At 41.5% G+C, this 136,694-nt stretch overlaps 3 protein-coding genes across 3 annotated transcripts; 2 read left to right on the top strand and 1 right to left on the bottom strand.

The window, feature by feature from the left end:
- Positions 1 to 54,573: 54,573 nt before the first annotated feature.
- On the top strand, positions 54,574 to 61,189 carry SNRPF (small nuclear ribonucleoprotein polypeptide F). The gene is made up of 5 exons (XM_061639537.1): positions 54,574 to 54,658; positions 55,008 to 55,133; positions 57,496 to 57,560; positions 60,184 to 60,239; positions 60,951 to 61,189. The coding sequence occupies exons 1-4, from the start codon at positions 54,656 to 54,658 to the stop codon at positions 60,206 to 60,208; spliced, it is 219 nt and encodes a 72-aa protein (XP_061495521.1). The 5' UTR covers positions 54,574 to 54,655; the 3' UTR covers positions 60,209 to 60,239; positions 60,951 to 61,189.
- Positions 60,751 to 107,964, bottom strand: CCDC38 (coiled-coil domain containing 38). Its single transcript, XM_061582733.1, has 16 exons — positions 107,902 to 107,964; positions 105,465 to 105,636; positions 90,911 to 90,996; positions 88,948 to 89,116; positions 88,106 to 88,173; positions 85,776 to 85,939; positions 81,273 to 81,353; positions 78,402 to 78,616; positions 75,059 to 75,169; positions 73,701 to 73,788; positions 72,642 to 72,708; positions 71,637 to 71,788; positions 68,773 to 68,908; positions 67,351 to 67,565; positions 65,740 to 65,833; positions 60,751 to 61,459 (listed from the first exon to the last, which is right to left on the bottom strand). The coding sequence occupies exons 1-16, from the start codon at positions 107,962 to 107,964 to the stop codon at positions 61,352 to 61,354; spliced, it is 1,989 nt and encodes a 662-aa protein (XP_061438717.1). The 3' UTR covers positions 60,751 to 61,351.
- A 9,977-nt stretch (positions 107,965 to 117,941) lies between these two features.
- AMDHD1 (amidohydrolase domain containing 1) lies at positions 117,942 to 134,463 on the top strand. Its single transcript, XM_061639530.1, has 9 exons — positions 117,942 to 118,278; positions 118,793 to 118,899; positions 123,460 to 123,524; positions 124,823 to 125,100; positions 127,341 to 127,566; positions 130,471 to 130,595; positions 131,751 to 131,844; positions 132,674 to 132,834; positions 134,139 to 134,463. Exons 1-9 carry the CDS (start codon positions 118,139 to 118,141, stop codon positions 134,242 to 134,244), a joined length of 1,302 nt encoding a protein of 433 aa, XP_061495514.1. The 5' UTR covers positions 117,942 to 118,138; the 3' UTR covers positions 134,245 to 134,463.
- The last annotated feature ends 2,231 nt before the right edge of the window (positions 134,464 to 136,694 follow it).

Raw genomic sequence — 136,694 nt, 5'->3', positions numbered from 1 at the left:
ACTCCAATATGGGGTCCCACAGGGTTCAGTTCTGTCCCCCATGCTCTTTAATATCTATATGAAGCCGCTGGGCGAGGTCATTAGGAGATTTGGAGTGCGTTTCCAGCAATATGCTGATGATACGCAGCTCTACTTCTCCTTTTCATCTTCTTCAGGTGAGGCTGTTAATGTACTAAACCACTGCCTGGCCGCGATAATGGACTGGATGAGAGCTAATAAACTGAGACTCAATCCTGACAAGACTGAGATGCTGTTGGTGGGAGGGCTCTCTGCCCAGATGGTTGATGCCCGACCTGCCCTAGATGGGGTTACACTCCCCCTAAAGGAGCAGGTCCGTAGTTTGGGGGTCTTATTAGATCCGCTCCTGTCACTGGAGGCTCAAGTAGCCTCGGTGGCACGGAATGCGTTCTACCAGCTTCGGCTGGTAGCCCAACTACGACCCTATCTGGATAGGGAGAACCTTGCCACAGTTATCCATGCTCTGGTAACCTCTAGATTGGACTACTGTAATGCACTCTACGTAGGGTTACCTCTGAAGACGGTTCGGAAACTTCAGCTGGTGCAGAATGCTGCGGCCAGAGTTCTTACTGGGACAAAAAAATTTGATCATATAACACCTGTCCTGGCCCAGCTGCACTGGCTACCAATATGTTTCCGGGCCAGATTCAAAGTGTTGGTTCTTACTTATAAAGCCCTTAACGGCATCGGACCGCAATACCTGGCGGAACGCCTCTCCCGCTATGTACCTACCCGGTCGCTGCGCTCGACGTCGAAGGCCCTTCTCCGTGTCCCAACGCATAGGGAGGCACGGAGAACAATAACTAGAGCTAGGGCCTTCTCAGTGGTGGCCCCCGAACTATGGAACGCCCTCCCTGATGAGATACGCCTGGCGCCTTCTTTGCTATCTTTTCGGCGCCAGGTAAAGACCTATCTCTTCGCCCAGGCATTTTAAAAATTTTAAAATTTGAATTTAAAATTGAAAATTTTTAATTATGTTTTATTGTGTTTTTGTATTTTAACCTGTTTTATTATGCTGTGCACCGCCCTGGGAGCTTATTGCTATAGGGCGGTCTAAAAATGTAATAAAATAAATAAATAAATAAATAAATAAATACAGAGATGAAAGTTGGTGTACATATTTAGGTCACCATTCTCAAATTTGAGCTCCAGCTGAACTCTAGCACTTCATTCAATAGAGCCAAAAATGCAAAGGATTTAATGTAACATCCAAAACAACACCTCTCAAATGTTGTGCTTTATCGGTTAGTTTATAAAAAGTACTTTCATACCCTCCAGGAGGAACTGGATATTCCTGTTCATATTCCACTTTCCCACACACGTTTCCATGCTAATAACTAATAACATGCTCTGATTGTGCATTGCCTTTTCAGAAACATACTTCATTCCTCTGGCTGATTAACTCGGGAAAGAATGGGAAGCATTTTAAACTGACCTTGAATCAGTATATGTTGTTGTTATGTGCCTCCAAGTCGACTACGACTTATGGCGACCCTATGAATCAGTGACCTCCAAGAGCATCTGTCATGAACCACCCTGTTCAGATCTTGTAAGTTCAGGTCTGTGGCTTCCTTTATGGAATCAATCCATCTCTTTGAATCAGTATATAGTTTGACAGATTAGCTATAATCACTGGCCCATTGCCTAAATTTAGTAGATGTATTAGTTAAGCTTTCATTTAAAAGAATAAAAATAAGGTCAGAAAATGCATCCCCTTCTTAAATCGTACTATATTTTATCCACTGTTTATTTTAAATTTTATTTTATTTGACTGCTTATAGAGACTTACGCTCTAAGATTAAAGTTACTTGAAGTTTTTTTGTCTTCAGTAGGACAACTGAAGAAGTAAAGGAATAAACACTTAGATTTTATAAGTGAAAAAGATAATTCATGCAAACATATATGATAAGAAAACTTGGATGAACTTGGTATATTTCCAACATATATTAATAATAATGGGTCATTAGTTACCTTAATGAAAGAAGTTTATAATATTCAGAATAGCATAATTCAAAAACAAAATTACAGTGTGCACCATCATTAAAAAATTTTGCTGTATACCAGCATATGCTAAATAGGCTAGATTTTGCTGATCTTCTGGTTAGTTAAATATTTATTTTATAACATATGTTGCATGTGATATTAAAAACTCCAGAGCACGTAATCTGAAGCTTCTTGCATAACCATACAGTAAAAGTAATAATAAATATAAAGTAGTTTGAGGGCAAAAGAAAAAATACACTCTTACAATGGTATGGTTTGACTTTATTAGTTTTGTTAACATTGATGAGCATGAATGCATCCACTAGCAGCATTCGCCCAACTCTTGGCCTTGTAACTGAGGTGGAGCCTGTTCATAGCGGTCTTGCATATGGACTGTAGATACCTCATTTTCTTACCTAAAACAGAGCAATGGTAAATTATTTCTGGCTACAGCATTTCTGAAGAATTTCTGGCTACAGCATTATAAGCCTGATGCATTCTATTTTATTCTCATTCCATTTCTTTGTACTGACAAATTATTCTGCAGATAAATAAGGTTTTTATTTTGTTCCATGGGAGAGATGGGGGATTGTATCATTGTAATATACAGTAACTCATGTTTTGTAATAGTGCCTTAACTTGTTTTTCTTTCATGATATTGAAAATTTAATAAAAATAATATACATGAAAATCAGGGCCAGCTCCAAAGGGTGGCTATGTGGGCCCTGGCTGAGGGCTCCTGGGGCTACAAGGGCCCCTGAGGGGCCCCTCCACTCCCCTTCCGTGATCTGTGGAACTTCCGAGCGCCAGCCATTCCCTCGCTCCACCTACCTTTCTCTGCTGACTTCTTTTGTGGTTGTGTGCAGTGCGCACGCAGCGCTACCATTAACCAAGATGGCGGCTGAGGTTTCTCTAAGGTGCTGATGCCCCTGCCGCCATCTTGATTGACGGCAGAGATGCATGTGCATAGCACGCATGAATGCCATCAACCTTGTCCGCCATCTTGGTTAATGGTAGTGCTGCTCGAGCAGCCCACATAACCGCAAAAGACAGAAGACAGGTAGGTGGGGCACACAAGTGCACAGCTGCACATGCATGGGCCCCAGCATGTCTGGGGCCGGCCCTGATGAAAATACTAATAAATATATGGAGTATGTAACACTGACCTGGAGACTCTGCCCTTGACCATGTGGGCACATGGACCTGTTTTGAACTGAGTCAGGCCATTGGTTCATCTAGCTCAGTATTGTCAGGTCCAGTGCCAGTGGGTGGCCAGGTTGGGCCCTGGCATAGGGCCCCTGAAGCTGAGAGGGGTCCCTAGGGGGAGCCTCATTAGGGTGGAGGTCCCCTCTGTACCAGGGTTGGGTTGCGGGATCCAGCAACCAGAAGTTCCCATGGATTGCATAGCGGGAGCTCCCAGGCACCTTCCCAATATAGGTGGCATGGGCACCTGCTCCACCTACCTGTTGCATCAGTGTCACACGCCCCGCACTTCCTTCCATCACCCAAGATGGCAGTGGGGGTGTCCCTAATGGGTTGACATCCCCGCTGCCATCTTAGGTGATGGTAGGTCAGCACATAGGTGTGTACTGATGCGGAAGGTAGGCAGACAGGCCTATTCAGGAGATGGTGTTGGAGCGTACAGCGCTGTAAACCTAGGGCAGGCTAGTGCCCAAGGGCCCAGTCATGCCCAGTGCCAGCCCTGAGTATTTTCTACTCTGAATAGCAAAGGTACTTGGAGATGTTAGGGACTGAACCTTGAACTTTTTGCATTCAAAGTATGTGCTCTGCCACTGAGCTATTGCAGTTTCCCCAAATGTATGCCTCCTTCATGGAATATAACCAAGTGGACATATTTTTCAACACCATCCGCATGGAGGCTGCAACATTTCAATCAGCAATGCTGAAGTATTTTGCTTTCTACTGCTGTTCTTGGGAAATTATTGCTACGTATGCTGTGCAGTGAGAGATTTGAGGGATCCCAGTGAATACCTTGGGTTTGGTCACTTAGATATACAATTTGTTTGCACATATATAGGCTGAGCAAAAATGGAAGATTCACAGTGTTAACACTCCAACAAATCCTATTCCCCATTGTTTTGAGAGGGGACACCAATGCCATAGCTTGGATTCTGTACAAAGAGCTAATCAGGCCTCTGTCCATGTCTCTTTCCAGCTTCAGTCCAAAAACTGGTCTTTTCTTTTGTTCCCCTTCACACATACAGATACCACCTCCAACTAGGGGAGAGGGGGAGAGAATTGTATGCCCCTTTCTGCTTGCCTTCCAGATTCTCCAGCTATTTAGTTTCTATGGCAACGCTTTTGTCCAAGCATTACCAAAGCAATTGTTTAACAGACCTGGCTAGGACTATTACCTAAGAACAAAACTGATTTGATCATTTTAGTTACACTCTTTCCTGCAGAATCACATCTTACAGTTATAAAAAAAATAGGATTGGAGGGCCCGCTGAAAACCAATTTAGTTTAGCCCCAATCTCATTTTGTTATATTATAGACGTTTATCCCACCAATCAGAGCTGGCACCAGCTGGGCATTATTGTGGTACAATATAGTCCAAAGAAGGACCCAAATATTCTCACCCTTATACATATCTTCTATTGTGCCATTGATACTACCACCACATAATCAGTTTATTTAGCTAAAGACAGTGCAGCGGGCTAAGGAGAATCCAATTAGAGGAATTACTCTAATAGTGCCTGACAATTTGTTTCTGATTTCCATCCTAAATTTAGTAATGGTCATCTTAAATATATTTGTTCTTATCTTCAATATATTTGTTCTTATCCTTTAACCTCAGTAAAATTCCTTCCTTCTACTGTGATGGCCTCCCTCATATTTGTGTACAATGAAACTAAATATCTGCTCTCTTTCTCTCTTGCTAGGCTAAACAACTCTATCTTTATCAGTCTTCCCATGTAAGATATGTTCTCCATTTGAGTGATTGTTCCAACTTGCTTTGTACAGCTTGGAATTAGAAGCCATGGAGACTAGAACTCAGCATATTACAAAGAAAGGTCTGCAACTATTTAATTGTATCAATTAATTTTTATATAAATAACCATATTGTAATTTGCACAGTGACTTTCTGCAGTTACCTCATAGTGAAGATACAGTGGAGCTGGGCCTTCTGAATCCATTCTGCATACACTTGCCTGTTCTTTCCCATGATTGGAAAAAATAGACAGAGCTGGTGCCAGGCATGACTGGGCTCTTGGGCGCCAGCCTGCCTCGAGCCCACGTCACCTGCACACACGCCCCACCTACCTCTCCTGTTGCTGTGAATGTTGTGCATGCCTGCACCAGGGGCTTCCTTAAGAGGCTGATACCCCCGCCGCCATCTTGGTTGATGGCACGCATGTGCAGTATGCTACATGCGCACATGCCTACCATCAACCAAGATGGCAGGAGGGACATCAGCCCTTAGGGAAGCCTCCACTGCCACCTTGGTTGATGGCAGGCATACGTGTGAAGAGCACATAGCATTCACAGCAATGGGAGAGGTAGGTGGGGTGTGCGTGCAGGCTTATTGAAGCCCCTGCAGTCTATATAGGAGGGTGCCTGGGAGCTCCCTCTCTGCTATCTGTAGCAGGGTCGGGAATTGACACTGCTGTGGTTTGCAGAATGGGAGCACTAGCCTCCCATCATAAGGAGTGACTCTTCATGGGCCCTCTGGGCTGCAGGGGCACTTGGCTAGGGCCCAACATGGCCATTCTCTGGCACTGGCCCCAAAAATAGACTTCTGCAGACTTTTATTTATTTTGATAAAAATAATTACTTAAGAATGCCTGCTGTGATATATTTTGCTTCCTCAAGGTATATGAGTCTGCTTGCTTGCCTGAATCATTTGGAATTATTTTCTCAGCAGGCACCTTACTACAGTGCTGTGCACCTGTTCGCTAACTGTGCCACACTGTAATCAGGATTCTTTGGGTTAACAATTGTTAACCCAAACAATCTCGGATTGGGAATTGGTATGGATGGTCCCACATTACAGTAGAAAATTGGGCATGGTGGCCATTTGATGTTCTCTATATATGATTCTATTAGTTGTCATAGGAGTTTTAATCAGCTTCCACACGTGTCTCAAGGTGATGTACAAAATTATTTATTGCATGCCATGTCACAGTGTGCTTCCGAATGATTTTCCACATTACCCCATGGGCCAAGCTGAAGTAGGCCCTGAACCACACAGAACTCTGCTGAATGACTAACTAACAATGCATGGTGGAAGAGAAGTACTGCTTCTTTACCATGATTTAAGTAGGCATGATAACAAGCTCTTTCTTGTGCTCTTATGACAGTGCACTCTTACCCATGATTAGTGGGTTTTTATTTGTTGTCTGTGCCACAGTGGCTCCTGCTGAATGTGTTTGTAATGTAGTAGAATAGGATAGGATGACATCATGAGGACTTTTCCCTATCACTTTGTGTGTAGACTGGTTTCCTCTACGCTAGACTAATGTGCAGATGTCATCAGCCTGCCATTCTGTGATTGGTGAGAATTGGCGGTGATGTGGCTGGTGGGATTGCTTTATTCTATTTTTTTGTGTTTGCTTTTGTTTGCTCATCAATTTTTTGTATGGAGGAATATAGGATACTAATAAAAGCATGATCTTAACTGTGTCTACTCGGAAGTAAGTCCCGTTGAATTCAGTAAATGGAGCCTAAGTTGCAGCCTAACTTACCTATATCATGCTGATGCTGGAACCACAGGATTGCCTGACTCCTTTGCAATTTAAATTGATGGTGCTTAAAAGTGCATCTTGCCCTAATTTGAAACAACTATTTGCCTGTGATACCACATTTATGATTATTTGCATTGTAAGCATATTTTTTGTCATAAAAGTATTTGAAAAATGTGAACAATAAGGTTAATTTTTTAACTACAAGCCTGATCAAAGATCACTTTTTTATGTATTGGTATCTGTATAAGTGTTCACCATTCTTGTTATTGTTTAACAAGATGTCTTTGCATGGGGTTTAGTTATTCAGATTCTTTTGGTTACTTGAAGTAGTGTCATGTGCTCTTAGTTTCTGCCAATGTCTTAATTTTTTACTCTCTTGACTTGAAACTCAAACCTGCATTAGACTCATGGCTATCTAGTGCTAGAATACAGAAAATACCCTAATAGAAGTAATAATAGAAAAATACCCTCATCCCAAATGCCTTACTTGACATTTGATTGTAATGGGAAAGATTTTCAACTCCAAGAAAGATGACTAGGATCATAGTCAGATGATAGGTGATTAGTATCATATCAGTTTGACTTACAGTCAAAGTGGGAAGGTAATATCACACACCTTGAGACTTCTAGACTTGTATTGTTTTGGGACAGGAGTAAGAGACTGATTCTCCAACTACAAACTATCATTTTTGAGTACTGAAAAATACTAAGCCTTCTGGCAGAACAAAGTAACCAAGTCATCACATCATCCTTCCAAATTGTTACATACACATTCATTGTAGTAAAATGAGTGTCTGAATGGGCACCATGTTTGCCATATGTACTGATTTACCCCTCATTTGTCTGTGCATGTTGTTCTTTTCAGTGAATTTGCCAAGCCTTTTGTGTCAATGCTTTTGTTGTTGTTCCTGCTTTTATAGAGGACTGCAAAATGACCCAAGTACAGTAGAAAAAAATAACTGGGTGATAACCAACTTTCAGAGTAGGCCCATTCAGGATAAAAAGGCTAAGCTGTAGGTAATGTCTAAAGATTTCGTTCTTTAGATAATGAATGAACAAAATCAAAGTGTTTCAGCTTCCAAATGAATAACAACAAACTTTTCAAGCCAAGGACGTTTCAAACTGGTTATTCTCTTGGACTTAAAATAACTGGAAGTTAATTGACAGTAGTGTTTTAGCAATGCTGATCATGACCAAACAGTTTATGATGATGACACAAACTATATATTCTTGAGAAACTAACAAGATTTAGAGTTAGACAATAATGAAGACCTTTCTGGAACTTGAGATATTTAAGGTTCCTTTGCAGAGTTAACCACATATTGTATACGAACCATGTGCATTAGGGCCCCGCCTTTAAAAAAAAAAAAGCAACATAAAGTTTTAGGAGGTGGCTGTTGAGAGCAGAGCATCAGTAACTAGTGGGTGCTTTGTTTTCCCCATATCTGGCATTGTGCCCTACCCAGCTGTTTTTTTCCCCTTTGCAGTGTTCAAAAAAGGTGTTTACCCTCATGTAGTCCCAGCACTGGTATTTGTTTAGACAATTTAACACCTGATGTGAAAAGTTAAAATGATGCCAAGACTATTCAGAGCTTGAGCTTTTCTTTTTCAAATAACATATAGAGATGGAAACTGGAGGTAGAAAATGCCCCCTACTTTGGAATTTACACTCAGTGTATATTCGTGGAAAGGTCAGTCCTGTGCACCTCTACCACATAGAAGAAAAGCAAAGAAATCAACAGTCTTGTCTTTTTAAAGGTTCCTGCTAGGAAATATATGCACACCTTTCCCACTTTTCAGTGTGGAAAGGGAAAGCAGAGACATATGTGCCAGTACGGAATATCAAATATTGCACATCATAGTAATGGTTTCATAACAGAAGTGGATCATATGATTAAGTCCAATATATGTTTGGCTCAATAACTATTGTTCTTAAACCTACAAAAACCACATTTTTAGAATGTAGCTGTCATTTTTAGAACCATTCCTTCAAGATGATCAAATTTTTAAGAATTCCACCATACAGAGGAGGGAAAAAATCAATTAGAGCTGAGTCTGATTTATGAAATTTTATCTTTTTTTTTTTTTTTCAATAATTTTTATTCAGATTTTCATAAAACATACAAAACAAAATCATAAAACATTCAAAGACAAAAAACAAAATCAAAAATAGTTAAACAAAAAGAAAAAAAGAAAAAAAAAACAAAAATAAAAAATAAAGAGTAAAATATTGACTTCCCATTTGTCAAAGATCAAATCAGTTATAAGTCTATAATATATAACAATCCTGTCTCTTAAGTCATATTATAAAATCACTTTCCTCCAATAGTTATCTTACTTAATCATCAAATCTCATAAACATTACTTTATTCTTTCCACAAAAAGTCAAAGAGAGGTTTCAATTCTTTAAGAAATATATCTATCAATTTTTTTTCCAGATAAGCATATCGATTAATCCATCTCATTACTAATTATGATAATCTTATTGTCATAACCATAGTCAAAATAAACATTTCAATTAATCCAACACATCAGAATCTGTTAGGTTCAGTAATTTCAGTAGCCATTGTTCTATTATCTCTATTAGTTCCATTTTCCATCTTCCATCTTCAGTAGTCTTGTTAAGTCCAGTAATTTCAATATCCAATCTTCCATTATCAGTATTCCATAATAATCTTGCTGTCAAAGCCATAGTCATATAGTAAGAGTCTGATGGGAATTACCTCTATCCCAAATATTTTCTTGCCATCCATTCTGAATAGGTTGCTGAAATACTGCTGTAAAATCATATCTCTGTTCTTTTTTTCAAAATACACTGGGTCATCTCTTAAAAGTTTTTCCATTGTCACATGGCTGCAGTTAATTCCATAGATTTTCTCTATATTGGGCTCCATCACATCATTCCAGTCCAGAAGATAATCCATGCCATTGATAACTTTATCTCTAGAATCTTCATTAATTTCTTCAGAGATAACATTGAGTTCCAAACAATAGATTTTATTTCTAAAGTCCATAGACTCCAAATCTTGTTCCTGTTCCACGTTTGTTCCAATCTCCGGGATCTCCTCTCTCACAGGGACCCCTATTCCAGTCTCCAGGGTCTCCTCTCTCACAGGGACCCCTGTTCCAATCTCCGGGGTCTCCTCTCTCACAGGGACCCCTTCCAGGGTCACCTCTCTCACAGGGACCCTTATATCTTTAATCTCCTGCTTCATTTTACTCAATTCAATTTTCGTTATCTCAATCTCATCCATTATTTTCTGAAACATAGTTATTTCCAGATTCTCAGCCACTTTCTTAATTGCCATTTTAAAAGAAAAATATAGGAAAACCACTTCTTATTTCAGCAACAATTGGGTTAATACTCCAAACTTGGTGACATCACAGTATAAACAGAGCAGACAGCCTTATCTCTCCAATAGTTAAGTAAACAAAATGCAGTTCCCAGGATCGAAACAATTAATGGCAATCGTCAAGAAACAGATTCGTCAAAATAAAATAGACCAAAAAGAGAGTAGTCTCAAAACAGTATAATATTTTTCAAAATAAAAATCTGGAATAGAAATCCCTCTTCTGTGTATATCTTTAGAATGCAAATCCAGGACAGCTTTTTGCAACAAAAACAGAGATAAGCTATTAATTAGTGCGTAGCAGAGAGAAGTTACGGCTCCCCAGTGAGATGTCAAAAACCGATCAATCTGGCAAATCTCTTTTAAACAGCAACAATTTAAGTCAAGTAAAAGAAAAATATAGAAAGAAGGGTGCTTGCCTGTTAGTGCGTTCTCTCTTAGAAGATAAGATGAACGTTCGCTTTAACAGATAGAGCTTGCTGTTGAAAATCCGTCCCACCTTCGTCGGCTGGACCTCGTCCCATAAATTAATGAGATCTGGTCGTCCCAACAAAAATAGGCTTTGAGGTTAATCTCTTCGTTTCTCCCTACCCGGGAGAAGTTTAATCAGTCAAAAAAAAAAGAAAAAACTGACTGATATATCTGAATAAGCTTCTTTTGAGGCAGGAGCCCATCTCAAAAGCAGGCACAGGCTAAGTCACCCTTCCCGGAAGTCGATTTATGAAATTTTATCCAAAACAATGTTGTGCTGTTCCTGTCAAAACTAGATCATGGTGTTGACGTTTCCATGAAGCAAACTATCTGGCTTAAGTAACAAATGCAAATCATAGCATAAACTAAACTGAAAATGAAAATTTTTAGGAATCATGTGTCAGTGTCCATTAGCGAGAGAAGGTGACATCTAGTGTCAGTTTGGAGTGTGAACAAGTCAAAATTCAGATAATTAGAAATACTGTAAGATAAATTCTAGATCTAAATTCATTGTGCTACTGGTCCAACTTTGTAAATAATATTTCCCTGCTGATTTTGTCCCTTATAGTTCTTTAATATCTGTTGTAACTTACTAGTTCTGTATTGCAATACCATGATGTTTGTCTGTACAGAAGACTGTAAAATATATGAAATATCTCTCACTGACTTGTGAAACTTTACACTGAAGATCTATGCTAAATGAGGCAGGCAAATTTTAGAATAGCCTTAACTGGGAACAATAACAATATATTCCAAGGCTATGGGAAATTCTGATCATATTCTCAGTATGAGGTAGTGAAAGAAAATGAACAAAATCTATTTGAATTACTCTACATATCTCTTTTTTAAATATATCTATATAAACATAGAAAATCTAACAAACATAAGAAATAATTAAGGCTGCAATCCAATGCACGCTTACCTGGGATTAAATCTAATTGAACCCAATGGAATTTACTTGAGTAGACTTGTATTAGGTTTCACTGTAAATGTTACAAGTTTACTAGTCACAAAAAGCACATCTAAAGTACATTTAAAAGTACATCTAAAGAGACAGTCTGATCATATATTCTACTACAGTAATCAACACATTTCTCTAAAAAGATATATTTTGTCCCTCTACATTTAATATTTACTCCTTGTCTTTTTAGCTCCTTTTTAAAAAAAACTATAGGATAACACAGGGGCAGAATGGCTATAATATGTGATCAATGCAGTTTGTAGCAGTGTACTACACAAGAGAATGTTATTATAAACTACGAATCAAAGTCTATGCAGAACGTTGGTGTGATACTAGAATTACCTTAGATAAAAGGTTTTAAATCTTTTACAGAAATTGTGAAAGGATTTTAGACTTGATTTTGTAGACTAGACAAGAGATTAGCAGGACCTCCTCTATGACTAAAGTATGCTCTTACATTGATGCCTTTGGGATGAACATGTCAGCAACAAAGGGCAGAAGCAGAAACATTAACAGTTCTAACTTTATCCTGTGTGTTTTCTTCTTTTGGCAAAGCAGCAGTGTGAGCAGAGAGTTATGTCACCATTCTCCAAAGTATACATGTTTGGATGTGCTTTGTTTGAGATTCTAAACAGGTACTTGCCATAATCTATCATTCACCTCCCATCAGGCAGGCAAAAGTGATATCAGCTTGTGAGTTCCTAGGTACTTCAATTGCCCTGCATGACCAAGGATGTAATACTAAACATACATACTATGAAGTAAATCCTGCTGAATTCACTGACTCTTTCTTCCAATTGTAGATATGACAGGAAAGGGTAGTTTGGAATCATTCTGAAAGTGGAAAAGAGTAAGCGGAATTATCATTTTTTGATAAGGAAATCACATAAGAATAAAGCTGATATTTTACAAAATATGAATGCACATTTGTATGTAGAAACAGTTGTTTTATTTATTTAAAAATGAACATAATGAGAATAATGTTGTTATAGCTGATCCACTATGATTGTCTTTTATTTTTATAATATATTTTTATTGTTTTAAGAAGCAGCATAACATAAAGTATCAAAATTTATACCCCTCCCCAATAGGAGTTTGTCTTTTAGGGTAATATGCTAGAGAAGACTGGAGTGTCATGTTCAGAACCACCTTGGATGGGAAGAAAAGTCAAGGAACTATTTGAAAAGGTTGTCTGGAGTGGGACCATCCTTTCTCAGTACAGACTTTCTATACATATCTGCAAGCTTACATTTCCAGACAAAGACATTTGAGCCAAGATGACACTGGCCTGGTTTGCATGAAATGCTATGTTGTGTTTTGTTTAAGCCATGATTTAACAAAACAAGTTAATCATGAGTCTTCCCACAGACAAACAAACAAATAATAGTTTTTTTCTCCACAGCTTGGTTTGTTTTCCAGTAGCTCTCGCTTCTTGCCTTTGTAGCTTGGCAAGCATCTGGGGTGGGATGTCCATAGTTAAGGAAGGGTATCTATGCCAAGCCATAGTTAAAACAAACAAAGGTATATAAGCCAACATTAAACCATGGATTCATATTGTGGGTTTGTTGGTGGTAAATAAACCATAGTTAAGTCACTGGGCAGTTTTCAGACAATCAATTTTTGCAAAATGAACTAGCCACTTCAACAGATGCTGAGGGCTTGAAGCAGATCGAGTGTGTGTCACACAGCCTGCTGTACTGAGGTATGATGGAGGATTCTCCCCATTGCTTTTGTTGTTGATGTTGTTATTTATTACATTTATATCCCGCCCTTCCAATAGGAGCCCAGGGTGGCAAACAAAAGCACTAAAAACACTTTAAAACATCAAAAAACAGACTTTAAAATATATTAAATCAAAACATCTTTAAAAACATTTTTTTTAAAAAAGCTTTAAAAGTATCTCTTTTCAGAAAAGTTAAAAACACATTAAAAAGCAATTCCAACACAGACACAGACTGGGATAAGGTCTTTACTTAAAAGGCTTGTTGAAAGAGGAAGATCTTCAGTAGGAGCCGAAAAGATAGCCAGTGAGAAGATCCAAAATGTAGGTAAGCTGGTAATCTCTGGCAACAGGAAGGAGTGGACACTGTAAACACATATTTTTCAATGAGGGTACTAACCCACAGAGGCTTTAAGCAAATCATTTAAGTGCCAGCCCACTTACATCCAGACATGTTCAGATTTATATATTCTATTCAATGCAATTCATATGACTCTGCTCAAATGAAACATGTTGGGAAATTTGTCTGCATTTTTAAGTAGAGCAGAAGCAATTTCCTCTTGAATTTCCAATGGATCCATAACTGATTTTCTGACAAAGATTGCAAGCAGTGTCTTGAAAAATATGGAAGATGTAAAGAGCTATCAAGAGAAAAATAACTCTGCTTAAATTCAGTTGAAATCAATGGAAGTTAGCACAAAGGTAAGTGTTGTGTAGTCTGGTCTTATGCATGTTTACAGGAAAGAAGACCCCTGACTTCAATAGAAATTATTCCCATAGGATTAATCCTGTGTATATAAGTTTTCATAGGATAGTATATTTCTTTTAAAATTATAACGTGAAAGAAAGTGATATGTATTTTCTTATCTTCAGGGTTGTCTGAGTCATGAAACATTTAGGATTTCTGTTTGATCAGGTTGCACATATTGCTAAGTTATAACTTTTCAAATGTTTTAAATCATGCTTTTAAAATAATATAATATCATTAGAACATCATGTGAGGATTCAAGCAATAAAGCTTATCACAGTGGCTTATTCTGTACTTAAAGTTTATTGGACAATGGTTCAATTTGCTGATCTTTGTGATAGGTGGGATAGGTACATAAAATATTATATAGGTACTTGTGCTTGAAAAAGAGTAGCTTTTTGAAAAATAACATGTTGATACTGCCATTTTAGGTTAAAAATGCTCAAACAATAAATTACTACTGCTGCTTCTAGCAGACACCTTTTGTTATTCATTACCCGTTGCATATAGTTTGCTAACCAAAATAGTCATTCGGTAATTTTAAATAGTACCTCATAACAAAGAATTTCTATTGGCATGTACACTTTAAGTTAAGAATTCTAAGAATTCCTTTGCTGTTGCTTATGGCTGCAACTTTCTTGGTTTCTTGCCAATTTTGCTGGTGGGGTAAGGGTATGATATGACCTTGGGGGAAAACTGAAACAGTTACCTAGGGAGATTTGCTTTCGTTTCTTTAGAATTGGGTGTGTTGCAACTGTGATTTATGGAGCTTTCAGAAGCTATCTGGCAATTACTCTGTTTTCTGTGTTACTTCATTTGCACATTTCTTGAATGTTTAGTTGTCAGAAAAAGGTTGTCAAAAGTATAATCTCCTACTCAGCACATTTGTGCCCCCTATGCATTATTTACAGTGAAAGTAAAATACTCCATTTGGGGAGGTACGCCTCAGTAGTAGAGCCCCCTCAGTGAATACATTTGTGCAGTACATGCAGACACGGGGAAAGGGGCTAGTAAGTACATGGGACATCAGGGATGAGATGAGTTGATGTAGCCTCACTTATATGTTGTTTTACATGGGAGCTGTAATTTCTAAATAGGGTGTTAGTTTTACTTCTCAATGACACTCAAAATGCAAGCTTAGTAAAATCATGAAAAATGACAAAGTTTGATGAAGTAGTAAGATTTGGAAGGGTTCAAATTAGGGGTATTTTCATACATGGAGCACTATTCCATGGTTTTCCTAAACAAATATGTTGGGCTATGTTAGCACTAGTATAACTATCTATGGTATGAGAGCTAGCTTTACTACAAATGAAGATGGCTGAATTTTGCCATATTTTATAATTGGGGGGGCATGCAGTGTTATGAGCTCACAGAAAGAAGGGAAGGGAAGGTATTTGCAGGGCATTTTAAAGGGCCTGGTGTGTGTGGGACAAATTTATGATGCACCCTGTTGATATTGCAGGCATTAGTGCAATCAAGATTTTTCACAGCAAAGGATGTTCAACTGTCATGCTTATTGGTTGCAAAAATAGTGCTTAACCAACCTGGAGGAATGTTGCTGTTAAACAGTGGCTGGATAAGAGAGCCGTCACTTCCTATGGTGTACTTTTGTCCCACTGTTCCAATATTTGAATATTCAGTCAAACTAAATCTATACAAAATCCTGCAAACCCTGCAAAATCTGTTTACCAGAGGCAAAAGTGCACTGAATCTCCACATCATAAGCAAGAACTCTTTCTAACCACTTTAATCACTCTCAAAAAATGATAATCTATCTCCACCCTATGATCGTCTCATAATGGAAGCACATTTTGAGTCAATTTCATGTGATTCATTCAGTCACAGTTTCACTGTCTAGAAAAACCTTAGAGGAGAGGAAAGCCCTAGTAATTCAGGAAAGGCTGTATAAAATAATGAGCTTCAAGGATGGACTGGGGATGATTGCAAAGGTGGCATCCCTCTACTGAAAACTATAGTGTGCATGTGTGTGTTTTCTTTTTAATGTTCATGTTAATCCTAAGAGGAAGGAATCTCTTTTTGTATTTTTGTTTTCTTTAGTTCACATTACATTTTTTATTTAAATTTACTTTGTTTTCTCTGTTTCTAATTTATCAATTTCCTCATAATTGGCCCTGCCCTTTTTATATTTACCTCCTAAACTCTGTTTATTTTCAATGCATTCTTTGTTGCATCAGACCCATTTTGCACAGATCCCTGTTCCATTAGTCTGTTCCATTAGTCTGCACAGCATATGTTTTTTTCAGTCACCATCTCTGGCTCTTTACCCCCTTCCTGCCCTTTAAGTTTTTCCCTCTTTCATCAAACTGTTACAAGACTGTGCTGGAGAAATTATCTCAAATGAACACAAAACAATTAAATAAGAAGGCAGACACTAAAGCATGTCAAACTGTTCCTTTTAGAGCAATTATTACATGTTTTACTTTGTGCTTTAAGGCATGAATCCAAGAGTCAAATAAATTTAGCTGCTCAGGAATGTGTAACAATTATACTATATTTTAATGTATTCCAGAGCCTGCTCTTGTGAACAATGCCACAATAATAGCTAGAAGGTCAATCAGAGGGCAGTTGGGGAAGTGACTAGAGACATATGATTGTGTTGTATGCTGTCCTCACTCTCAGACCCAGTTCTGGAAAGTATTTCTAAGAAGAAAAGTTCTAACTGCCTTTTTAAAATCTAGGCTGACTCACTACCTAGATCTGTATTATGTGGAACTATATATGTTCTGGGGGTTTTCCTTTAAAAGCAAGCACGGGGGTCCTTTCAAAGCAAGCACAGTGTAGACTTCAGTTTTCCTAGACTACAAGGGTTAGGCAGTTTTCCTAGGTTAAAAAAAAGACTCAGCAGAAAGTTTAGCTTTCAGATCAGTTTAAAACCAGCCAGAAACAAATCCAGCTACCATTTAAAACTACAGGGCATCTTGCACTTTAAAAATGTGTTCTGCTCAGTAAAAAAAAAAAGAGGGGGGGGGAGATCAAGTAAAAGCAAATTAGGTTTGTGAATTAAAAGTTTTTTTTAATAGGAATCTTTTTCAGTGAATGAATAAAGGAAGGAAAACGTCCCCAGGGACTTAATTCTCAATCAGCTCACCACCCATTGCCCACTTAATCAACACTCATTATTTACTCCTTAATTTCCACCAGCCAAACTGCCCTGACTCCAACCCCTTTTCAAATTCTTCCACTCAGGAATTTGACTGGCTGTAGTAACAGCTGGGAGGAACCAGACAGACATATCAATTTATGACAACCCAGTGAGGGACCCCGGTCCATGACTGGAGGGAGTCTTAACCAATGAAGTCCTGCCTCAGTGACAGAGCAAGTTTAGCAGCTTTCCTACCTCAGCAACAAAGTGTCAAAGCAGGGGTTTTTTTTAACTGATTGGTGAAATGGAGAGAACCAATCTCTGAGTATATCTATATCTCCGAATATATCTATAGGAAGGACAGGAAAGGACATACTGGAGGTAGTGTTGCTCTATATGTGAAAGAGGGCATTGAATCAAGCAAGCTAGGAACCCTAAAAAGGCAGCCTCCTCCACAGAATCATGATACTGTGCTCCAAGAGTAATTTAGTAATTCTGTCGTCCCCCTGATCAAAATGCTCAGGGAGATCTTGAGATGAAAAATGAAATCGAGGAAGCACCCAAACTGAGAAATGTTGTAGTAATGGGTGACTTAAGCTACCCTGACAGAATGGCTACATGTGTTCCAGTCACAACAAATAGGTAAAATTTCTAGATATCCTAAATGTTTATGCTCTAGAAGAGTTGGTCATGGAAAGACCCAAGACCTGGTGTGAGTTGTTGGGACCATAGTGCTATTAAATTAAACACACATGTAAACCAACCAATTGCAATGAAAATCCAACACAGTCACATATGACCTCAAAGAAGAAACTTCCCCAAAATGAGGGGATTGGTAACAAAGAAGATAAAAGGCAAAGTCAAGAGGGTGACATCATTCCAAAATGCTTGGAAGTTGTTCAAAAACACAATATTAGAAGCTCAACTGGACTGCATATTGCCTGAACACTACCAGGGCTACGAGGATGCCAGTGTAGTTAAAAAGCAGAGTCAAAGCTGCTATTAGAGGCAAGAAGGCTTCCTTCAAAAAACAGGAAGCTTGTCTGAATTAGAGGAATAAAAAGGAACACATTTCTTTTGCCAAAATGCAAAAGAAAGACAATAAGGGATGCTAAAAAAAATTTTTTTTGAGGAGCACACTGCTAAAAACGTAAACATCAACAACAAAAATATTTAAATACATTCAAAGCAGGAGACTGTCTAGGAAAGTGGTTGGACCCTTGGATGACAAGGGAGTCAAAGGTGTGCTAAAACAAGATAAGGAGATTGTAGAGAAGCTAAAGAGTTAGGGGTGAGGAGTGAGGTGGCCAGGTTTGCTGATGATACTAAATTGTTCAGGGTTCTTAAAAAGGAATTGCGAAGAGCTCCAAACAGGGGTGTAGTTTTCCAGGGTCCCAGAGTGTCTTAGATCCCATACTTTTTTGGAAGCAGAATCCCTATGTCTCCAGCATCCTTTTCTGCTGATTGGAGTCAATTCAAGTGGAAGAGGCAATCAGCCACTGACAAGACTCTCCTCAGTAGCTAATACACTCCCCTTTCATTCTGATTGGCTCCTAGGGGCATCTGTTGTGGGAGAAAGCACACATGGGAAGGACTGAGGAGTGTGGAGAAGACGATGGAGAGCAAGCAAGCAAAGGAAAGTGGAAAAGGAGGTAGGGAAGGGGAGAACTTAGGCTGAAGATCTCTCTCCCCAGCATGGCCTCTAGTTTCTTTGTTTGTTAACAAGGATCTTATTCTCAACCCAGAAGCCAAGAAAAGGAGAGGAGCAGGAAGATGTGTAGTTTTGTTCCAGCCCAAAGCCAGGAGTAGTAGGGGAGTAGGGGGAGAAAGTGTGTGTGTGTGTGTGGTAGTGTTTCAACTTTTAATGGTGATCTGTATATATGTGTGTATGTTGTTATGGTAAGGAAAAATGTAAACCAACTTGAAGGCACATAACAACAACAACAAAAGAATGTGTGTCGGGGGGGGGTTCAGCCAAAACTAGAGGTTAGGATCAGGAATGTCTCTAGTTTCCTCCTAAAACTCACAAGCTCTGCCTAAATGTAGTTTCTTTGAGTCTTAGTAAGACAACTAAGAAGGGAAATTCAGCAAAGGAAGCTGCTTACCTTACAGCATGTTAATACATTTGCCCATGTATGTGCACAGAAAATAATAGATGTAGCTGAAAGGCAACACATGGAGAATTGATGATGATGAATTGATTGTTGCAGTTCATTGCTAAGGGAAAGTCAAAGTAAGAGACTGAAAGCTCATTTTATTGTATAGTCTTATAAAGTTGTATAATCTTAGAAGGGGCATGGCTGTGAGGGGGCATGGCATGGCTATAATGAAGGGACTCTGCACTTCTTTTTAAACATTTTTATTGTGTTTTCAACAAGGAAACACATCGCATAACCATAAACTATAGTGTATTACAGATTTGTATCTGAATGTACAGCAAGAAGACTACAGCTAGGGCTTATCCATAAAGGAGCATACCTTCGTACTAAAGATGCTGCTTTTACCATTGTGATAGATTTGCAAGGTCCGCACTTGGTAGCTTCAAATCGGCTGTTTTCCATTCACACTAGAAAGCATTCCTCTGTGAAGGATTAGTGCCACTCTTTCCTTGTGGCGCTGCCCTCTAATTTTACATGTTTACTCCCTCTAATTCAAGGCTGAAGCCAGGAGAGCTCCTGGGTGTGAAATTGACCAAAAAAATTGAAACTGACTAGACCCCTCCTCCCCTTCTCCATTGTCCCAGCCTAAGTGAAAGGCAGATGGGGGGGTGAGTGAAAAGGCAAAGTAGGCAGTGGCTGTGGCAGCTTTTGCGGGTGGCAGAGAGAGAGGGAGCGGGAGTGGGAGATGGGAAATTAAAAGAGAGCCCACCCACTAAAAAAAATCAAAGCAAAGCACCTACAAAGAGAAGCGCAGCATAGCTGACACGAATTTTCCTTTCCTTTTCACACTATAATTGGATTGGGTTAATACAGATTCAAAGGGGGAAACTGCATGATAGCTTCTGCTTGCCTGCAACGTCATGTGAACCATGCGAATTACAAGGGAATGCAAGTAGCGCCAGACACACCATGCAGATGAGCCCTGAGAATCACTCAGGAAGGTATTAATGTCTAAACCATTACAGCCATAAGCACTTTGGTAACGGGTCATACCAAAAGGACTTATGAGCCACAGCAGGCTTCACTAGTCCATGTTGTTCAGCTGCATAGTTCATTACTGGGTACCAAGTGTTAATAAAAAATATTTTTAGACTGTGGTCCCGGTCTCATTTTATTTGTCTCAGTCAGTTTTTCAGCCAATGCCAGTTCCCACACTTTCGACAACCAACCTTGCAGGGTAAATGGAAAGGTATACCGCCAGTGTTTGGCAACCTCCAGACATGCAGCTGCTAACAGAAAAGCAATCAAGTCTATACAGCGTACTTTGTTCATTGTTTCTGGATACAAGGAAAGAAGAGCCAGTCCTGGATCCTTTGAGATTAGTTTCTTTACTATTGTAGAAATTTCTTAGAATATTCTTTGCCAAAAGAGCAGAATTACAGGGCAGTCCCACCAAATATGGAAATAGCTGCCATGCAAATTACATTCCTTCCAACAGGTAACAGATGAATCAGGGTGTATTTGCTTTAATTTAACAGGAGTACAGTACCATCTGTATACGACTTTTAACATTATCTCACGCGAGCAGAGAAGCTATCTTTATACAGGATTTGGTCCACATTAACCACCACTGAACATCTTCAACCTGTGTATTTAAATCATCCTCCCACTTTGCCTTCAGCCCCATTAGGGTTGAGAAAGATTCTGAGAGCATAAGTTTATATAGAAAAGATATGCTACCTTTCAGACTCAAATCAGTTTTAACACAACAATGTTCAAAAAAGGTTAGACTTCTGAGTAAGGCAGATGAGCGAGATATGCAAGTGCTAAAGTAACAAACCTGAGTTAGTTGGAACCAAGTAGGAGACCCCTCCTCCAGAGGTGCCCTAATCTGCTGTCCATTTAGGGAATGCCCATCTTTATTCAGGTCCTTAAGTCTATAAAGACCTTTCTGTGCCAAACATTTGAACTGTCTGAACTTGTTATTCTCTCTGAAATGTGGATAATATAAAAAGGGAAGTAATGGAGAATCATGTGGAGCCAACTCATTTTTTCCAAACCATTAGTGCTGTTTTATAAAAAGGATTATCTATATCACACAACCGTTGTGGAGTGATCTTTAAAAAGGGAAGTGTCAAGTGCCCTAAGGTAAGGTGGGTCAGATTGTAACTCCAACGGTAGCCAGTCTGTATTAGGATCTCCTCTTATTATTGGAATCAACTGCTTTAGATGGCAAGCATCATAATAATGCTGAAAGGAAGATATGCCCAGACCGCCCATATCTTGCCTAGCATAAACTATAGTTTTGCTAATTCTAGTGTGCTTGCTGCCATGTATGAATTTATTCAGAAGCTTTTGCCATTTGTTCAACAATACTTTGTCAAGCATAATTGAGAGAACTTGAAAGAGAAAAAGGAGCTTAGACAGGAAAGTTGTTTTGACTGCTGATATTCTTCCAAGCCAAGGGAGGTTCAGTTTGCACCACCTGTGTAAATCCTGTCTAAGCTCCTTTACCAATGGGTTAAAATTGCGTTTTTTATGTTGTCGCACTTCTTTAGTTATTTGAACACCAAGATATCGAAAACTGTTTGGTCTGATGCAGAGATCAATCTGCTTTTGTAAGATGTTCCTAAATAGCTGCTGGCACTCCCAAGCACAACATGGATCATTTAGAATAGTTTACCTCGAGACCTGTAACTTCTTTAAATTCTGTAAGTATGTTTTGTAAGCTGAAAAGTGCAGTAAGAGGATTCCTCAGTACTAACAGCATGTCATTTGCAAACATATTAACAACTTGTCTTTTGTCACCTGTTTAGATACCCTGCATTGCTTTTTCATCCCTGATAACTTTCGCCAATGTTTCCATAACCAAGATAAAGAATACAAGAGACAAGGGGCAACCTTGTCAGGTGCCCCTACTTAATGGAAAGGCTGAAGAATCAAGCCCATTCACTCTCTCCCTTGCTGTAGAATTTGAATAGATTTGGCCCACCACAGTGAAGAATCTAGGCCCAAAATTCAAAGTCTTTAGCAATTAAAAGAAAAAAGCCATTCCACCCTGTCAAAGGCCTTGAATATATCCAGTGAGAGTAGATAAGAGGACTTCCATTCCTAGCACTTTTAAAGACCAAATTTAAAACTCTCTGGATAGTCTGCAATTTGACGTTTCGGTACGAACCCTTTTTGATCTGTATGGATATATTTCACTATAAAAATATTTAATCTTGCTGCTAGAACCGCTGATAAAATCTTAGCATCCTGATTGAATAGAGCAATCGGATGATAAGATCCCAGCAAGGTGGCATCTTTTCCAGGCTTCACTATCACAAGCCGTGCCTCAGGTCAGGATTTAGGCATTGCAGTTCCCTGCACAATGTCATTGAATAATGACACCAGTCGAGGCATCAGCACTTCCTGGAACTCTTTCTATCACAACCAAACCTATCCATTCCTGGGGCCTTTCCACATTTATGTTTTTAATTACTTTTGCACCTCAAGGGATGAAATCGGGGCTTTAAAATTTCCTTATGTTGTCTGTTTAAAGGCTTTAGGTGTGCTTGTAGAAGTCATCTTTGGATCCCCTCTAGTGATGGCTTGTCAGTCTTTCAGAATTCTTCATAGAAAGACGTGATGGATTCATTAATAGATTTCGTTGTGTGGAGGGAATGTCCTTTGGTATCTACAGTCCTATTCACTCTGTTTTGAAAATGCTTCTTTTTAAGCGCATAAGCTAACAGTGGAGAACATTTATTGCCAAACTTGTAATGTTTACTGTTCAGCTATGCTATTGTAGCATGAATATGATCAACATCTAATGCCTGAAGTTGAGCATGTTTACATAATAAATTTTATACACTCTCTGCGACAAATGTTTGTGCTCATTTTCGAATCTAGAAATGTCCTGCACTAAATTCTGTTTTGCCTGAGGGTTTTTTTTAAAGAGGCTGCATCTTTAATGCAAAGTCCTGTGAGGACAGCTTTCAGAGCATCCCATAATGTACCCCAGACAATCTCTTATAAACAGACCCTGCACTTCTGATTTGCCACTATACTACTGGCTCCAAAAGGGCCTCTCCAAACTGAGTGAATGGTGTTAAAATGGCAAATGCAATTCAGTATAAATGATTATAAATTCATGCATATTGGAGCATAAAATCTTAATTTCACGTGTACATTCATGGGGTCTGAACTGGTGATGACTGACCAGGAACGAGACCATGGGGTCATAGTGGATAGCTCGATTAAGATGTTGACCCAGTGTACAGAAACTGTGAAAAAGGTAAATTCTATGATAGGGATCATTGGGAAAGATATTGAATATAAAATTGCTGGTACCATAATGCCATTATTAAAATCTATGATGCAGCTGCATTTGGAATACTGTGTACAGTTCTGGTTGTCTCACATCAAAAAGTATATTGTAGAATTGAAAAAAGGTTTACAAAAGGGCAACCAGAATGATCAAGGGGATTGGGCAACTCCCCTATGAGGAAAAGGTACAGCATTTGGGGCTTTTTAGTTTAGAAAAAAGGAGAGGCAACATGACAGAAGTGTATAAAATTATGCATAGCACGGAAAAAGTGGACAGAAAACTTTTTATTTGTCTCCCTTAATATTAGAATTCATGGGCATCTAATTAAGCTGAACGTTGGAAGATTCAGGACAGACAAAAGAAAGCACGTCTTGACATAGCGCATAGTTAAACTATGGAATTCACTTCCCACAAGAGGCAGCGATGGCCACCAAGTTAGGTGGCTTTGAAAGTGGATTAAACCAAATCATGGAGGATAAGGCTACAGTGACTACTAGCCATGATGGCTATGCTCTGCCTCCATAGCTGGAGGCAGTATGCTTCCAAATACCAGTTTCTGGAAACTGCAAGAGGGGAGAGTGCTCAGGTCCTGTTTGCGGGCTTCCCTTGGGGATCTGGTTGGCTACTGTGGGAACAGGATGCTGGACTAGATGGGCCACAGGCCTGATCCAGCGAGCTTTTCTTATGTTATGTGATTTGGAATGGATATTTTTCAGTATTAAGGTTTCCAAATGACCTACAATAATGTTCAAACAAGAATAAATATATCATACCATAAAACAAAACCATAAAACAACAAGACCGTCATGCAGCCACAGGAAGCTTTGGCAGCATACTAATAACAGACAACACCATCTCAAGCTGTCAAATTCCTGGGGGGAAAAGTATGTCTTTACCTGGGGCCAAAAGGATGTCAATGAAGGCACCAGGTGGACATCACTGGGGAGCATATTCCACAGATGGAGAATCACATCTGAAAAGGCCCTCTCTCTTGGCACCACCTTCCAAGCCTCCCTCAGAGGGGGGACCTTCTGAAGGGCCTCAGAAGAAGATCTAAGAGCCCAGGTAGGGTCATATTGGGACAGGTGTTCCAGAAGATACTGGGGTCCTGAGCTGTAAACAGCTTTATAGGTCAAAACCAGCACTTTGAATTGGGCTCGCAAGTGTACTGGCAGCCACTGTAATTGGATTGGTCTTATGTGCTCTGTTCACCTTGAACCCATCACTAATCAGGCAGTCACATTCTGCACTAATTGAAGCTTCTAAACCATTTTCAAATACAGCCCCACGTAAAATGCATTGCAATAATCCAACCTTGAGGTATAGATCATAGATTACTGTAGCCAGTTTATCCTTGTCCAGATAGGGTCACAGTTGGGCCATCAGCCTAAGCTGATGAAAGGCACTCCACGTCACCTGTGCCTCAAGCAATGTAGTGGATCCAGGAGAACCTCCAAACTAGGAATCTGCTCCTTCAGAAGGAGTGTGATTCCATCTAGAGCAAGTTGCACATTCCTCAGCTGGTCTGATGAACCACCCACCAACAGCATCTCAGTCTTGTCTGGATTAAGCTTCAGTTTATCGGCCCTCATTCAGTCCATTATCATAACCAAGCACTGTTTCAGCACATCCACTGCCTCACCTATAGAAGATGAAAAGGAGAAATAGAGCTGCGTGTCATCAGCATACTGATGACAGTGCACTCCAAAACTCTGTATGACACAACTCAGTGGTTTCATGTAGATGTTAAACAACAGGGGGTCAGAACTGAACCTTGTGGGACCGCATATTGGAAATCCCACAGAGTTGAGCAATGCTCCCCAAGAACCACCTTCTGGAGCTGGCCATCCAAGTAAGTACAGAACCACCGCAAGCAGTGCCCCCAGCACCCAACTCAGACAGTCACCCCAGAAGGATACCATGGTCTATGGTGTTGAAAGCAGCTGAAATATCAAAGAGGATCAACAGAGTCACACTTCCCTGTCTCTCACCTGACATAGGTCATTGTACAGGGCAACCGAGGCAGTTTTTGTACCAAAACGAGCACTGAATCCCTATTGAAATGGATCTAGAAAATCTGTCACCTCCTACAGTATCTGGATCTGGTTGGCAACCACCCTTTCAAGGACTTGCTCACAAAAGGGACATTTGCTACTAGTCTAAAATTATTAGGATCTTTTGGGTCCAGGAAAGTATGTTTTTCCATTAGTTGTGGAAGTACCATGAAAGATGAAATAGACAGCTTTTAGATACTTCTACTGCAGTCTGTTCCACAGGTTCCTTCTGAACGCTTTTTTTTAAATGGCTCAGTTAACTGTTCATTACCCAACATTCCAGAAAAATTGCAATATAAGCCCTTAGCATCCTTAATCTCAGGTCAGCATGTACAGGACTGTATAGGACTGCAGCCCTAATGAGAACTGTGTTCTCTATTATAACAGCTCCCTTAGAAATACACGACCGTGGATTTAAAGAATGTTTGCATGGAACTGATAGAAATAATGGTTTAGCACAGAAAATGTTAGGTGGAATAGACCAAATCCAGAAAATACTACTTGCTTTGTCCTATGATTTGGCCATTCATGATTTTTAAAAAGCAAAATTAAACATTCTCACTTTGAAAAACATGCTTGCTCCACAAAATTCTCAGTGGAATATAGGCTTGAATAATAAAAGGAATTTCTCTAGATGTAAGAGTTAGATCTGAACTCAGAATTTCCTGTATAATTTTCCCGGTAAAATTTATACAAATACTTGAATTGCTATTTGATATATATCTACGAGCAGAAGAATGTAAAATTAGCCATGAACTCAATGCTAAGCACACTTATTAAGCAGTAAGACAAATAATTGGGTGTTAGAACAAATTAAACCAGAACTACCATTAGAAGCTAAAATGATGAAACTGAGGTTGTCATACTTTGGACATATAATGAGAAGACATGATTCATTAGAAAAGACAATAATGCTGGGAAAACAGAAGGGAGTAGAAAAAGAGGAAGACCAAACTAGAGATGGATTGATTCCATAAAAGAAGCCACAGACCTGAATTTACAAGATCTGAACAGGGTGGTTTATAACAGATGCTATTGGAAGCCGCTGATTCATATGGTTGCCATAAGTCGTAATTAACTTGAAGGCAGCAACAGCTAACAACAACAGCATTGAATATGATGGGATTCACCAGTAAACATATTGTTGCATGCACCCCCAATCTCTGAGCGGTATGAGACTTCCAGGGGTTCCAAGGAAGCCCAGGGTTGGTTTCCTTGGAATGAAGGTGACTGGAGACTGTGGTGTCTTTATGATAGATGGTTTATTTACACACTTATATAGAACTCTGAGCATAAGATGGAGGAGTTCTCAACATTAATACTCCAACAGATCTTGCTTTCCCATTAGGTTTCTAGGGAAATCTCTGAAGCCATAGCTTCATAAACCTCTCTGTGCCTTTCCAGCTCTCACAACAGATCCAAAATCTACCTCCTGCTCCGGGTTTGTGTGTGTGTGGAGAATCACTGTCCTCCCAGAGTACCTGTAGCAATAGGATTGCTCTGGACTTCATCCTTTGGCATGTAGATTGGCCACTCAGCAGGCCCATTAACTCAGACTGACTTGGCCAGAACTATTAACTTATGAAAGGAACTAGTCTAACCAGTTCAGCAGGTCTGTCCAATACAAATTGTATCTCCACAGGTAAGCACAGTTTCAATGGAACAGACTTTATCTTATAAAATTAGCTATTGCCTGAAATACAGCCCTGCTGAATATTACAATGTACACTGTCAAAAAGCCTGTATTCTCCAGTGAATCATTTATGTAAAATCTAATTTAGTTAATGGTCAGTTGCCTGCGTTGGATAGGGTTGTACTCCCTCTGAAAAAGCAGGTCCATAGTATGGAGGTGCTCCTGGATCCATCTTTGTTGCTAGAAGCCCAGGTGACCTCCGTGGCTAGGAGTGCCTTTTACCAGCTTCGGCTGATAAGACAGCTGCGGCAGTTTCTGGATCGGGATAGCCTGACTACTGTTGTCCACACACTGGTAACCTCCAGGCTGCATTACTGTAATGCGCTCTATGTGGGGCTGCCCTTGAGGTTGGTCCGGAAGCTGCAGCTGGTGCAAAATGCAGTGGCGAGACTGCTCACTGAGGCAGGGTACTGCCAACATGTCACCCCGCTGCTGAAAGAATTGCACTGGCTGCTCATTTGCTACCGGGCCAAGTTCAGGGTTCTAGTTTTGGTGTACAAAGCCCTATACAGCTTGGGACCAGGATACCTGAAAGACCGTTTTACCCCTTATGTACCCAGTCGATCACTGCGCTCTGCAGGTGAGGACCTCCTGCAAATACCATCGTATCAGGAGGTTCGTTCTGCACAATATAGGAAACAGACCTTTAGTGTGGCGGCACCTACCCTGTGGAATTGCCTCCCATTAAATATTAGGCAGGCACCGTCTCTGCTATCTTTTCGGTGCCCTTTGTAGACTTTCCTCTTTCAACGAGCCTTTTAAGTTGAAACCTATTCCAGTATGCGTCTGTGTTAGAATTGCTTTTAATATGTTTCCTTTAATAATATGTTTTTAACCCTTTTTTGTTTTTAAAGATGTTTTTAAAGCTTTTTTAAAATGTTTTTAACGTTGTTTTGTTTTAATGTATTTTAAGGTCTTTTTATGATGTTTTAAAGTGTTTTTAGCGTTTCTGTTTGCCGCCCTGGGCTCCTGTTGGGAGGAAGGGTGGGATACTAATACTAATACTAATACTAATACTAATACTAATAATAATAATAATAATAATAATGAAGAAGAAGATGATGATTTCCTTGTATTCCCTTATATATGTTTTTCAAGGCTTGGTCCCATGATCACTAATGCTGATGGAAGTTTTCTATTGATATTAGAGGGCATTTCTCATAAGCTATTTAGAGTCTAACTAAATTTAAATGCATGAGTCATTTACCTTCATTTCTCATTAATCTTGATATATAGTTTTTCTGTATTTATTTGCTTATTATCATACGCCACCTAACTTTGGTATAACTGTGGGTGGGATGGCTTCAGGCTGATTGTAGATGAGTTGCTGCAGGATCCATCTTGTGCATCCTTTCTTTACACTGGAGGCCCCTTTTGAAGAACATAGGAGGCTGCGTTATACTGAGTCAGACCATCTAGCTCAATATTGTTGACTGCAGTGACTCTTTAGGGTTTCAGGCAGGAAACTTTCTCAGCCCTACTTGGCGGCACCACAGATTGAACCTGGAATGTTTTGCATGCAGAGCATGTTCTTTATTACTGAGCTACTGCTCTTTTTCCCCACTCCGGATATTTTCACCAGTGCAGTGATTGAATTAAACTTGAATGTCATTGAGGTTACTTTGAGGAAGTGGGGACTGGATCCCACTGGGTGTAAACATGGCAAAACAAGGCACATGTGTTTGTCACACATTAGGATGTAATTTTTTTCCTACATGGGAGTGATATACAAATGGAAAACGAATCTACATGAAATAGGCCTAATGTCCTTTCAAAATGCCAAGCTCCATCACTTCACCCTATCTTCACCCTAAACATTCCACAAGTTTTCTCAGGCTAAATTTATCCCTTTTGAAATCCTGATGACAACTCTCTATTGAGTTCATACATCTCCAGATGTTTTGTGATCTCATCTCTTATGAATGTTTTTAAAGGATGTTGCCTACAATCAAGATTACAATCCTTTAAAAGTATAAGCCTATTCAATGTAGTGATTATTCCTATTTTTAAAAAATTAGCTTTCTTTCTAGGGCCTTACTTCTTCAAATCAAAGAATAATGTTTAAAAGACATATACAATTGTCTATTTAACTTAATATCCTATATCAGCATATAATGTGATATGGAATGGCTGAGAATAAAACTTTTGGAATAAACAGCCCAAAGAGTCATTCCTGCTAATCCCATAATTTAGAGACTGTTTTATGACTTAAAGAGATCCAGCATCCATTATTAAATTGGCATTTAACGGTGATGTTCTCAGTATTTCACTCAGTTGACAGTATTTCATCCTTTGCTTCTTCTGCTAGAAAACTCATTGTCATTGATCCAGCTAATCTTGAATGTAACAACTACAGATGGAAATAACACCTGTTGATCCTTCTATTCATGTGATGTTCTGAAATAAAGAATGAAGTTTATGAATTCACTTGGGCAGTTATGCCAGAATGTTCACAATTGGAAAGGGTACTTTCCCTTGTTAATTACACTGAATTTATTTTGCCCAACTGCACACACTTCTTCTATGCCTCCTTAAAAAAAGGCTCTTCCCCCTCACAGTCTATAGATAGACTCAAGTTGATAGATAGTATAAATATACACAACAGCCTTAAGTTAACCTAAATTCTGTTTTACAAAGGTCTTTTAATTCCTTATGCAGAAATGACTAATTTTTATTTTCATTTAGCATGTTATGGCAAATGCTGTAAAGAGAGAGATGGATTTTCAGTGACATGCTGACTCAGGAGCTGAGCTCATGATAGTTGTGTGAATGAGCCTTCAGTTAGGATTCACCCTTCACCCCCAGACTGCCATAGTACAAGGAAAACTTCAGAAGAGAGAGGAAGCAAGTTGTGGAGTCATTTTCTTACCAAAATTTTCTCTGTATCCCCCTGGGTGAGAAAGAAAAGTGGAAGTATTTTGGGATACTCTGGTTACACATACACCATATATTTAATGCACATTAAAATCACATGGCTTTTCCCAAAAGATTCCTGGGAACTGTAGATTGTTAAGGATGCTGGGAAATGTAGCTCTGTGAGGGGTAGTTCCCAGGATTCTTTGGGAAAAGCCATGTGTGTTAAATGTGCTTTAAATGTCTGGTGTGGATGCAGAGCTTGGAAAAGTTACTTTTTTGAACTACAACTCCCATCAGCCCCAGCCAGCATGGCCACTGGATTGGGCTGATGGGCATTGTAGTTCAAAAAAGTAACTTTTCCAAGCTCTGTGTGGATGTGAGCTAAAGTCACTGAACCCACATAGGAGAGAAATCATTTAAATATTCACAGTGTTGAAAGAGCTTCAGTTGTAGTCAAACCTTTGCTTTACAGCACATAATCCATATGGGGGAAGTGGGGGGATTTATCATCGCAGAATCCACAGAGAAGAGAAACCATACAAATCTGGAATGGGGAACCAAAAGCCTGTGGGCCAGATATTGTCCTCTCATCCAGTTTAGGGATGAACACACCCAGTTTCTTCTCCCTCTCCTTGTGCGCCAGGGATTACCTGGTGCCTTTCATTTTTGGATTTTTTCCAGTCCCTGCAACTGAGGAGGATGTAGCTGGCCTATCAAAACCAAAGTCTGGAGCTTGACATCACAATTGCCATCACATTCCCATACAGGAAGGTGGGCAAAGTAATGCCCTGGTGGCTCATGCAGTTGCACCAAGCAGGCAAGTACAAAAGAGCAAGCAAGAGGTGGGAACAACAGCAGTGGCAGAGAAAGTCTCCCTTAGGAAGCAATGTAGATAGAAGTGACTCATCAAAGCTGAGCCCCGGGATCTTTGAAGCCAGAGGGCTTGGCCCAGGCATTCCTGAGATCATAGTAAAAAAAGATGTAGTCTTTAGGCATGCGCAGAGTGCTTTTGTCCTTTGCCCTGTCACCATTAAGACCTCCCATACACGTTTGTGTGTTTGTCAAGCAGCATGCATGACAGAGCAGCACCGCAGAGACTCTGTGTTTGCCATCAGGGGATGACTGTTTTCACTTGCCTTGCCCCACCCTCCAGCCCTAGGAGCCTTCATAAGAGAGCTGCTTCCAGAAGACTTTCTGGCCTTTTGGGCTAAAGCAGAAGGCTAAGGTGCGGGGGGAATTAAGAGATTGTTATATCAGTTTGGGGGGGTTGCTTTTGGGTATTTTGGCTTGAGCTTTATTGTTGAGCCTTATGCTCATTTACATTTTATTGTATATTATATGAATTTTTTAAATGTTGTAGTGATTGTTCTTTTTATTATGTATTGTTATGCTACTATATTTGCACTGTTTGTTTATGTGAACCGCTTTGAGCACAGACTATTGGTGGAAAATACGGTGTGTAAATATATTGACTATTGTGTGCTGCTAGGTCACATAGCCCAAGAGAAGACTGCCACTCCTGTCCACCTCACTATCCAAAGCAGCATGTTCAGCCTGGCCAACACATCACCATCAAGATTCACAAATGACAACAGCGCCTGCTGAAATTGTGGGGGTTCTTTCTCAACAAACAAGTGTGCTGTGCTGGCAACCATGGTCCTACCACACAGCGAGAGAGATGGAATAGCACAGGGAGAATAAGAGAGATAGAAAAAGATGGGATAGTAGAGTGAGAAGGAGAGGGCAGGTAAGCACTAACTACCTGGCTGTGCTATGCTGCACAATGCTGCAAATTCCACCCATATTTTGATCTGGCTCCACACATTGTTGGCCCTGGCCTCCAACTTACTTTTCCCATGGGCCTTCATAGACAAAAGGTTCCCCACCCAATAGAAATCCTCAGAGTATGGAAAGAAGTCACAGGATAAATCTTACTTCCCATCAAACAGTACACACAGGGAAGAAACCATGACCATTACCTTAGAGGTTTGCCATTTATCAACTAGGACTGAGGATGCTGTACATGAGCCAACAGTGCGATGTGGCTGCAAAAAGGGCAAATGCTATTTTAGGCTGCATTAACAGAAGTATAGTTTCCAAATTATTGGTTCCTCTCTATTCAACACTGGTTAAGCCTCATCCTGAGTACTGCGTCCAGTTCTGGACACCACACTTTAAGAAGGATGCAGACAAACTAGAATGGGTTCAGAGGAGGGCAACAAGGATGATCAGGGGACTGGAAACAAAGCCCTATGAAGAGAGACTGAAGGAATTGGGCATGTTTAGCCTTGAGAAGAGAAGACTGAGGGGAGATATGATAGCATTCTTCAAGTACTTGAAAGGTTGCCACACAGAGGGGGCCAGGATCTCTTCTCAATTATCCCAGAGTACAGGACACGAAATAATGGGCTCTAGTTGTAGGAAGCCAGATTTCAACTGAACATCAGGAAAAACTTCCTAATTGTTAGAGCGGTATGACAATGGAACCAAAGCTCTCCAACACTGGAGGCATTCAAGAGGCAGCTCAACAGCCACCTGTCGGGTATGCTTTAATTTGGATTCCTGCATTGAGCAGGGGATTGGACTCGATGGCCTTATAGGCCCTTCCAACTCTATGATTCTATACCCGACCCTCTTCCTGCAAGGCCAGGAACTGGCTCAACCTCTCTTTGCAACCCTAAAAGGGCTCATTCTCCTGCTACTATTGCCAAGGTCAGAGGATGCCTTTGATCTCTTTCTGACAGTAAATAATTATATGTTTATTATATAGAGTTATTAGGTATTATGAAAATACTTTGAATTGCCCTTGATATGAAGGTTGTATGGACACGCAGTGTATTGTTCATGCATTTATTTTGTATATGAACAGCTTTGAGTGTAGCATATACCAGAAAAACAGTATACAAATAAAATGACAAGTTGCAATCCTAAACACACCAGGAAGTAAACCAATAAAAGCAATGGGACTTCTCCAAGTAAACACACATAGGACTTCACTGTGACTGACTGATTAGGATGTGAAATGTCAGCATATGTATTTATTCATCTGTTTATTACATTTATATCCCACCAAGGTGTTACGCCAAAAGGCCCTTTGCATCTGGAGGAAGCTCCAATAATCACCAGATGGGAAACCAGATATAAAACAACACCTTTATTAACTTCTTTTGCAAAAGAGAGATCAGGTATCCGACTCGTGTCTGAAAACCCATCTGAGGCATAGCTACACAGATACATTGATATATTGGCTCCCAAGTTCTCCTTACACACAGCCCCTCCCATCTTGTTAGCAACACTTGTCAAGAGAGCTCCATTGTCTTCTGCATTTACAGTGTTCTAATCTTGAGCGCTCCCTGTGCTGTTCCTACCTCCCCCAGGCACAGCATATTCTTCGCTCAGTCCCTATCTTCTTGGAAGGTGTCCCGTTACATTGGTAAGCTAGCATTTTGAGCATCAAACAGCAACTAAGCATTTTGGCCTTCTCAGGCACTTTTAGTATCCACAGAGGAATTTTGCTTTTCTGCTTCTAAGTTAATTCAGGTTAATCCATTTTCTGCTGTGTCATATTAACACTACATACTATAGTTCCCAAACTATATATCTCATTTATCACAAAGGAGCTCAAAGTGGCATACAAACATGGTTTTCCCCCTCCTGATTTTATCCTCACAAGGACCCTGGGCTCTTACTGGGGGGAAGGGCGGGATAGAAATCTAATAAATAAATAAACCCTGTGAGGAAGGTAAGGTTGAGAGACAGTGATTGGCCCAAGGGCACCCAGTGAGCTTCCTGGCTGAGCAGGGATTTGAGCCCTGGTCCCCCAGATCCCAGTGTGACATGCTTACCACTACACACACACTGGAGAATTGGAAATGTGTACCATACAGCTTGGGGGTGCTTTCTCCCCCCCCAACAAAGGTGATTAAAATGAGATGTAGTCACCATATAGTCACAATGGATCAGCTGGCGACTATGCATGTATTCTCAGCATCTTCTGGGTCCTTTTCCGGGCCACTGTGACCATATACTACACATGCAGGAGGGAGCTTCAAGCGCCGTGTGAGATCATCCTTGGATACTGCCATTGTTCTGCTGCTCCTAATGGACTCCTTGAAAATAACTATGCCAAGTGTCAGCCTTAAATGGCAATCAAAACAGCTGCATTTTGACAAGGACCATTGGAAGGACTAGTAAAATTCTTCACTGGAAACCCATTGAAATCAACAGGAGCCTTTATACTGATCTCAGTAGGACTTTGATGTGAATGTTTAGTCATGCGATATTGTTTATAAACACTGGGGTTTGGAACAATAAATCTCTGAGGCTGATGCCGGTTGTTTAGTGCCATTTTTTTAGCCCAATGGCTCCTCCGATGCTTTAGTGTAACAAGGAAATCACAATTCACAGCACTTTCTAAGAAAACCCGACAGAGTTTCATTCAAACTGCCTGCTGGCAACACTGTTGTTAGGATTCTTGACAGATCTTAAGCTTTGGGAGGAAAAGGAAAGCCCTTTTGATATAATAATATGAGGCCAGGCAGAGTGCCCTGCTTGTGTAACCCAGTTTGAGCACAAATAACACATTATGGCTTTAGCATTATTTCCATGTGAAAGTGTCTACATCTGGCTGAGCCAAGAAAGTTATCCTGATTGACATTTTGATAAATGGGTCACTTGGAATAGGCATTATAGATTCAAGAGCAAGGCAATCCACCTGGTGTTGAGGAAGGGAGGTCCTGGGAATCTGCCCACCGAAGGGGCCCTCTCCACCTCCATCAACCCTGCCTAGCATAAATAGCCATGCAATTGTTATCGGATGAACAAGTATGGGATTAACAGTATTTTTAATGCATGTTGTATTCTTATGTAAAATGCTTAGAGGTTTTGATGATTAAGCAGTATATAAATCCGTTTAAAAAAATAAATAATAAAAAGCTGACTTTTTAAAGATAATAGGCACTGTAGCACTTTAGAATGGAATTGGTTTTCTTGAGTTGCCATAGGCAATATTCAGGAGCCAGCAAACCAATTGGAGGGATAGAAAGAGATGTCAACAGATCAAAGCACAGTTGCTTTGGTGATTCTATAATAACTACATAAGGTAGTCTGGAAGCACAGATTCAGCCAAAGCAACTTCAGACGAATTAAAAGTCAAACGAGCCTTCCAGTGCACTTTGGGTGCTCTTCCAAACTTACATTAGTGTGGCATATTTTCTGCCAACTTGCTTGATCCTCATTTTTGCAAGATCTAAGCTGCTAGATCTCAGCAGTTTACTTCCTGCTGATTTTAATGTTATCCACTGATTTTAAGTTAATTGATAAGTTGGTTTCTAATAAATTAATCTTGTACTTTAAAAAAAGAAAAGCCTTGGCCTGATATGTCTTTCCACCAGTGAGGTCAAATTTGCATGAAGCAGAGCATTGACAATGAGGGCTCTGATTCTATGAAATGTTCTTAAAAGAGACTCACATCTGCCCAAGCCTCCAATCCTTTGGATATTCAAGATTCCTCCTCAGGAGGACTTTTGCAGGATATTTACAAACTACAGCCTTATCAAATTAATTAAATCTATCTTTAATCTTTTATTGATGTTTTATTGTCATTTACTCTTTTTATAAGCCACTTTTGACCTACCACTGGGAGATAAAATTAAATAAAGCAATGAATAATTTATTGTTATATGCTACAATTCTATCTAGTTTCATCAAATATTGTAGAAGCATCGTAATTCATGAACTGAACTTTGATAATTATATACTTTACTTACGAGAACAAAATGGCAAGCTTGAAATGTTCCCTATGCAAATAGCAATTTCTGTGCCTATCTATATCTGGAATTAGCTGTAAGGTGTATACTACTATTATTACTAGATGAGACACGCATTATGTAAACAGAATTAGACTCTGCTTGCAAAATCTTGAGTTTCACTTTATAGTCTTTAGCAAATAAATTTAATGGCTTTTCTAATTCACAGCTGGTACAAAGCCAAGCAGTTAGTACACTGGTAACCCATAAATGCTTTGAAAGTATTTATTTGCAAAAAACTTTTTAAAATGACACACTTGGAGCTGTGTTCATTCTGACATGTAATGGTTTGCATGAACATTTCCCTCCAGTTTTGATCTGCGAGTTTCACCCCCTGAAGCTGTGCCCTGTGTTGAAATGAGCATAGAATGAAACCAGGACAATACCCATCATTTGGCCCAGGCTTGTTTCAAGTTGGGTTCAGGTTTTCTGTGAAGGTTCATGAATCTCTATCTTTATATTCATACTGTCAGCAGAAAACAACCTATTTCATAGGTCCTGAGGTTTCATAACAGGTTATTTTCACTTTACGTTTCTGAGTTCAGCAGGACATACATCCAAAACATGTTCTCTACCAACCTAGTTCAAGGAATAATTAACTAATAGGCAAAAAAACCTTGCGGTTTAAGAATGTACCTATAGCCAAGATATTTCTATCAAACTTTAAAAAGCAGGGAAATTGGGCAGCTATAGTGAATGCACCAGGGGAGCAGGAGCCTTGACCTCCTCTCTGGTATTCTACTGCCCTAAAAATTTGTACAAATGCAAACACAATTTGGGTTGGTCTTTCACAGTCCAATCCACATCCTGTGTAGCTTGGAAGAATTTGGTAACTGTGCCTCTGAGCATATGGTGAATGGTGATAACACCTGCTATCTCCAAAGACGGAGAATTACATTTTTGTATGTTTGTTGGTGTTCTTCTTACTTTGCTTCTTTCCTGTGTAACTACTGTTTCTATAGAAAATCTGACCTAGAAAATTATATTTCTTTCATAATTCATCCTAGAAATCTGTGTAAAATTTATTTTTATTAATTTCAAAGCCTTTTTATTGGTCAATGTCATACAATGGTGAAGACAGCCTTTTGTGTTTCAAACTGGAGGTTATTTTCTATTTCTGTTTTGGGTGCATTAACAGTTGAATCTGAAAATGCAGTTTTATGTGAAATTTATACCATGTTGCTACTTAAGTAATGACTCTAGCTGTTGGAAAGAACAAACTTGGTCTGCCCATGATTATTATTATTATTTGATTTATATCCCACCCTTCCTCCCAGCAGGAGCCCAGGGCGGCAAGCAGGAGTGTTTAGCCTGCTATACCACTCCACTTAAAGAAAGGTAGGCATGGTCAATTAAAACCATAGATTACCCCTAGAATTTTACTAGAATATATTTCAACTCCGACAGTTTTATCTTGTGCAAATTGAGACACTCCTCATGTCCATTGGAATCTATTCTGCAGAACAGTCAGTGCCATTATTCCACAATTGTTCTTGGAGCTTTTTTTTTAGTGTCGCAAAGTGTTGCTGTACTTCACATATTCGAAGAAACAGAAGCAAAGGAAAATGATTGACTATAGGAAACTTCACTAAAATTGCAAAGTAAATCAAACATATTTAAAGTGACTATCCGAACTCTATCAACTGTCTCCCTGCTAAAACAAGATCAGCACACCGCATGTCTTGTTTATGTTATTTGGCCTGATTGCAGGTGTTGCCATAAGCAAACATGGCAAACATGGGCTCCTACTGGGAAGAAGGGCAGGATATAAATTGAATGAATGAATGAATGAATGAATGAATGATATCTCTATCTCACCTGCCTCACAGATTTGTTGTGAGGCTAAAATGTTGCACACATTTGTTGTGAGGCTAAAATGTTGCTCCTTGAAGGGAGCATGATCTCTAAATCAGACGAAACTCTCTGTGTTACGTTAAGTATAGATCTGCTATTTGGTGATCATTATGTTAAAGGATCCCGCAGAAATAAGCAGCAACTACTGTCAGCAGTTGGGAGGCGGTTGGTCTTGTTAGGTTTGGGACCAAAAAAGATCTTTACCTGTATCAGATAAAATACACAAAGAACAAGCAAAGACAGAGATAAACCAGTGTTAAGTACAAGAAACTGGGATTAATTATAGCTAGAGAAGAATCCAAATAATAACAGATTAAAATAATGAACAGTCTCACATAGGAGGAAGAGAAATAGGCAGGACAAGACAGCTAAACCCAGAGGATATAATTTGGGGGACAACAAGAAGACAGGAAATAATATGCCTTATATTGGCTGATAAGGAACATACTTCCTGCTGCTCAGCCACTCTGCAAGTAATGGGTTAGTATTTTATTTATACTTTATGAGTGCTATCTTTCCTTGATTGAATGTGGGAGAGCCAAGTTCAAATCCTTTTAAAGCTCAGTGCGTGGTCTTGTGCAAGTAATTGCAATGTAGCTTCAGGAATGTTGAGATTAAACCACACACACATTGCTTCTTGGAGATAGTGTAGGATACAGATGTAATAAAGGAGCAGAATAGATCTGTGTTCATATCTATGATTAGTTTTCTCCTGCCTTTTCTCTTCCTTGAATCATCAAGCCTTTCTTCAATATATGATTTCTATTTTATTTCAGGAGGACTTTATTACTTTGAAGGACTCTCACTAGGTTCACATTTTCTCTAACATTGGAGTTGCCTCTTAGTGGGCAGCAAATCTAAGGTGCCCAGTCTTAGGATCAAACAATACAACACCACCAGCAGCCCAAAGTGATCTGGACTGCAGCCAGTGCAATCATGCTGGGATAATTATTCAAATGTCCAACATGTGAACTTACTAACAGTGAGTCAGAGACAGACTGTAGATCAATGGCAGAGCATATGCTTTGCACGCAAAAGGTCTCAATGTCAATCACTGCCATCTCCAGCTAAAGGGAGCATGTAGCAGGTGATATGAAATAACTCTGCCTAAATCCGTGGAGAGCCACTGCCACTCAGAGTGGCCAGTACTGGAGTATGTGGATATATATAGTCTGGTGTATAGACTGTGGAGAAAGGCTCTGACATCCTCCTCCCCATGTTACCTGAGTGCCAAGTTCCTAAATACGTAAGCACACAACAAGTTCTGTTTGGCAGCAACATTAAGAAATCCCAGTGGTGCTTAACACTAGGATCGCCATTTTTCCAGCCCTCAAAAAATGTGAAAGGGCTATCTGAGGAACGTGAAGTGGGATATAATTGGCTGTCAAGTGATAGCTGCCAATCAAAGACAGGGTGTCAATCAAAGACAGTCTTCCTTAGGGTAGGAAGCCCTTAAAAAGAAGGGACTCTTTGACAGTCAGAGAACTGGCAACTGGAGAACTAGGTTGACAGAAAAAAGCAGGCTGCTCTGATCTCTGGGAGAGACAGAGAGCTGGGTGCAGCTCTGTGCCCCTTGAAAGCTTAGTGGGACCTTGGCAGATCAAAGCAAGTTTCTTCACCCTTGGGAGGGTCAGGAAACTGGATGTGATCTCAATGTCCCTGTTTAAGCACTTGCTTGAGAATCCCAGAATTCCATCCTGTCTGGAGACGGTGAGTTTTAAGAAGAAGAGGATAATGGCAGTGATTACCGAATAGTTAGGATTGAACAAGCCTACCCTGCAAGGCAGTTGTGCAAATGAAGGGTGTGAGCAGGTTCTCCTAGCCCCTCCCACTTCTGTTACATAAGCAACATCCTGTCTCTCTTGGTGTGGATTTATTTCAAGTTAGCCAGAAGACATTGTCTTGTCTCCACCCAGCACATATTGAAACAGACTGTGCTTCCACCAGTAACTTCACTCATGCTTGAAATTGACCTGACATGCAAGCCAAACTGCTTAACCCAAGAAGCAAAGGTAGGGCTGACAATATGAAGGGAAACAAGTCTTGACACTAAAGCCTCTGAAGGATGTGATACCCAGGCAAGTGCAAGCAGGACTCACTTGGACCAGGCTTCAGCACATAGCATGGCAGCAGCCCATCACTCTAAATGCCAGAGAGGAAGTCACACCCAATAAAGTTATGTTAATCTTCATAGCAATGTTTTTGTCATTTGGATCAGTACTGATCATGGCTTATGCCCACCCTTTCATGATGTACCTCTGTATCATCCTGATATGCCAGGATGATGCCAGGGCCAAACCTTCCATTAATTCTGGCATACAGATTGCCTCTCTGGAGTTCTGTTCACAATGGCAAGCTAGTAAGGTAATTAAAATGTCAATATCCTCTTTGGGCAGGGTGATCACAGATTTGAATAACCCTATAGAATTGAGTGGGCCATGCTATCCCATTGGAATAATTTAATTTAAATGAAACTGTGGAACAAACACAGAGGCAAACTTAATGCTGGAGAGATGCTGAACTGTTTTTCTAAAACAACCACCACCCAGCAACAACAAAAGTAACCTAACTTGTATACTACTTTGCACATTTCTTAAAAAGTGGAAAAGCAGCATCAAGTAAAGAAGGAACTGGAATTGTGTATGTGAACATGGAAGGATACATCCCATAGCTGGGATTCTGCTTTTTTATTTTTTTAAAAATCACATCAGGTACCTTAAGTGTGAAGGATGTCAATAATCAGGCCTATTTTCTTGAGAATCATTATCTGCTGACATGAAAAATGAGTCTAAGGCTGTGATCCAATACATGTCTACTCAAAAGTAAGCTCCATTGGGTTGACTTCCGGGAAGGGTGACTTAGCCTGTGCCTGCTTTTGAGACGGGCTCCTGCCTCAAAAGAAGCTTATTCAGATATATCAGTCAGTTTTTTCTTTTTTTTTTGACTGATTAAACTTCTCCCGGGTAGGGAGAAACGAAGAGATTAACCTCAAAGCCTATTTTTGTTGGGACGACCAGATCTCATTAATTTATGGGACGAGGTCCAGCCGACGAAGGTGGGACGGATTTTTAACAGCAAGCTCTATCTGATAAAGCGAACGTTCACCTTATCTTCTAAGAGAGAACGCACTAACAGGCAAGCACCCTTCTTTCTATATTTTTCTTTTACTTGACTTAAATTGTTGCTGTTTAAAAGAGATTTGCCAGATTGATCAGTTTTTGACATCTCACTGGGGAGCCATAACTTCTCTCTGCTACGCACTAATTAATAGCTTATCTCTGTTTTTGTTGCAAAAAGCTGTCCTGGATTTGCATTCTAAAGATATACACAGAAGAGGGATTTCTATTCCAGATTTTTATTTTGAAAAATATTATACTGTTTTGAGACTACTCTCTTTTTGGTCTATTTTATTTTGACGAATCTGTTTCTTGACGATTGCCATTAATTGTTTCGATCCTGGGAACTGCATTTTGTTTACTTAACTATTGGAGAGATAAGGCTGTCTGCTCTGTTTATACTGTGATGTCACCAAGTTTGGAGTATTAACCCAATTGTTGCTGAAATAAGAAGTGGTTTTCCTATATTTTTCTTTTAAAATGGCAATTAAGAAAGTGGCTGAAAATCTGGAAATAACTATGTTTCAGAAAATAATGGATGAGATTGAGATAATGAAAATTGAATTGAGTAAAATGAAGCAGGAGATTAAAGATATAAGGGTCCCTGTGAGAGAGGTGACCCTGGAAGGGGTCCCTGTGAGAGAGGAGACCCCGGAGATTGGAACAGGGGTCCCTGTGAGAGAGGCGACCCTGGAGACTGGAATAGGGGTCCCTGTGAGAGAGGAGATCCCGGAGATTGGAACCAACGTGGAACAGGAACAAGATTTGGAGTCTATGGACTTTAGAAATAAAATCTATTGTTTGGAACTCAATGTTATCTCTGAAGAAATGAATGAAGATTCTAGAGATAAAGTTATCAATGGCATGGATAATCTTCTGGACTGGAATGATGTGATGGAGCCCAATATAGAGAAAATCTATGGAATTATCTGCAGCCATGTGACAATGGAAAAACTTTTAAGAGATGACCCAGTGTATTTTGAAAAAAAGAACAGAGATATGATTTTACAGCAGTATTTCAGCAACCTATTCAGAATGGATGGCAAGAAAATATTTGGGATAGAGGTAATCCCCATCAGACTCTTACTATATGACTATGGCTTTGACAGCAAGATTATTATGGAATACTGATAATGGAAGATTGGATATTGAAATTACTGGACTTAACAAGACTACTGAAGATGGAAGATGGAAAATGGAACTAATAGAGATAATAGAACAATGGCTACTGAAATTATTGAACCTAACAGATTCTGATGTGATGGATTAATTGAAATGTTTATTTTGACTATGGTTATGACAATAAGATTATCATAATTAGTAATGAGATGGATTAATCGATATGCTTATCTGGAAAAAAAAATTGATAGATATATTTCTTAAAGAATTGAAACCTCTCTTTGACTTTTTGTGGAAAGAATAAAGTAATGTTTATGAGATTTGATGATTAAGTAAGATAACTACTGGAGGAAAGTGATTTTATAATATGACTTAAGAGACAGGATTGTTATATATTATAGACTTATAACTGATTTGATCTTTGACAAATGGGAAGTCAATATTTTACTCTTTATTTTTTATTTTTGTTTTTTTTTTCTTTTTTTCTTTTTGTTTAACTATTTTTGATTTTGTTTTTTGTCTTTGAATGTTTTATGATTTTGTCTTGTATGTTTTATGAAAATCTGAATAAAAATTATTGAAAAAAAAAAAAAAAAGTAAGCTCCATTGGGTTCAGTGGGACCTACTCCCAAGTAAGTGTGTATTGGATTGCAGCCTAAGGCTTCAATCCTAAACACACTAGGGAGTAAGCCCCATAAATGACAGTGGGACACTTCTAAGAAAGCATACATTGGTTTGCCCTGGCAACATTTAAATAACATATGTGGAAAGAAACCTCCCTGTGTTGTAGTGGCTGTCAGTCCTCAAAGCAGCTACAGGCAGTCAGTTTTACTAGCTCTCTTTCTTTGTTCTATGTTTCAAGAATAGCGCCATTGATCTCCTCCAAGTCTCATGACAGAGTGATACCTCTGCTTTGTTGTTTCTTTTGAGAGGTGGTTGGGTCTTTTCTTTCTTTCTTTTGCACAGACCAGTGGTTGTAGCTTGAAGAGGGAAATAAGGGCTAACTTCAGTCCTCCAGACACAGAGAGAGCCAGTGTAGTGTAGTGGTTAAGGTGTTGGACTATGCCCTGGGAGACCAGGGTTCGAATCCCCACACAGTCATGAAGCTTACTGGGTGACCTTGCGCCAATCACTGCATCTCAGCCTCAGAAGAAGGCAATGGTAAACCCCCTCTGAATACTGCTTACCATGGAAACCCTATTCATAGGGTTGCCATAAGTCGGAATCGACTTGAAGGCAGTCCATTTCCATTTTCAGTCCTCCAGAGCTGTCCGGAAACCTGTTCTGGGTGTATTTTAGACTAGACCAGATGTACTACTGTAACTGTGAGCTGTATGTACCATTCTCATCATAAAGTGCTGTGTGGGAAAAATAATGAAAAATAAACTTTATGACAGCACAATCTTTTTTGTGCCAACAATATTCTCTCTCTCTCTCTCTCTCTCTCTCTCTCTCTCTCTCTCTCTCACACACTCACACTCCACACACACACACACACAATCCTTAAAAAATAATTCCAGTTATTCCCCATGAAGATTGTGCATTGTAATCTTCACAGCCTTTGAGAGTTTAAAGTGGTCTAAAAAATGATATGGAGAGCCAGTGTGGTGTAGTGGTTAAGGTGTTGGACTACAACCTGGGAGACCAGGGTTCGAATCCCCACATAGCCATGAAGCTCACTGGGTGACCTTGGGCCAGTCACTGCCTCTCAGCCTCATGAAAACCCTGTTCATAGTGTCGCCATAAATCGGAATTGACTTGAAGGCAGTACATTTACATTTAAAAATGATATTGTTATGGGTTTGGGAGCTGATCTGAATAATCTAAACATTCTCACCCCTCACAGTGTGACCTTGGTTGTAAAAGAAAGACTGCTAGATCAAATCAATTGGATAAGTGTTGCCTGGCAGATTCCCTTTTGTTGGGAGGATCAGTACTAATGAGCCTGAATTGCTGGCCTTTGCATAACTTAAAGAAATGGCCAGATATTCCTTCTGGAAGGGGACATGTACATCTTCCCTCTCCCTGTGGGGTATGATGTCATCCAGCTGTATCTATGTGAACTGAGACTGCGGGGGCGGGGACTAGTAGGGAGGAACATACTGAGAGAGGTACAGACTGAAGGGGCTGAGTTGCTCTCTGTAATACATCTAGTAGTGGTTCCACTAGAAATCTGATGGGGAGCAGTGAATTTGTGACATCTGTTGGAGTTAACCTCTATGTTCTCCCATGCTCAGCATGTATATATATGTGTAAATCTCAGAAAAACACAAGCCTCCAGAGACATCTTTCCAAGGAAACAGAGTCTGGGTACACCCTACACCCCTAAAGTTCTCACCACTCTGAAACTGGGGGTGGGTGGGGAGGGGGATGTTGCAATAGTCTCAAATATTATCTCACCAATGGATTTAAGATTTGGGGCTGCCCTAAAAAGAATCTGCTTTTGCATCCATCCCTCTAATCTCCCTTGGCAGCAACTTGGAGACCTGGGTGGGTGAGCTGGAAGGAGTCGTCTGACCCATCTTTGCCCACCAGGATACTCAATACAACACCAGCATAGGCTGCAGGGGGGGGGAGGAGTTCCTGTGGTCTACAAAACTTCCATCTCAGTCACCAGGAAACCTCTCTGTCCTGGAGCTGGCTGTGAGGGCCTGCACCTAGTGTTGGGCCAAGGAGACAGGAAACTAGGGTTGCTGCTGGTGTACTGTCCACCCTGCTGCCTGGCAGCTTCTCTGACTGAGCTGACAGAGGCCATCTCAGTTGAGTTATTGGAGGAGCCCAGAACTATAGTCCTGGGTGATTTCAATGTCCATGCTAAGGCTGCTTCTAGTGTTCCAGCTCAGGACTTCATGGCTTCCATCACAACCATGGGGCTGTCTCAAGTTGTCACCAGCCTGACGCATAGGGTGCTGCACACCCTCGACTTGGTTTTTGCTCCAGATGGGAGGAAGGGGTGGTCTGGAGATAGAGGGGGGGATGACACCCCACTGTCATGGTCAGACCACTTTCTGGTCAAGTTTAGACTTATGGCTCTGACCCTTCCCTGCAGGGGTGGTGGACAGATTAAGATGATCCACCCCAGAAGACTAATAGAATCCACTGGATTCCTGAATGCCCTGGGGGAGTTCCCAGTAGATAGAGCAGGTGACCTTGTTGAAGCCATTGTCATGCTGTGGAACAGTGAGGGTTGTCAGACTCTTGACATGGTTGCCCCTGAGTGCCCTCTCCGGCATTGTGTTGCCCAGTTTGCATCTAGGTACACCAATGAACTAAGAGCAATGAAACAGGCTGAACGACGGCTAGAGCACAAATGGCGAAAGACGTGCTGTATGGCTGATTGGGCACAAGTAAAACATCTACCTGTGCCTGTGTGTCAGTGAGGGCATCAAAGGCGGCCCACTTCTGTGTCTCCATTGCATCCTCAAGTAGCCGTCCAGTGGAGCTTTTCCATATTGTCAGGGGGTCTGCTGACATCAACTCCAGGAAATGGAGTTTTAGACCTTTCGGAGGCCCACTGTAAATTGTTTGCAAGGCACTTTAAGGGTAAAGTTGCTCACCTCCGTAACAGTCTTGATGCCCCATCCACATCTACTGTAGTCCCAATGAGGTGTCCAGTGCAACATCTGCTTTAACTTCTTAGGAACTGTTTCAGTTGATGTGGCCTGGGGGTGCTCCTGGATGCGGCGGCAAGACTGCTCACTGGGGCAGGGTACTGCCAACATGTCACCCCGCTGCTGAAAGAACTGCACTGGCTGCCCATTTGCTACCAGGTCAAGTTCAAGGTTCTAGTTTTGGTGTACAAAGCCCTATACAGCTTGGGACCAGGATACCTGAAAGACCGTCTTATCCCTTATATATCCAGTCGATCACTGCGCTCTGCAGGTGAGGGCCTCCTGCAGATACCATCTTATGAGGAGGTCTGTTCTGCACAACATAGGAAACGGACCTTTAGTGGGGTGGCACCTACCCTGCGGAACTCCCTACCCTTAAATAGGTGCAATCTCTGCTATCTTTTTGGCGCCTATTGAAGATCTTCCTCTTTCAACAAGCCTTTTAAATTGAGACCTAATCCCAGTCTGTGTTGGAATTGCTTTTTAATATGTTTGTAAACTTTTGTTTTTAAAAAAAATGTTTTGAAGCTTTTTTTCTTTTTTAAGATTCTTCAAAGCTTTTAAAAAAATGTTTTTAAAGATGTTTTGTTTTAATGTATTTTAAAGTCTGTTTTTATGATGTTTTAAAGTGGTTTTAGTTCTTTTGTTTGCCACTCTGGGCTCCTTCTGGGAGGAAGGGCAGGATATAAATTAAATAATAAATAAACTTGATTTGAGCAATTTCTCTGGTTCAAAGCCAGCACTAAGTTTTGGTTGAGAAAACACTGACATGCAAATCTTCCAAATTCCTTTAGGACAGAGGTGATGTTCTTCCTCTTTTCTGATGGTGCAACAACACTTTATTCCTAATATAAATGGGTTTGTTTTCTCCAAGCACACACTTTCAATTCAATTTGATTGTCAAAAATATGAAAGAAACAATAATGCAAAATGCATTTTTTTGTCAGAACCAAAGAAAACAACAGAATGTTAAGAAAGTGAGCAGTTTCTTTTTTGGCATAGTCTACAGTGTTTTCAGAGTTGCATATTTTAAAGAGCCTCCCTTTAGGATGGCTGCCTAAATTTGTGTGTGTTATTACCACATGCAAATTATACTTTTCCATCCATAAAAAGAGCACAAAAACAGAGTAGGCCCTTGGGGTGCCTAGCTTTGCTGAAGAGCCATGATTAAAAATAAAAATCTTAGTACATAAAGGTAGACTTCACATTGCTGTTACCAAGTGGGACAGATTCTCAGCAAGATAAATATGGAGATACTTAGTGTACTTGGTATGCTCAAAATAGATATATGACTGTTTTCTGTTTCACACAATGCTTTAGTAAAGTCAACATTTCTAGCACAAAAACGACTTTAACGAAATCAGGACAAATCACCCTTTACAATGACACTAGAAAAAGGTAAGTATAGATTTTACCCTTAAAACATTTTTATTAAAACAGATTAGTAAGCTGAAACACAAATTTAGAATTAATGTTGAACAGACAAGATATGGACATTAAAAACTGACATATAAAATACTGGTCTAAACCCACAGAAGTCCTAACTGTAGTTTAGATTAGGATCTCATAACATATATATTCAGTTGTATACATCTGTAGTACCTCTGCTTTACTTCAGCTAACCATTCCATGTATACAGGGGAGAAGAACATTTCCATTTTCTCAATATGATTTATTGTAGAAAACTTTGCTGTACTCCATTCCAATGCAGTCAAAGGCCCTTAAGAAGTAGCATAAATGAGTTATATTGTCTCCTGCCCTCTCTGCAGTGGTACTGCTGCATATTAGGAATCTGTGCTGTACAGGTGTTTCTTAATTTATTTTATTTATTATTTTATTTTATTCGATTTATATACCGCCCACAGCCCGAAGGCTCTCAGGGCGGTGCACAACATAGGATAAAATACAATAAAATCACAAAAACAGTAGAGCATAAATATTAAAACAATAAATAACCTAATATATGTTAAAAGCTTAAAAGATAGATTAAAATGCCTGGGAGAATAAAAAGGTTTTCACCTGGCGCCGAAAAGATAGAAGCGTAGGCGCCAGGCGGACCTCATCGGGGAGACTGTTCCATAATTCGGGGGCAGCCACTGAAAAGGCCCTAGATCTTGTTACGACCCTCCGAGCCTCTCTGTGAGACGGAACTCGGAGGAGGGCCTTAGATGTTGAACGTAGTGAACGGGTAGGTTCATATCGGGAGAGGCGTTCCGCTAGGTATTGTGGTCCCGCGCCATGTAAGGCTTTATAAGTCAAAACTAGCACTTTGAATTTAGCCCGGAAACGGATAGGTAGCCAGTGCAAACGAGCCAGAGCAGGTGTTATATGTGCGGACCGCCTAGTCCTCATCAGCAGTCTAGCAGCTGCGTTTTGCACTAGCTGTAGTTTCCGAACTGTCTTCAAAGGCAGCCCCACATAGAGCACATTGCAGTAATCCAATCTAGAAGTTACCAGAGCATGGACAACTGAGGCGAGGTCGTCGCTTTCCAGATAGGGACGTAGCTGGGCTACCAACCGAAGGTGGTAGAACGCATTCCGTGCCACCGAGGCCACCTGCGCCTCGAGAGACAGGAATGGATCGAAAAGAACCCCCAAGCTACGAACCTGTTCCTTCAGGGGGAGTGTAACCCCATCTAGAACAGGTTGAACATCCACCATCTGGTCAGAGAAGGAACTCACCAACAGTGTCTCAGTCTTGTCAGGATTGAGCCTCAGTTTGTTAGCTCTCATCCAGTCCATTATCGCGGCCAGGCAGCGGTTCAGCACATTAGCAGCCTCACCTGAAGAAGATGAAAAGGAGAAATAGAGTTGCGTGTCATCAGCATACTGGTGACAACGCACTCCAAAACTCCTGATGACCGCACCCAGTGGCTGCATGTAGATGTTAAAAAGCAAAGAGGACAAGACCGATCCCTGCGGGACTCCACAATGGAGAGTCCAGGGTATCGATCCATGCTCCCCAAGCCCTACCCTCTAGAGATGATCCACCAAGTAGGAGCGGAGTGTGATGCGTCCTTCCCTGGCTCTCCCTGTCAGGTTCCTACCTGCTCGTGGTTACTGCCTGTCTCTAGGCACCACCAGGGACTCCACCACTCCGGACAGCACTCTCTTATGATTTACCTATCCGCTCTAGCACAGATCTCAACAGATCCCCCTGCTAGGCAACCACCAGTAACGTCCCAAAACTAGTATTCCCAGAGACTCTGAATACTGGTATTGTTATTCTCTTCACCGCTGCCACCATTTGTTACAGTTCCCCTTCAGCCTTGGTCATTACCTTACCCTCCCTTCTGGTCTGTGAAACCCCAGCCAAGGATCAGGCCTTTGGTAAACCAAATTAAGTATTTATTACAGATAACAAAGCTAACAAGATTAACAAGATTTCTTCTTAAGGCACATAAGCATATGGTTTTACTCAATATTAATCCGAACTCCACCTCCCTCCTTCTCCACTCTCTCCTGGCAAACAACTCTCTCAAACCCCACCAAGCAATCCACTCTTTCTCTTCTCCCCCCTGATTCCACTCTCACTCCTCCTTTTATACATTCAGCCATTTTAAACACTCAGCCAATCATCTCGCATTCTACTGCCCATTCACTCCCCCTCCTCTTTCACTCCACTTACCATGTATCTTCTAAAACAACAACACTTACCATATATACATTAATATAGGAACATCACACGGAGCCACTGCCAAGCAGTACCTCCAACTCCCAACTCCGTGAGCCTCTCCAGAAGGATACCATGGTCGATGGTATCAAAAGCAGCTGAGAGATCAAGGAGAATCAACAGAGTAACACTCCCTCTGTCCCTCTCCCAACATAGGTCATCATACAGGGCGACCAAGGCTGTTTCAGTGCCAAAACCGGGCCTAAAACTGGATTGAAACGGATCTAGATAATCGGTTTCATCCAAGAGCACCTGGAGCTGGCTGGCAACCACCCGTTCTAAGACCTTGCCCAGGAATGGAACATTCGCTACCGGTCTATAGTTGTTCAAATTATCTGGGTCCAGGGAAGGTTTCTTCAGGAGTGGTCTCACTACTGCCTCTTTTAAGCAACTAGGGACTACTCCATCTCTCAAGGAGGCATTTATCACTTCCCTGGCCCAGCCGGCTGTTCCAACCCTGCCAGCTTTCACTAGCCAAGAGGGGCAAGGATCCAGTACAGAGGTGGTTGCACGCACCAGTCCAAGCACCTTGTCAATGTCCTCAAGCTGTACCAACTGAAACTCATCCAATAAATGAGGACAAGACCGTGCTCCGGATACCTCATTAGGTTCAACTGCCATAATACTGGAGTCTAAGTCCCGGCGGATGCAAGAGATTTTATCTTGGAAGTGCCCAGCGAACTCGTTACAGCGGGATTCTGAAGGTTCTATAATATCCTGAGGGCTAGAATGTAAAAGCCCTGGGACAATTTTAAAGAGCTCCGCTGGGCGGTTGAGAGAAGATTTAATAGTATCAGCAAAGTATCGCTTTTTCGCTGCCCTCACCGCTTCTGTATACAACTTAGTGGAGGCACTTACCAAGGCATAGTTGCATCTGTCAGGAGTACGCCTCCATCTGCACTCAAGCCTTCTCCTCTCTTGCTTCATCGCTCTCAGCTCCGGGGTATACCACGGGGCTGCATGAGCTCTGCATGGGATAGGGCGCGCAGGAGCGATTGTGTCCACGGCCCGGGTCATTTCCATATTCCACAGTTCGACCAGGGCTTTGACAGGAGCGCCTGTCTTATCAGCCGGAAAATCCCCCAGAGCCCTTTGGAAACCCAAAGGATCCATTAGTCTCCGAGGTCGGACCAGCTTAATAGGTCCTCCACCCTTGCGGAGGGAAAGGGTGGCTGTAAGCCTAAACTTCAGCAAGCGGTGATCTGTCCATGACAATGGGGTCGATAATAAACTCCCCACCTCCAGATCACCATCTCCATGTCCAGTGGCAAAGATCAAATCAAGAGTGTGCCCCGACACATGCGTTGGGCCAGTGGCAAATTGAGACAGCCCCATGGTTGCCATGGAGGCCATGAAGTCCTGAGCCGCCCCAGATAAAGCAGCCTTGGCATGGATGTTGAAGTCTCCCAGTACTAATAGTCTGGGGGACCTCAACAGTACCTCCGAGACTACCTCTGACAGCTCAGTTAGGGAAGGTGTTGGGCAGCAGGGTGGACGGTACACCAACAAAATTCCCAGTCTGTCTCTTTGACCCAGCACAAGGTGGAGGCATTCCAAGCCAGTCGTCACCTGGACCAATGTCAGCTCAACAGCACCAGCCAGAAACTGATGCAATCTCTCAATTCCTTGTGATGTTGCTGCTCTAGTGGTAGTTTCCTTATTGTACTCAGTTGTAACAGTTCAGGAACTGTGTGTACGTAAACTCTCATAAAGAAAGAATTATCTCTTATTGGCTGAATTTACAAAGTTACAAGCTTCAAATGACATCAGAGGCCTGCATTTACACAAATCAAATAATATCCTACATGAGTGAAGCTACGTTAAGATGTCCTGCAGGTGTAATGTGTTTTCTTAGAAAAATTCCCTTTATACGCTATTCCCTGAGATCTAATCTCAGTTCTTCCGCATACGCTGGAAATCAGCTGCACTGCCCCCCACTGCCCATAATGAAAGTCCCTGCTTCTGGGGATAGTCATTCCTGCTGCCTGTTTGATGGCACTGCCGTTTGTTGTTATGCCTGTGGAAGAAATGCCACCAAAAACTAAGGAGCACTGGGACTTGAAATTCTTGGGAAAGATGTCACATAAGATGGCACCTCTCTATTCTAGAGGACTACAGCTCAGTGAGCAGAATGTTATTTTTTCTTTTCTAACACGGCTTCTGGCTGGCTCTAGTAAATCTTACAAATATGAACACTTCATACAGATGTAGAGAAACAAGTCTGCATAAACATCCTCAAACACAGTTTACAATTTAGCCTCATTTCCCCCTCACTGTAATGAGCTTTTATCTCAGGCCAGCTTGATAGGCCCCTTCTCTCTCCCCTATGCCTGGGCTCTGCTTTTGTATGGAACAGTCCTTCTTTAAATGGGTTTATTTCAAAATACTTCCATTCAAATGTTGTCTGCAGAACAGAAAAATACAGATCTCCTGTACTAAAAAATTATTTGGCATCTGGTTGAAAATTAACCATAGCAGATCATACATTGTTTTGTCTTATAACATGCTGCAGCAAGGATTTGATAGCCTTTTATTTCTATAGGCATACTTGATTTTTCCCATGGGTATTTTCACTGGAAAGAGTTCAGCATAGGGTATTTCTTTCTTCTTCTGCATAAAAGCAAGCTGAGAAAAGTTCGTTTTATAGCATTTCCTTACCATAGGAGTCCACTGCTCATTACTACATTCTGATGTCAACCAGTTCCTGCCACCTAGTGGTGAAAATACACACATCCAAACACTAAACAAACATCTCATGGAAAGGTAACAATGAAACTTTCAAGGAAATAAAAATTATCCATTGATCATTATATTCTTTAAAATGGTTGACTGCTATTTAACAGACTCAACCAAAGCTACAAGGATGTAATTTGAGCCAAAATAATTCAGCACCTTGAAAATGAGTATTAAGTGTAGCTCGCAGACCCAGGATTCGATAAAGCTGTTCCACTGTTGCTACAAAAAATATCATACACTGTAATCTTTTAAGAAAATGAGTTGTAAAAAGCACTTCCCATTACTGTAAAATATACTGACGTTTATATCTAAATGTTTCTTCACACAGCACAGTTAAACTATGGAATTCGCTCCCACAAGAGGCAGTAATGGCCACCACTTGGATGGCTTTAAAAGAGGATTAGACAAATTCATGGAGTTTAAGACTATATCAGCTCCTACTAGCCATGATAGCTATGCTTTCCCTCCATGGAGGCAGTATGGTTCCACATATTAGTTGCTGGAAACTGCAGGAAGGGAGAGTGCTTTTGCACTCAGGTCCTGCTTGCAGGCTTCCCATGGGCATCTGGTTGGCCACTGTGAGAACAGAATGCTGGACTAGATGGGGCAAGTGGCCTGATCCAGCAGGCTCTTCTTATGTTCTTAATATTTCTTCAAAAACAAGGTGTGACACAGACATGCCCTGAAACAGTAAATTAGTGCTACTACTGTCAATGGATTCTGCTTCCTGCTCATTAGTATTATTGTAATTGAGACACCTATTCGGGAAGAAGCAATTTAGTGCTCAATCTTATTATGGAATGCTGTTTCCAGAGGCTATAGGCCCAGTAAACTGTTCACTGGCACTATAATGCCATAACAGAGGGTCTAGCACCAGTAATCAGACCTTCTCTTGAGCACCAGCATACCTACCTCTTCTGGTCTACCTTGGGATGCTGGGATGAAGAAACACACAAGAAGTGATTCCCCAGTTTTGAAAATATAAAAATCCACAAGAAATCTGCAAGAAAAACTGACTCAGTGTAGTGGGTTTAGTAGAAGGGTAATAAAGACATGTAAGTTTGAATCTACATGGTGGCCCTTTTTGACTTACCTAACTAGCCCAGGCTGTATTAGACATCCACTGATTCTCACTTACCTTTTGTGTTGGACAATCTTCTGCATTATTAAGGTGTATGTATATGTGACTGTGTGTTACTCAACAATGTACCTTTGCATTTGGCCCATATGGCTTTGATTGTTTTTATGTGATTTTTGATGAATACTTGTTATTGGTTCCCCACTTTGTTCTTGTTCTTTGTTATAACTAATTTTTGTTTCCTTTTCCTTCTCTTTTATTGTTCTTTGGAAAATTCAATAAATATAATTGAAAAATTAAAATCCAGTTCTCCTGTCTTAAGCAAAACAGATTCCCTTTGGTAAAGAACAGCAGTAAACAGAAACATACTAGTGTTTGCATTACCAAAGCCAGTGATTTATCTTAGGTGTCATGTTGTAAAAGATTAAAGATGGAGCTTCCTTCAGAGAATAAACCTCCATCTTCAGATAGATTTTTTCTTATAGGCCAACCGTTGCTTTTTGCATGATTATTAGTGCAATCCTCAACATTACTCAGAAGGAAGTCCGACTGAGCTCAAAGGGGTTTATTCCTTAGTTAACTGCGTATAGGATAGCGGCATCCTGGCTCAGTCTCCTAATCTACTGCCACTTTATTATTATTTTTAAAAGCAATGAGATGTGAAAGCCTTACAGAATACCCAGTGTATATACAGATCCAACCAAAAGGGGTAGATTCAGCCTTTGCTTCCTTTCCCGACTGCAGGTTGCCGGGATGGCTGCACCGGCGGGCAGTTCTCACGCCAACCCGTTTTAGAGCCTAAGTGGTTTCTCTTCTACCCCAACGTAGCGACTCAGCATTGCTCTCAAGCCGTATTAAATGCGAACGCGTAAGCACAATTGAGCTCAATGGGGCTTACTCCCTAATAAGCGTGTACAGACTACAGCCTAACGACATCGAGAAAACAGATCAAGAATGGTCAGGGGCCCAGTCAGATTTATAGCCACAACCGGTACGCTACTTCTCTCTCAAACGGGAGGAAGCAGTAGTCTTCCCATCGGAGTTGCCTAGATCCATACAAACAGAAAACTACGCATTATCACAATCTACCTTTGCACTTCCGGTCTAAAACGAAGCCGGTTTTCCACTCTGACTTCCAATGCAAAGTATTTATACAGTTTTCACTTCAGAGATGACCAGGTTTTTAGAGCGACGCCAGTCTCCATCCATAAAGCCCATGGCGGCTTTCAGTTCTTTAACAGAAGTTCACACTGAGTATTACTCGGTTAGCTTTCTGTCTCTATTCCTCGAGCGAACCTTGTCGGCATTAGCTGCACCTTTCCCTTGGACAACTTCCCAACCAGACTTGTTTTTTCAGCAGCCCGAGACCATAGAGATAGGAAAGTGTATCAAGAAGTCTGTAGCCGGAAGCAAAGGATCTTCCGTAAAGGCGAAAGATCATCAGGAAGAGTTCTTAGCTCGGCGGAAGTGAAAAAGCTCTACCTCACTTCCTTGCTTTTTTTTTTGAGCTTTGGCGGGCGCACGTGCTGCCCGCGAGTAATTTTTTGTTGTTGCCGCAGCCACCCGTTGCTTGGTCAGGTTGCTATGGTAAGTCCAACGGATGGGGTTTCGTGGGCGTGAGCCCAGTCGTGCCGCGGGCCCGAGGGGCGAGACTGGTGGCTCCTGAGTCCCAGGCAAGCCCGTGTACTGGTGGCGGGGAGGAAAGAGGGGCCGCACTTTGCGGGAGAAGGGTCAAGATAGAGCGCATGTGTTGCATGCAAAAGTTCCCAAGTTCAAGCCCTGGCAACTGCAGGTAGGGCTGGGAGAGTCCCTGACGGTTAAAGCACCTTGTTGGGCGTCGTGGGCTGGGCTGGGCGGCTGGGCTGGGCTGGGGTGCGTGGCAGAAGAGGAAGTATGCGTTGCAGCCCACCCTGATGCTCATTTCACTGCCCCGCAGAGTTTGCCCCTCAATCCAAAGCCCTTCTTAAACGGGCTGACTGGGAAACCAGTGATGGTGAAACTGAAGTGGGGAATGGAATACAAAGGCTACCTCGTCTCCGTCGACGGCTACATGAATATGCAGGTAAGCAAGGATGGGGGAGAACTTGCGTTATTAGTAGTAGTTCAAAGAAATTAGTCAGGTAATAATTTTATTATTACTTAGGTCCTCTTTGAGTATCTTACAACAAAACAATATTGAAAATATCATTAAAGCTGACAGTAAGCAAGAAAAGCAAGAAAAACTTTCCTAATAAGACAACATAAAACAATTTACAGCCTGAATTAAAAACATAGTTAAAAAGCCTCTTGGCACCAGAAAAGACTATCAAAATGGTGCCTTGTGAACCTCTCTGGGGAAGTTATGATGTTGCCCCTGTGCCATTACTGAGAAGCACACTATGCACATGTGTAGTACATTTTTAGGTATTTAACAGCCTGTGCAGCAGGGAGGTTGCTTATTGCTGTGCTGTGCCTGGATGCAGTAAAAAACAAACCCAATGATGTAGAATATGTGATCTTTAAATGCAGAACACTGGAATACAAATTGTCATGCTGATGACACTGAATGACCTTTCAACTCTAATGTCCTAAGTCATGATGTTCAGTGTTATTCCCAGGAACTTTTCACCTTCATCAGTTTTAAACCCTGCATCTAGCTGAAGCCTTAGAATTACTTCTTTAACCCTTTATTTGAGAAATAGAATTAACACAACTAGGAAACAAAAAACTTCCTTTAAACACAGTGAAGAAAATAAATTTACAGTCTACTTGCCTTAAATATGAAAGAACAATATAAGATTCTGTTATGAACCAAGGGAATTTCATGCACACAGTTCCTTCCCAAGCTCAATACACAACTTTATACTGTTTTGTCCCTTTTCCTACCTTCTCACTTTTTTTTTCTACTTTCATTCTCATCAAGGGATTTTTATTCACTTGTCTGCTGCTAACTCAGGGTGGATTGGTTTGAAATAAAGATGATTTAATTAGGTTCATTACCTGAACAAAGAGCGCATACCCACAGTGCAATACTATGCATATCTAATCTGAAGTTCAGTGGGGCTTACTTCCAGGTAGGTGTGTATAGGATTGCAGCTTAATTGTTTTATATAACAATTAGGGGGATGAGGCCATTGCTTAGTGGTACAACATCTACTTGGCATGTAGAGGGCCTGCAGTTCAGTCCCTGGCATCTCTGCTGAAAAGGATCTTGGGTAGAAAATCATGGAAAAGAATTCTGTCTGAGACCCTAGAGAGATGTTGCAAAGTAAGCAATGCTTTGTAGACAACTAGATGGACAAAAACTCTGATGGTAAGGTAGCATCCTATGATCCTGTATCAATTTGAAACCTTGATGAGAAGCCCTTATTCCACCTAGGAGTATAATTGAACATCTCTGATTGTGCAGGCTATATGCCTTTGCTCTGCATGAGTTAAACACAGTAAGAACAATTGTTAAAATTAAGTCTGGTTTTCTGTGCAAAGACACTGAGATTCCTAGCTCTGTTTCTGAAAAACTCTGGTCATTTTGCCCATACTACAGCACCATACCTAACTAAACCAGATTGCAGTTTTTTCTTGCCAGGATGCTTTCCTGCATAGTTGAATATCTGTCTACACATCTGGATTTAGATGTTAGCTTCTGGTCCATCCTTTCCCAAACTTTTCTATCCCAGCTGCTTATTAGAAGAACTTGTGACTAAGAATTTGTACCTGAGTTTGCTTATTTCCTTCTTTCTCAATTAGTTTTCTTCTTATGTTGTGTATTTTTAGATTGAGAACCAGTGTGGTGTAGTGGTTAGTGTGTTGGACTATGACCTGGGCAACCAGGGTTCAAATCCCCACATAGCCATGAAGCTCACTGGTGACCCTTGGGCCAGTCCCTGCCTCTCAGCCTCAGAGGAAGGCAATAGTAAACCACCTCTAAATACCACTTACCATGAAAACCCTATTCATAAGATCGGCATAAGTCGGAATCGACTTGAAGGCAGTCCATTTCCATTCATTTTTAGATTATGCATGTGAGGGCAAGGAATGCCTTTTTTATCTATAAATCACTCTGGGAGCCTTTTTTGCCTGAAGAGCAGGATAAAAATGCTTTAAATAAGTCAGTAATAAGTGCTGGACTTGAAGCTGAACAAGAACTATGTCTCAGTTCTCTGGATTATATCAGTGTCCAATGTCTGCAAAGGTCATCTGAAAACAAGAGACTATCCTTGTGCAATATAAATTACTAAAGAAAATAGAACCATTTTTTGCATTTATAGTAACCGTTAACATTGAGTTAGATTGAAGCATGTCCTTCTCTTTGCAAAAGGACTCGGATCCATTTAGGCATATAGTTAATGTTTGAATGAAGTCTTAAACAAAAATTTTATTGCCGTAGGAACACTTGTTATCTCTGTAGCCTCCTTTCCTTATAAAACGGTCGATTTCTTTTAAAGCTTGCAAATACAGAAGAATATATTGATGGTGCGCTATCTGGACACCTTGGTGAAGTTCTGATAAGGTAACTAATGACAGAAGTAGCAACACTTATACTGAAGTAGATGTAAGGTTGTGAGCTAAAATCCATTAGACTATTTAGAATATGAAAGTATTGATCGGAAAACTTTCTACAACTTATAATGCAATTCAAAGCAGAGTATCTTGGGGTAAGAATAAAGCATTCTGTTCACTAATAGGAAAAAAAACCCTTGCAGTTTAAAAATGTACCTATAGCCAACAGATATTTCTGTCAAACTTTAAAAAGCAGGGAAATTGGGCAGCTGTAGTAAATGCACTGGGGAGCAGCAGGAGACCTGACTTCCTCTCTGAGGCCAGCTCTCTGTGGTGGCAACACCTGCAATCATGTGCTGTGCTGATCTTGTTTTAGCAGGGAGGAAGCAACATTGTTAAGACAATTCATGTAGTTCAGATATTTACTTTAAATATGTTTGCAATTTTAGTGAAGTTTCCAATGGTAAATTATTTTTTGCTTCTGTTTCTGTGAATATGTGACGTGCAGCAACACTTCACATAATTTACACTAAAAAACTCCAAAAACAATTGTGGAATAATGGCACTGACTAATTCTGCGGAATAGTCTCTAGTGGACATGAGGAGTGTCTCAGTTTGCACAAGATAAAACATGGGAGGTGAAATATATTCTAGCAAATTTCTAGGTGTGTTCTATGTTTTTAATTGATCATGTCCACCCTTCCTTAAGTGGAGTGTTTTAATTTTAACAGACAACACATGTATGTATGTATGTATAAATGCATCTTGGGCAGGCCAGGTTTGTTTTTCCAAAATTCATTGCTTAAGTAGCAATGTAATCAGTCTGATTTTACATCAAACTGCAGTTCCAGATTCAACTGTTAATGCACCCAAAATAGAACATAACCTCCAGTTTGAAACAGTCTTCACCATCATATGACATTGACCAATAAAAAGGCTTTGAAAATAATAAAAATACATTTGACAGATTTCTGTGATGAATAATGAGTGAAATATAATTTTCTATAGATTCTCTGTAAAAACAAAAGTAACACAAGACACAAGCAAAGAGGAGAGCCCCAGCAAACATACAAAAATGTAATTCTCCAACTGCAGCTGTTGCCATCACTCACCATATGCTCAAAGGCACGTTACCAAATTCTACAAAGCTACACAGGAAATGAATTAAACACCAACCTAAATTGTGTTTCCATTTTTACAAATTTGTAGGGCAGTACAATATCTCAGAGGAGGTCAGGTCTTCTGCTCCCCTGGTGCATTCAATATAGGTGCCCAATTTACCTGCTTTTAAAGTTTGATAGAAAACTCTGTTGGTTGTAGGTACATTCTTGAGCTGCAAGGTGGGGTGTGTTTTGTTTTGTTTTGTTTTGTTTGCCTATTAGTGAATTTCTCTACTTTTTAATCCAGGAGGTAAGAAATGGGATCCTGTGCAAGTTTGCTGAGAATGGATTGATTACTTGCGTGCTAATTGAGTTCAGTGAGATTTACTCCTGTGGAATCATGCTTAGAATAGGTGAAACTAACAAGGGAGGAGGGAGAGGGCAGGTTTAATCATTTGGATGCTTATTGAGTTCAGTGGAATGTACTCCTGTGCAATCATGCTTAGGATAGGTGAAACTAATGTGCGGGAAGAGGTAAGAAGGGGAGAAAGTTTGGTGAGCACTGTTCAGAGGGAAAGCCCCTTTCCTTTCCAAAAGGAAAACATTGTTAAAAGTATCGTCTTTTGGGGTTTCCTCCACCTTTTTATTCTATAATAGACACATGTAGTCTCCCCCCCAAATTTAAACCAAAGCTGACCCTGATTAGCTAAGCCAAACAGCTGTAAGTCTGGTTTTTAGAACACTGACAGCTGGTTTTTACTGAGCATGCCTGTGCTATCATAGACTCCAATGTTAATTTTCTTAAATTAATTATAAATTAGCCATGCATTTTTAAAAATTGAAATTGCAGAAGATGAAGGTCAGAGTATGGGGCAAGGTCAGTAATAGGATTACAAGTAGTCTGTGAAGGTCAGTAATAGGATTACAAGTACTGATTTCAACAAATTAGGAGACCACTGACAGAAAAAAAGTCGAATGGGTGTGGATTCCCCCCCCCCTTTTTACACTTTGAACTCTTCTCTCTCTTGACTGTTTTGTGTATCACCATGACAGTTTAGAGGGTTGTTAAGCAAGTGTTACTGAGTTCAGGACTATAAGTTTTGTGAGGTTTTGTTTTGAAATGAGTTTAAGTGAAGCAGCAGAATGACATGGGGGATATTTTCAATTTAACATTGCGGAATGTGAAAAATCCATGCTGGCTATAGTATACAGCCACTCTCATGGCTGTATAGTCAGGAGTCATGTAAAATGGCAGGATGTCTGACAAGCCACCTTGTTGCTGGCCTCAGAGAAGTGAAGGGAAACATGACTATTTAATGAACCCAAATGGATTGTGGTGAGCAACAGGATGTATCTTTTTACAAAAAACACTTAACATCTGTCTAGCGATTGGTAGCTTCCCACTACTGTCTGGAAGTGGTTTAGCATAGGTATTTATCGTGTTTTGCTCTGTTATGGAATTATCGCATATAAGAGACAACACAAAATACAAAAAGTCCTTCAGGGGCCTGAATTGATTTACTTCCGTTTCAGACTTGAAAGTCTGGATTTTCTGTGAGTGTTTTGCATATCACCATGAACATTTACAGGTTTGTTAAGCAAGCGTTTGAGTTCAGGATTATACATTTTGTAAGGCTTTGTTTTGAAATGAGCTTATGGGAAGCAGCAGAATGGCATGGGGGTATTTTCAATTTGACATGATGGAATGCAAAAAAAAATCCATGCTGGCTATAGTATACAGCCACTTTCAGGGCTCTACAATTAAGTCTATGGATGGTATTACAAGGTTACCTTTGTGCTGATGGAAGGAATCTGTCAGTGGAAAGGAGGGAGAATAAATTTTTGGTAATTCTCTACCCCCCCCCCCAAAAAAAAGAATGGTGCAGAGAGTCCCTTGTCTCACTGTCGGTTGGGGTGGGTGTGGGATAACTGAAAATTGTCTCCAGTCCCCATTTTACTAATTAATTGCTTCAGTCAATGGACAGATAGCATTGGATACTGTCTGTATGTAAAGAGCTGTTTCATTATTTCCTATACAGTTAAAGGAGTAAGATTTGTGTGATATTGACACTATTAATTTTATTATTGAATAGTACATCTATGAAAGCAGTTGGAGGTTTTTTTAAAGTAACAAGATATAGGCAATGAACAGATGTTTATTATTAATTAATTGAACACAGCAGCAAACAATATTTCAAAGTAACTTGGTATATGAAATAATAGGATGTATAACTAGCTTTAGAGAACAGTCTTCAAAATTAACCATTGCAGAAATAAGTAACTTTTGATTTGATTTGCAGGTGCAACAATGTCCTTTATATAAGGGGTGTGGAAGAAGAAGAAGAAGATGGAGAAATGAGAGAATAACTATTTTTTGGAAAAGGTTTTTTTAAAACTGTTAAGAAGTTTGTTTGGATGTTTTCTTAAATGTAAAGTTTTGTCATCTGTTCTAGTAACTTTTTTTTCTGGCCAAAAATAAATATTGTTGCTGAAGAAAAAGAATCCCTATACATGAAAAATAAAGATGCTATTTCTGACAGTTTTTAAAATGGACAATTATTTGATTTTAGACAAATCTATTTTTAAAAGCAAACTGGATCAAACGTTTGTCACAGTTTACCCTACTATAACTCTGCAAAGCTGAGCTGGAACTAAGATCTAGTGCTATTCCAAAAAGAAATGTTATCAAACAAGGAAAAATTCAATTGAAATAGTAATCATCTTCACTTTTTGTAGTTAAATCTACAACATTTTCCTTTCCTGTTTTAATTTCTGGAGGCTCAGAGCGGTAAACCAGTTTTCTTCCCACCTAAATAAAAGTCAGAAAAGATGTTAAATTAGCATGGAAGTTTTTCTGTGTAAACTTTAATATACAGTGCCTTGCAAAAACAATCTCATTTATTCAGCAAGTTGTAGCAATATCTCCCACACTATATACAGTGCTTTGCAAAAGTAATCAGACCCCTGACCAATGCTCTCACATTACTGAATTACAAATGGTGCATTGTAATTTCATTCTGTATATTTTATTTTGAAAAACTGAAACTCAAAATCAATTATTGTAAGGCGACATTGGTTTTGTTGGGAAATGTTTGTAAGAAACATAAAAAACTGAAAATGCGTAAGTATTCAACCCCTGTGCTGTGGAAACTCCCAGTTTACAGATGAAAAAAATTGCCCTATCAAGGACACAATTACCTGACCATTGGCCTCCACCTGTGAACCATTAAAGTTGCTGTCACATTGTCAGGATAAAAAGCCCATTGTTGAAGCATCATTGGTCAGGCTGTGGATCTGAATGAAAATGAAGACCAAACAGCATTCTACAGAAGTGAGAGATAATGTAATACAAGTGCATAGATTAGGAAAAGGGTACAAGATAATATCCAAGTGTTTGGATATCCGTGAGCACAGTTGGATCAGTAGTCAGGAAGTGGAAGCTGCATCACACCATTCAGGCACTGCCAAGAAAAGGCTGTCCCTCAAAACTCAGCGCTTGAACAAGGAGACTTGTGAAAGAAGCCACAGAGGCCAACAATCACTGTGAAGGAGCTACAGAGTTCAGTGACTTGGAGTGGAATAATGGTGCGCTAGTCAACCATATCAAGAGCTCTGCATAACACTGGCCTGTATGGGAGGGTGGCAAGAAAGAAGCCGTTACTCAAAAAGTACCATCTGAAAGCACGTCTGGAGTTTACCAGAAAGCATAAGAGTGCTCCAGCTGCAATGTGGGAAAAGGTGTGGTCAGAGGAGACTGAGAGTTTTTTGGCCAAAACAGCACTATGTGTGGCATAAACCTAACACTGCCCATGCCTCAAGACACACCATCCCTACAGTGAAGTGTGGTGCTAGCATCATGCTGGAGGGTTGTTTCTCATCAGCAGGGACAGGGCATCTTGTTAAAATTGAAGGAAAAATGGATGGAGCAAAATACAGGGAAATACTGCAAGAGAACCTGCTTCAGTCCACTAAAAAACTGAAGCTTGGAAGGAAATTCCGTTTTCAGCAGGACAGTGATCCCAAGCACAAGGCCAGAGCAACACTGGAGTGGCTCAAGAACAAAACGCTGAATGTCCTACAGTGGCCCAGTCAAAGTCCTCATCTCAATCCCACTGAGAATCTGTGGCGCTCTTTGAAAATTGCAGTCCACAAGTGACGTCCAATAAACCTGAATGACCTGGAGCAAATCTGCCAAGAAGAATGGGCCAAAATCCCTCTGACACTGTGCAAAGCTGGTACATACCTACCCTAAAAGACTTAAAGCTGTTACTGCAGTGAAAGGTGGCTCTACCAAATATTAATGTGTGTGGGTTGAATACTTATGCAAGCAACGTGTTTCATTTTATATTTCTTACAAACATCTCAACATAAAACCAATGTCACCTTACAATAATTTTCAGTGTTTCACAATAAAATATATAGAATGAAATTACAATGTACCATTTGTAATTCAGTAATATGAGAGTATTGGTCAGGGATCTGATTACTTTTGCAGGGCACTGTATTTGCAACTGTTCTGTAATGCTGAAATACATACGGCTTCTGGATTCTTTAACATGCATGGTATTGCCATGTTTTCTAATAACTTCTGTTATGTCCCTAAAGACGTCACAGAACTGGGTTCCACAGAGTTCAGCAAGCTTTACTCTCTAGTGTAAGGGTTAGGACTGCAGCCTCAGATTCTTGTTTCTTTTGTGTTAGAGAGCATTGGGTGATATCAGTGCAGTAAGCCTGAAGGCAAGGATGATTTTAATAATGTTTTTGTAAGATGCACCGAGAGCCTTTTTGGATAAAGGGTGGAGTATAAATGCTGTAAAAAATAAAGTCAAACTCAAGTACATACATTGAAATCAATGGGTCTACTGTTAGTATGACTAACATGGGATATCATCCATTATGTTTGGCAGGAATGGGTTCTGGTAGAATTTTTGCATTCTGGGTTGTATCCAACTAGATAACATTTTGTGTGTGGAACAGAACTTCCCCTGTATGCCCAAGTTCCATAGTGTTCGTGGAAATTTTGCACGTGCAATGATTTACTTAGAGGCAACACTCTGCCAGTGACACATGGTTGAAAGTATCACTTGAAACAACTGAAGGGCTGGGAATCAAACCATTAAATGTTCTAGTTTGGCTCAAATTCTGCTTTCACTGAAGGTGCTCCCAATTCTGCTTCAGGCCAATAAAGATATTAAATTGTGACATATAGAGCAAAATCTAAATAACATTGATATTTTCCACAGTGGTGAATCCAATTTGTCCGTTTCACTATGACCTCTCTTTGAACCTGAACCCAATATTGCACCAGCCCTGTTTTAAAAACTGTGTTGACTCTTAGGCCAAAGTAAAATGTTAGGAGGTAAAAGATTTTCAACTAGAGACTGCCCAAGTACTGCAACATTGTGCAGAAAGGATACTGTGAACAGGATTGCTGTCTCCTTCCTTCCACTGCATTTGTTCCAATATGTACAGAGAGATGATAATTCATAGACGCTGATTACTGAGCATGCCTTATCGAAATGAGTTGGAATTCTCTTACACATTACTGCTCCCAAACTGGGTTGTTTCTAATGTTAAGTCATATTCACAGTAAAGCAATTCAAATTAACGGACATGACTAACTTAGATTCATTAATTCCAATGGGTCTCCTCTCAGTAGAACTTGATTGGATACAACCCAGTGGTTTTCTCTTTAGAGTAGACTAGTCAAGCTACAATATTAGCCTTTTCATTAGTTAAAGGTGGTGGTGGGATGCAATGATGCTTCTGTAGGCTACCATACTGCCTGACTGAACAGCACTACATCATGATGGAGCATTGTTTCAGAGGCACTGAAAATAAATGTGCATATGATACCTCCCTCCCTTCTGCCCCCTCCGTGGCTTAAATCCTGTTTCTGTAGTGTGATTAAGTTCTGTAAGCCGGCATTTGAATTCTGGATAAACGGGACTCAAAGAAATGTGAGCCTGTGCTGAACTATATTTTACTAACTGCAGATATTTCCAAGGCACCTTTCAGTATTATAGCCTTCCCAAGGCCACTTACAAGCTGTATAACATTAATTTAAAAGTATCTCATTTATAAGGGGTGGAGGAATAACAGAATATTGCAATACTAAAAAGATAACTAAGAGAAAATGAAGGGAGTAATAATGAAAGGAATAAACACTGTAGGTGTTCCCTGGCATACAAATGCACATTGAGAGCAATTATTAAGACCAAAGAGGCTCTCACAAACAGGGCTTCGGAGTTGGACTTGGAGTCAGAAGCAATTTTGGGTGGAGTCGGAGTCGGTAGAAATGTACTGACTCCGACTTCAAAATAAAATTAATATTTTAATTTTAATAATAATTTATTAATATTAATACATAATATACATTTGCCATTTATGAAGGAGTCGGACTCGGACAGCAGAAAAATAGAGGAGTCGGAGTCAAAGGTTTGACATACCGACTCCACAGCCCTGCTCACAAATGCATTTCGCAGCAAGCTACACAAGAGGGGCATGGCTAGAAACAGTTGAGCGCTGCCCTCCCTTGGTTACGTCTAGGAAGCTGAGGAGTGAGAAAGTGACAGTAAATTGGGGGTGAGGGAAGGACAGCTCTCTATAAAGTGTCCTATCTTGAGTGTGTGAGAGAAAGTACCCCTGGTAGCAGCAGACAGGAGGGCACTGCAACAGTTGGACTAAACTGGGCCAAGAGAAATTACAAGAGGAAACAACTCCATATAGGAATATGACCTCTGTTATTAGCAAGTGAATCGATTTTGTTAGAAAGCCATGTATTAACTCATTAAAATTAATGTTCAGTTCAAGCAAATGATTTTAGCAATATATAGTACAGACTGTGAACATGTAAACAACTGTATGGTTGCATTCCATTCCTATCAACATCATTTACATAAAAACAAATGTGTGGTACTGTTTTCATGTCCTGTTTATGAGCTTCTTGTAGGCCTACCACTGTGAGAACACAGTGGACTAGATGGCCTTTGGCCTGATCCAGCGGGGCACTGTGTCCTTTGCATATAAGAGCATACCTATAGATTGCTAAGGACATTTAAAAAAAAAATCTAAAGCACCCCTACTAACCCTTTTCTTTGGTGCTGCAATTGCTCTTTCAAGAGCATGCTTCAGGCGTTCTTCCTGAATCCTCTTCAGTTCTTTCAATTTATCTTCACGTACTCTTCAAGAATTAAAACAATAAAGATTTTGGAAATTAGACTTTTACCTAGTATATTGCCAGAGGGATGCTTCCCCTCTACATCTACTCTCTCTAGTGGTGTAGCCTTTATTGCACCTAAGCATGTAAAAAAAATTCAGCATTATTGCAGTGATGAAAAGTGGAAGGAACTAGAGATATTTTTTGTGCAAGGAATTCCTAAGGGATAAACTAGATGCAACACAATTCACACTACTAGCAATTCTGTGAATTACTTAAAAGAGTGGCTGATCTAGATCAGGACCTTGCTGGTGGATGGGGCTTTGACCCTTTCCCTCCTGCTATAGCCTCAATCTGAACTGGGGCTCTTTTTGTGTCTTGTTATTTGCGATGATAGGAAAACACTGCTGGGAGCTGTCCTGCTAGAAACAGCTGGTTCCAGGGACCCATTCTGGCTTGACACATCCATGCCAGCTATTGAACCCTATACAATAGCTAAATCATGTGAATGATATATCCAGTTTGACCCTAAGAAGGTGGCACATCTGTTAATTTTACACTCTTTTTTGAGCTCATACAAGATCAGAGTAACTAATAGCAATTTATAAAATACTTAACAGTACTGTAGAAAAAAACATCCAAACAGAAAGACCTTGTTCTTTATGAAATGTCTGCCTATAGCAGGGGTGGGGAACTTTTTTGCTTCACAGATCAGATGCTTATTGACATCTGCCTCACGGACCAACTTTGACAGGTGGGCAGGGTTGGCCACCTATCAATCACTGACATGATGTCACATGATTGACAGGCAGTTAGGGCTCTGACCAGTCAAAATCCCTTGCACTTCCGTTAAGTCTCTGTGATCAGAGACTTAAAGGGGGGAGGAGGGGGGAACTGGCAAGATCCTTTTCCAAGTCTCACCATGGTTGCCCTTTAATTCTGTGTGATCAGGGACTTAAGAGGGGGAGATGGGAACTTGGAAAAGCCTCTTCCAAGTCTCCCTCTCCCCCTTTAGGTCCCCAGTCATAGAGAATTAAGGGAGACTTGGAAAAGGCTTTAAGACAGCCCCTGCTCTCCTGTTTGAACTAATGGGAGCAAAGGAGCTGTGTTGAAGCCTTTGCAGAAGCCTCTTTGAAGTAGCTCTCATGCATGAGCTATTTCAAAGAACGCTTTTGTATTGCACTTTAATCTCTGCTCCGCTCATGAGTGGCAATTAACTCCTGATGCTTTGGCTGCATGATCTTGTTCCCTTCTGGAAACAGGATCACACAGTCAAGGCAAAATTAAACCCTGTCCTCCTGTCCATCTACTGATATCACTGGAGGGAACTGGCCTCAATGGCCCTGGGGGGCATGCTTGGCCCAAAAGCCTGAGGTTCCCATCCCTGGCCTATAAACTAAAAACTGGTGACCTGCCTATTGTCTCCAAGTCCCAATTAGGGTCTAGAAAACAGCACTGAAACTCAAGAGATATGTAAATCTCATTTGGTGTTGAGAATACATACCAGGCATACTTTTTTAAAACACTGGCATTAAAGTTACCTTTGTCGTCTTTCTTTTGCTCTGAGTTTCTCGGTAGCTTCAATTACCTCAAGGTATTCTGGTGGAAGTGTTTCAAACATCTCACACAGTTCTGAAACTCTGATTTCTATTGCTTTCAGCATCTGAAAGGAGGTCATGCTGGACACTTCAATTGTTCCACAGCAAGCTCGGTATACTTCTGCTATTTTTTTATTAAGTGTCTTCAGTGTTTTATCCTTATGATTTAAAAAAGAAATTCAATAAACTACAGCAAATGCTTACATTATTAGAAAAAACCAACATTTGCAAAAAAAAGCCTACACTTAAAGTTTTAAATAAGATGAACTCTCAAGCAATGTTAAAGATATAGCCATTTTCTAAATATAATATAGACAATTCATTCTATAATTTTAAAAAGCATTGCTATAAAGCAAGACAATCCTGCAAATGTGATGGTGTCCGTTCAGTGCACAAGGCAAATCCATAGGGAGTTGGTTGAGCATGGCACACAGATTCAAATGTTAATTCAATATACAGGTGAAGGTCAAGAAGGATTAAATCTAATAAAGGTACAAGTATAAATGCATTAAATAACAAAAAAAATAGGTTTTGGGAGCTCTTCAGGGAAAAGAGCTCAAGTTAAGAATCTTTTTACAATATTATAGTGACACAGTTCCTAAAGAAGATATCTGGTGTCTTACTGCCTCCCTGCTATACAAAGGGCAGAGCAATCCTATGAGGTCAGGTCAGGGAACAGTTGTGGTGGATGAACCTCAAAGCCTTGCTGGGCTTGCACCAGCAGCCCAGAAACTGGAGGGCTGGTCATGCTGGTGATGTTTTCCCGTCCCATGGTTTTCTGGTGATACAATGGAAAATTGTATTCAATTGATTTGCATTGGGAAGGCATAGATCAATGTGAAAAACACAGGTTTTAATCCCTCCTCCAAATCACCATGATTAGAGCACCCTGTGAAAATAATTCACCATGATTAGAAGCCAGACCTGCACTTTTTGGACAGTAGAGGGCACAGATCATCTTGGATGTTTAGGAAGTCCCTAATCTATCTTGGAATGCCTTGTTGATGATTTGACTTGAATGATGAGAACTCCTGAATCACCACAATTTAAGCAACAGAGCTAATGCACACCCGTTCCCAATATATGCCTACGCCTCATCTATCCCCACAATTGGACATCAGGTGTGATGTCACAATTGGCTCCCTGGTGCCATTGCCCCCAGCTATGTTGTCCCCGATTCAACCCTCATACTGCTGTACATATGTAATGTGATGCTATCACACAGGCAAATTGTGATGATTCTACCTATGTCATTATCAGTTTGTGATGCTTTTACCTAAGCCATTTTTGTTAGGGTAGCCAGTCAAGGTTTTTAGAACAGTGAGAACTATATGTTATAAATATAGTATACACATACAAAATTACCGTGAGTACTGGATTATACTCTCCCAAAGAAAATACTTTCGCCTTTAATGCCAGTTCTGCACTTTTCTGTTCTTCTTTGATGCAAGCAGCTGTAAGAGCTTTCTTTTCATTTACTAGATCCTTTATTCTTTGTTCCCTATAAAAAAGGCTATAAAAAGTTGTAACTTGTGGTCATAATTATTTTGTGGATTAATTTTCTGTGCAATAACCCAACCAAAAGCTTTTCTATTCTAGCTGTTCTAGTCAAAGCAAACAACATTTTTACACAACAAACTAGTTTAATAGAAGTTCCCTCTCCCCAGGAAATTCTGGGAATTGTAGTTCAATGATGAGGGGCAGAGATCTCTCAGAGTTTGTGCAGCTGTTACTACAAGGTGGCTAATTCTTGTGAATAATTACAAAGGTGGCCTACTTGTATGAACAGAGTAGGTTCAAGAGGAGAGAGCTCATGAAACCCATTAAAGATTGCGCCTTGATTAGAAATTCATTGTTTTTCTTCTTTTAATTGAAGATGTAAAAAGTAAGTAAAAATATGTACAATTGTATGCTTTTAACAGGGTAGTGCATAAAATGGACCAATCAGCAAGTAAAGTACGTACCACTTGGATTTCTTTGTATGTCTGACACTAATGTCTATAATGTGCAATACAAAGGATTGTATCCAACTTAGTTTTACTTAGAGTAGACCCAGCACTGGATACAACACAGTATCAGTATCTACAAATTAAAAAATAATGAGGTTCCTGCTTATACTCATAAAAATTACTCTTTAATGTTGTTTCTTCTATAAGTTTAATAAATTCATGGTTTGTCTAATCATGGAACAAGAAAAGTAGTTTTTCATGAACCCCAGCTTTCACTGTTACATGAACAGATTGCTAAGATGAGCAGTTAGGCAGCTGCAATCATCTCACAACACTACAATTCCCAGGATTCATTGGAGAGAAGCCATGACAATTAAATTGGTATAAAACCAACATAAATTTGTTGTGCACACATTCCTTCAAAGCCAGAAAACAAATTTAAATTGGAAGTGGCTATGTAGGGGTGCTTCCAAACAATTGCAAAAAAAAAAAAGTTGGACTTTTCCCCCACTCAATGTAAAAGGACACATTTTAAGTTTTCAGAGCATTTCAGATTCATTTTCTCGTGGCTCATCCAAAGACTTTTCCCTTCTTTTTGTTCACTGTCCAACAGTTGGGGGTTGGCAGGGAAAGGGTCTTTCAAAAAAAAAAAAATTCTATTGAGAAAGTAAGCGAGCAGGGGGCTTGATTCAGACATTACAATTAAATTGGTATAAAACCAACATATGTTTTTAGTTCACACATGCCCTAAAAGCCAGAAATGAAGCTTTGTGTTGCTAGGCATGGAGAAATTTCCCTAACAAACAAGTGAGGCATCCACAGTGTCAACAGCTACAGCAACACTGCAATCAGTTCACACCTGAACTTTGGGATTCTGCAACCTTGGTGGAAGTTTTTAATTCAAGTAATGAAAAACAACAACAGGATGACAGTAGGGAAAACATAAATAATTGTGCAAATGGTGTTGAAATTGGAGAAAGAGTCTGGATGGAAACACATACATTTGAAAATATTCGAGACTGATAGAGAGAACAGTATTGTTTAGATAATTTCACAACAAACAGAAAGCTGAAATTTAGTATCTTTCATCTCTCACACCCACAGTCTTCAGCAGTTTTTATTCCTAAATCACTAAAATACAGAAATCCACCTCTCCAATAAAGCAGCAGCCTCTTTTCAATATCCACTATGCTATGTCCCTTCCAGATTGCATGCTCTTCTGTAAAACTAATCCAGGCTGAAGTCTTGTAGAACTGCTGAACTTCTTGACTAGCTGATCAAATCTTGGTCCTCTAAGAAGCCACAGGTGTTCTATTTAAAGAAGGAGTAATTGACCTGGTGCCCTCCAGAGGTTTAGGGCTATAACCCCATCAGACCCATCCAGCATGTCCAATGTTCAGGGATAATGGGAGTTTTTATTTTATTATTTATTATTTTATTTATATCCCGCCCTTCCTCCCAGCAGGAGCCCAGGGTGGCAAACGAACGCTAAAAACACTTTAAAACATCATAAAAAGACCTTAAAATACATTAAAACAAAACAACGTTAAAACATTTTTTAAAAAAAGCTTTAAAAACATCTTTTTTTAAAAAAAAGAGTTAAAAACATTATTAAAGAAAACATATTAAAAGCAATTCTAACACAGACGCAGACTGGGATAGGTCTCAATTTAAAAGGCTTGATGAAAGAGGAAAGTCTTCAAAAGGTGCCGAAAAGATAGCAGAGTTGGAGTCCAACTACATCTGAAAGGCACCAGATCAGGTAACCTGGATTTAAGACACCAGTTAATGTTAAGGTACTGCTAAATGACGTGACCATTTTGTTTCATTCCTGTCTGCCTATCTATTTGCTGCTTTTCTACTCCAATTTCTAGCTCCCTTAACATGATGCCCAGTTTGTCTGTGATTTGCTATGGTGCTTGAGCTCCCAGCTACCTTGAGTCCAAACTACTCTATGGTCTTCAGTTGTGATGTTAAACAGAACACTCCCATTTCATTCCATCAAGACCCTCTCCCCACCACCACCTTTCAAATCCCTAATCAGCAAAGAAAGCATTTCCTGAATTGACATAGCTTTCTGCTACAAATTAGCTCTACTTATATTTTTATCAAGTTCTATCCTCTGGGCAACGTTCCTGTTATTTTGCTGTTCTATATAGTAGCTATTACACTAGCGTCACTAAACAAATATGTAGCAGCAGTTTATCTGTGGGGGGGAACCAAATCACCTTGTGCTTGAAAAATGAGGCACAGAAGAGCTTCCTTTTTTAGATAACTTACATTTGCTGAACAACAATATGTTCTCTCTGTCGCCTGTCTTCCAGTGTTCCACTGATATCCTGAATGTTTTGAAACAGTGAAAGATTTTGTTCTTCAAGATGTCTGTACATCTGAAGTAACTCGTCTGGGTCTTTGAAATATATCTCTGGTTCCTAACGCAGGAGAAAGAACACTATATATGTGTTGAGGATTAGCCATATCAGTGTAGCTGAAGATCTGTTGCAAATATTTCTTGATAAAAAGAAAAAAACATTCTAAATGGACAAGGGTGTGTGCAGAGAGCCTTTTAAACTGTGCTGTATTAGAGCTGATGTTTGGACTTGCCTTGCTATTAAATTTATAAATCACCAAAAAATATTAAATACTCCACTCAGAAGTAAGCCCAGTGGAACTTACTTCCAGGTAAATGTGTATAGGATTGCATCCTAAAATGTCTAAACTTTAAAAGCAGCCTACACTCCTTCCTTCTTACAGACTAGGGTCCAGTTTTTATTTCCTTCATTTTCCAAGGGATTGGGGTATGAATGAACCCAATATGTAGTGGCAGTGAGTTAGCCTGAGGTTTGGTTTCTACATTAAAGTAGAAACCCCATAGCTGTTGCATGCCTCTTAACAGCACTCGGTCATTGTGTCATAGCACAAATGTGACAATTTTGAGGAATCCTCAGTTGGAGATGTCTTAGTTTTGCAGCTCACTTGATTATTCAATAAAGCAAAGAGGAAGATGTAACTGATACACTTGATCTAAAGAGCCATGTGCACTGTGAATCATCTACATAGGCAGTCCCTTAGGTATAAAGACATTCATTTCAATAGAGGGAGAAAATCCATGTATGCAGAAAACAATGAATGCAAGGAGTCTGTGAAAAATGATCTCTCATTGCCATGCTTCCAGTAGCGGCTAACTCCTAGCAGATTTGGTCCAGAGGTCCTGAAGATGTTGCATAATTGAATGAAAAGCAACAAATATCTCAATTTTATATCTAACACAGATTAATTCATTACCTCATCACTGTTTATATCATTCAAGGAAACATCCTCCTCTGAAGAGATACTTTTTTCACTTGGACAGCTGTTATGAAAGGAAAAATTATTTTATATTTCTGTTTATATACATTCAAGTCTGCCAAGTCAGTGCTTAATATCAAGGAGGAAGAAAGGCTGTGCTCAATAAGATAGGGGGCCTCATTCCTTGCAATGCCAAAGTAGCCAATGTAGTTGGACCCCAACTCCCATCAGTCCCATCCAGCATGGGCAATAGTCAGGCTATCCCTGTTGTAATGTAACTGACACTCCTTTTCCTAATCTGATGGGCAGAGCAATCCAAATGCCAGGGGGCCGGTGGAAAGCTCTGCAGGATCCTCCTCCCGTTTGGGAGCTGCTGGCCTGGCTGAATGCCAGTTCCATTGGGAACCATGCACACAAGCTGGCCAGCAAGCACCAGCTCCGACAAACAGGCCTCCTGGGGAGTAAGACTCCCCAGAGACCACAATGGGGAATAAATAAAATTATTTATTGCGCCGGTCTTTAGGCTGGTGGAATTTGTGGGATGACTGGGACCCGGGGAGGAGTCTGAACACAAGGAGGGTCTCACATAAGCCCCCCTGCAGCTCCTCATCTGCCACGCTCCATACGCCCCATTTTGGGGCTTCCACTGGCTTCCATTGGTTCCCTGGTGGAACCCTGGTGACACCTGGCACTGTTGGGAGCCTGCTGGCGCAGCCCAGACTTCACAGCATCCAACTCACCCCTGCAGAAAGGTGAGTTGGATGGCGCCCTAAGCAGGAAATAGAAGAATTCAATACAGTTTACATTTACTGATATAAAAGTTGCAATGCATTATCCACATAAGTTAATATAAAGCTGATTTTGCAAGCACACATATTCCTAATTATTATTTTTATCGGATGCATGAAATCTAGTCCAGCATGCACAGAACTGTACAACTACTACCCTATGCCCCAAAGGGATTTGGGCTTCTCTTTCTAGAACAGGAACTTTCATGCCACATTTACAAGCTGTAACAGAGGGAACTTTCAAAAGCAGTTAAATTTTCTACTGTACCTTACTAGTGATTTTCTTTTCCCTTCCATTGATAATCTTTTGGCCAGTGTTATTCTTGATGGCCTTTTAAAAAACCTATAGTCGCTTCCTTCAAAGATTGACAACAATTATTATCTTATTTATTCAGAAACAGGGGCTACCAGCAACAGGAATTATCATTACCATATTACATATGCTACGGAGCTATGTTATTTTCATACTATAAGGGGTGGCTAACCTGGGGCCCTCCAGATGTTGTTGGACTACAATTCCTAACATCCCTGACTATGGACAATATTGGCTGGGGCTCATCAGAGCTGGAGTCCAGCAACATCTGGACCTATCTTTTTCTTCTGTATTGTGCCATCAAAAGTGTGCTTGGGAACAGTGTATGTATGCACGCACGCACACACACACGTGTAACGAGAATCAACTACTGTGTACAGAGATTTATGGAGATTCTCAGTTGCTGGGTCCTTCCTGCCTGTGCTGCAAGAACTCATGCTATGGTGGGTGTTGTGGCATTATCATGCCTGGCTTGTTGCATGTGTGGGGAGGAAAGTTCTGAATGAATTAACTCCTTCAATGGCTGACTACCAACTTGTGACTGGAAGGAGTCAGTGGTATTGCTATGAAATCTGACTGTCACTGTTCAGCTCTGGGCTTTTTATGGTGGTATTTTTTCTCTTTTCAACTTTTGTGCTGGACGTGCATATCACAGGCTATGTTGGGCCAGTGTTAACTGTGACACACAAGTAGCTTGCTGTCATATAGTGGAAACTACAGGACTGCTCTTAAGAAAACTTCATTTGCCATTCCATATCCAGGGCTCATTGTACTATGAGGCAAACTGAGTCAGTTGCTTCAAGCAGCATCTTTTGACCACCATTAACAATCAGCAGACTGTCTTTTTTTTAGTTTACTCATTACAGCCAGGATCCAACTGAATGGGCTTTGGGCTTGTGTGTGTGTGTGTATGTTTAACAGCAGCTTTCCATGCAACATGACAAATTGCTTTTGAAATAGAGGATTTTCAAAAGTGGTTTGTGATGTGACTAAAGGGGTCTACTATTTGGGGTGGGACAGCCAAAAACGCCACCAAGCCCAGACTTTGGGGTGAACCTAAAGAAGCTTCCTAGATCCCAGCACCATCCCCCCATCTCTCTTTGAATATATTTAATAGCACAGAGAGTGCGAGAATACACACAGAAGCCATTTTGGTGCCAAATATGCAACTTGGACTGGCCTTGATGCAGTGCTCCTTGAAACACAGCTCTTGCCCCAGTAATCACAAGTTCCCACCTGCAAGAGCTTGTCTGGTGCATGCAAACAGAATCTCTTGCAAGACAGCCCTCCCTCCCATTGGTTCCTCTCCTTACCTTGGCTCCGTAGGCTTTTCCTCTCAGCAGATTGAGCAAAAACTACTGATGTTGACCTTGCAGGTAACATTTTCTTGCCAGGATGTTGTCCTTTAAGATGTGCCCATTTGTCTAAAGACACAGTTCAAACACTGTTGTAAGAAGCTAACAGGATATCAACAATCTATACAGATCAACTTACTAAATAAACTCCACAGTGGGTTATCATGACTCGCATCCACACCATACATTAAAAACACTCGCTTTACCAGTCATGGTTTCCTCCCAAAGAATCCTGGGAACTGTAGTTTGTTAAGGGTGCTAAGAGTTGTCAGGAAACCCCTCACAGAGCTACAATTCCCAACACCCTTAACAACTACAGTTCCCAGGATTCTTTCAGGGGAATTCATGACTGGCAAAGCGAGTGTTTTTAATGAATGGTGTGGGCCAGCTACAGAGTGAGAACATGTAAGACTGCTCTAAGGTGCTGGCAGAGCAAATTACTCCACATCCTTCAAGCAAATGGGTCAAGCTACACAATACCTGGTGTGTGCTGGCAGAGCAAATTACTCCACATCCTTCAAGCAAATGGGTCAAGCTACACGATACCTGGTGTGTGCTGGCAGAGCAAATTACTCCACATCCTTCAAGCAAATGGGTCAAGCTACACAATACCTGGTGTGTGCCAGTGACAAGAACAGGAGTGAGTGAGAGACAGTGGACTTTGACTGACACCTGCCCTATCTGGCTCCTAGCACCCCCACTGACTGAGTTAACCTCCCATCTGCTGCAGCTGACAATCCTGCAACACCTGGCTTCAGTTAGTGCTTCTGAGAGCTATAAAGCCTGTGCTGCAGTAGCCCACTAGACTGTTGTCGATATGCTAGCTAGCTCTGGTAGAGCAATACCCTTTTGGTTGGTATGAGAGCAAGGGACCCACCTTTTTTATTTTCTTACTGGAACTGTTTGCTTACAGATTTCTCATCCTGTGCATCAGGTGTTTTTGCCAGGCTGACAGACTGGTTGTGGGGGGAGGATTGAGTGCAGGACAAAGCCACCTAGCCCACTCAGAATGACAGCCTGCAGTCGGGAGGTGAAAGTAAATCTCCCTGCCTGAAAGACAGGGAGGCCGTGACTGCAATACCCCAGGGCAGAGGTGAGGTAGTTCTGATCATTTTATTGTTTACATTCCACTGCTGCGATTAGAGATGGGGAATCGACTTGAAGGCAGTACATTTACATTTTAAAGGAATATATCCAAAAGATTCATAGGGTTGCCATGTCAAAACTGACTTGAAGGCATATAACAACAAAAGGAATTATGTGTTTGAGCTGTGGGAAAGAGCAGAGTGGAACTGTCATCACAGTGATGGTAGAGGAAGTTATGGAGATGGGGGAGGAAAGCCAGCTACATCAAAGTTCTTGCCCCCTATATGTCAACTTGGGGGTGCTGGTCAGCCAACCCTCTGGTTTGCTGGTGTTATTATTAAACCCCAGAATAAAACATCAATCATACAAGGTTTGATGAGAGGGGTGGTCTGGCATGTATGACTAAGACTTGGGTGGATGAACTGGGTGGCTCTGTGATAACCCAGTTGTGTCCACCTAAGTACTTTGTGCAACAGTGTTCCAGTTCAGAGGGATGGGGTCAGGGTTGTGATCTTCCATAACAATTCCATCTTCCTCATTAGGAGACCAATCCACATAGTGTCACGGTTGAAAGGATTGTTTGTGGTGTAGGGCCAGACAGATCCAGGATGTAGCTGGTGTACCATGCACCCCACTGCGCTATAGCCTCTCTAACTGAGGGGGGAGGATCATCATGAATCTGTTGCCATGGACAGATCTGTCCCTGGTGAGGTTTGGGTCGAATATGGCTTCTCCACTCTGCAGGGGTGGAGGATGGTATGCCCACTGAGATGGTATGCACATGGAGACTTATGGAATTAGATGGATTCCTGAATGCTGGAGCATATTTTCCAGCTAAAATGGCTGGCCCTCCTGTCAAGGTTCTTGTCTCACTATAGAATGGTGAGATGTGTAGAGCTATTGACCCAATTGTTCCTGAGTCTCTTCACCTACACTGTGGAATGTGATGAAACAGAAAGGCCAATGGTCTGAACCTGACCGAACACAGGTGTACATCTGCTATTCCTTCCACCATGTTCCAGTGAAGAAAGTGTACTCCTCCACCACCATTTAGTCTGCAAGCAGCTGTCCACTAGAGCTTTTTAGAATGATGAGTGGGCTTTTGCCATCCGGCTAGGAGAACATTACTTCAGTACCCTCAGCAGCCTCCTGCGACAATTTTGCAAGGCACTTTAGGAATAAAATTGCTCAGATTCAGAAAGCCTTGCATGCCACAGTTAGAGCAAGTCTTGTGGAGGCATCCAGAGCACTTTGTTTCATCTGGATCATGTTCAATTATTGTGATCTGAGGATATGAACAAGCTGCTTAAAGACAGACTGTCCTCCTTACACTTGCCCATCTTGGCTTCTTAGACCTAGATGAATGGGGTTAAATGGATGGGTAAGCAGAGTGATTAATGCTTTACTGGAGGAGGGGGAGGTACCATCCAACTTGCAGTAGGACATGGTGTGTCCCACCTTAAGAGGACCTGCCTGGACCCAGAAGTGCTTAACAACTGTCACCCAGTGGAACATTCACAGAAAGTGGAGACATCAAACAAGTAAACCACACTGTGAGGTAAATGAAATAAGAAGATAGAGAGAAAACACAAGAAAAAAGTATCTAGCACAGTGGTTCTTAACCTTTTTTGGGTCACAGACTCTTTTGAGAATCTGATGAAAGCTATGGCTCCCCATAAATTACTAAATAAATACAATTTATTTTACTGCATTAGAAATTTGGGGGGGTTGTGCTCAGTTCATGGACCCCCTGAAGCACATCTGTGGACACACACACCCCGTTTAAGAACTCCTGATGTCACACAAGGTAAAAGATTAGAAAAGACAAGACTCCTAAGAGATCCAGTTAGACCCAATCTTCACTGACTACAGGCAAGGCTGATTGGAGGGGTGGGGAGAATGGTTCCTTGGGGAAGGAAAGGAGGTAGACGGCTGACAAGGACCTTGCCTAATCCACCCAAGAGGGAGGTGCCATCCCATGTGTTAGGAATGTCCTCCAGCATCATCTGACAAATTAGAACACTGTTTTCCCTGTATAAGGCCTTCCTTTCTACATGGATGGGGCAAAAAAATATGGCTGCCACATTGGCCCTTTGCCATTGTCTCCGATTCTCACCCTGGGAGGACTGAGAAAAGGGAAACTGAAGCCACTTCAACTCTGCCAGGCTGGTATGATTTAAGTCTCTAATGGACTATACTAAAATGGCATACTTACTTATTCTATGGCGTAATATGAAAGAGGTAGACCTTAGCTTGCTTTTATCACAAGCAGGAAAAGAAATAAAAGACTTAGAAAGGCCTTTTTTCTCTTTTTTCAGTTTCTTCATTTTTGCCATCTCCTGTTCTTGCCACTCTTTAGGGGAAACACTCAGCAAAAAAGTTTCATAGGAGAAATACAATTTCAGAAGATCTTCAGTGTTTGCAATTTCACTGCAGACATTAAAAGATGACAATTTATAAATAAGGAGACAGAGTCATATTTCAGAGAAGTACAGTGCTGAAATGGTAAAAAGAAAGTAATTTGACATTCTTGTAATAAACAATGCAAAAACAAATGAACAAGAGTTCTCAGAATTATGGGATTGCAAATTCATGTTAATATTTGTTTCATCTTAACTTTTGAGCTATGTTAACCCTAGAAAGTGCTGAATCAATTATTTCTCTCCCCACCTACTGTGTGTGTGTGGGAGGGAGACTCTGTTATTTCATCAGAAGTCTTCTTCCCCTCCACAAGCCTCTGCATTTCAACACCCCCACAAAAATTATATAAAGCAAAATTAAACATACTTTATAAAAGAAAAGTTAACAGTTATGGTTGAGCATGATGTTTATTTGATTCTGCATTTCTTCTACTGGCGTAAAGATTCAGCTTCCGCATGCTGTTGTTAAGACCAGTACTAGCAGCCAGAATATTAGGGAGATCAGGAAAGACTTTGTGATGCTGCGGTCTCTGACACACAGCAAGTGTGGCACGTATAGTGCGGATTAGCTTTGTTTTAGCTATCAACTTTAATTTTGTTCTGTACTTAATAAGTCTATATAATACTGAGTTTATTCTATGTTGAGATTTTTTTTTAATTTATTGATATATTTAACAAACTGTTTCTTTCAAATGTCATGTATTTGGTAAGTTAATCTTTATTATGAACCACTTCAGGCACAGTTCTGTGGGAAAGGGGCACTAGATTTGGTATGATTTAGTTAAAAGTAGTCACAGTTACCGTTTTCCTTGATTCTCTTCAGTGGCTGTGATGTTGATATTGTGCATTAGTATTTGTATTATATTATTTAAGCTACAATGGATTGGATCCATAGCGCCCTTCTGTGTGCGAGAAGTATCTTCCATTCAGAGAAGGGCTTTGACACCTTATGCTAGAGCCCTAAGCAAAAAAGTAGAACAAGATGCAAAAATAGTCTTCTGCTTCCACAAGCAAAAGTATGAAAACTGGTATAGAACTGGTATAGTTATCTGTTATAACTGTCCTGGCTCCCAACCAGAGAAGCAGACTCAGGAGTCAAGAGACTGGGTTTGTCTGCATAAAGCCTTATTCCAGAAAGAACAGGGACCTAGCATCTCATGCTAGGCCTAAACCAGGATTCAGACAGGAACAGGCATACTAGACATTGGAAGCAACAGCAGATGATTTGTCGCAACAGCAAATACAAGCAGTGCTACTTCTATTTATACAGAAAAAGGGCAGACAATTAACACTATGAATTAATTCAGGCTCTTTCCAGCACGAACTGTAAGGCAAGGGCTACAATTGGGGGGGGGGACACATGCCAATCTCTGCCTCTGCTGAATTAGTTTCATTTTCCATTGCCAGAAATTCCAAAGTATTTGTTAGAGCAGTGGTTCCCAACCTTTATGAGCATGGGACCCCCATTATAAGCTGAAAAAAAAATGTGACCCCCCCTTCCCCCCTGGGACGCAGGCTGGCCGCCAGGAAGGAAGGGGGAAAGCAGCCTTTCTTTGCAGCCTTGCTTCTTTTTCCTTCACAAGAAGTCCTCTCCTCTCATTCTAAGTAAGGGTGTTGCCAGTAGCGGCAGTGCAAGGAGACGGGAATCAGTGATAGTAATCCCCTCTTCTTCCTGGTAGCTCCACCCTCAGCCTCCTTTGGCATCTGCCATGTATTTTATAGGCAGATGCCTGCCCTTAGTGCGCCTGAAAGACGGTCTGACGCTTCAGCAAAAGGCCTCCCCTCTTGTTTGGAGCAAGGGGGAGGTGTCATCTGCAGCAGCGGTGGAAAGCAGACAGTGTAGAAGGAGTGAAGACTTTTTTAAAAAATTAATAAATAATTCATTTCTTTACTGTTCACGGCCCCCTCTGGATTACTTCGCAGCCCCCCTGGGGGTCCCGGCCCCCACGCTGGGAACCACTGTGTTAGAGCTTATCTCTTCAAACATTGTGCCTGGCCTTGATGTCAGCAGAAAGTTCCCACCAGCCAGCTGGAACAAGGAAAGGCTGGCTGAACCTTCCTTAGCAACTCTACCAGCTGGCTTTAAGGCTTTTGAAGACACCCCCTCTGTAACCCCCTCGTTTCCATCATCAGAGCTGGCAATGCTCTCCCCAATGTCTGAACCGCACTTTCCATTCTCCTCACCTTGCTAGGGGTTCTCCTTGGGGCCCATGACAATAACTATGAGCAAACTCCTCTGCTAGCATTTGCGCAATGGCACTCACAGCCACTTTTCTTCTGCTCATGGTTTTTTGCAGAAAGGATTCAAGCACACACCTGATCTTTAGAATTTTGTTGTTAAAGTGGTTTAAAGGGCTCCGTTGATCTCATGCAAAAGATCCACTTTAAAAATGAACTGGACTTTTTGCAGTTTGGAGCGTGATGTGGAAATGCAATGAAAAGCATAGGATCAACAAATGACTAACAGGAAGATTTAAAAACACACCACAAGCAAATGATGATGAACACAGGACAAATGCTTAAATCAGGATGAATGCTCAATAAAAACCGGATATAATTTAACCAATGAGCTTTTTGCAAGCAAATCAGCATGAATGTTCAACAAACAGGTCATCTAAAAGGGCCCTAGATCATGCTTTGCAAAAGAAATGAAGTAAAGGGCTTACCTTCTCAGAGAGAACAGCTCATTCATTGCTGATTTCATTTCTGCTGTCACTTCCATTTTAGATTTTGCTTCCTGAGCTGCCCTAAAAATAATATAGGTGTTTATAAATTCTGAGCGTATATAGGCAGATTTTAATATAAATGTCTTTATGCCATCTCCAACCCCAAAACAAGTGGATGGTCTTATTTGTTTTTCTCCTCAAGTAGTACAGATTTGAAATCACTGTGAAAACCAGTTTCAGTCTGGTACCTTAATAATCAATACATTACAAAACCAACTGATTGATTGTCTAAACTGACAAATTAATCCGGTAATGACTGTCAGTCCTCGCACAATACATTTAAAAAGATCTCAATGCCAATAGTAAAGCATGCAGCCATAAAATCTCTCACAATGTCTTAAAAGTATGAAAGTCAACAGCTATAGATGAACAAATAAATGAAGGCATGCAGACTTAAAATTAGCCAAAATCATTTTGCCCAAAGCTGAGCCCTGAGATCACCTTAAGCCCTGCTCTCTCTCCTGTTATCATCAGAGATTAAATAGGCAGTTAACAGGCAAAGGACCTTTGGTGGTAGCACTGAAGATTGGGAATGCAGTCCCTTGAGAGAGCCACTCATCTTATCCTCTTCCTGTGTTCTTAATGTCTGATGAACTATTTTAAATAGAGTTAGTCTGATACTACAGTCAGCTCCTTATTTGTAAGGAGATATAAAAAATGTAAATATACTGCCTTCAAGTCAATTCTGAATTATGGCAACCCTATGAATAGGGTTTTCATGAGGCTGAGAGGCAGTGACTGGCCCAAGGTCACCCAGTGAGCGTCATGGCTATGTGGGGATTCGAACCCTGGTCTCCCAGGTCTATGATTGGCTTGGAGTCATCACATTTCAAGAACTTCTTGCACAAAAAGGAATCTGGTCACATCTGATGAGGGACAGTCTCTTAGTGTCAAAAGAAGAATGATTTGGGGTTGCCCAAAACTTATTTTAGAATGCTAAGGCCCTAGAGTGGACAGTTTAATTATTGAATGTTGTTGTTGTGGTTTTATATTGTATTTTATTGTGCTGTTGTACATCGCCTAGAGTGGCGACTCAAAAATAAAATTTTATTATTATTATTATTTATTACTAGGTTTCTTATTCATGAGTGTATCCACAAGAAAACAGTGCCCTGGTCACATCATGCTTAAGAACGACTTGCTAGAGGATTCTGTAGGGCACTGTCACTATCAAGGGAATGGAGTGACTCCCCTGTAAGGAAAGGTTGCAGCATTTGGGGCTTTTTAGTTTAAAGAAAAGGTGAATGCAAGGCAACATTACAAGAGTTGTATAAAATTATGCATGGCATGGAGAAAGTGGATAGAGAAAAGTTTTTCTCCCTCTCTCATAACACTAGAACTTGCGGACATCCAATGAAGCTGAATGTAGGAAGGTTCAGGACAGACAAAAGAAAGTATTTATTTACACAGCTCATAGATTAAGTATTGAATTTGTTCCCACAAGAGGTAGTGATGGCTACCAACTTGGATGGCTTTAAAATAATATTAGACAAATTCATGGAGGAAAAGGCTATCAGTGGCTACTAGCCATGATGGCTATGCTCTGCCTCCATAGTTGGAAGCAGTATGCTTCTGAATATATGTTGCTGGAAACCTCAGGAGGGGAGAGTGCTCTTGCACTCAGGTCCTGTTTGCAAGCTTCTCTTGGGCATCTATGTGGCCATGGTGTGGACAGGATGCTGGACTAAATGGGCCATTGGCCTGATCCAGCAGGCTCTTCTTTTGTTTTTGGCAGGAATGCATATGGGGAGGGATGCTCAAAGCTTATTAGGAATGCAATCCTACACTTCCTCATGACAGATATATTGACAATTGTTGATGTGGGGACATAATGCTAGAGAACAACTTTTGTAATAAAGTTTGTTTTGGCTAGACACAATCCTAGGCTCATTGTGGCAGGGATGTATAATTTGGGGTGCTCAAAGCTCACTAGGGGGCAGAGAAATTCAATTTTCAGTTGCTTATGCAGGCTGCTACTGCATTTCTGTGTTAAATAAGGAAATGGGAACCAAGAACCAACTTCAGCCTGGGAGGGAGGGTGGGATAAAAATGTAATAAATAAATAATATACAGCTCTATCTCCATATGCCATTCAATATATGATTGCTCTGGAGCATAAGTAATTTGCACGGCACAGAAACAAAACAGGGATATAGGAGGCACACATAGTCCTCACATTCTTTGTAAAAAGTCTTCCTTCAGAAAATGGAAGTCTTGTCCAAATGAAGAAAATAAAAAAGAACACAAACTCTGGCAAAAGAAATGCAAGAAGACAATAAGGGATGCTAAAAAAGAATTTGAGGAGCACATTGCTAAGAACATAAAAACCAACAACAAAAAATTCTATAAATACATTCAAAGCAGAAGACCATCTAGGGAGACAATTGGACCCTTGGATGATAAGGGAGTCAAAGGTGTACTAAAGAATGATAAGGAGATTGCAGAGAAGCTAAATGAATTCTTTGCATCTGTCTTCACAGTGGAAGATATAGGGCAGATCCCTGAACCTGAACTAACATTTGCAGGAAGGGATTCTGAGGAACTGAGACAAATAGTGGTAATGAGAGAGGAAGTTCTAAGCTTAATGGACAATATAAAAACTGACAAATCACCGGGCCCAGATGGCATCCACCCGAGAGTTCTCAAAGAACTCAAAGGTGAAATTGCTGATCTGCTAACTAAAATATGTAACTTGTCCCTCGGGTCCTCCTCCGTGCCTGAGGACTGGAAAGTGGCAAATGTAACACCAATCTTCAAAAAGGGATCCAGAGGGGATCCCGGAAATTACAGGCCAGTTAGCTTAACTTCTGTCCCTGGAAAACTGGTAGAAAGTATTATTAAAGCTAGATTAACCAAGCACATAGAAGAACAAGCCTTGCTGAAGCAGAGCCAGCATGGCTTCTGCAAGGGAAAGTCCTGTCTCAGTAACCTATTAGAATTCTTTGAGAGTGTCAACAAGCATATAGATAGAGGTGATCCAGTGGACATAGTGTACTTAGACTTTCAAAAAGTGTTTGACAAGGTACCTCACCAAAGGCTTCTGAGGAAGCTTAGCAGTCATGGAATAAGAGGAGAGGTCCTCTTGTGGATAAGGAATTGGTTAAGAAGCAGAAAGCAGAGAGTAGCAATAAACGGACAGTTCTCCCAATGGAGGGCTGTAGAAAGTGGAGTCCCTCAAGGATCAGTATTGGGACCTGTACTTTTCAACTTGTTCATTAATAACCTAGAATTAGGAGTGAGCAGTGAAGTGGCAAAGTTTGCTGACGACACTAAATTGTTCAGGGTTGTTAAAACAAAAAGGGATTGCGAAGAGCTCCAAAAAGACCTCTCCAAACTGAGTGAATGGGCAGAAAAATGGCAAATGCAATTCAATATAAACAAGTGTAAAATTATGCATATTGGAGCAAAAAATCTTAATTTCACATATACGCTCATGGGGTCTGAACTGGCGGTGACCGACCAGGAGAGAGACCTCGGGGTTGTAGTGGACAGCACGATGAAAATGTCGACCCAGTGTGCGGCAGCTGTGAAAAAGGCAAATTCCATGCTAGCAATAATTAGGAAAGGTATTGAAAATAAAACAGCCGATATCATAATGCCGTTGTATAAATCTATGGTGCGGCCACATTTGGAATACTGTGTACAGTTCTGGTCACCTCATCTCAAAAAGGATATTATAGAGTTGGAAAAGGTTCAGAAGAGGGCAACCAGAATGATCAAGGGGATGGAGTGACTCCCTTACGAGGAAAGGTTGCAGCATTTGGGGCTTTTTAGTTTAGAGAAAAGGCGGGTCAGAGGAGACATGATAGAAGTGTATAAAATTATGCATGGCATTGAGAAAGTGGATAGAGAAAAGTTCTTCTCCCTCTCTCATAATACTAGAACTCGTGGACATTCAAAGAAGCTGAATGTTGGAAGATTCAGGACAGACAAAAGGAAGTACTTCTTTACTCAGCGCATAGTTAAACTATGGAATTTGCTCCCACAAGATGCAGTAATGGCCACCAGCTTGGACGGCTTTAAAAGAAGATTAGACAAATTCATGGAGGACAGGGCTATCAATGGCTACTAGCCATGATGGCTGTGCTCTGCCACCCTAGTCAGAGGCAGCATGCTTCTGAAAACCAGTTGCCGGAAGCCTCAGGAGGGGAGAGTGTTCTTGCACTCGGGTCCTGCTTGCGGGCTTCCCCCAGGCACCTGGTTGGCCACTGTGAGAACAGGATGCTGGACTAGATGGGCCACTGGCCTGATCCAGCAGGCTCTTCTTATGTTCTTATGTAATGGCTACTTGTGCAGCCTATGCTGGCACATTTGCATAGGAAGGTAGAAAACAGAGGATGAAAACAGCACTATCAGCCTCTGTGGGGATTCTCTATGTGCCAGCACTATAGTCAAACAATCCGTCCCATTATTAATATTAGAAATTGCAACAATGTGTCTAACATTTTAAGGGCATCTACAGAACTTCTATCATTTTCCTTGAGAAACTCCTCAAATGCAATTGTATCTTCTTCTAATTTTGTTTCAGCTATTTTGGCCCTCTTCTCTTCCTTTGCTGTCATTTCCTCTAGGTTTGACATGGTGAGTTGTTTTGTTTTAACTGCAAACTGGGAAGAAGAAAAAATTACAAAATGTTACATACAAAATACTCTTCTTATTCAAGTACATTGTGAAGCTGAATATCATTTCAATGAGCCAGTGGTAAGGAGGAGGACAATGGAAGAATCGGTCACTACTCTTTTGACTGCTATCTTGACAGCTTTTCAACTGAGCAATCTTATCCTAGCAACAATAAAAGTAGAGATCCTATTTTCTTTCAAAAAACAGACTACTAGCACATGCTACAGATTAAGCCGTATACTCGTTAGCAATTTAAGGGCAAGTTTGGATCAATAGGATCTCTGGATTGTATCCAAAGTAGCACTACGCCAAAGTCCTATCAGTGCAAGGATTTCTGCTTGCGCAATGGGCTTTTGCCCCTTTCCTCCCCATCTAATCTATTCTAGGGTTTTCCCCAATCCCCTGTGGCAGATTTGGGAATGGCACAAGGGCATGTGTGGGGGCAGAAGAGTGGGGGAAGTTCTGTTGTACAAGTGGAAGACTTTGTGCTGATGGGATGAGTTAGTTGGATAACCACCCTTTGAGTTTTTTGTCAGGCACAAAATTATTGTCTTTCCTCAAGCAGGTTTGTTATCCTGTTAAATGCATTTGGGCCAACATGGAACACTTCTGCTTATTCACCAGCTTATTGAAGAGTTAACTGAGAATTAGGAAAGTGTGTGTGTCTAATACAGAGAAAAGGATGGTTAAGACTGAGTGAAATCAATGGCATGTAGCCACCATCTTTAGTGCTCAATTGCTTTGTCCTGGTAATCTATTCTAAACTGAACACAACTGCTCCAGTGTATACGCAGAAAACTCACCTAACTGGTGCACCTTCCCCATTAATTTAATTTCAATAGTCAAAATACAGACACTCTGTGGAACAAGGGACACTGAATAAAATTCTGTCATAGCTAAGTTGCTTAAATGTTTGCAACTGAAGGATCAATTTTTTTAAAAAGGCAAAATTAGTGAAGAAATAAATAGGCAATATACAAAAATATTAGAATAATTTATTTAAAGAGAATCTTCAAAAATATGCATATGTATATTGATATCATTTGTTTTAAAAATATATAATTTTGTCTTTGCTAAGGATCCACGTTTCGGTCCAACACTATCAACGACTCTGAGTATTTTCACACGTGGATTTTGGAAGTTTTTTTATGCTGATACAAAAGCTACAATGTTCTGAGTGCTCATCTAAATTATATATTCCTCTCTTTCACTTTCTATTCTGCATGAACAAGGATCACACATGCATATTAAAAAGATACTCAAAGCCAATGCTCATAGTCAATTTTTCAACCTCTGTTCCATACAATGTAAATGTGCTGGCAAAAGCACTGGACTGGCTCTGCCACAGCATTTGTGCCGTGCCAACTTTTCCCCCTCTCAATATGCAGCTGCGACTCAGCCAGAGAGGAATGAGGTGAGCAGCGCAGCCTCACCAGACTGACTGCTATTGAACTATGCCCACACACTATCTGACTGGTAAATTCTTTAGTAAGTCAACCAATAAATCTTTGTGCATGCAAATCAGACCAGACTGAAGACAGTGAGCACTATATTCTTTGTTGCCCTTTATGCAGTTCACTTAAGAACATATTCCCAAAATTTTTTAGAAGGTGAATCAGATGATTTCAAAATTAGAAGGTTGCTGGCTGATGTAAACAAGTTTGTTACCTGTAAGATAGCTTTGTGTGTACTAGCAGCACAAAATTATGGCCTAGTTTTTTGACCCCAAAGGGTATTAATCACCAAGAGGATTTTGAAACTAAATGATTTGGGGAACTTAATAATTTTATGATATTTGCAGTTCTGAAAATTGGTATGTTTTTACTTACTCTTTGATTGTTTTGTTTATGTGATTTATATTGTTATGGCAAAAGCCTGCATATGGAATATGCAGCATATTAAACTTGTAACTGGAGAAACTGTATAATATAAGCTGTGCATTTCTTAAAATATCTATAATGTGTATAATATAACTGGGAGTTTTACTGAAAGGTAGCACAGGAAAAATCTAAAAGCATTTCTGAAAGTTTTCATGAGAGTTGACATTTACATTCCTGCATTACTACACATGGCATATATATATATATGCCATACACACACATTGGCTAGCTTTCCTTTTTAAATATGCTAACTACAAGAAACAAAACTATTACCTCCAGTAGAAACAGCTCCTTCTGTTCACTGATGTAATCTGCTATAGACTGCTTATCACTCTGACAACCTTTAAGACAATAAGAATCATCAGATTCTCCCCTCAAACCTCTGTAGTTTATAAATACAATTCCTTGAATATACATAACATTTATGATTATTTGACAATAAAAAAATCTTTGAAGTATAACAATTTCCCCAGAGAGTAATTGTATGGATTCATTAATTTTCCAGAGGTATAGTGTCTCAATTTGGAAGGAAGTTATGATTTGGTGTGATGCCTGAATCAACAAATCATGGTGTGATGAGCCAGCAAACCGGAATCAGAAACCAGGGTTTGAAATGGGCTTGTAAATTATAGTTTAGACAACATAACAAACCATAATTCATAAGCCCATTTCAAACCCTAGTTTCTGACAAACCATGGTTACAGCTGCTGCTCTGTCTCTAAAGAGCACAGAACCTAGAAACAAGTGCTCAACGTGAAAGCAGACAAGCAGCAGTAAATTATGGTTTGCCAAATATTTTGGGTTCTAAACCACAGTTGGCACAAACCTTAATTTAGTGTGATGGCTTAAATGAGTCACTGAAACATCACTTAGTAATAAGATGTTCCTCACTATAGAACAAAAAAGACAATAATATATTATCGCAAGTTGGGGACCTTCTTTTGAATTGAAATGTATAACTTAACTTATGACTAATACTACATAAATTAACCTCTAATCTAGTTTATATCAAGATCCTGCATATGAATACTTGTGAATCACTAAAGTAAGAGAAATTCTTAGTAAACACAAAGGTAGCCTCTCAAATTTTTAATTTTGTAACTCATTTTACCCACACTTTGCAAAAGCAAGAGCCCAATTCAGAGCAGGAACTTCTTTCTCTATTTCTCCTTTTGTTTCTCTTTCAATGGCTTCTTCCAGCTTTTTAAGAGCCTTTCGAGACCTAGCTCTGGAAGAAATTGTGCTCTTTTCGTGCACCTTCAGATTCTGTTGAGCTGCTCTAATCTGAAATCAAAATCTATGTTCATTATCTAACGTATCAAAAGGTAATCTCTTATCTCATGTAGGTTTCAAACATAAGCACTATACAGGAAAGTAAAAAACAAACTAGTGACAGGTCCATGATTTGATCTATTGTTGCATAAAGGCAGCCAGGGGGAGGAAAAGTTGAATCAGAGGCGCGCGCACGCGCACATGCGTGTGTGTGTAATCTAGCTATATAATATTTTCCTAAGATGTTATGCTGTGTCATGTGGGTGCAGGGCACAGCAGCAGGGAATCATGGAATCACAGAACTGTAGAGTTGGAAGGGGCCTAATAGGCCATTGAGTCCAACCCCCTGCTCAATACAGGAAACCAAATTAGAGCATATCTGACAGGTGGTTGTCCAGCTGCCTCTTGAAGGCCTCCAGTGTTGGAGAGACCACCAACTCCCTAGGTAATTGGTTCTATAGGCAATGGTTCCTTGCCTTGGGAGGCAAGCAAGGCAAGGGTGTGAGGGAAGCAAGGATGCTTGGGGGGGGCTGGGGTACCTAGTGAGTGGAGTTGCCGGGTGTATAGCAAGAGAGGCAAGTGGGTGGGTGGGTGAGCAAGCAAGGTGAGTGGGTGGTGGGTGTGGAGCAAGTGGGCAAGCGGCTGGGGGGAGGGCAAGCGGCTGGGGGGAGGGCAAGCGGCTGGGGGGAGGGCAAGCGGCTGGGGGGAGGGCAAGCGGCTGGGGGGAGGGCAAGCGGCTGGGGGGAGGGCAAGCGGCTGGGGGGAGGGCAAGCGGCTGGGGGGAGGGCAAGCGGCTGGGGGGAGGGCAAGCGGCTGGGGGGAGGGCAAGCGGCTGGGGGGAGGGCAAGCGGCTGGGGGGAGGGCAAGCGGCTGGGGGGAGGGCAAGCGGCTGGGGGGAGGGCAAGCGGCTGGTCGGCAAGTGGCAGCAGCCTAGGTGGGAGGCAGGTAAACACCCTATTCGGGGGAGGTGGCCTAGGTGTGCTGCACAGACCTGTGCAGTGGTGCTGTTTGTTGAGGGGGTAGTGGTGGTGCACGGCAGTGCCAGTGGTAGTGACATAGCATAGGATCAGGCAAGAAGTGTTAGTGGGCCCATGGCACCTGGTGCACACCAATGCCTGGAAGAACTGAGGAGAATTGTGAAGGGGTGATGGTGAGGGGAGTGGGGACATCTGGGGGACATTTGCAAGAGTGTGCCTTTGTGTGTGTCTGTGCCAGTGTATGTGTTTGTTTGGGAGTGCCTGGTGTGTGTGTGTGGGAATCTCTCTTTGTGTGTGTGTTTAGGGGTGCCTGGTGTGTGTGTGTGTGTGTGTGTGTGTGTGTGGGTGGGTGGGTGGGTGGGTGAAGTGGGTGGGTGGGTGGGTGGGTGAAGTGAGCAGGAGGGCAGAACTCCCCCAGTACAGATACACACACACACACACACGAATATGGGCTAGCCACACCCAGTGCTGGCATTTGACCCAGTGCTGGCATTTGACCCATGCTGGCATTTGGTGAGCCAAGGGTCTTTTGTCCTAAGGGTTGCATTCAGCGTTTGGCCATCCACACTCTACACTTACACATCCAGTGAATAGATTTACATGCTTTCTAACAAAATTGTTTTAAAACTGTTTTCACTATATGAATTATTAGCATGGAAGAGAAGAGCCGCTATCTCAACAGCAATCTTACCATTCTGCTTGGTTTTATTGGCTCCTTTCCCTCTTCCCCTTTTTCCAACCTAATGTGAAGTCTTTAACAATAATCTATGTGCAAAATTACATCAGCATTTATTATAATCAATAACAGCTGACCACTGGAAATACATACCCTTTCTTTTTCTGTGCACTCGATATCTCTATAAAGATAGATTTCAGTGTCCAAACTTTTGAAAGGGCTCTTTGGTTTGCCATTTCCTTTTCACATAAAATATGAAAGAAAATATTATTTCCTAATGCCATTTAAGAATATCAGCATTCAACCCCAGCCCCCAAAACAGCTATTTTAGATTATTACAAAGAAACCATTTAGAAGGGGCAAATATCACCTTAAGGACACACCAGCCAAACAATCATCCAGAAGGAACAATGATGTTTTTTGATTTTCATGATTCGCTTCAGTGAGCTTCCCACATACCCCATTTTTTAAAAAAGCACAAAATGATATAATGATATGTGCTCTGGCAACACTATGTGCTGAAGTATATGGCAGCTTTCTTTTCAGGCACTAGTCTAGCAGCCAAAGGCAACCAGGAATTCCCGCCAACCTGTCAAAATTCCTTGTGTGGTGTTCCCAAGCTTTGGACCCACAGCACAAGGGGTGTTGCCAGCCCTATGCTTTGGAAGCCTACATGTTTCTCCTTTCCATCCCCCAGTGTTGGAGATGGAAGGGAGCTGTATGGGGTGGCTTCAAAGAGCAGTCCTACAAGGGAGACATGGTTTCCATTGAATGGGCAGTTGGGCGTGCACCTTGCTCCAGCAAGGAACAGTCAGAACCCACTTTAAGCTCACAATTGTTCCTTTGAAGCCCTGTCCTTATCCGCCCCACACTTGACATCATGTATGACATCAGGTGTAGGGCGGGTGGATGGATGTTCCGCAGAACAATCTGTTAGGCCAAACTGGCAGGCCAAGTGTGGTTCCCCACCCCTGCTCTACAACCAGCACGGAAGTACATCAGGCTGGCAGAGGAGAGATGGATCACACTGCTCCTCCTCCACCAATCCACTTGGCAGAAAGCAAATATTTTTTACTAGCCTGCATTTTCATGTCTGCCAGCACAGAAATGCAGTGTACTAGTCTCTTAGCAGGTTAGTACATTTTTTTTGCAAGCTAGTAACTTCTGTGCGCTGCAATGGGTTAAATTAAATAAATGAATTTTTAAAAAACAAAAGCTCTTGACAGCAGGCACTCCCAAACAAACACACACACATACACAGGCGCACACACACAGGCACACACACACACAGGCACACTCTTGCAAATGTACCCCCAAGCACTCCGAGATGCCCTATTCCCACTACACCACAGAGAATAGTACAGGAACATGCAAGATCATGCTATGTATGGGAACTCTAGTTCCTGTAATGCTGCATGATCCTAGATGCACCATGCATGTGTGGGGCCAACCAGAAGATGCCCACCCCCACTTCTGAATACCTTATTAGGGTTAGGCCCAGTCCATGCCCAGATATAGGCTGAACCCATTACAGAATTCACTATTCCTCCATCCACTTCCACAACAAATTCCAGATGGTGATTTTCCAGAATTTGGCAGAACCTTCTTTAACATTTCATCTACAGTTTATAAGATTACTGTGGCAGTTTTTGTTACCAATATTAATATCTGATCCCAAACATGGTGGATAAGGATGTGATACAAGTGTTGACGCCATCTCCACACTGCGAAACCCTCCTGAGATCTAGCAAAACAGAGAAACATAATTGCAAAATTAAAATCACGATTAGTTTTTATCCCTTGGAAAATTCAATACACAGCTAAACAACAGCATGCTCAAAGGTAAATTGGGGCATCTTGCAAATTCTGCATTAGCAGATGAACTTAATAAGACTCCTTAGGATATAAAAGTGTGCATATCTTGCATCAAGAGAAGTTGGACCACTAAAAATATTTTTAGAATTATTTCCCTTAGTATTATAATGAATACTGATTGCTTTCAAGTTAATGCTAAACTAATGTGGGAAGCTGCACAGCAAATAAATGGGGACCACTTCCAACGTTATGTTTCCTTTACTGTGTTTTGAAGGAGAGGGGGAATGGCCACAGGGGATGGAATTATCTAGTGCAAGCATGAGACCCTACTCATATAATCATTTTTCTCCCTGTTATTGAGAGAAAACAAAGCTACCTTTGGGCTCACACGTATCTCCTCTACATCTTGTTTGCTTTGGGCGATATGATATCCAATGTTGGACATAGTCACCCATTGAAATCAATCAACTTAAATCCAGAAATTTCAGTGGGTCTGGTCTGTGTGTTACTTAGCGAGATAACTCCCGTTGAGTAGAAAGTAATACACGTCCCAGTACAACAGTTCATCTGTTCTTTGATTATCTCCCTCAAAACCCCTTATACATAGCCAGATTGAAAGAGGGTTAAGGATAGCAGGTTCAAACAGATCATGGATAGTAAAGGAATCCAGTATTATTTGGACGTAAAGCTTTTCTCATGACTGTATGGGTGTGTAAAAAAAAGTCAATCAATCCCTGGAATGTATGAAGTACTAACGCAGACGAGGATGCCTCGATTCATGTGCAGAGTGCCTTTCCCAGTTGATCGATGTGACACAGTTTCCCCACTTCTGAGATCAGATCTACACGTTTCCAGAGAAGAAGGTGTCTACTTCCAGCCGAGCTGGTGCCTTAGGGCGTGTGTGTGTGTTTGATTGCGAAGACTGTGGGTGGGGAGAGGCACAAACAGATCCGCCTGCAAATGCAACGCACAAGTGCTGCATCCTAAATCTTCCAACACAACCCACCCTTCTTCAAAAGGTTTTTCGTTCTCCTTACCAGAGAGCGCTCTGGGAATCGAAAAACGTAGGTCAAGACATACGAGAACTGCCACCACAGCAACTGCACTTCCACTGGTACTATGAAGACGGTTGAGAATAGCTCCAGAGCGCTCCTCACTTTGCACCGGCCAGCTCGCGCGCTTGCTCTCTTGTTCACGCACGCGCACGCCTTGACTGCCTAGACAACGTGCCCGGCTATTCCTGCTTCTTTTCCTCGACTTGCGTACCCATCCCGAACAACGCTCCGTTGAAGAGGGAGGTGGCTTTGTTCAATGCGCATCCCGATCCTATGTGCATATTTATTTTGAGTAACTCCCTTTTCCTTCCTTCCGAATAAGCATGCGCAGCATTACAATCTTACCGCTTAAGCCCATGCAGATTTAGGTATTTCTCTATCCATTGCAGCCAAGCGCGGTTAAGTCTGCATAGGAATAGGATCGGGCTTCCAATAATCACAGCACTGTAGAAAAGAAACAAGGTGCAAGGACTGCTGCGCAGCCTGAGTGCAACGAGTTTTTCCTTTGCCCTTTAAAGGTTGGGAGGGGGAATTATTTTCTCTCCCCGCCCCCTTCATTGCCTGCTTTAGGGGGAGGTGAGGATCTTACTCTACATCAGTGTTGTGAGTCAGAACTGTGGTTGTAATGGACTGATTAATTAGTGTGGAGTCCAAACGCTGTGGAAAAACGTGATCCCTAAGCTGTGAGCATGAATAAGGGCAGCTGGTGCTTAGAACAATTTGGTAGCTCAGCTACTTTTCTTTCTGGCGAGTGAAACAGACTAGATAGGGCATGGCCACCCCCATTTATGTAAAGAATCATGTTTAACATATAGAGTTTTTTTCTCTCTTTAATTGGCAGGAACTGTGCCAAGCACTGAGAAATGCCAACACGAAACACCACTGCAAACTGAGTGGACAGGTCAATGGTTTCCCACCTCCAGAACTCAGGTAAAACTTTAGGTTTGTGTAAAGATGGTAAAACAACATGGTTAGAGATCCCTTAGGAATGTTCCCTGGCTAATAATTGTTTCAAGACTACAATGTTGATGCATCTTAAGGGGTTTCTTTCGTATATTCCATAGGTACAGTAAGCTCATTCCTCATCTTCCAGCTTTGTGAAGCATTTGCTGACTTAATATAAAGTTACCTGTTACACATCATGCACTGTCTGAGGAAGTCTGCCTCTGAATACCAGATGCTGGTAACCGCAGGAGGGGAGAGTGCTCTACACTCAGGTCCTGTTTGTGTGCTTCCCAGAGGCATCTGGTTAGCCACTGTGAGAACAGAATGTTGGACTGGATGGACTGCTGGCCCAACACAGCAAGTCTCTTCTTATGTTCTTATGCTAAATGTGCTTATTCAGATGTAAAAACCAGACTTCAGTGGGACTGATGCCATAACCATGTGTTTTAAGGCTGAAGCCCAAGCATAAGAATCTTCTATAAATATTTTTGATATCGCCTTTATTATAAAAAAATTGTAATAAAGCACTCATCCATTTGGGATTAGAAAACACAGGTTTCAGGTCAAAGGTATCTTTGGGGGAATAATGAAAGAATCATTCCTACATCTCCTATTTCTCAAGAATGATCCTTCTTGCAGCTTCACTGTGTTCCAGTGGGGCTTGGTCCCAGTTTAAGTGAGCACAGAATTGTAGCCTTAACCATTGATCAAAGTACATGACTCTCTCCTTTTTTCATAGTTGGATCTGGTGACCTTACCAAAAGGAAGGGTCAGGTCAGCATGAATTGGTGAGGGTAGAATCGTAGTAGTAGTAGTACATTACAGCAGACTGTACCACTTCAGCCCGTAGTTCTCTCTGTGTGTAGTGATGACCACCAACTTGGAAGGCTTTAAAAGATTAGACAAATTGATGGACGTTAAGGCTATCAATGGCTACTAGACATGATGGTTGTGTTCTGCCTCTGAATGCCGGTTGCTGGAGCTTGATGGCCATGCTGCTCTATACCATGTGTGGTAGAATTTATAAGAAATAAAGGGAGACCAAGTTGCCTTAAAGGTAACAATGCCCTCTGCCAGTTTCATGTTATGTGTCAACTTTTCAGAGAGCTATGGATTATATTCACTAATAGGCAAAAAACCTTGCGGTTTAAGAACATACCTATAGTCCACAGATATTTCTATCAAACTTTAAAAAGCAGGGAAATTGGGCAGCTATAGTGAATGCACCAGGGAGCAGGAGACCTGACCTCCTCTCTGAGATATTGCACTGCTCTACACATTTGTCAAAATGCAAACACAATTTGGGTTGGTCTTTCACAGTGGAATCCACTTCCTGTGTAGCTTGGAAGAATTGTCTCACTCTGCCTAATGGTACAACCAGCCCTGAGAGTGTACCAAAATTTAGTGCTATGCCAATAAATTAAGTTTCTTAATCCTTTTTGTTGAGGGGGAGGGACACTAAAATCCACCTGAAGTTTGTGGCGATGGGATAGAAATTTAGTGAAATCTCTTGCATGAAAGTTTTGGCACATATAAAGTTTGGCACTTATACAGGTAGGAGGTCTCTGTGTATATTCCTGCTTTGTAATTAAATTGCAGCCCCGCATTTCCACCCTCCACAGCCTTCAAGGCTTGAAAGCGCAGGGAAAGACTTTACAGCAGGGGAGGGGGGGAAGATGAAAAGGGCACTCTGCTATTAGTTTAGCATTAAAAAAAAGTGTGCATTGGTTGGCTGGACTGCCCACATACTGTTTTCAGAATATATTGGTGACTTCTGTACCACATTACAAGATGGTTGATGGAGATGAGCTCAGCTGACTTTGATCTATAGCAGTGAAAAATATTCTGCATATGCTCAGGGGCATTATTTTTATCTCTGGGATATGTATTGTTGTGTGCCATCCCAATCTCTGAGCAGTGAGAGATCTCTGGGGTCCCTGTGCTTAGCCAGGGTTTGGTCTCCTAGGGAAGAAGGTCAGTGGAGACTGTGGTGTCTTTATGAAATATGATTTACAAACATTCCAACCTGAGGGTTCAAAGCATCAGCAGTCTAATAGTTCTTGCATTTTCTAGCAGGCTTACAGGAGGCATTCTAAATCTATGGCACAGACCCAGCCTCTCTAAGTGTCTCCAGTTCCTAGCCTTTCCTCAGACCAACTAAAAACACAAGCCTCTCATGAAGAGTTTCAATAACAATAGGATCTCCCTGCCCCAGTTAATGAGCACTTGACAGACCCATTAACTCACCTGGCCACTCTATTAGACTAACAAAGGGGACTCATCTGACCAGGTCAGGGGGTTTCTCACCTCCAGGTGCAGAGTTCCAAATCAGAGGCTGGAAGGGGACTCATAGAAATCCCAACCCCAACCCCATAACAGTACATAACTCAGCAGCAGCGCTAGCCTTGACATTTGAAAAGGTAAAGTATCCACCCTACATCTTGATTTAAGATTGAAGTACATCACTCCTACTTCAGGCATTGCTCAGAAACAAAAAATTAACGTAGCTTTTTCTGATGCATCCTATTTTTAAATAACCCTTTGGAGAGAAAGCAGCTTTTAAACAGTGCAGTTCTATACACGTTCAATGGTGCTTCCTCCCATATAGGTCTGAACAGGATTGCAGGGTAAAGGACTTCCTAGAAAGAGGCTTTCCCTTAGGGGAGTGGGAGGCAGTTGCTGAGAAAGCCCTCAAAGGGGGATTTTTAATAACATAAATGAGATGCATCAGGAAAAGTTATCACAATCCTATACGTGTCTACTTCCAAGTAAGCCCAGCTGGATTCAATGGGACTTATTTTCCCAGGGAAATATGCCTCAATGTCTGCCTCAGAGCATGGATAGCCATTTATTTGCATAGAGAGAATCTTTATTGCTCAGAGCCATAGGTTACCACAATTCAGTATGTACAAAATACATATAAAAATACAGATCAGTTTAGTACATTTCATCAAGTATATTTCATCAGATAACATAGACCATACAAAAAGTAACAACAGCGCAAAGTTAAAATAAAACTTCCTCTCTGGGACAAAAGGCATACCGACCCTCCCTGTATGTTGCTGCATGGGTATTACAGCCATCATAGAGTAAGACTTATTTTCCCAGGGAAATGTGCCTAAATGCCTGCCTAAGAGTATGGACAGACATTTATTTATTTGTTTATTTATTGAATTTATATCCTGTCCTTCCTCCTACAGGAGTCCATGGCAGCAATTAGAGGCAGCTGTACCCTCACAGTCAAATTTGGGCTATTTGTGTCATAAAATGCCTTTAAAATGGAAATGTTGCAGTCGTTAAAAAGTAAGGGGAGGTTTCATCATCACTGTCAAATGACAAAGTCATGTTGAGCATCTAAACGAAAACTCCCCCCCCCCGCAGTCAAGAAAAGAGAGTAGGGCCACTGAGCATACTTCAGCATGGAAAGTGTTGCCTTGGTTACAGTGTTGACTGTTGAGAGCTGAGCATTCTAGAATGGGAGGTCCCCCATGTTATTTATTTATTTATTTATTTATTACACTTTTATACCGCCCCTTAGCCGAAGCTCTCTGGGCAGTTTACAACATAAAAGCAATATACCATCACATTTGGTACAATTGATAGTAAAAGAAAACGAATATATCACATTTTAAATAAATACAACTGAACAATAAATCGCAAGCAATATACATATCTTCAAAAACAAAATATAACAATTATAAAAATATCTAGACAAAAATAAAAGAAAACCATACATCACATTATAAAACATAAACCGAAGAATAAATCTCAAACAATATACAGTTCATCCAAAGCAGAACAAAAAAAAAAAAGGGGGGGGGAGAATAACAATTGTAAAATATGTCTAATAACAGTTATAAAATATGTCTCAAACAAAGTTCTCTATGTAAATTATCTAAGTTATGTATTATTATAGCTTCCTCTGCTGAGGAACCAACTGATATGTCAGTAGTGTAGTAGCAAATTCAGAAGTACAGAGTCCCCTCATGACAGTCATACTAGGCCCCCTCACAGCCATGTCCCTTTTTTCACTTTCCCTTGTCTCCCTTGCTCACCATGTTGACCAAGGCCACACTCCACTACAACAGATGTCCCTAGGAGCAAATCAGTATGAAATGGGAGGCTGTGTGTTAGATATTGAGAAAAGCCTTCTCAGTGGCTAACCTCCTTTCACTCTCTTTGGATCCAATCAGCACAAAAGGACGACTCTTCTCAGGAGCTAACATGCTCTCCTTTCATGATGATTAGCTCATACATAGGGACTTGGCTGAGACCCTGCTCTACAAAAAGTAAGGGGTCTATGGCCCTCTGCAACCCCAGACAACTACACTTCTGATTTAGTATCCCAGTGTCAGGCCTCCATCAGATGAGTCCTCAGAGGAGGAGGAGGAGGAGGAGGTGCGGAGTGCCACAGCAGACCCAGGAGAGGGAACAAGCAGAATCATCGAGCAACAGACTATTTCATGACAGACTGTGGACATGAAGAGAATTAAGAGGCGCTTCAGGAAAAAGTCTGTACCCCACCCCCATCTTCTGAACCAACTGGCCATCCCACTACCCCAGACTGCCTGCTCCAGCTCCCATGCTGGTAACGATGCCTCTCCTTTTCTTACATTTCTTTTAGGGAACATACTTTACCCCCAGGGTTGCCAACCTTTCTGGGACAGGGGGCACATTTCAAATTTTGAGACACAGCTGGGGGCACCAGTCAGAAAATGTCTGCCATGGGGCATAGCATAACACAAAATTAGAGAGTAGTCATGGTGAAGCTTTTCCCATAATAGTATTTCCACACTGGAAAAGGCTTGATCTGTTGAATTTCTGCCTGGCATACAGCTGTTAAAAGCACAAGAACCCTGGTTTTCCCTGATGCCAACCCTAAACCAAAGCTTAGGCTGCCATCCTGTGCCCATTTACCTGGAAGTAAGCTCTGTTAACACAAAGAATTTACTTCTGAGTAGACATGGATACAATTGTACTATAAATTAACTATATAGTGAATTCTTAATGAGCCCCTGGTCTTTAGTTCCTGCAAAGCAAGAGAAATTCCTAAGCCTCTTTTCAGAGTTTTCACATTTGCCTTTTTGGGGGGGAGGAGGATTCTTTAACATTCACCTGCACTTATTGTGTAGTAGTATGTGCAGAAAATAACTTCTAGGGACTAATTCCAGGCAAACCCAGCACAGAAAAGATGCATCCTGGTTGCTTGGAGGGGGGAGGAGAGGAAGGACAATCTCTGGAGATTCCAAGGATTAGGGAAAAAACAGACTCAGGAAAAGTGCACTAAAATGGAGGTCAAAACAACAGCTCTTTAGGACCCCAGGGATTTCTATTGCTCAGTGTCCAAAGAACTCATATATCAAAAACAACTCTGACTTTACCTATTGGCTAAAAACACCGACAGCCAGGAGCAGCCAGGCTGGCTCATTTCACAGAACTTGTTCAGAAGGGTACTTGCATGATAGCAAGGTATTCCAAGTAGGGTAGGATATAATGTACTTGATAGATATTTGGAAACATTCCAAAATGTTTCCAAATATTTCAGCAAAAGCATATCTGTTATTTATTTCCAGAGTGCAGTGCAAGATACAAATTACAACAGTTACAAATATTTTAATCCAGTATTTTACAGGTTAGAAGTGTGAAGAAACTGAGAAGTACAGGCTATGTAAATGAAAGGGTTCATTTGAATATTGATAGTAAATATTGTTGTATGTTATATGGATGAATAAATTTTATACATTGATTTCATTTTGAAGGTAATGGGACAAATGTGATGTCCTCCTGTTTCCAAACTCAACATTGTTATGGGTGAAGGGTGGGAAAGAAATCTTATAAATAAATGTCCAACATTTCTTTTCCCTGCAGGAGATCGACTCAAATGGGACTCGCAGAAAAGAGCTGGATTCTGGCTCTTTGGGCTGAAGGTCCTGCTGGGACAGGCTCAGAATTACTATTAGAGAACAAATGCTTAGATTTAGCAGGCCTCTTTGCTTTCTGAAGATCCAGAATGGATGAAATTAGAGAACAAATTTCTAAAATTGTTTTCTGGCATAAAGGGCATTGCAAGAGTAAAGGTTTGTCCCCAGAACAAGATGAGAGCCTTGTGAATGTTATTTTATCACTGTGGGAAGGTAGACTGGTGGAGAGATTTTGCTCATCAAAAAAAGCTTGACTAGTAAAGGAAATAGTCCACTGTGCATCATTGCCATTCCTGGGACATCCACCTTATATCTTACATTATACCCCTCCTCTGGAAGCTTGTCTATTTAGTGGACCAGTATAGGAGGGAGGGAAGAATGGAGATGGTCTTTCCTGTTCTGAAACCCACCCCTCAGAAACATAGTAAGAACATAGCAGAGGATTGTGCAGGGGTTTGGCTTGTTTTGTTATGAGCACCAAAATAATGCTCATGAGAAAATGGACCTCTTTGCCCCATTTCAGTACAATGGATTGTATTAAGAGCCCCTTGCATCTCCCCACCCCCAATAATCCAATATTTGGTTGTGATGCTGGTCAGTTGGCTACTCCATTGATGAACTTTTATTTGATCATGTTAACATTACATCATAGATGTTCATGACCTACCTTTTAAAAAAATTGCATAATGGGGTCACGTGAAACAGTGTCCCCATCTTTTCATTTTGAAGCAAGTGTCCCGCTCCCCCTCCCAGCCAGCAGCTCTTTCCAGTGTTCCACTAACAATGAAGCCACAAGGTTCAGGTTTCTTGCTTAGTTAGTTTATGAAAGCTATACCATTTCTTACAATGTATTTGCATTGCTCAGGGGAGCTTACAACAATTAGAACAAAACAATAAAACAATCTCTAAGGAATTCTATTATAATCTATCAATAAGTCTTACTGACCATATTATGGGCCATCTTATCAACAGTATCTCTGAACACAAACTTAAGAGTTTTATCCAATGTAGTGCTAAGTTAAAGTCACTTAGTGGTATGCGTGTTCTGCTGGTGAAATGTTTTGCACCACTGGAACATTGTTGTGCAAAGAAATAAACAGGTTGCTGATAAATTGCGCAATTTATTGCACAACCATAAAACTCACCTGTCAGTGCAAGATCCCTTAGGGCTCAGGAGGAAATATGAAGCAAATACACAAAACTGTTTATCAGTGACACTGTGTCCAGAAGGGTCCAGGAGTCAGGACTACACCCACGTCTATTGCATTTGCTTTAGGGAGGGTCTCAATGTGATTTGGCTTGGTGCTCTTTCAACCTTCTGAAAGGTATAACTTTCATGAACCTTCCTGGTTCTCTTTCAACCTTCTGGGAGAAACTTGACTCTTGAGAAGATGTTGCCGGTTAGTGAGTGAGTGAGTGAGTTCCCAAATCTTTCTCCTTTAACTTAAATGAATTGAGGGGAATAATTAAGTGTATTAGGAAAATGGTCTTGGAAAGAAAATACATAACATCCACATTATAATACCTCTGTTCTGCAACCTAAAATTTAATATGATGGGGAAAAGACAATCAAGAATTCTGGATCACTCTTATTAACTTTTCCGTTGCTTATGAATCCTTCAGTTCCCTGAGCAAGATAAACTTCCTGCGTTAAGATCAGAATTTGACAGCAGATGGATTCAGCACCAGGAGAAAAACAGAATCTTGATCTGCTAGAAACAAACACTATCATATCTCAGCAGTTAAATGAAGCTGAAAGTAAAGCTCATCGTCTTGAAAATGAATTTTACCATGTAACTCAAAGTCTCAGAGAAAAAAATTTGCAATAAGAAAATATTCAAAGGGTTTTAAGTCAGGTGCAACATCAAGTCAAGGAACTTGAAAATACACGGCAAGCTGAAAAGAATCCCATGAACTACATTGTAAAACAAGGGGTCCAACTGCAAAGTGAAAATCTTGGACTGAAGCAGCAACGTGAAGATATTAAAAAGAAGGTAATTAGCAAAGAAAAAGTACAAAGGGCTGTCCAGGGCAGACTCAAAGATTTTTCAGTAAACCCAAGAGCTGATACTGGAAAGCAAGTGCAGATGAAAGAAAATATAAATAAGGGTGCCATCCAACTTGCATTTAAGCTGAGCTGAGGGGAGCTGTGGATCTTTAAGAGAAGTCTGAATGAAGGCTGTGTAGGGGACCCTGGGCCCTCCCCCCAAGATAGAAATAAAAGCAGAACAACTTACATTGCTCTTGAAGAGTAGCCGCCTCTTCCAAACATTCTTGATCTAATCCTAATCTTGCCTGAGTCTGAGCCTGAACCTGACTCTGACCCTAACCAGACCCTAAACGCTAAGCTAAACCCCAACCCTAACCCAAGCCCTCCCCCCAAAATAAATAAAAGGAAAAGGAAAATAAAAAATAAAATTAATGAAAATAAAAATAAACAAAAGATGAAAATAAACTAAATGAAATGAAAATAAAACCAAAAGTGAAATCAACCACGCCTCTCCTTCTCTTTCCTCTCTAATTCCACCAACGCCCGCCAGACACCTCTGCTTGGGGGCTTTTAAAGCAGTAGCAAGAGATGTCACAAGGGAGGGTGGGTCACTGGGACCTTGACAACCCACCTACCCTGGCAGGGGGCATGGCCTGTCCTGAGTCTGGATATTTCTTCACAATTTGGAGGGCCCTCTTTTCTCTCTGCCAGCTGGCTTCACCATCTCTCTTCCTTTCTCTAGCTCTTTTTAATAATCAATCCGGTTATTCTCCCTTGAGCAACATTTCTAAATGGAGACCATCCCAAACTCCCTTCATAGACTGTGGAAAATTCCATGGGCTGTAACTCAGGGGTTGAGCAGCTGTTTTGCTGGCAAAAGGCCCTGGATTCAACCCCTGGCATCTCCAGGTAGGGCTGGGAAAGAAAGACCTGGTGTGAAATCCTGGGGAGCTACTGCCAGTCAGTGCAGACAATATAGACTTGGTATAAGGCAGCTTCCTCAGTATGTTCCTATTTTGCCATTTATCCTAAGAGCAAGCAACCTTCTTCACAACACATGAGGTTTCATTCCTTTCCACAACTGACAACATGGAAAGTCCTTGAATATAATGGCCCAGGTAAAATGGATCTGGAAAATTTCTACCTTTGCAAGGAAGTCATTGGCGCCACAAATTGACTGGCTGCCCCAATGCTAACTGAAAGACATCCTCCCAAATTTCATAGGCAGAAATGGCTCACTTTTTAGCAATCCTGCAGCAAAAGACATTGTGCTTGGAAAAAATGAGGCAGCCAGTGTTGCCCTGCAAGGCTGACGCCCAATGCATCCTTTCCTGGGAGGTAGGCCCACTGAGGGCAGCAGGACCTCTTTCTGAGTTAACTCGCAGGGGATCCTGCTGTGAGCTCTTGTTGCCTTGAGCTCCAGCCCACTGGCCCGTTTGCCTGGCGCCAAGTTTGCTCAGTAGTACAGAGCCCCTACTTTGAAGGCAGAAGGACCCAGGTGCAATCAAGAATCTCTTCTTCCTCCCACCTTGACAATAAAAAGGGACGGTGTAAAAGCTGGAACGGAACGGAACAGGCTGGAACGGGCCCTTTATAAAAGAAATTGATGCCAAAAACACTGGGATGTGTTAGAGTCACTTTAGAACAACATTTAGGAACAAAAACCATTCCGATAGCATTTTTGATTAACCCTTTAACAACCAAAATGCCCTCCGGAACGGAATGAAACAGCCCGGAATGGCAACTTCCCAGCGAGCCAAACCTCCGAAATTCACCAGTCCTACATTACTACATGGGATGCATGCAATAAGACACAAAACTTCCACAAAAACCACGTTCCAATACCCGTTCCGGGCTATAATAGGCTTTTACATAAAACAGCGCAGAACGGTGACTTCCCAGCGAGCCAGACCTCCCAAATTCACCAGTCCCACATGACTACATGGGATGCATGCAGTAAGACACAAAACTTCCACGAAAACCATGTTCCAATACCTGTTCCGGGCTATAATAGGCTTTTACATAAAACAGCCCAGAATGGCGACTTCCCAGCGAGCCAGACCTCCCAAATTCACCAGTCCCACATGACTACATGGGATTCACGCAATAAGACACAAAACTTCCAATAAAACCACGTTCCGATACCTGTTCCGGGCTATAATAGGTGTTTACATAAAACAGCCCAGAACGGCGACTTCCCAGCGAGCCAGATTTCCCAAATTCACCAGTCCCACATGACTACATGAGATTCATGCAATAAGACACAAAACTTCCACGAAAACCACGTTCCGATACCCATTCCGGGCTATAATACACTTTTATGTAAAACAGCCCGGAACGGCAACTTCCCAGCGAGCCAGACCTCCCAAATTCACCAGTCCCACATGACTACCACTGGTGACAGCCCTCAGTAAGCTGCAAAATGGAGCAGGAAGTGGCTGAGGAAGCCCGTGACACAATGGATAGAGGTGGCCCCACTCAGGCCAATGGGCCCCAAAGTTTATACCAACTCCAGGATCCCTTTTCTTCTAGAGAAGCAGCAGCAATACAGCTGCAGGGAAACTAGCACTGCAGCTTTGCCTCATCAGATGAACCACGTCTGCTCTTCTCAAACATCCTTTTCAGGAGACCACTGAAATCTGTAAGATTTAGGAATAAAGCAGAGCATATCTTCCTGTCCAACTTCCTCTCTTTTTCTAATACTACAGCTGACTTATAGAGGCACTTCATTGCTCCAAATCTTTCTGAAGTATCTCAGATCTACTAGCTTGTTTGATGTTTTTTGCTTCCACCCTGGCATTTCTGTTTCAAGTCTTAAAACAAAAAAAATACATAGCAGTCTCAAAACACCACACAATGTAATTACATTATATTTATCTATGTTTTGACAGTAAATTTTCCTATAATACATTACATATGACTATTTAATATGTATTAATCCTCCATTTCATAATATGCTTAGAAGTACAACTTCAACATACTGGCAAATTCTTTTATCTCTGTATATGGTCTTCCAATTGTTTTAATTGTTGATGACTTTTCTAAAAGATCTTGTACCATTTGAGATGCTTCTTGCTCTTTAGCATCCATAGCATTTCTGAAGTCATGATTACGTACTTCACAGTGACTACGTTGTTCTTCTAATTCCTTCGGCTGAAAACACAAAGCAGCAAAAAGAAAAATAATGGCTGTAAGGCCAGGCTTGACAAAGTGTATGCTCATCTGATTGTTTCCAGTTGACTACAAAATTAGAACAAGGTGGCAGTGAAGTAAGAGAAAGAAGGTAATTTCGTTTTCCCCCAGTAGTGCAGTAGTATCTATTATTAATTAAACTTGTGTATCATATACCCTAAAGCCTCTAGGCGACATATAACATACAAAATTGGAAATACAATTAAAATTGATAAATTTTACATAATATAGATTATATACATTACATTAAAATACACAAGTGCATCAAACAGTATATACTTTTAAAGCCATCTAATTTGGTGGCCATCACTACATCTTGTGAAGTAAATTCCATAGTCTACTTGTGTTCTCTATGAAAGACTTCCCTTTCCGTGAATGCAAGTGCAACTCTTGGATCCAGTTAAATTTAGAGCTGTCTGATTAATTCTTAGCTGACTAACGGTATGAACGTGATCCTCTCCCTCCCTCTCTCCCCCCTGCCATGCACAGGTATGTCATCTCAATAATGGCTATTGCTTTCTGCAGTTTTTATAAACACTTGTATTAAAATAAATGGTAAAATGCTTTAATCTATCTGATTATAAATTAATAAATATTGTAATCCTAGTTAAAACATTGTCTGTTTCCTCAACCTTCACTTCCATATATCTGCAACCAAATCTGCCATACACAGCTAACTGATGCAAATTGTATAGTTGGCAATATTCTTGTATAGATATGTAAACATTATCTGGGTTAGATTTTGAAGAAGTGCTAGTTCCCTGTTATGAATTCAAGATTTCTTGTTGGTCAGGTGGAAGGGCTTTCTCACCAGTTAGAGGTTGAGTGTACGAGACGTACTCAGTGGGAATCTGCCAGCTCTGAACTATCAAAGAAAACAAAACTGTGGCCTGAAGTAGAATGCCGAAAATGCAAAGGACAAAATGAGAAATCATTGGATTTCTCAGCCCTGGTCATGTGATCACCAGTTAGCACTTTGACTAATTATGGTTGTCCTACTGTAGTGTTGCTTTCATAAAATCTGGGTGTGACAAGAACATTACTTCTCAATTAATAATATAAACGACCAGTTACTGTCCTGATAACTGAGCCATGAATTGTTCAGGGCAAATGACCATTAGTAGGGAAAGGGAGGGAGAGAAGCAGCAGGGGGAATAAAATTGACCTATTCACACTCCTAATAGCGTTAGGATTAGAGGGGGGAACTATGCCATTAGAATTAAAACATTTCTCCTGTTACTATCTAAGGGAGATTTTACATTTGAGGAAGGGAACCTTTTTCCTTTCCCACTTTCAGAAAGCCACCCTTCTCCCCCCCCCACACACACTCTAATGCAATGAATTAATCAGTTTTGGGGTTGACAGCCACCCCTGAATCTGGGTCCTTAGCCTTGCACAACATAGCGGGAAATTTCAGGGGGATAGGAAAGCAAAAGGATGCCCCATTTTTCTGACCCTCCCCCAAGTCTGCTGGCCCACCCCATTAGCCTGGAATAATACCACAAGCCCCTGCTCTGGGCTGATTTGAGCATTGAAAAGGAGCAGCCATGTCAGGGGCTGGAGAGATTACACAAAGTTTTGTTGTAGGATATCACTGTTATGAATTTAAATATATCCATTCTTGGTCAGTGGGGTAGTGGAGCATACAGAAATGGGTTAAGTCCTCCTGGAGGCACAGTTGGAATTTTGGGGGGGAAAGACGGTGGCCAGCTGGAAGGTGAGGGAACCACCCTCTAACTGCCAGTCTTAACTCTGCCTCCAGCGAGTTAACTGCATGCTCCTGTATTTCCATAAGGGATACCGGGGGGGGGGGAGGAGTTTTTGCTTTTCTTCAGTTTACCTGCTGCCTTCTCTTTCTAATCCCGCCCATCAGTGATAAGATAGAAGACAGAGGGGAGGAGAAGGAGCTATTTTCTGCATCAGCATCTACAGGCTCTTTAGTGGGGTGGTAGCCGGGAGTCGTCTCAGGCCCCTACCTCACTCCACGGCTCTCCATTTTCCCCTTTGCACAGGAGAGCAGAGCGGGGAGGAGATTTGGTGTTTTTTTCTGGTGGGAGGTAGCCAGAAGCTGCCCTCGGCGAATCCGGGGGGTTGTTTCCCACCATCACCAGCTCTCCTCAGTGTGGGAGGTAGCCAGGAGCTGTCCTAAGCCCCTTCTGGGATTTTCCCGCCATCACCAGTTTTCCTCGGCGGGGAAGGGAACCGGTACTTTTGGCAGGAACAGACCTGCATGATCAAGTAACGTCTATTGGCAGCTCCCACTTGTTTCCCCAGGGACCCAAGGGACATGGGTTTTTTTTCCTGAGAGGCCCCTGCGAGGTCACCCAATGTAGCCTCCCCAAAAAACCCCTCATGGCTGGTGAAATGGAGCAGGGCCAGCAATCTTCAATGGAGGAGGAGGTCATGTCCCTCAGTGGGGGGGAACGCTGCCAGGGGGTAGCCCTCTCAGCTCCTTAGCCTCAGTGGCAGGTGCCGTGTTACATTCTCCTTCGACAGGGGGGACCACACCACAGGTTCCACCTAAGCAGGGAGAGGGAGTGAACACCCCAAGAAAATCAGGCATCATCATTCAATTGAGGATGGCATCTTCATCTATGATGGCTTGGATTAGTAAGGCTACGATGAGGGAGACGGGGGCTTCCTTTGCCAAGCCTTTAGCCTTCTCCCGCAAGAGGAAGCAACCCAAGCATGGCACGGCGTGCTTACTATCGTCTTCCTCCAGCTCAGTCTCCTGCTCCATTTCCTCATCCTCAGGCACCAGCCCAGTGAGAGAGAAGGGAAGGGGCAAACGCAGAAGGCTTCGCAAGTCTGAGGTGCAGAGCAAAGTACATGCTTCCAGAACCTGGAGTCCCTCCAGAGTCTCCTCTCTTAGCCCTGATCCCTTGGGGTGATATCTTTCAGATACAGAGGAATCAGAGAGGGAAGAGGGGAATTATCTGGGGAGGATACCCTACCTCCTCCTTCTATCCACAAGAGGCTATATATGCCTGATACCTATCCTGTCCTCATCACCAAAGCCATGGCATGCCTTCAACTGGAGCTACCCAAAGAGGTCCCCACCCAAACAGAGGTTATGGAGGAGGGGCAACAAGTTTCCTCAGACATCTTCCCCAGGTTAGAGGAAAATGTCACCAGCATTCCTTTCCCTAAGTTCTTTAAGCACATAGTCAAGGAGGAATGGGAGCAACCAGCCAAGCCCAAGAAACCTCATGTATTGTCTAGGAAGCTATACAGCTTTCCTACTTCTGTTATGGACAGCTTGAAGGTTCCATCCATAGATGAGCCAGTATCTGCCTTAGGGGCCAAAACAGCTATCCCTAAGGAAAGGGACACTTTGTCCGACTTGGGTAATAGGCATAGCAACTCAGCCCTTAGGCGTGCGCAAGAGGCTTTGGCTCTTTCCATGAGGGCATCAGCGGCTAATTCCTTCCTAGCCCAAGCAACAGCGAAATGGGCCAGGGAGCTAATGGAGGCAGTCTCTCCTGATGCCAGACATGTCAGGGAAAGTCTTACCAAGCTAACTAGGATTGCTGAATTTCTGGTTGATCCATCCCTGAACAGCCTGCAGTATTCTGCATGTGGTCTAGGATACTCTGTGGTGGTGAGGCGGAACATCTGTCTTAAGCAGTGGGAGGAGGATTACCATTCCAAAGTCAGCCTGTCCATTCTCCCCTACACAGGAGGACAGCTTTTTGGCAAGTCTCTGGATCGCCATCTGGTGGAGAGCAAGGATAAGAAGTCCTTGCCCATGGCTAGAAAGAAGGAAGAGAGCAAGACTAGAAAGAAATCAGGTAAATCCTTTCGTCCTAAAGGTTATCCCTCCACATATGGGAACAACAGACAGTACCGAGGTTCCTGAAACTCATCATGGAACACTGCACATCAGCAGCATCAAGCCTCCACGACAGGCAGAAATTTCAGCAGACAACGTCAGGCTAAGCCCAGCTCCAAGCAGGCTCAGTCATGACACCGTAGTCCCCCAAGTGGGGAGCAAGCTGCAGTTCTCCACCAGTGCTTGGGCAACCTCCACATCCAACAAATGGGTATTAGAAACTATTATGAAAGGGTATTCCCTGGAATTTTCAACCATTCCCAGAGAAAAGTGGAGATCAGTGTGACGCCCTTCCCTGGCTCTCCCTGTCAGGTTCCTACCTGCGCATGGCTACTGCCTGTCACTAGGCACCACCAGGGACTCCACCAGTCCGGACTGTCCTTTTTTATGGTTTCTCTCCCCGCTCTAGCACAGATCTCAACAGATCCCCCTGCTAGGCAACCACCAGTCACGTCCTAACACTAGTATTCCCAGAGACTCTGAATACTGGTATTGTTATTCTCTTCACCACTGCCACCATTTGTTACAGTTTCCCTTCAGACGTGGTCATTACCTTACCCTCCCTTCTGGTCTGTGAAACCCCAGCCAAGGATCAGGCCTTTGGTAAACCAAATTAAGTATTTATTAAAGATAACAAAGCTAACAAGATTAACAAGATTTCTTCTTAAGGCACATAAGCATATGGTTTTACTCAATACTAATCTGAACTCCACCCCCCTCCTTCTCCACTCTCTCCTGGCAAACAACTCTCTCAAACCCCACCAAGCAACCCACTCTTTCTCTTCTCCCCCCAGATTCCACTCTCCCTCTTCCTTTTATACGTTCAGCCATTTTAAACACTCAGCCAATCATCTAGCATTCTACTGCCCATTCACTCCCCCTCCTCTTTCACTCCACTTACCATGTATCTTCTAAACAACAACACTTACCATATATACATTAATATAGGAACATCACAATCAGCGCTACCAGTACACAATCCAGAAAAAAGACAGAGAACCCTAGCTGCCATAACTCATCACACTGACATAGGCACCATAGAACCAGTGCCAGAAATTCAGTGTTCCTCTGAGATCTTCTCTGTGGTTTTTACGATGCCCAAATGTAATGCCGACTTCCACGCCATCTTGGATTTTAAATTCCTGAATTGATTCATCCAGCCCAGGAAATTCAAGATGGAGACACTCTGGTCGATTGTGGAAGCTATTCAGCCTGGAGACTTTCTGGCCTCTACAGACCTCATAGAGGCATATCTCCATGTCTCAATCCTGCTCCAGCATTGCCGTTTTCTGCACTTTGCCCATGGCCAACAGCAATATCAATACAAGGACATGCCATTCAGACTCTCATCTGCCCCTTGAGTTTTCACAAACCCATGGCAGCGGTAGTGGGATATCTGCACACTCAAGGGGTACGCGTGTACTCCTATCTCGACAACCTTCTGGTCTGAGCACCGTCACTTCAAGGGGCAAGACAGGTGGTGGCAATTACCATCAACTGCTTAGAAACCCAATTGTTTTGTCATCAACGGGGCCAAAAGCCATCTGCTATCAGTGCAACGTATACAACATCTGGGGGTGGTGATAGACACAGTGCAGGCCAAATTGTTCCTGTTGGCAGACAGGATATGCAAGATTCAGGGTCAGCTCCTTGCTTGTCTCTGCAGCAACCAGGTCTGCCTGAGGGACTTAGCCAAGCTACAAGGCTCCATGATAGCAGCCATTGACTCAGTCCCCTGGGCACATTTCCATTCCTGGGCGCTACAATGGCTTTTGTGCCTTACAAGATTGTACAGCGGTGGATGGGCTCCATGTTAGTAATCAGAGAGGTGAGGAACTTCCTGTTGTGGTGCTGTCATCAACCCAATGTGCTGAAAGGGCTTACACTCAGGAATCTTTCAGCCACAGTCATAACCGCAGATACAAGCCTTTTGGGATGGGGAGCTACATGCCTGACCCACTTCGCACAGGGGAAGTGGCACAGACTGGAGAGAAAACAGTCAACCAACTGGCTGGAGCTCAGGGTGATCAGGCTGGCACTCCAGCAGTTCTTACCCGTTCTACCCCAGGCCCACAAGTTGATCCGAACTGACAACGTCACAGCCAAGGCTCATTTGAATCATCGGGGGCATGAGGTCAGGCCCACTTCAGAAGGAGACCAATCTTCTTTTCCAATGGGCAGAGCAGCATCTGGTGTCCATATTGGCAATTCATGTGAAGGGGACTCTGAACACCCAGGCAGATTGGCTGAGCAGAGAACAAATTCACCTGGGCGAGTGGGTGCTCCACAGAGAGGTATTCCGTCATTTAGCACAGAGGTGGGGCACCCCCTGCATAGATCTTTTCACCTCTGAGAGAAATGCACATCTAGACAGGTACATGTCTCAGTACTGGGGGCCCAAGACTCAGGAGGTGGACGCTCTCTCACCCACCTGGCCCTGGAGTCTTCTGTATGCTTTCCCACCTCTGCCACTCCTGAACAGGTTTCTGCACAGGGTCAGAGCTCTGACAAGCCCAGGCAGTGGTCATAGCTCCAGACGACCATGGTTCTCCAACTTAGTGAAACTCAGCTCTGCCCCCCACAGAGGCTTCCCCAGAGACAAGACCTTCTCTCCCACGGGCCATTGCTCCACCCAGACCCGGACTGGCTACCGCTACACACGTGGAGTTTGAGCGGCACTCACTGAAAGGGGAAGGTCTATCCGATAGAGTCATCAACACCATATTGGCTTAGTACAGGGCCTCCATGCAAAGGATTTATGAGACCACATGGAAGCCTTTCAACCAGTGGTGCCGGTGCAAACAGCTGATGGACAGAGAGTGTCATGTAAAAGTCATCTTAGAGTTCCTCCAGGATGGCCTGGAACAGGGGTTGGCTCCCAACACACTGAAGCAACAAGTGGCAGCCAGGGCAGGTTCTAAAGGGCGGCCAGGTGTGGCACTGGCCCGAGGGCCCCTGGAGCTACAGAGGTCCCTCAGGGGCCCCTCCGCTCCCCTTCCATGATCCACAGCAGGAGCCATGGATCGCAGGACAGAAGGAGCTTCCAAGCTGCCCACCATCCTCCCGCTTCACCTACCTTTCTCTCTGCTGTTTTTTGCAGTGCACGCAGAGTTGCCATCAATCAAGATGATGGCTGAGGTTTCCATAAGAGGCTGAAGCCTCTGTCGCCATCTTGGTTGATGGCAGCAATGTGCGTGTGTGCGTGCCAGCAACCAAGATGGCGGCAGAGGCTTCAGCCCTTTGCGGAAACCTCGGCCGCCATCTTGATTGATGGCAACTCTGTGCGCGCAGCTGCAAAAAACAGCAGAGAAAGGTAGATGAAGCGGGGGATAGCAGGGGGATGGCGGGCTCGGAAGCTCCTGTCTTGTGATCCGCGTTCCTGTTGCGGATCGCGGAAGGGGAGCGGAGAGGCCCCAGGCAGGCTGGTGCCCAAGGGCCCCGGCATGTCTGGAGCCAGCCCTGGTGGCAGCGTTGGGCAGTGTGCTTCCCTTGGTAGGGGGTTACTCCTTAGCTAAACATCCTAGGATCAAACATTTCCTAAGGGGAGCATCCATTCTCACTCCACCCACTCTACATAGATTTCCCTTGTGGGATCTGCCTTTGGTACTCAAAGCCCTCTGCCTTCCACCTTTCGAACCGACCCGCTCCTCTTCCCTAAAAATACTCACCCTTAAGATGGTGTTCCTGGTGGTGGTAATTTTGGCTAGGAAGATGGGAAAAATCAGAGCGCTTGCCTCCCAGGAAGACCTTTGCACGTTCCATCCCAATAAAGTGGTACTCCGACCTAATCCTGCCTTCCTCCCCAAGGTTAATTCGGTGTTTCACAGAGGACAGGATATTACATTGCCCACTTTCTGTCCCAGTCCATCCCAAGGAAAAGGAATGGCACAAGCTAGACGTCAAGCGCATTCTCAAGGTATACCTTGACCGGACTGAACCCTTCCATAAGATGGAGTCTTTGTTTGTTTTGTTCAAGAAGGGGGCTCAGGGACGGAAAGTGTCCAGAACTACCATTAGCAGGTGGGTCAGGGAGTGTGTGACCCTGGTGTATCAGACTAAAGCTAGTACCCTGCTGCAGGGCATTACTGTTCATTCAGTCAGAGGAGCCACTGCCACAGCGGCACTCCACAGGAAAGTGCTGCTGAAGGAAATCTGCAAGGGGGCTACATGGGCACAAGGAGGATAAGTTTGCCTCCACTGACGCAGCCTTCGGCAGGAGGATTCTTCAGAGAGTAGTGGCCTAGGCCTGCATCCCCCCCAGGAATGTTAGGTTCACTGGTAGGGTACATCCCATTCCTGTATGCTCCACTACCCCACTGACCGAGAATGGAAAGTTGGCCTTACTATGAAGTTTCATTCTAGTCAGCGGGGAGTGGAGCATACAGTTCCACCCTGCAGGGCTGCCTAGGCCACAGGGTGAGAAGGACCTCCTCTCCAAAGTCCCTAGGCAATTCGTGTTCACATGGTAACCAGGATAATGTAGGGAGGGCCTCCCATGACATCCTTCTCTACTGTCTGCTATTGTTCTGTGTTCTTTTATTATCCACGGTTCATATATTTGGTTTGTTGTTTACGATATTTCGGTGGCCAGCCTCGCTGGGTCAGTTTTGTTACATCTGGCAGCTAGAGGGTGGTTCCCTCCCCTTCCGGCTGGCCACCATCTAACACTTTCCCCCCCCAAAAGTCTGATTCTGCCTCCAGAAGGAGTTAATCCATTCCTGTATGCTCCACTCCCTGCTGACCAGAAGGACACTTCACAGTAAGGCCAACTTTCCATTCTACTGTTAAGTACTCCCCTGCCTCTGAACATTTTACAGTGCTAATGAGAGATTATCAGAACCCAATTGGAGGCCCTTCAATGATTGCTACAAGAGCAATTATTTACCTAACAACAGATTTGTGAGAGCCTTTCTTCAAGTCATGCCTCTTATAAAAATGGTTCAGCTGGAAAATCCTGGCAGCAATTTAGCATTAAGTAGACCTTTGAGCCTTGGAGGGAGTCATGAACCATACTGAAAGTGAATTATTTTCAAAAGTATCAGCTGAGTAGGGGAGAGTGAGTGTAGCTTGGGGAAAATGACCTCACAGACCAAAAGAAAACCCCTGGTAGCCTAATGAGGCATGTGGGTCATAGGTTCCCCACCATTGGTCTAAGACCTTAGCATATTTTATCTCCTGAGATGATCCCATTAAGCTAGACATGGGGAATCTCCGTCCTGCAGGCCAAATTAGAATGAGGAGAAGTATTAATTTGGCCCATCATGAGGCAGCCTTCCCCAAACTGCACCACCTGCCTCACACTTGACTGCATGTGATATCAGGTGTGGGGCAGGTAATAATAATTGGGAGCTGTAAAGTGTACAAGTGGGGGTTAGATTCAGCGCAGCTCCGATGAGATCAGCTGCACTTGGGAGTTCCTGATCAGAGTGCAGGCAATCCCTGCTGTAAGTTGGAATCTTCCCTTGCAGGTGCAGCTTCAATTGAAGCTGAACTTTGAAGGGAAGAAAAGAAAGCATTGGAAGTACAGTTAGAGTGACTTCCTGATTTTCTCTTTTTAAGTTGGGTCAGAGTGGCCCATAGAGATTGGGCAAGTTCAGGATCCATCCCACATGTTGGATCCTGTTCCGCACGCTTGTAGTAAAAGAAGAAATGAGTCATGGGAATCACAAGTGGGAAGAGTGGTAATGCACTCATATCATGCTTGTGGGTTTCCTAGAGTCATCTGGCTGCCCATTTTGAGAACAGAATGTTAGACTAGATGGGTCTTTGGCCTGATCCAGAAAGGCTCTTCTTATGTTCTTATCTGTCACTTTTTTTTAGTCATCTGTATCCCTGCAAGCTCAAAGAAAACAAATTACCCGGAGGTAGAAATGTGGGCTCCCATCCTCCTGTGGTATTTTCTGCTTGGAGGGAGGAGCCTGTGTCTGTTTAATGTGTCTCTGTTTAATATGGGGACTGTAGGGATGGGCAAGAATTTGAACGGAATCTTTCACATTTCAAGCTGAATCTATCAAATTTGCTTTTTCCAAAACAACATGAGAACAAAACTACAGTCATCCTTCGAAAGGCACATTTATTTGAAGTTTGCAATGCCGTTCCCCAACCAAACAATGTTTACAAACATGCATATATTAGGAAAAGTGTGCATAAAAATGAATATATATAAGTGAAAATAACATGTAAAAATCATTATATGATGAGAAATTGCTTGCAAAAATGTATACATTAGTTAAAATTGCCTACAAAAATGTGCGTGTTACAATAAATTTGTACTAAGGTACTCAAGAATTTTCATGAGGATGTTTTTTTTAAAAAAAAAATCCTGAATCGCTACAGAAATGTGCAGAACTGGACTTCCCAGGAGGAATCGCTCCGCCTGTGCAGCCTCTGAGACGAGCTCCCGTCTCAGAGGAAGCTTTTTCAGTTATAAAACTAGTCAGACGATTTTTTGACTGGAAAAAAATTTCTCCCAGGTAAGGGAGAAACAAAGAGATTATCCACAGAAAGCTTCGTTTTGTTTGCTGGACTGGAATTCATTGGAATTGCCTATGAAGGAAGGTAGCCAGCAACATCGGACGGAGCCAGGGATTACAAACAGGCTCTAACTGATTAAGCGAGACTTTTTTTCTTTAAAGAAAAACGGAAATTAACAGGCAAGCATCCTTCTGTCTATTATCATCATTTTGTTATCGTTACTGCAAAAGAGATTTGTCAAAGAGACAGCAACAAAGAAGCCCTGGGTGAGTTATAACTTTCTCTTTTACACACGGGATTAAGGAGGAAGAAAATCGAAATAGCCTATCTTTGTTTTTATTGCAAAAAGCTGGCATGGAATTGAGCATTTTAAAGATATAAACGGATGAGAGGCATCTAATTTGAAGAGAACATTTGATTTATTTGACATTTGAGTATTTTATGTCTGGGACTATTTTTTCTGGTCTACTTCTTTTTTTTTGGCGAATCTGCTTATTCTTTATGTTACTAACCATTTGGACGCTGTGAACTAAATTTGTTTTGGACGTATAAGAGATAAGGCAGTTCGTGCTGTCTAGAGGGTGATGTCATCTGGCTTGGAAGATTAACTCATTTGTGACTGGAAAAAGAAATAAACTGTTCTTTGCTTGAGTACAGTGACTATATTGGAATTGAAGGGGTTTTGTTCTTTTGGTTTCAAGAATGACAATCAAGAAGGTTGCTGAGACCCTGGATGTTCAGGAAGGGGTTCTCTCTCTAAATATGTTTCAGAAAATAATGAATGAGATCAAGCTAACGAAACAAGAGCTGGGACAGAACAGGCAAGAGATGAAAATTGGATTTGGCAAAATGAGACAGGAGCTGAAAGAAATTCAGGATTCTATAACTGGACAAGAAAAAGAACATGAAAGAAAGATCAAAGGGAAGGCTCAAGCTTTGGAGATTGGAATAGATTTATTAAATATGGACCTGGAAAAAGATTTGGATTTTATGGTTGTGATGGATCCTAAAGACAAATATTACTGTTTGGAATTCAGCGCTGTCCCTGAAGGAATTGGTGAAGAGATTAGAGATAAAGATATCAATGGCTCGAAAAAAACCCTGGATTGGAAGGATTTGATGGAACTTGCAATAGAGAAAGTTTATAGAATTAATTCCAGATATGTGACAATGGAAAAACTCTCAAGAGATGTGCAGGTGCATTCTGTAAAAAAGAGGAACAGAGATACAACCTTACAACAACATTTCAGTAACACATTCAGAATTGATGGCAAGGAAATATTTGTGATCAAAGAAATTCCTATCAGACTCTTACTATATGACTATGGCAGCAGGATTATTGGGTGTGCAAAGATGGAAGATGGAAGATGGAATCATTATGACAGCAAGATTATTGGGTGTGCAAAGATGGAAGATGGAATCAATATTGATAATGGGAGAAGAGCTATTGAAATTACTGGACTTAGTAGACCTGAAGAGATGGATTAATTGACATGTCTATTTGGAGAAAAATTGATGGATATATATCTCAAGGATTAGTAACTTCTCTTCGACTTTTTGGGGAAAGAATAAAATGAAGTTAATGAGATTTGATACCAATTAAGATAACCACTGGAGGAAGTGATTGTATAATTTTATTAAGAGACAGGTTTGTTATATATCATAGACCTATAGCTAATCTACGACAAATCGGAAGTCAATAGTTTTTATTGTAATAGTTATTAATTTGTTTTGTTTGTTTTGTTTTGTCTTTGAAAATTTGAATAAAAATTAATGATAAAAAAAAGAAATGTGCAGAACTGAATATAAGAATGGAAAAATGAGAAGCCTAGAGAACCAAAATCAACAGATCTTTCCATTCCTAGTGGGGAGCATTAAAAATGTGTTTCCCTGCCTCCACTCAGAGGCTGAAGTAGTAAAGTCCATTTGGTTCAGCCACCTCAGGACTTTACCACTTCATTTTGCTGCCTGTTTAGCCTAGGCTTCCATGAGTGTGAAGTAAGTGTGTTTGCTTGCGCTGAGTGAAAAACGTGCCAACAAAGAGAAAGTGCAATTCCAGAGAGAAAGAGACAGACCTTGTCCTGGAGCATTCGCCCTGCCCTGCTGTGTCGCTCTTGGACACACTCAACTGTGCTCTATCTGCCTAGCAAGAGTGACATGGCTGCTGACCAGTATAAGCTCTTACTTGAAGGCGCCCAACAGCTGGTGCTTGTCTGCACCAAAGGCGAGAAATACCTCCTGGAAGATGGCATGCAACATCTGGCTGTGCTGGAAAATGCCAGTGTGGTGATTGGCAAGTAAGTGAATCTCCTGGGAGGTGGGATTGCTTGCTCGTGGTGGGGGGAGACTGTCCAGCAGACACACACTCCAATGAGATAGTTTTTGTTAGTTTGTTTCTGTACTGGACTTCTCTAGTGACAGGAGAATAAAAGAAATGTTTAGAGTAAAATAAATAAAATAATCAAAGCCGTTTCTTTTTCTTTTCTCCTAGGAGTTACAAGCTGATCAAAAAGGGTATTCTTTAAAGAAAAATTGATTAACTTTCTTATAGCCAATGAACTGAGGTAGTTAGTTACTTTTGAATCAAAAACATTGTGCCAGTCAATGAATTTTAATCTCCTTTCCACAATGAAGAATCAAACAATGATGCTAACTAAATAATCTATGAAAGCAGACACTGGTTTAAACGTTAAGCACATTAGCTGCAGAAAAGAGCTTTAGATCAGGGTGTAAAAGGTAGAATTACCTTTTCTACCTTTAACCTGTCTTACCTGGTTTGAAACTAACCTTAGGCATTTTGTCTGCTTTCAGAGACGGCTGTATAAAAGCTGCAGGAGAGACAGGTGCCATTCGTAAGCAATTTTCAGGAGCATCTTTTGAACATATAATTGATTGTTCAGGAAAGTGCATCTTACCAGGTTGGTACATAGTATTTTAGAGTTCAATCTACCAAGCGGAAAGATGCAAAATTTACATAGGCTGAGATTCTTTACTTCAGTTAGTCAAACATTCTCTGAATTATTTTCCCTTGAAATAAAACTGTGATCACTCTCTCTGTGGGCTAGTTTAGCACAGGAGCAGGGAGACACAGAGCTGGGGAGGTTGTGAAGAAAAAAAAAGTGTCAACTCAGCTTTTGTCTATGATATATTCCAGATCCTGCTCCTACTAGTTTCTAAATTGATTCACTAATAGGCAAAAAACCTTGCGGTTTAAGAATGTACCTATAGCCAACAGATATTTCTATCAAACTTTAAAAAGCAGGGAAATTGGGCAGCCATAGTGAATGCACCAGGAAAGCAGGAGACCCGACCTCCTCTGAGATATTGTACTACCCTACAAATTTGTCAAAATGCAAACACAATTTGGGTTGGTCTTTCACAGTCCAGTCCACTTGCTGTGTAGCTTGGAAGAATTTAGCAACATGCGCCTTCAAGTCAATCCCAACTTATGGCGACCCTATGAATAGGGTTTTCATGGTAAACGGTATTCAGAGATGGTTTTACCATTGCCTTCCTCTGAGGCTGAGAGGCAGTGACTGGTCCAAGGTCACCCACTGAGCTGCATGGCTGTGTGGGGATTTGAACCCTGGTCTCCCAGACTGTAGTCCAACCCGGGGAGGGGCAGGAAGGGTAGGAGGAGGGGGAGGGGAGGAGATTGGGTGGGTGGGCACTGGGCAGAGGGGAAGCCTGTGACGCCCTTCCCTGGCTCTCCCTGTCAGGTTCCTACCTGCTTGTGGCTACTACCTTTCACTAGGCACCACCAGGGACTCCACCAGTCCGGACTGTCCTTTTTATGGTTTCTCTCTCCGCTCTAGCACAGATCTCACTAGATCCCTCTGCTAGGCAGCACCACCAGTCATGTCCTATAACCAATGTTCCCAGAGACTTTGCCTGAGTCTCTCTCTATCTGGTTACTTTTGTGACTGCGTGCTTATGCTGTTCCCAACCCCTTTGTATCTATATAGATAACTCATATAACTCTGGGTTGCGCTGGATACTTGTAATGTTATTATTCTTCTCTTCACCGCTGCCACCATTTGTTACTGTTGCCCTTCAGCCTTGGTAATTACCTTACCCTCCCTTCTGGTCTGTGAAAACCCCAGCCAAGGATCAGGCCTTCGGTAAACCAAAATAGTATTTATTAAATATCAGAAATAACAAGATTACTTTTATAATGGTACTTAAGCATATGGTTTCATCTATTCCTGTGATACTTGTCTTATTATTAACTAGAACTCCAATTCCCTCTTTCTCCACACTCTCCTAACATCCACTACCAAACACCGTCTTCCTCTCACATCCACCAACTAACACCCACCTCCCAGATTCAACTGTCATTCTTCCATTTATACTCTCAGCCATTCAAACGCTCAGCCAATCATCCAGCATTCTACTGCTCATCTACTCCCCCCTCCTCTTTCACTCCACTTACCATATGTCTTCTATATAAACAGCACTTACCATATTTACATTAATACAGGAACATCACAAAGCCCCTTTCCTTTCCAAAAGGAAAACATTGTGAACAGTATCATTGCTTTTCAATGTTTCCCCCACCTTTTTATTCTACAGCAGGCACATGTAGCCTCCCACCCAAATTTATTTCACTTTGAACAGTCATGGCTTCTCTCAAAGAATCCTGGGAAGTGTAGCTAGTGAAGGGTGCTGAGAGTTGCTAGGAGATGCCCTGTTCCCCTCACAGACCTTCAATCAGAGTGGCTGAGTGTTAAACCAGTCTGGCCACTGGAGCTCTGTCAATGGAATAGGAGTCTCTTCTCAGCACCCTTCACAAACCACATTTCCCAGGTTTCTTTGGGGGAAGCCATGACTGTCTAAAGTGAAATAAAAGTCTGGTGTTGGTGTGGTCCCCTGATTAGCCATGCCCAGCAGCTGTGAGTCTGGCTTTTAGAACACTGACAGTTGGTTCTTACTGAGCATGCTCGACACTATCATTCAGGTCAATGCAAAATTTCTTAAATTAATTAAAAATCGGTCAGGCATTTTTTAACTTTTAAACTGCAGAAGATGAAAGTCAGAGTATGGGGCAAGGTCAGTAATAGGATTACAGGTACTCTGTGAACATGGCTGATTTTTAATGAATTTCAACAGATTTTGAGAATTCCGACAGAAAAAAATTCAACAGGGCTCTGGGGTTTTTCTCTCTCTTTAGACTTTGAACTCTCTATTCTCTCTGACTGTTTTGTGTATCACCATGAAAATTTAGAGGGTTGTTAAGCAAGCGTTTATGAGTTCAGGACTATATGTTTTGTAAGGTTTTGTTTTGAAATGAGCTTATGGGAAGCATCAGAATGGCATGGGGGGGTTTCAATTTAACATTGCAGAATGTGAAAAATCCATGCTGGCTATAGTATACAGCCATAGGCATTGTGACAGCCTGTGTAGTTTGCCAGTTTGGGTGTGCTGAATCAGGACATCTAACGTCTGAAGTTTCAACAAAGTTCTGTCTAGAAATAGGATTGTGTCACTTAGCAAAAAGCCAGTGTCTAACATGTGGATGATTCAGATCATCACAGTTAGGAAGTTTTCTGGGTGACTTTCGCCTAATATTTTCTTCCAGACTAACCTACTTCATTATTTTTGGTGAAGATACAAGGGAAGGAAACTTCTATGCTTCCCTGGGTTTCTTGGAGGAAGGATGGGGTAAACGATTTAATAGATTCTGGTCCTACTCTTGCACCATCAACATAAGAATAGAAGAAGAGCCTGCTGGATCCATTCCAGCATCCTGTTCTCACAATGGCTAATCAGATGCCTATGGGAAGCTCACAAACAGGACTTGAGTGCAACAGTACTCACCCCACCGGTGATTCCCAGCAACTGGCATTCAGAGGCATACTGCTTCCAACAGGGAAGATAGAGCATAGTCATTGTGGCTAGCAGCCCATGAATTTGTCTAATTCTCTTTTAAACCATTGTTCTTCAACCTTGTGTCCCCAGACGTTGTTGGACTACAACTTCCATCAACCTCAGCCAGCTTAGCCAATGACGAAAGTTGATGGGAGTTGTAGTCCTACAACATATTGGGGGCCAGGGTTGAAGAACAATGTTTTAAACCATCCAAGTTGGTTGCCATAATTACTTTTCATAGCTGCCGCACACTGAGACGATAATTTCATTGAGCTATCCATTACAGCAGTATGGCATGCAGAAATTACTTTAAGCTTTTTCTGCATGGTGGAAATGGGGGTGTGGAGAAAACGTCACCTGCTAAATGTTTGTGTGTCAGACAGCTTTTACAAGCACTGGATCAATAAAATAAAATAGAAGATCAACCCCCTAGCAGGAAGCATTCTCATCCAAATACCAGTAAATCCTGAGAGAAAGAGCTTATGAAGAGTCCTGCTGCATCTGAATTCAGAGTTCATCTAGTCTAGTAGTGTGTTTCTGTCAGTAGCCAGCCAGATACTTCCAAGAAGCCCACAAGCAAAGCATGAAGGCAAGAGCCCCTGCCCAGTGTTCCTCCACCCAGCAAATAGTATTGAGATGAATAAATTAAACACTACATCTGAACATGGTGGTTCCATTGAATCCTTGATGAAACTATACTCCATTAATTTATCTAATCCCATCTAAAAGCCATTTAAATGTACCACCTCTTTCCCCCCAGTTGAAAAGGGGTTGTCTTACTCAGCATAAGTCAGCTTTTTATGTTATAATGGGCATACCTGGGATGTGAACTTGACAACTTTTGCATCCAAGCCCTTAGACTTCAATTATTTTCCCAATGATTGCTGTAGGGTAATAATAATAGTTTTCTAGGCATGTATTACATTTATATCCCACCTCTCCTCCAAGGAGCTCAAGGCGGCATACATGGTTCTTTCCCTCCCCTTTTTATCCTCGCAAGAAGCCTGTGAGGTAGGCCAGGCTGTGAGACTGTGACTGGCCCAAGGCCACCCAGTGAGTTTCATGGCCGAGTGGTCTCCCAGGTCCTATTCCAAAACTGTAACCACTATGCAACACTGCCTCATAATAATACTGAATGGGTTGTATTCAAGTAAGTGCTACTCCGAATAGACTCTTTAAAAATTTAAATTAATGACTAAGTTTGTCATGTCAATTAACTTCAGTGGGTCTACTGTGAGTGATCAGTGTACTGAATACTACCCAATATAGTGAAGGATCATGTTTTTTGGTATGTTCCTCCAGGTGATAATACAATGGGACTACCTATCAGATTTATTGGAAGTGTGTGAACCCAGCCATCCAAGGAAAATGGATTTTTAATCTATAGCTAATACTAATATTAAGGCCAAGCAAAATGCAACCTACACACTTTAAAAGAATAACAAACAGATATTTCTCCCTTCTTGCACTTTCTTCTCTTGTTATTTTATGACTATGGAACCGAAATGCCATGTTAATTGTGAATGTTCCCTTATTTTGTTTGCTAGCGGAGAAGTTCAAAATCTCTAGATAGTGCATTTTACTGTTTGTTCATTTGTTTTAAAAATTAGGTCTCGTAGATGCACACACACATCCCGTATGGGCTGGCGACCGAGTTCATGAGTTTGCAATGAAGGTAAACTTGCATAATTGGAAAGGTGTTCTTTGGAATATTTTCTTGTGCCCCGGTCTACCTTTCTTCAGATTAATATTTCCATAAAGTATCTTCTGTAAAAGCTCAAATGCTTCACCACGATGCTCATACAATGTACAATAGCACAGATGAGAATGGACAACCTTGGTACCTGGATATGTGGAAGCATCAGGGTGACGAATGATGACGGATTGAATAGGTTATTAGAAAAGGTGGGGAGGGAGAAAGAATATGACCTAATTCCTATGGATGGGGCTTTCCTGGAAAGGAATTTAGGACACCTAAAGGTAGAGGTGGGGGTGGGTGACAGAGAGAGAAATCACAGTAATGGAAAGAATTCTGAGACAGGTGAAACCTTCTCCTCCTACATATATAACAACACTGTAGTAATCCCTGCTACTGTAGTCACAAAAGAGGTGAGACAGCCCAGGTGAAAGTTGAGGGTGGGGGGAGGAAAGAAGAGAGAAGGAGAGAAAGTGACAGGAATGGTAGCAGATGGTACACACACACACACACACACACGAAATCCAGCTGAGACAGAGGACTGGATCTAGACGTAGTCATGCCTAGAGCAGACCCAGTGATATCAAGGGGTCTCAAGTTTGTCATAATTTAAGCTCACTTATTTCAGTAGGTCTACTCTAAGTCTTGATCCAATGCTTTGTATTGTACCTGTTATATTTTCTGGCTATTTGCTACCTCAGATCAAGGAGCTATTGTCCTCTCTGACACAGCAGCAGCCAGCATGCTAGAAGCACCCTGCCCTTAGCTGTTGAAAAGTGGATGAAAAGTAGGATAAGGCTAGGCAGAGCGCTCTGAGTTCAAACAGTTGAACAAACATGGAATGAACTTATTCTCAAAGAATACAAACAGGTCTTATGAAGACTGAATTGGAGCCAAACCTCAGACCCAGAGTCAGACAGGTAGGGAGAGGGTTAAGCAGTAGCTTCATTCCAGCCTCTTTTAAGAAGCCAATTTCCCACTAAGAGGAAAATGGGAATCCCCCTTGTAGAGAGTCATACCATTGGTCCACCTGTGTCTGGCAGCAGCTGTCCAGGGTTTCCAAGAGGGTCTCTCCCAGCCTTGTCTAGAGATTCAGGGGATTGAACTTGGGACCTTCTGCATATGAAGCAGATGTTTTACCACTGAGCTCTCTGAACCTTCTCCTCCTGAAGTACTTTCAAAGGGACAAGGGACTAATGGGATTTAACTGTATGAGGCTGCATGTGAGGCATAGTTTGCCCAATCACATATGTTTAACAGGTAATTTTGTTTTTAAGCTGGCAGGAGCTTCCTATATGGATATTCATCAAGCAGGAGGAGGGATACATTTCACTGTGGAACACACGCAGAAAGCCCTGGAAGATGAGCTCTTCAAAAGTTTCAAACACCGGCTGCTACGCATGATCAGAGCAGGCACCACTTTGGTTGAATGCAAAAGTGGATATGGTTTAAACCTAGAGACAGAAGTTAAGATGCTCAGAGTGATTGAACAGGCTAGGCAGGAGTTGGACATCGGTATTTCCTCTACTTACTGTGGAGCTCATTCTGTTCCAAAGTAATGTAATCTTTCTGTCTTTTCATTTGAAGCTCTGGACTGTAACCCTATTTAATTTCCATATTAAGAACTATATGTTTGATATTTACAAAAAAAAGATGCAGCTTGAGAGGCAACTTGAAGCAAGGATGGGCAACTTATGGCCTTCCAGATGTTTCCGGACTACCAGCTCCCATCATTCCTGACCATTGACTATGCTAGCTAGAGCTGATAGGATATGGGATCCAACAAATTTGGGCCACTGGTTCCCTATCCCATAGTACAAGGGCACTGCCCTACAGATGGATTTATGTATAATAATTTCTCCAAATCAGAATACTGATACCCTACAAACCCACATTCTGGAAGACAATCCCATTCTGCAGCTCTACATGGCTTAGCAGTTTCAGCAAAGGACATGGAGGGGCCGTTGTGCCAACACAGTGGCAGTAGCTCTAAACTTTCATAATCTAACAGCACAATGCTTTCCAATTCTATTCAAAAGTAAGTCCCATTGAATTCAATGGGACTTACTCCCAGGCGAGTGGGTATGTGACAGTAGCCTGACATACCTAATTATACAGAAAGAATATCATTCTTGCTGTGCTTCTGTTAGCCATCTACTGTTCCTTATTGGAGTAATGTGTGAAAGTGTCCTAAGAGTGTTTTCAAGTATAGTGAAGGCTTGGGGAGAGTGGAAGGCCTGGGATATGCCTGGTGTTTCCTGTAATGCATCTCAGGAAGATCCCAAAGTTTTAATTCAGATGTAATTGAGAATACAATGAGAGGACATATAAAGCACAACTTGCAATTGTCATGCTCCCCTCATATCTTCCTAAATCAATCAGAACATGAAACATAGAAAGGGGATATTTAATAACTTGGCTTTAAAGTGAAAGATCTTGGTTAAAAGGAAAGGAAAACCTTGCCTTGTTCCAGCAATTTCTTCCAACTGAGGATGTTCTGATGTATACACACAGTGCGCGCTCTCTCTCTCTCTCTCACACACACACACACACACGAGTAGGGAGTAGATGTGCAAGCGCACTGGCTCTTGTCATGACTCTGGAGTCCAGCAGCGGCCAGGGCACAGAGTCTAAGGCTAGAGTGCTATCTTCAGAGGCGCCAGACCAGGTTCAGGGCTCTGAGCCTGTTGCAGGAGATCAGAACAGTGATCCTGAAGCTGGCAGACAGGAGCCCATGGAACAGCAAAAGGGAAGGGTGGTAGCTGAGTGGTAGAGCAGAAGGTCCCAGGTTCAGTCTCCAGCATCTCCAGACAGGGTTGGGAAAGACTCCCTGCCTGAAACCATGGACAGCTGCTGCCAGTCAGCGTAGACAATAGTGAACTCGATGGACCCAACGGTCTGACACATTATAAGGCAGCTTCCTATGTTCCTCACATAGCACCAGAGCCTGCAGAGCCAGAACCAACAGAGGCACCCTGCCCTGCACCTGAGGAACCAAATGGTTCTCAATATACCTCACCAGGCCAACACAGTAGGTAACCCACCAGGCTGGACACCATGACATATAGGAAGAGTGCCTGTTTTTAGACCAGAGGGCTGGCCCTTTAAGCAATTAAGCTCTCCACAAAAGGGCAGCATCTGGGTGTCCCTCCAGAATGGTGTTTGGGGTTTTTTGCTATTCTGCAACAAGTTCTTAGCACAATAATAACGCATTAGTGGTGGGTTTATTCTGCTTTAGGTCGTTCTGCAATGCTTATCCAATTAACATTAGTGTTTTCTGCAGAATCTATAATGTAACAAAACTGAGACAAAAATTAACCAGAACATTTGTGGTATAAAAAGTTATGGGATTTCAGCAGGAAGTTACAGAATATGTACTGACCAGGAGTGAAGTAGTGTGACTGCTCCAAGACTTTTGCAGGCGCAAATAGAATTGAAAGCGGGATCACGTGTGACTGGCCAAATAGCATTAAGAACACAAATCATCATGAATATGCAATCAAAAGGATGTCTGGGTCTGGAGGGGTCCTGGGAGAGTAGTCTGCAGGCAAAGGCTCAAAAAGGCTCGATGGTCTTGTGACCTTTGTTGGAGTAATTTGTACTCTAGGAGCTGCCTTGCTGCTTATGTAGCCGAGGGAAAAGCCTTTTTCAGGTCTTTAGATGCTTTTTACTTTTTTACATATATCTGAATTTTACAAGAAGTTGGAGCATAAAAAGTTCAATTAAATTAATCTCACTGCTTTTGTTACATTTAATAATAATAATAATAAAAACTTTATTTCTATTTATTAATAGGGGGAAAAGTGCCATTGAAGCCACTGACGACATTATCAGCTTGCACCTTCCTAACCTGAAGGAACTTGACCGTAATGGTGAAATACATATTGACAATATAGATGTTTTCTGTGAGAAGGGAGTCTTTGATCTGAATTGTACCAGAAGAATTCTTCAGGCTGGGAAAGATATAGGGTTACAGATCAACTTCCATGGTGATGAACTCCACCCAATGAAATGTGCTGAGGTACTTCTTTATGAAAGGAAAAATATGAGACACATTTGCTTGTAAATTCTGCTTTGGGAAAAGGTAATGCTCAGGCAAGCTTATTGGAGTGGAACTGCTACTGCACAATTTTATATTTCTGCAGTAAGTTACAAGAAAATGTTACAGACAATATGTGGGGTCAATGAGTTAAAAAGCTGGACTTTCTGACCTTTGCTTTTTACATTCCATTCAAACATTGACTTTGCTTATCTTTTCCTTGTGATGTAAAATGCCTCTTTCATTAGTGACAGCACTGCAGGATACTAGGGAAAATCCTGCTGGAGAAAAATCCTGGGGATTTTTTTCAAACTGAGATAGAATTTCTATATGTTGCTTTACCCCTCTAAATGCTGGTAAGAATTCACAGAGCCAGTTTTCCTCTTTCAATTCACCTTTAAACAGTAAACCTCAGGGAGAGCGGTGAGTCTCCCCCAGACAACCACTCCCCTCTCTGAGGCCAATTCTGCTACCCTCCTAAGCTTGTTGTAGGCTGCTTCCACCCTGCACTTTATTCCGTTATTCTGACGATTTCTTACCTGGTAATTTGTGCATTATATTTGAGCTTTCACACGACATACCGGGTAGCTCCGGAATTCTGGTGGAATGTAGTGCAAGTGTAGCGCTAATTTCCGCAAAAAATGATACCAGAAATAATCCGTTAGCAAGGCTGGGAACCCAGAAGATCGCGGGAGTGTTTCGCTAGTTGCTGCTGCTCATGTGACACACATCCTGGCATGCAGTGCATTCCCGCCCTTTAGTCACACAGTTTTGTTTTGTTTTTGGCCTGATGAATGTTGTACCGGTATTCCGGCATCGGCGCATATAGCAGCAGCATTTCACACACACACACCCATCTTGATACAACTAAAACAATTTAAAAAGTCAGATTCTAAAGGGAGAGGGCTTGCATGGCGACGGGACAAGATCTTAGACCACACAGTGGGGAACAGTGTGCATGGGTGAGGGACGAAAACAAGCTGTGTGAAAGACAGTTGCGCGAAATGTAGCTATATTGGCTGAAAAAGTACTGTTCCTTATCACAAGAGGTACTGCAATGTGAAAGGGATTTTAGAAATCGGGATAGGAGTGCTACCTTTTTAATCCATTAAACTAGCGCTATTAGCCCCATGTGTGATTAAAGCAGCCGTAGTCTCCCTTGTTACAGCTAGGCGGCCAGCACAACACCCTCATATTTCAAATGGAATGGAATGTTTTTACCTTAAAGCTGGGCTGGCTTGCCCTCAACTTCCTTCCTTTTCAGTTTGTATTTGAGCTGGACTCTTGCTGTTTTTGCCCAAATAGTGAGGTAGGTAGAACTAGAAGCTACTGCTAGAGATATCCCTGCTGGCAGTAACCAATGGAAACCCCTGAAAGGAGGTGTTTCTGGGTGGTGAGGGTGCAGAGCTGGGGTAGCACAGGACCTGCTGAATCCAGAGGCGGCCCTGCTGCTGTCTCATGATAGTAGTGGGCCTGATCCAAGCCTCTTTGCTGCATAGGCTGGTGGAGTGAAGAGGTGTTTTTTTTTTCCTTGTTCCTTTTCTTCTGCCCTGGCTGGTGTGAGCAGCAAGGCTGTGGTTATGATGCTCCATTGATTTCCACTCCTACTGGCCACAGGGTTTAGATTGTGGTCTTAGATTCTATTTCAGAGCTTGGAAAAGTTTTTTTTTTTTGAACTACAACTCCCATCAGCTCCAGCCAGCATGGCCACTGGATTGGGCTGATGGGAGTTGTAGTTCAAAAAAGTAACTTTTCCAAGCTCTGATTTTAATACATAGTAAATATCTCTGCCAAGGGACTATTGTTTTTGCATGTCTCCTATAATATATCATTTTCCCAGTTATTTGTATTGCTTTGAATTTTGTTTTTCATGCAGTAGCACAGCAAAAAACCATGCACGTATGTGCACATGCACATGCAGAAGATGCATGCTACACAGCAAACTGCTTTTGAAATGGGAGAGTTTCAAAAGCTGTTTCTGAGATGGCTACAGATGCCTTTTAGAGTGTGTGTGAGAGTCAGAAGTCCCACTGGATAAACATAAAATGGCACTTTGGATCCTGATCATGCCTAGCAATACTCTAGGTGTTCAGCAGAGATAGTAGATGTTGTTAACATTGGTATGAACTCTCCTTTCATGCAGCACAAAATCCTCTTGTAGCATCAGCTGAAGAAACAGTAGTTTACAATTAGCTCTGTAGTTTTAAAAAGAAAGTTAGAACTCAGGAGTGATGCTAAGGTGACCAAATTCAGTGGGCATTGAGAGAAGCTAGATGGTTACATGTCACAGCTGCTTGGTATTTAAAAACAAATTCCGTAGTGCCTGTTGGGAGAAAGGCCAAAGGTCAGGGGAAAGAGCCAATCCTCAGTGGTAACAGAGCACATACTTTTCAGGTTGAAAGTCTCAGGTTCAATCCTTGGAATCTCCAGTTGGGTCTAGGAAACCCTGGAAAGATGTTACCAGACAGTGAGACAATATTTAGGGTAAAGCACTTTCCTACGTTCTAATGGGCATGCTGCCAAGGATTTAAACTTGACACCTTACGGCAGAAGTAGTGAATGCAATTGCCCTCTAGATATTGGACTACAGTTCCCATCGTCCCTGAGCATTGGCCAGAGTTGGAAATCCAGCATCATCTCAAGAGTACCACCTTGGCCACCCCTGCCTTGAAGAGAAGGGCCAAAGCTCAGTGGTAGAGGTTTTGCATGCAAACGGTTGCAGGTTCAGTCCCCAGCATTACCAGGCAGGGCTGGGAAGGACTCCTGTCAAAAACCCTGCTGTCAGACAGTGTAGATGATGCTGAACAAGATGAACCAATGGTCTTACAGGTAGTTTCCTATGTTCCTAATTTTTAATCCAAGCCTCGCTTTGCTATCTGTTTTTAGCTTGGAGCTGAACTGGGAGCTCAAGCTATAAGTCACCTAGAAGAAATCAGTGATGAAGGTATTACTGCAATGGCCCAGGCAAAGTGTGCAGCTGTCCTATTACCAACCACTGCCTACATACTGAGGTGATCATAATTCTAATACATATTACTAGGTTGTATCATAACTGTTATTTGTAGCAGGTAGATGCCATGCCTTTGGGGAAATTCATATTATCTTTTGAGGGGATGCATCAACTGAACAATTACTTTGGAGTGGTCCTCTAAGCCTGCGATCCTTAACACAGTTATTGAGAAGTAAGTCTCACAGAAATCAGTGAGGCTTACTTTTGAGTAAACATGCTTAAGATTCTGCTATAAATCTATAAGGGAGTCTTAACAAAACAGACATTGCAGAGTCACCCTAAGAAAGTTTTTTTAAAAAACTGAAAGTAGAATTTAAAAATGATTGATTAATTTGGCATACAACGCAGGATCCAGTTATTTTTAATTCAGATATGGTTATTCAGTATGAATGATCTGGTTAGATCTGCATTCCCTATCTTAGCTATATGATATTATTTATGAATTATTTGTATTTATAAGATGGCTTACAAAATAAATGGTTAAACATAGTACAAAAACAATTAAAATAAAGTAACAATAAAACAATGTTACACGAATTCCTAGTCTCAAGGTACAGTCTGAAGGTATGTGAGGCTACCACCTTACTGAAAAACAGATCAGGGTCTGGTCAGTGCCTAGATGGATGACCCCCTGGGACTCACATGCTTCTGCCCCTGAGGGTTCCATGATTAAAGAAAGGCAGGATATAAATGTAAGAAAATAAATTAAAACTCCACAATGTTAACTACAGTATCTGGGAGGACAGGGGGGAGGGAATGCAAGCACAGGCAATAGCGCTTAGGCTGCAATCCACGTCCACTCATAAGTAAGCTGCCTGGGGTTCTATGAGACTTACTCCCAGGTAAGTGTGTATTGGATTGCAACCTTAGTTATAGAAAATAAGAATGGAAAAGTCTGGAGACGAGGAGCCAGAAGTTGCTGGTTAATGGAGAGGACCTGCTGTTCCATCCCTCTCCCTCCTGATGGAATAGGTGCTGATAGGTGACCACTGAGGGAGGAGCCTAATGGTGCTGGTATCTTTAAAGAGACAATGTAGAGCCTGCAGTCTCATCTCTCTCTCTCCTGTAGCCTGGTGGAATTAAAGAATATAACTGAAATGGTTTAATACATTTTACTTTGCAATTCCAGTGGTAATAATGTGTTTTTCCTTTGTAGATTAAAACAGCCTCAAGCTAGAAAAATATTAAAAGAAGGAGTAATTGTTGCTCTTGGCAGCGATTTTAATCCTAATGCCTATTGCTGTTCAATGGTAAGTCTTCTCCTTATAGTGGCTTTTATAAGATGCAGAATTATTGTTAATTTTCTTCTCTCAGAAAGAGTGTCACTTGGGATATTGATAGTTGTCTCAGTTCTTTGGGAATCCTATTTAATTTTCTATACTAGTAGACTACATGAATAATTTTTAAAGATGTTTTGTTTTTAAGATGTTTCTAGTGCTTTATTATCTGTTTGCCGTCCTGGGCTCTGTTTTGGAGGAAGTGTGGGACTTAAATTTAGTAAACAAACAAGTAAATAAAATTTAGTTACCTACCACTGTACTTAATCCACACATGCTCTCACCATTGAAAAGAAGTTTCTGCCTGGTGCAGAGATGGCTATCGAGCAGGATATTTGCATTCAGCAGCACAGATAAATCCTGCATTTTCTGCAGATACAAGCTCTCTTTGGGCATGAGTGGAAGCAGTAGGGACAAGCACGTTAGCTACACACACCATTCCCATTCTATTCACTCTCCAGCTCGTGTAGGGCAAGTGTCTGCAGTGTGGAGCGTTCTGTCCTTGTGGAGACTCCACCATGTGTTTTTAGAATGGTGGAAAATCAGTATTCTAAAATACACATGGAGTTTGCTCTCCAACTCATGGAAAGCAATGGGGATGGAAGCTACTGTGTTTGTCTCCTACAGTCCCACCTCCAATCAGAACGTCTGAAGAGGGTTACAGGTTAAATTCATACTGTATTATCTGCCAGTCTGAGGCTTTCAGATGGCCCAACAATGTCTGAAACAGGGCTGACATTGTATTGTTGGTTTTATTCGTCTGTGCTGTAACTTCATGGCTTTACTATCCCTCTGTTTTTAGCTCATGGTTATGCATCTGGCCTGTGTCAACATGAAAATGTCCATGAAGGAGGCTTTAGCTGCTGCCACCATTAATGCGGCTTATGCTCTTGGGAGATCAAACACACATGGCTCCATAGAGACTGGCAAACAAGGGGACTTCGTTATCATCAACTCACCAAGGTAAGGATACAAATTGCTTTTTAAAACCTAACTAATGTTCCACATAAGTAGGAACTAAAAGTCTACATTCAGAATAAATTAAGTACATCATGCAGTTTGGATTACAACATTTAGGATTTTATTATTAATATTAATTATTTTGACCAGACATAAAAAGAAACCCCAATCTTTGTTATTAATATTTCTATTGGCTTTTAAACCCCTAGTTCAACAATTACTACATGGATTTTTTCAATCTTTCTTACAGCTATGATAGTTGGAAATTTTGCTTTAATAATAAAACATTGAATTGTTCAGGAAACTGTTCTTTGGCACCATGCCAGAGTCAAAATTTCATACCATATGTTGTTGTGAACTAAGCTTAATATCAGTTTCTGTTAAATTTGTTTTAAACTGTCCTATATTTTTGAATAGCTATTAATGTTGTTGCCCTGGTCAGTTTCAGATTTGCTGTATTTATTGTCCTTTTATGATACTCTGAGCCATCTTAATGGTGTATATAAATAATGTTATAAATGATTAAATAAATAAATGAATTTAAACATTCCTAGAGTCTTTACACAGTAGGCATAAAATGATGTCAATTGGTAGCGTTTCTTGAAGAGGGCTGAGCCTAAGCAGGTCTGAGGGTGGAGCCCAGCGGTTGCTAGAGTCCAGGGACAAGGCCGAAAACCTACTCATACAGCTGTTTGCTTTTTAACTAGCTTGAAAATGAAACAAACATCCAAACCCAGCCAGGCTGTTTTCTGTCGCCCCTACTGCTTCTTCACAAGTCTTCGAGAGGTGTAATATTCGTAAGCACCACAGTGCAAGGACAGTGCTCTTTAATTGGCATTGCAAGGTGTCACTCAGTTAGGAAAAAAGGCTAGAGAAAGTTGGTAGCTCAGTATCACCAGTGTTTGCTAGAGCCAGATTCCCACAATGAAGAAACATCATGAATTGCTTGAATTGGTGAGGGCCAATCCAAGGAAAGCTCTCCTGAATGCTGATGGGGAAGGAGGCATATGATAATACTTTCGTGTGTGTCTGTCTGTAGAAAGCTTAAACCTCTCTCTAACAGTCCTAAGTCTAGCCTTTTCCCTTACATGCTAGTTTTCTAAGTGCAGAGAAAGTGGAAGATATTTCTTCTTTTGGTTTTTTAACCAATAAATGGGGGAAGTTTTCACACTATGCTTATTTTCTGCTTGCATTTTACACAATTTTTTCTGAACGTATAGCTTGGCTTCTGTGCTTCCTATTTTGTTCAGTGCACATCAGTTCTTGTGTTTTAAAAGTGTGATTATATCCTTTTAAAATATTTTCAGATGGGAACACTTGATTTACCAGTTTGGCAGCCATCAAGAACTGATTGAGTACGTAATTATTAAAGGAAATGTTGTCTATAAAAATGACAGCATCTTGGACTACTAAGAAGTTCCAGTAAGAGTAAATACAGCAGTTACCAGACCCTCACACTGGACAATAATTTCTTTATAAACACTGCAGGCCACTTCCTTACTGGCTGAAGCTTAAGCATTTCACTGCTTTTTATTTTCCTTTTTCCTATGTATTTGCATGAAGAACACTAGACTATCTTTATCTGCCTCATATTTCAGGGCCAACTATGAAATAAACCAGCATATATGCAAACACTTGGCTCTGGTCTTGTCTATTATCCTCTTGTATAAAGAAATCAAAGTGATGCATTACCATGTGCCATTATACACCTCAGAATTTTTCACAACCAATGTTAAGAACATAAGAAGAGCCGTGCTGCTTCAGCCCAAAGCCCCATCTAGTCCAGCATCCTGTTCACTTAGCTAGATGCCTAAGGGGAGCCCACAAGCAGGCCCTGAGTGCAGCACATTCACTGATAACAATTGTGCAGCAGCATGCAGTGGGTGGGAGCTGAACTACTTCTATCTGCCTAAGAAGGTTTTGAATGTGTGTTTCTTTTGAATAGCAGCCCCCTCCCCACAACATGACATCACTTAGTGAGAGGATTTCACAAAGTGTTTGATATGGCACAGGGATCTGCTCTTTTGTTATATAAATAAATCAAAGCCCTTCGGGAAGAGCCACTGAGGCTTGAATGGGGAACTGTTGGTTGCATCACTGCTGCTTACGGGGAGGTAGAGTGGGAGGAGCAAGGTGGGAGTGCTGGCTGGTGCAGCTGGTGACCTTGTGCCCCCCCCAACCTACCAGTAAACAGAGGCCAACTGGAAGTCAGATGAGCACTGGCATGCCATCTACTACCTGGCCCTTGGGCCTTCCTGCAAACGAAGAGCTATAAATATTTGCTATGATACTGCCTTAGCAACAATGGTCTTCCTGACTCTGGTATGTTTTGGCTCGGTCTTTAGCTCTGTTATTATTCTGCCTGATTTGACCTCTCTCACCCCACCCTGCCGCCCAGTTCTGATGTATTAGCACAATCCTGGTTCATGGCTCCACTCCAACAGCTGCCTATTGCTTATCCCTGACTCTTGAGTGTTCCTAAAGTAACTGTGGATCCCAGCTGGGGATAGGAGAGAAATTCAACTGAGTTTGCATTTAAAGCTGAATCTGTCAAATTTGCACATTCCAAACCAATGAGAACTGAAACATAGCCATCTTCTGAGATTCACACATATTTGAATTTTGCAATGCAGCTGTTCAATCAATAATTGTTCACAAAAATGCCTATATTATGGGAAAGTGTGCATAAAAAGGTATGTTAATATAATGCATTTTTGTATGTTATTTTTACAAAGAGAAATTGCTTGCAAAAATATGTGTGTTAGGAGAAATATGAATGAAAATGCTTAAGAATTTTCATAAGGATTTTTTAAAAAAAGATTCCTGCAGAAATATGGAAAACTGAATTTAAGATTGCAAAAATGAGAAACTGAAAAAACCAAAATTGACAGATCCTTCCATTTGTAGTCCCAGCCCATGTGTTGGCTGCTTTGCTTGCAGAAGGGAAGAGAGGAGAGGCCTTATGGAAATGTACTGGCCTCAGCATTACCCTAATGCCTTTAAGCAGGCATACTGTCTGGCAGACTCTGTAGGAATGGTATATTTATTCCACACACACACACAGCTGACCTGAGGATAAATAAGTACCAACAATTTAAAAACAAGACATAAAAAAGAAGCAGAACAAAATAACTAATTACTAACTCTGTGTTAAGAGTTACATGGTAAAGTGTACTATTTTATTTTTTGTGAAGTAGCAGCTAGGAAGCATCTGCAATATAAATATTTTGAAATCACAATGTAATATAAAATGCCTTTGTAAAAAGAAATGCGGGTAATGAACAAATAGTTTTGTGTGTGCTGGCACTCAGCATTAAAGTGCAATAAAGATCATATAAACATTGATATACAGCACTTCATTTAATAGCTGTAAATTCCCCCCTAGTTTATGTAGGGTCTTACAGCTCGTTTGATCATTCCTTTTGACCCAAGGAGAAAGGAGAGCTACTTTTGCCTGAGGAAAAAGACAAGAAGGTGCCCGCAACTGTTTCATGTACAGAAGCTGACAGGAGCAGCAGTTTAATCTTATTTCAATATTGGCAATGCGATAACATTATTACTACCGCTACTTAATTTATATACTGTTTAATTCCAAAATAGGCTTCTAAGCAGTTTACAAGTAGAAAAGCTGTTTACCCAAGCAGTAAAATATTAACATCCATAATTAAAATATACAATTCAAATGCACAATTAAACAATCCCATTCAAACATTAAATTATTAATATCCATAATTAAAGTGTGCAATAAAACAACTACTGTCACATTCTAGTGTACCTGAGGCCAGCAGGCTAGTTCTGGGGGTGCATGCACAGCCCCAATTCCAATGGAAGAGCACAGCCGGGGAGCTCAGGAGGAACAGCCA

This window comes from Rhineura floridana, chromosome 8, assembly GCF_030035675.1.
Source record: "Rhineura floridana isolate rRhiFlo1 chromosome 8, rRhiFlo1.hap2, whole genome shotgun sequence".
Lineage (NCBI taxonomy): Eukaryota > Metazoa > Chordata > Lepidosauria > Squamata > Rhineuridae > Rhineura > Rhineura floridana.
This window is presented reverse-complemented; position numbering and strand designations above follow the sequence as displayed.

Excerpts from the sequence above, each read along its gene's own strand:
- AMDHD1 (XM_061639530.1), top strand. The coding sequence starts at position 118,139 with ATGGCTGCTGACCAGTATAAGCTCTTACTTGAAGGCGCCCAACAGCTG. Across the intron at positions 125,101-127,340 it reads GGAGCTCATTCTGTTCCAAA|GGGGAAAAGTGCCATTGAAG; the intron begins GTAATGTAATCT and ends ATTTATTAATAG. Across the intron at positions 127,567-130,470 it reads ACCCAATGAAATGTGCTGAG|CTTGGAGCTGAACTGGGAGC; the intron begins GTACTTCTTTAT and ends ATCTGTTTTTAG.
- CCDC38 (XM_061582733.1), bottom strand. The coding sequence starts at position 107,964 with ATGTCCCTTGGGTCCCTGGGGAAACAAGTGGGAGCTGCCAATAGACGT. Across the intron at positions 81,354-85,775 it reads TCTGTAGATGCCCTTAAAAT|GGCAGCTCAGGAAGCAAAAT; the intron begins GTTAGACACATT and ends TATTATTTTTAG. Across the intron at positions 71,789-72,641 it reads ATGATATAAACAGTGATGAG|GAACCAGAGATATATTTCAA; the intron begins GTAATGAATTAA and ends CTCCTGCGTTAG.
- SNRPF (XM_061639537.1), top strand. Across the intron at positions 55,134-57,495 it reads ACGGCTACATGAATATGCAG|CTTGCAAATACAGAAGAATA; the intron begins GTAAGCAAGGAT and ends TTTCTTTTAAAG. Across the intron at positions 57,561-60,183 it reads CTTGGTGAAGTTCTGATAAG|ACTTGAAAGTCTGGATTTTC; the intron begins GTAACTAATGAC and ends CTTCCGTTTCAG.